Source organism: Tiliqua scincoides, chromosome 5 (assembly GCF_035046505.1).
Source record: "Tiliqua scincoides isolate rTilSci1 chromosome 5, rTilSci1.hap2, whole genome shotgun sequence".
In the NCBI taxonomy this organism is placed as follows: domain Eukaryota; kingdom Metazoa; phylum Chordata; class Lepidosauria; order Squamata; family Scincidae; genus Tiliqua; species Tiliqua scincoides.
In genome coordinates this window covers 107,973,601-108,117,779 of record NC_089825.1, presented here as the reverse complement: position 1 = coordinate 108,117,779, position 144,179 = coordinate 107,973,601, and the positions used below count along the sequence as shown (strand labels likewise).

At 45.2% G+C, this 144,179-nt stretch overlaps 5 protein-coding genes across 5 annotated transcripts; 3 read left to right on the top strand and 2 right to left on the bottom strand.

Annotated features, from left to right (window-relative positions):
- Positions 1 to 37,113: 37,113 nt before the first annotated feature.
- Positions 37,114 to 40,443, bottom strand: LOC136653057 (uncharacterized protein F54H12.2-like). The gene is made up of 2 exons (XM_066629981.1): positions 40,389 to 40,443; positions 37,114 to 38,195 (listed from the first exon to the last, which is right to left on the bottom strand). Exons 1-2 carry the CDS (start codon positions 40,441 to 40,443, stop codon positions 37,114 to 37,116), a joined length of 1,137 nt encoding a protein of 378 aa, XP_066486078.1.
- Positions 40,444 to 40,753: 310 nt separating this feature from the next.
- Positions 40,754 to 57,001, top strand: LOC136653055 (vomeronasal type-2 receptor 26-like). Its single transcript, XM_066629980.1, has 5 exons — positions 40,754 to 40,990; positions 43,944 to 44,107; positions 44,564 to 44,855; positions 54,899 to 55,025; positions 56,097 to 57,001. Exons 1-5 carry the CDS (start codon positions 40,754 to 40,756, stop codon positions 56,999 to 57,001), a joined length of 1,725 nt encoding a protein of 574 aa, XP_066486077.1.
- A 7,449-nt stretch (positions 57,002 to 64,450) lies between these two features.
- Positions 64,451 to 75,339, top strand: LOC136653054 (vomeronasal type-2 receptor 26-like). Its single transcript, XM_066629979.1, has 4 exons — positions 64,451 to 64,488; positions 64,868 to 65,159; positions 72,279 to 72,405; positions 74,435 to 75,339. Exons 1-4 carry the CDS (start codon positions 64,451 to 64,453, stop codon positions 75,337 to 75,339), a joined length of 1,362 nt encoding a protein of 453 aa, XP_066486076.1.
- Positions 75,340 to 89,323: 13,984 nt separating this feature from the next.
- Positions 89,324 to 90,253, top strand: LOC136653053 (vomeronasal type-2 receptor 26-like). Its single transcript, XM_066629978.1, has one exon. It carries the CDS (start codon positions 89,324 to 89,326, stop codon positions 90,251 to 90,253), a length of 930 nt encoding a protein of 309 aa, XP_066486075.1.
- Positions 90,254 to 136,369: 46,116 nt separating this feature from the next.
- Positions 136,370 to 137,299, bottom strand: LOC136653052 (olfactory receptor 14A16-like). The gene has a single exon (XM_066629977.1). It carries the CDS (start codon positions 137,297 to 137,299, stop codon positions 136,370 to 136,372), a length of 930 nt encoding a protein of 309 aa, XP_066486074.1.
- Positions 137,300 to 144,179: the final 6,880 nt, after the last annotated feature.

Sequence of the window (144,179 nt, the reverse complement as noted above, 5' to 3'; positions counted from 1 at the left end):
ACGCCCCTGCCTGTCCCTCCTGTAGAGTTTATAGCCCGGGATTGCGGTATCCCACTGATTCTCCGCATTCCACCAGGTTTCCGTTATGCCCACTATGTCAATATTTTCCCTTGTCACCAGACATTCCAGTTCTCCCACCTTTGCTCGTAGACTTCGGGCATTCGCATAAAAGCATTTATACACGGAATGCCCCAGGATGGGCTGCTTATTTGCTCCTTTGTCCCCGCATCCTCTCATTGTGCCAAACCGTCTATCACATCCCATCACCCTACCTTTCCCAATTTCTTCTCCTACCCTGCCTTTGTCTTGTTGTTCTCTAACCTCCCCATTCTTATCCCATAGGGATGAGGAGTCCCAAACCGGATGCCCCTCGGCTCCTGTCCGCCTTCCCCCAGGGATCAGTTTAAAAGCTGCTCTGCCACCTTTTTAATGTTATGCGCCAGCAGTCTGGTTCCATTCTGGTTCAAGTGGAGCCTGTCCCTCTTGTACAGGCCCCGCTTGTCCCAAAATGTTCCCCAGTGCCTAACGAATCTAAACCCCTCCTCCCTACGCCACCGTCTCATCCACGCATTGAGACCCCTGATCTCCGCCTGCCTAGCTGGCCCTGCGCGTGGAACAGATAGCACTTCAGAGAACGCTACCTTTGAGGTCCTGGCTTTCAGCTTCCTGCCTAAAAGCCTAAATTTGGCCTCCAGGACCTCCCAGCTACACTTGCCCACGTCGTTGGTGCCGACATGCACCACAGCCGCTACCTCTTCCCCAGCACTGTCTACTAGCCTGTCTAGACGAGAAGTGATGTCCGCAACCTTCGCAACAGGCAGGCAAGTCACCATGCGGTCCTCACATCCGTCACAAACCCCCCTCTCTATGTTTCTAATAATCGAATCCCCCACTACAAGAAGCCCCCGATCCCCCTCCAGCCGAGGAGTATCCTGAGTGTGCTCAGATATGGGCCCATCCCCTGGAGAAGGGGTCCCCCCTAGGGGATTGTTTCCCTCCTCTCCAGGATGATGTCCTCCAGTCCCGAGACTTCCCACCCGGGCAGCCGAGGTCAGATGAGGATCACAGGATGACAAGTGGACTGGTCTCTAATCAAGTACAGATGCCTTCTCTTCATTACAACTATATGCTACATCTGCCGGGGCTGAACTGTGCCATTCAATACAGTGTTGACAGTTTAAACCCTAGGTCAAACAAACAACACCCACTCACCCCCAGGCTGCAAATCTATATAAGTGTGCACTTTCCTAGGAGTCAACCTCATTGAACACAGTGGGATTGACTTCTAACTAGACACGTGTAGGATTGTGCTGTTAACAATTGTTTTGCCTTTGTTCTAGAGTAGGCAGTGGTGTACCTAGGGAAAATGGCACCCATGGCAAGTATTGAAATTGCGCTCCTAACCAAATGGAGAAGGGGAGATCATGGGTTGGAAGCCAACCCTGTTCATCCCACCACATTAATTTATTCAGCAGACTACACAGATGACCCCACTTGCCACATTCTAGATACGCCCTCTGTTTCGGGTATATGGAAACACCTTGAATTTTTTTTTTCTGCAGGCATTTACCTCTTTTTGGTGGTCTCCTGATATGGGTGCAAAAATGCACCATTGGCAGTGGTGTGGAAATGCACCATTTGAAGGATATGGGTAAGTCCGTGCCTAGCTCTCCCCTTCAAGTGGTGCCCAAGGCAGATGTCCTTACTTGCCACACCCTAGATATGCCATTGGCTCTAGAGACTGGCTGCTTCAACTTACAGTTTAAGCAAAAACTGCATTCCATGCCAAGCCTCGAATGCCCCGATCGTGAGGTGATCAATGACATTGCCACTGAGGTTTCTGAGAGGGGAAGCAGAAACCAATATTATGTACCAGGTTTTGCAAAATGCAAAATAAAGCTGTACAGTAAAGGAAAGAGGATTTCTCATTTCCCAACTGCTATTCCATTCATTCTCTCATTTTATTCAAACCCCTGTCTGATTGGAGAAATGGAATTGGCACACAGAGCCACTATAGCAAAATGTGATTATAGTGGGGCATTCATTGGGGCAACTGGCTCTCTGATTCTCATCCCCCAATATCCACTTTTGAATGCCCCCAAATTATTCCTCTCCTGAATGAAGTTCCAGTGCATATGTCTGAAGTTTCCTTTGTGTAAACCTGTATGGTAGCCACACTCTGATTCTGGTGAGCTAGGTCACACTGGATGGTAAATCCTCACTCTGCATATGCTCAGAGGCACTATGATATCATTTCCCGTTTCATAGGGTGAGATCTGACACTAAAAATATTAAATTTATATACTGCCCTTCCTCTTAAACACACACACACACACAGAGCAGCAGCAGCAAAAGCTGCAATCAATAAAGCAATGTACATAAAAAATTATAATACAGAAAACATCACATGATCAAAATAGCAGAGTTGGAAATAAAAACTTAAAACAAGGCAAATAGAAAATAATTCAGCTGCAAGTTCTAAAAGGAAAATAAACAGGTCTTTGCCTGGTGCCAAAAGGACATGAGAGTGAATACTGGGCAAGCCTCTATAAAAAGGGTACTTCCAGGGCTGGAATTCAGCTGTTCTAGTATAAGTATTCAGCTGTATCTTTGTACCTCCATGTTCAACCCAGAGATGTTTAAAACAGTTTTAACTTGAAGCTTCTGAGCACATGCAGAGTGCATTTCACTCAGCAATGAATCACCCCCCCACACACACACAAAGTAGCCAGAGATCTGGGCTCATAAGGCTTCTACAGCAAGCTTTGATCCTCAATACCCCTTTGTTTTTAGACATTGTTGTGGGAGGGAAACTGCTTCTAGAACAGAGCTAATCAGATGCCAGACCATCGGGTAGAAACGTACTAGGCCCCCAGCTGGCCACCCCCTCTCCCATGTATACTATTTTTATGCTTAATGACTTACATAAACTGCAGGAATGGAGCCGATTCAAATGCAAATCTCTCAATGGTCTGGATTTTATTACAAGAAAAATCCCTATTGCAAACAGCACATAGAGTTGATTAAAAACAAAAAGAATGGCAAGGGGCGTCCAATCTGCTCCCCCCAACACACTTGCCAACTGCCTGCTTTGTCTGTTCTTAGTCTTATCTGACATCAGCTGGATCGTCCAGCTCTAAAAAAGAACAACAATCCACACAACCCCAGCTTGTGCATCAAACAAATGTCTGCAGTCTTGTACGTATGGGTGGGTAGTTTAGGCCTGAGATTCAGCAAATAGGCCCTTTCCAGCAACTGTGGAGCTAGAAAAATTTGCTCCAGAATAGAACAGAATACCAGACTCAAACTGAGTCATTGCATTTCTGACTTTTTGAAATTTTCTTTAAAAATAGCATGATAGAGTGACAGGAGTCAGCAATTCTCCTTGTTCTGTTTTCCTATCCTTGTTCTGTTTTCCTAACAGATATTCTCCCCCTACCACCTTCAGCTGTTATTTGCCCTGGGTGGAGGGAAAACATATGGATGCCCATCCCCCCCCCAGGGGCTCAGCAACTAGAAGGGTATTGCTGGGAACAGAAACTTACAGATGTGTAAGTGAGAGCAAGCCCTCCAGGGAGGTCTTTCGAACTTTGGTTAAGCTGTTGCCTTTGGGAAGCCTGGAGAGATGGAGGAACATTTCAGCATCAAATAGGCAAGATCACAACCTTGTGTTCTGCCTTAACAGATTAGTTTAATGGGACTTCATTCTGTACTCATGAATTCCAAGCCAACTGCATTTGGAGTAATGAACTGTGCATAACAGCCAGTGACCCTGGATGGAAATACTCATTCTCTTCCACTGACATGTCCATGATATGACATGACATGTCCAACCAGTTCAATAAGGGCCCAAGTGAGAGCTGTGTTATGTACATTTGCTTCCATAACAATTACACAGGAAGAAGGCTGCTTACAGGAGGGGAACTCCATTGCTGGAGTGAGGTGGCCATACTTACAGACTGCCCATAGTTGTGAGTCTGGGAATGACTTGGGCACCATCATACTTGGTAAACAGGCATACAAAAATTGAGATAAGGTTCCTCTATCCCATCTTAAAGATGTCACCTTTATGACCTGTTTCAAAGGGCTTCCTGAGGTTTGAACTTCCACACTTTGGACTATTTGCACTTGTGAACAAATGTTGAAGGAAGAGGATGAGGAGATGTGAACAAGGATGAAGTGCTCAATGGAGATCTGTGGTGACTTGTGATTATGTCACAAGCTGCTATCAGCCCTGAGAATGGAGTGCAAGGATGTAGTAAAGAAAGCATGCAGGAGGTAGAAGAAAGGAAAGCAAGAGGACGAGAAGAAAAAAAAGACAGGAGAGAGAAGAAAGGATAGGGACAGAAAGCAAAAGGCACCAAAAGAGAAGGAGAAAGTGGAAGAAAGAAGAGAAAGAGAAAAAGGAAGTGGCATGATGGATAAGGGAAAGAATGAAAAGAAATGAGGTTTTGTGACTAGCTTGGGACCCTGATGACATTTGCAGCATAGAAAACATATTCCAAGTTCCAAACAACCACCTTACTAATGAACTTCTGGAATGTAATCCATGTGCAAGTTGAAGACTTCCTGTATATCCAATAAAAGGAACAGAAATTTAAATTAAGTCTGATAATGCACCAAAATGTATCCCCCCCCCCCCATGCAAAGTTAAGGCTGTATTGCCAACATTTTGAAAAAAAGCTTATCAATCTTATTGGCAATTTTGGATCTAGTATCTCCTTCTTCTGAGTATTATGAGTCCTCGGGCTTTACCACTTCAGGGTTAGTGAAATTTCTCTTTATTATAGAGTTGCTGAGGGTGTACAAGAAAGCTCTTTCAGTAGCCCAATAGCTTCAGTATCTTTTCAACTACACATGTGAGCTTGCCTTGGTTCATTCAGCTAAGTTCTTGCACAACTTACTTCAACTGCAGTTTTCCTGGCATGGAGCCACAATTACTGTAAAACTGGCCCAAACCAACACAAAAAATGAATACTTTCAGACAGTTCTGAAGGTGAGAGAATACTCACAAGTACTCAGCCCAAGGATAGGCTTTCCACACTTGTTTCCCAATGGAGGAAATTGCGTTCCCAGTGAAGTCCCTTGGGGAAAATAAACATGTAGTAATGAAGTTTGAATTGCTACTCCTAAACAGGGATCTCTTCAAGTAAACAACTTGGACCCTGGGCCTTATGCCAATTGGGCCCTAACTGACCATGAATCACTGTGAGAGCCCACCTCTCTGGAAGAAGGCTATCTATGCTGACCTGGTTTGCTTTATGTTTTGCAAATACTTCTGGACAGGAAGTACTTATCTGGCAAGGACACCATAAGGGAAAGCCTCCTGGAGCCACCAGCAGGTGAAAGGTATAGACTAATATTTAAAAAGCCTGCCTCCCCAGGCAGATGTCAGTGTCAGCTTCTCAGTGTTCTACCAGAGTGTAAAAGGGACTGAAGTGTTGGACATTAAGGTAATGAATTAAGCCATAAGGGTCAAACTAGACAAGATCTGAAATGCACATTTGTGTGTAGTTTGGAGCTTACATTTGTGTAGTTATGTGTTAAATTTACTCCCAAGAGCAGCCAATCAGTGGCCACAATTTGCATCATGGTAGATGGTGTTTAGTTCTTTTGTCACCAAAAGATCACACCCCTCCACATGTATATAGCCTCAAAAATAGCATGGCACTTTAAAAGGGTGAGTGGTTTTCAATGGGAAAATAACACAGCTGAAACATCATGCTATGTCCATGCTGTGGAGTACCTTTTAGCTCCTTGCAAGAACATTTTAGTAGCTGAGCAGACAACAATATGTTCAATGCCTAGCACCCCATTTGGCACTATGATGTTCCCTACCAAAACCCACATCATCTCCAGCACCAGAAACTCAAAATGCAAGACAGAAGAACATGAAGGTGAAATAGTGAGGTTCAAATCACCTTCCCCCCCCCCAGTAGAAATGACATATTATACCCATTTTATGCTGCTGTTTCTGTTTTATCTTTTTATATTGGGATTTTGTTACTGTGATGATTTGATCATCACATGCTCTGGTTTCTTTAGAAGGAAAGGGTTTTATTTTTTGTTTAAATGGTCCCTTGAATTATGTCTTTGTTCTTGAGTGCCTGAAATGGGGTGATTGCCCCTGGGGCGCAGATACTCACAAGAGGAAGAACGCATGGGGGCGAGCAGCTGTCTTGGGAAGGGGCACACGGTGGAGTCCAGGTGGCCTGCTGACTCTGCTGCAGTTGAGCATTTCCATGGTACAGTGGCATGGGGTTGGGCAAGCCTCTGTGGTTGCACCCAGCCTGGTAAGGATCACAAGCAGGATCACGACAAAGGGGAGGGTGTTCACAGTGGCAATGGGGCCTATACTGCACGCCCGTCTTCTTTGGACGTGGCGCGGGTGGCAATCTTGGGAGGAGACCATTGTGTCACCATGCCACTTCCGTGTTGCCCTGCCCTTTGCTCAGTAAGCCTCTGTATGTGTGAACATTCAGCTTCCTTGTGACATCATTCTAGCAAGGCTCCCAGCATCACAGTGTTGTCAGAATCAACAATATAGGCCTAAAATTCCTAGACAATCCATAAAGGAGGCTAAGTCTATAGGAGTTTTTGCTCTGTGGGCTACTTAAAGTAATACTCTCACTTGATGAAAGTGACATCCTGATCATGGAATGGTAAACAGATCGTGGAATGGTAATGGGTGGTCTTGACTTAAAATTGGGGGGATTAGGTTGGGTGATCTGGATGCTTGACCTCATCCAGCTCTATCAGATTTATTCAGTGGTTCCCAAACTTTTTAGAGCCCCTAGAGCAGTGACGGTGAAACTTTTAGAGACCGAGTGCCCAAACTGCAACCCAAAACCCACTTATTTATCGCAAAGTGCCAACATGGCAATTTAACCTGAATACTGAGGTTTTAGTTTAGAAAAAACAACTCATACATTAACATCTTTTACCTACTATTACTTGTAACAGTAGGTAAAAGATGTTAATGTATGAGTTGTTTTACTCATTACTTGTAACAGGTAATGAACTTTTCCTCTAGAAATTTGTCCAATCCCTTCTTAAAGGCATCTAGGCAAGTTGTCATCACTGCTTCCTGTGGCAAGGAGTTCCACAGACTCATTACATGCTGGGTAAAGAAATATTGCCACTGCTCATTTTCTCAAACAAGAAATTTTTTTTAAAAGCCCCACCCACAGAAGTGGACTCCAAGGCTGCAATCCCAGCCACTCTTTCCTGGGAGTAAGCCTCATCTACTCTAATGGGGCTTACTTCTGAGTAGACACGTACAGGAGCAGGCTCCAAGGCTGCAATGCCAGCCACCCTTTCTTGGGAGTAAGCCTCATCCACTGTAATGGGGCTTACTTCTGGGTAGACAAGCACACTGTAATGGGGCTTACTTCTGAGTAGACATGCACAGGAGCAGGTTCCAATGCTGCAATGACAGCCACCCTTTCCTGGGAGTAAGCCTCATCCACTGTAATGGGGCTTACTTCTGAGTAGACAAGCACACTGTAATGGGGCTTACTTCTGAGTAGACATGCACAGGAGCGGGCTCCAAAGCTGCAATCCTAGCCACACTTTCCTGGGAGAAAGCCCCATTGACTATAATGAGACTGACTCCTGAGTAGACATGCATAGGATTGGGCTCTTAAACTAGGAGCAACCCCCCCTTTTGACTAGGGCTGCAATCCTACCCTCACTTTCCTGGGAGTAAGCCCCACTGACTACAGTGGACTTACTTCTGAGTAGACATGCAATCCTACTGAGTAGACAGTAGGATTGGGCCCTCAGGCTGCAATCCTAGCCACGCTTTCCTGGGAGCAAGCCCCATTGACTCTATTGGGACTTCCTTCTGAGTAGACATGCATAGGCTTGGGCTCTGAGGCTGCAATCTCAACCATGCTTTCCTGGGAGCAAGCCCCAATGACTTTAATGACACTTACTTCAGGACCAGCACCACATGCAGGGCTGGCGCCCCAAAGCCCACAGCAGCAGCTTTGCTGTGCCTGCCTGATGTGTCGCACCTTCATGCTGCGTTCGAGCCGCCCACCTTACCCCGGACAGGGGAGGGAGGAAGCGCTCCCATTGGGCTGCTGGGGGTGATGTGAGAAATGTCCCCTCACAGAGCCTCTCAGCCTTGCTCCTTCCTTGGGAGCACGCCTGGGTCTTTGGCGTCAGCCCCCACTCTTCCCCCTGCTGTCCGTCCCTTCCCCCCTTGGCTTCGCCCCTCCCTCCTTTGCCCCAGCTGCTGCTGAGCAGGAGGAGGCTGGCTTTGTGGCTGTGCGGGCTCCTCGGCCTTCCACAGCAGATGCCCATAGCTGCTGGCGCCTCCCAGGGGCAGCGAACAGAGGCTCGCGCCTGGCAGCTGGGGCAACTGCGCGAGTGCCCACAGAGAAGGTTCTGCATGCCCTCTGTGGCACGTGTGCCATAGGTTAGCCACCACTGCCCTAGAGGCTGCTGCCTGATTTGTAAATGCCAAGGGGTGTGATTGGGCAGCAGTTCCCTCCCCCAAGTAACAGCTTGTTTAACCCTGACGCACATAGCCTCATCTGCCTTGTCTGTTTCACAATCTGCAAAAAAATTGGGTCCCAACCCACTGGTGGGTCCCAGACCCACAGTTTGGGAACCACTAGATTAACTCAATCTGTCTAGCCCCATCTACCACTGAGAAACATTGCTAGAAGATGGTTAAGGTTACAAAAATCTTCTTTTTTACACAGTGCTATTTGTTGCGGCTTCTATCTTGGCTAATATGGGGGGAAGCTCATATTTGATTTTCTGAGAACAAATAGCTACTTTTGGATCAAAGAAACACACCAACTTCTTTTTAATGATAAATTTCTTAGGAAAAAAATGGAATTTAAAATAACGCCACACACCCTTACATGTACCAAAATAGGTCATTATGATGTGTTCTGAGGACAGCTAGAAGGAAAGTGCCATTCATAGCATTTTCACCCACATCCACTGAAAACAGTGCAACCAATTTCCATGGAGTACAAAGCAGTTAGGATGGGAGGCACTTTTTTCAGAGCACAGAGAAGAAAAATGGGCACACATTTACCCTGTTCCTTTGATATCACTCCTTTGTTCTTCTGTACTGTTCTCATTATGTTCACAAAACTGGGGTCCAAAAAGAAAATTCCCACCCAAAAATTGGACTCAAACAACTGTGATTGTGCCAGAGGAGATGTAGAGCAGATGACACAGGGCACCATCAACAAATCAAACTCCTCTTCAAGAGTGAAATTTCTTCACGAGTCTGTCCCCATTCTGTAACTAAAACTCCATTCATAAGATCAGACAGGCAGCTAGCTTGATAAAGAGAGATCCTGCCTGCAGAGGAATATAATACAGTTAGACCTGAATACACAGGCTGAGTTAACACAGCAGTCTGCACTTGGAAACTAAATTACTTTCTTTAGGCAGACACACAAACACAGAAAGATGTAGTGGAGAGATCCAGGTCATGGGGCATGGATGGCCTTTGGGTAGTGATAGAAGCTGAATTATGCCCCCCCCCGCCCTCTATAATTTAAGCACTAACATCTCTAGATATTTTCTTATTGGATAGTCTTCTATGCCAGTGGTTCTCAAACGGTGAGTCGTGACCTGATTATTGGTGGATCACAAAACAGACAAGATGATAGCTGACAAGTAAAATGTACTGAGCCCTACAGGAAATGAAATGAAGCAGCAGGTGTATGTTTCCTCAGAAGTAGTTGAATGTCCCTCAGTCCACATCAAAGGGCAGGCCAAGGTGAATGCAACACCATCAGAACGGTCCCAATTTGATGAACGAAGGCCCCAACAAATTCTTGAGGTTTCCTGGTGACAAGGAAAATGTTTTCCTATGGAATGTGAAACCAAGCCAAATGTGTGTATTTACTCATGAGTAGGCAAACCTATCTTGGCTCTGATCAAAGGCCAGGTGAGGGGGAATGCAAGATAACCAGAGCTCAACAAATGCTCCAGAAAGTGATCCCCCCAATACCATTGTACAAGGGATAAAAACAGAGGCTTGAGCATCTAGTAAGGTGAAACTTTTGTTTTAGTCTCATCAAGCTGGGTGGGTCCCAGAGTGTCATTTTAAGAAGTAGATCACAGAGCTAAAAAGTTTGGGAATCACTTCTCTATACAGTTTCATCCACTAGAATTCATTTTTCCCACCCCAAGACCTTCATGACTAAAATCACTTTACCTGCCAGTGTCGAACGTAATTAAATTAAAAGTACTTTTGTTCAGCATTGTTCTTTGTCTGGCATGAGCAAAAGCACTTTAGATTTGTTGACTCTTGATGATTGATATCCATCTCAAACCAAGACCCAGGCAGGCTATTCTGTTTCTTCTCTTTTGGGTAGATTCTTATACAGGTTCAAAAGAATTCACCGAGAAGATGATACTTCAGGTCAGAGTTCCAGAACAATCTGAGGAAGGGCAACAGTGCTTCACTAAGCTTCCAGGCCAGAAGAAAGTCTTTGAATCCTTAGAGGTGTTTGAAAATGGTGTTATTTATTTTACTCAGAAGTAAGCTTATTGTGTTCAGTAAGACTTAGGCCCAAAACCTAACCAAATTTCCAGACTGACATAGCTGTGCCTATAGGGCACGTGCTGCATCCTGCAGTTGGATGGCAGTCCCGGAGGCCTCCTTAAGGTTAAGGAAAAATGGTTGGCAACCTTCAGTCTCGAAAGACTATGGTATTAGCTTACAGCACCCAGTATTCCCAGGCGGTCTCCCATTCAAGTACTATGTTTGTCCCATTACCTCAGAGCTGCATTGCCCTTACCCTGGTCCTGGAAAGTTGGTTGGGATTGTACCCTTAGGCTGTAATCCTGTCTTACTCACTGGAAACAAACTCCTCTACTTATATAATGTTCCGGCTCTTTACAGGTACTAAATACAAAGGCCATTTTGGGACACTGCAGACTTTTATCCATCTCTTGCTTGTTTTAAAGCCTGACCCTCTCAGATAACCTCTGGAATCCCAGGAAAATCAGCACTCTGTGCATGCTATGTCACTGAAGCACTTACTGAAGCACTGAAGCACTTATGTCACTTACTACGTAATTCTCTTGCTGCTATTGCAACTCTTACTCTATCTCCCCAGTGACACCAGCTCTTTGGTCTATTTCAGTTACTGTGCTATTCTACAAGTTTTTCTTCCCTGACACGTGCTTTGTAATTGTTATTGGCATCCTTCAGTCTCGGAAGACCATGGTATCGTGCTCCGAATAGTGTTCTGGAACAGAGTGTCCTCTCCAGTGCGCGAAGCCTGGGTAAAGTAGGTATGGAGGATAGGCTGTTACCCATGCAGCAAATCCCCCCTCTCCACGTCGCTGAAATGGTCCAATGGAACGGCAGAGGCAAATACGGTTGGTTCCAGCGGCATCGCAGGAGTTGCCAGAACATGACTGTGTTCAGCCATGAACTGCCTCAGGGACTCCGGCTCTGGATTTTGCCTCGAGGTTGACTCCTGAAGCCTTTTCCATAACTGGATGTAGCCACAAGGCAGTGGAGATTTGGGATCAGAGTTTTCCTTCTCTCAGATGAGCTGCCTTCCCAGGCTGACGAGTCCCATCTACCCGTTGGTAATCAATCCCCCAAATAAATTGTGCATTGAGTTAACAGCTTCAGGTTCTGACTCCCTTCTGGGAGGTGTGTACACCATCGTTAAAGGTTCATTAACATGCTCATTTTAGAGTTTCCATGGATGATTGCACAGAACGATCTTTGTCACACAGTTGACTCCATAAATTGAGTCTATTGATCAATGCCGCATTTGATTTGTTATTGATAGACAATGAAATTTGATTTGTAGTGAGTAAACTGTGATAGCTCATTTCTACATTATTTTTATTTATTTTCACATTTCTACACTGCTCTTCCTTCAAGGAGCTCAGGGTGGTTTACATGGTTCCTTCCCTACTTTGTTCCTCACAACAACCCTGTGAGGTAGGTGATCCAAAATCTCCCAGGAAGCTTAATGACCGAAGGCCAAATCCTATCCAACTTTTAGCATTTATGAATCTGTGCCAATGGGGTGTATGCTGCATGCTGTGGTGAGGGGGAAGTCACTGAGGCTTCCTCGAGATAAAGGATAATGATAAAGGAATGTTTGTTCAATTACCTTGGGGCTGCATCATGGCTGCATAGGCACTGGAAAGTTGGATAGGATTGGGCCCTGAGGGGAGATTCGGTCCTTGATCTTCCACTGTTGTGCTGCACATGGTCACCAATTGCAGAAGTAAGGGGTAAGGGGGTTCACATGATAGTCAATAATATCAAGGATGAATCTGCAAGATTAAAAAACAAAATAGACATTTGAGTACTTTCCTCACCCTGGTAAATAGCACCAGTCATGACATGTCGTGTATGTGTATGACAAAACCCTTTTGGCTTTGGTCAAAATTCCTCGGAGATTTTATCTATGGAATATCTTGCAAACTTGCTTTGAATTTGAGATTGAGTGCATGGAATAGCTTCATTTATCTGAAATCTCAGAAGCAAATTACTTACACTTTCCACCTGTACCCATCAATTTCTTCAGGGCCTGCAGCACCTCCTTATTTCGCAGGCTGTATATGATGGGGTTGAGGGCAGGGGTGACAATTATAAAAAATACAGAGGCCATGTTGGTGTGCACCATTGAAGACCTGGACTTTGGTCTCAGGTGCATTGAAAGGACTGAACCAAAAAAAAGCATAACTACTGCCAAGTGTGAAGAGCAGGTGGAGATGGACTTACGCCTCACCCTGTTAGAGTGGCTACCAAGAATCCTGATGAGAATGCGAGTATATGACAGAAGTATTAACAAATGAGGTAAAATCAGGGTGAACACATAGGAGTAGTAAATATATATCATTTCAAACTATCTTTCATAGCGGAAGTCCCGCACCTCTTTACCAGAAATCCCACCCCCAGAGGGAGTTCAAGTGACCCCTCAAACAATTTCTCCATGACCGTCGACCACTAGGGAGGGGTTTTGTAGCACCCCGACATTTGGTTTGGCGGGAAAAAGAGCCTGCCAATGAAGTGTAGGAAAGGGGGTCAAGTGACCCGTCAAACAACTCCCCACATCCCCGCCGACCAGTAGGAAGGGGTTTTGTGGTGCCCTGACATTTGGTTTGCCGGGAAAAGGAGCCTGCCAATGAAGTGTAGGAAAGGGGATCAAGTGACCCCTTAAACAACTGCCCCCATCCCCGCTGACAAGTAGGAAGGGGAATTGTGGTGCCCCAACATTTGGTTTGGCAGGAAAAGGAGCCTGCCAATGAAGTGTAGGAAAGGTGGTCAAGTAACCCTTCCAATAACTCTCCCCATCCACACTGACCAGTAGGAAGGGGTTTTGTGGCACCCCAACATTTGGTTTGACGGGAAAAGGAGCCCACCAATAAAATGTTGGAAAGGGGTTCATGTGAACCCTCAAACAACTGCCCCACGTCCCATCCCATCCCATCCCGTCCCATCCCCCAACCAGAAGGAAGGGTTTTTGTGGCACCAGGATATTTGGTTTGGCAGGAAAAGAAGTCTGCCAATGAAGTGTAGGAAAGGGGGTCAAGTGAACCCTCAAACAACTTCTCCTATCCCCGCCGACCAGTAGGAAAGGGTTTTGTGGCGCCCCGACATTTGGTTTGGTGGGAAAAGGAACTTGCCAATGAAGTGTAGGAAAGGGGGTCAAGTGACCCCTCAAACAACTGCTCCCATCCCCACCGACCAGTAGGAAGGGGTTTTGTGGTGCCCCAACATTTGGTTTGGCGGGAAAAGGAGCCTGCCAATGAATTGTAGGAAAAGGTGTCATGTGACCCCTCAAACAACTGCCCCTGTCCCCCCAACCAGAAGGAAGGGTTTTTGTGATGCCCTAACATTTGGTTTGGCGGGAAAAGGAGCCTGTCAATGAAGTGCAGGAAAGGGGTTCATGTGACCCTTCAAACAACTTGCCCCATCACCGCTGACCAATAGGCGAAGGTTTCGTAGCTGTCAGACTACCGAAGGGACCCAATGGGGAAAAGGGAATGGGAACAGGCCCGGGCATGCCCCTTGTATTTAAGACCCTGGCCTTCTGGGGAGGGAGATAGCCATTCAGCCTGCTGCAGCCATGGCATCCTGCCTGAAAAGCACACCCGCTTCGCCTTCTGGGGTGGAGACTCCCCAGAAGCCCCCCCCCCGAGTGTGAAACCCCACTCGGCAAATGATCAAGATGGAGAGCCCCAAAGAAGAGCTGGAGACCGTGCAGCAGCCTTCTGAGCTGGAGACCCCACCCGCTTCACCTGCCAGGATGGAGACTCCCCAGAAGCCCCCCGCTTGTGAAAGCCATGCTCAGCAGCTGTTCAAGATGGAGAGCCCCGAAGACCCAGAGACCCTGGTCAGACCAATTAATTCTCAAACCCTACCGCGAGCACATATGAAGAAGCAGAAATGCAAACATGATGATGATGAAACCTCAGACATGTTACCATTTCCATCTCTGAACCTGGTTTACCAGTTTGCAATGGAAGATGCGCCCATACCTTGTTAAACTGAAGCAGAGAATGAGCCAGCGCCAAAGGTAAATTTGTGTGTCTGAGTGCAAATGTGTACACGTGTGTGTGTGTGTGTGTGTGTGTTGACTGACATAAAAAACAAAAATGGTAAAAAAAATACTTATTTGTGTTTTTTCTGTAGGCTACCCCACCAGATGAAAAGCAAGACGCTTACAAAACTTTACGTAACATCCTGGGGGGTTCTCTCTCTGGACAGACATAACAATCTGACATCACAAACAAGGCAAAGAATCACAAAAAGTGTGCTGAGAGCAAGCCTGTACGCCATTGTGAAGTTTTGTGTGACCAAGTATCTAGAAGTCTCATGCGAAGGTTGCAGAATCCGGGCCCCTAGTCAAGAAGTTCATGAATGTTTTGATTGGACTCATGAATTTATTAGAGAGAAACTGTGTAGGCTTAAGAAAAAATTAAATATTGCTTGCATTGTCCGTACCAGCGTGTGTATAGCGTTTTCACTGGGGTGTCTGGAAATTAAGCAAGATTTCCCAGAATATCTGATGGGCAAGCTGGAGCAATTACAAAATGATTTTGAACCCCACAAAGCAGTTTAAAAGCTGATCAGATTTGAAGATCGTGTTTTTTTGTTTTCTGTTGAAAGAGTAGTCAGGGCAAAATCATTTTGGTTCTATCTGAGCTGAGGGTGATTGCTTATTAATGTGTCTGTATGGAAATAAAATAAAATACAGGTCTTGCAAGTTAGGGAAAATGAAGATAATGGATGATGCTTACATTGAATGTAGAAGTATTTTAATACAAGTACAGAGTAGACAAGGGTGTGGGGGTGTGAGGGGTTGCTTATTAATGTGATATATGGAAATAAAATAAAATCTTTACAGGACTTGCATGTGTGTTGCTTACAATGAATTTAAAAGTATAGAGAGAAGACATGGTGATGTGAAATAAAAGCATCCATATGAGATTCATGTGATGTATGGAAATAAAATCAAAATCTTCACAGGACTTGTGTGTGTTTGTTGCTTATAGAGGATTTTATTAAGGATTATTTCAACTGAATTTAGAAGTACAGAGAAGACATGAGTTTGGGCAATGGGAGAATAAACAAAGGGCCATGGGAACAGAGCTGACCTGTTTTAGGATATCTTTACACATTTGTGTAAACAAAACACTGAATCTGATTAACAACTTTGAGTAAATGACCAGGCTGGTATGGGAAAATGTTTTTGATGGAATATAAGGTATTTTCCCATTTGTGTAAACAAAACACAGAAACTGATCACACACAAAATTTTCCAGATGGGGAAAAACTACATTTTGTATTTGATCAATCCGTGACCTATTTCAGGATAACTTTACCCACATGTGTAAATAACAGCAGCTTTGGTAATTTATCAGGGTGACATGGGATGAGAATCTGGTCTGTTACAATCTAAGAACATAAGAACAGCCCCACTGGATCAGGCCATAGGCCCATCTAGTCCAGCTTGCTGTATCTCACAGCGGCCCACCAAATGCCCCAGGGAGCACACCAGATAACAAGAGACCTCATCTTGGTGCCCTCCCTGGCATTCTGGCATAACCCATTTCTAAAATCAGGAGGTTGCACATACAAATCATGGCTTGTACCACATAATGGATTTTTCCTCCAGAAACTTGTCCAATCCCCTTTTAAAGGCATCTAGGCTAGACGCCATCACCACATCCTGTGGCAAGCAGTTCCACAGAATGACCACACGCTGAGTAAAGAAATATTTTCTTTTGTCTGTCTTAACCTGCCCAACACTCAATTTTAGTGGATGTCCCCTGGTTCTGGTATTATGTGAGAGTGTAAAGAACATCTCCCTATCCATTCTGTCCATTCCCTGCATAATTTTGTATGTCTCAATCATGTCCCCCCTCAAGCGTCTCTTTTCTAGGCTGAAGAGGCCCAAACGCCGTAGCCTTTCCTCATAAGGAAGGTGCCCCAGCCTCGTAATCATCTTAGTCGCTCTCTTTTGCACCTTTTCCATTTCCACTATGTCATTTTTGAGATGCGGCGACCAGAACTGGACACAATACTCCAGGTGAGGCCTTACCATTAATTTGTACAATGGCATTATAATACTAGCCGTTTTGTTCTCAATACCCTTCCTAATGATCCCAAGCATAGAATTGGCCTTCTTCACTGCTGCCGCACATTGGGTCGATACTTTCATCGACCTGTACACCACCACCCCAAAGATCTCTCTCCTGATCTGTCACAGACAGCTCAGAACCCATCAGCCTATAACTAAAGTTTTGATTTTTTGCCCCAATGTGCATGACTTTACACTTACTGACATTGAAGCGCATCTGCCATTTTGCTGCCCATTCTGCCAGTCTGGAGAGATCCTTCTGGAGCTCCTCACAATCACTTCTGGTCTTCACCACTCAGAAAAGTTTGGTGTCGTCTGCAAACTTAGCCACTTCACTGCTCAACCCTGTCTCCAGGACATTTATGAAGAGGTTGAAAAGCACCGGTCCCAGGACAGATCCTTGGGGCACACCGCTTTTCACCTCTCTCCATTGTGAAAATTGCCCATTGACACCCACTCTCTGCTTCCTGGCCTCCAAACAGTTCTCAATCCATGAGAGGACCTGTCCTCTAAATCCCTGATTGTGTAGTTTTTTCAGTAGGCTTTGGTGAGGGACCATGTCAAACACCTTCTGAAAGTCCAGATATATAATGTCCATGGGTTCTCCCACATCCACATGCCTGTTGACCTTTTCAAAGAATTCTATAAGGTTTGTGAGGCAAGACTTACCCTTACAGAAGCCATGCTGACTCTCCCTCAGCAAGGCCTGTTCGTCTATGTGTTTTGAGATCCTATCTTTGATGAGGCATTCCACCATCTTACCCGGTATGGATGTAAGGCTGACCGGCCTATAGTTTCCCGGGTCCCCCCCTCTTTCCCTTTTTAAAAATAGGCGTGACACTTGCTATCCTCCAATCTTCTGGCACCATGGCCGTTTTGAGGGACAAGTTGCATACCTTAGTGAAGAGATCTGCAACTTCATTCTTCAATTCCTTAATAACCCTTGGGTGGATGCCATCAGGGCCTGGTGACTTATTGATCTTTAATTTATCAATGAGGTCTGAAACATCTTCTCTTTTAACCTCTATCTGACTTAACTCCTCGGTCAGGAGGGGGCGTTCGGGCAGCGGTATCTGCCCGAGGTCTTCTGCCGTGAAGACAGATGCAAAGAACTCATTTAATTTCTCTGCCATCTCTAAGTCTCCCTTTATCTCCCCTTTCCCTCCCTCACCATCCAGAGGGCCAACCGCTTCTCTGGTGGGTTTCCTGCTTCTAACATATTTGAAGAAGCTTTTATTATTTCCCTTAATGTTGCTGGCCATGCATTCCTCATAGTTTCGCTTGGCCTCCCATATCACCTTCTTACATTTCTTTTGCCACAGTTTATGTTCCTTTTTACTCTCCTCATTAGGGCAAGACTTCCATTTACGGAAGGAAGCTTCCTTGCCCTTCACAGCCTCTCTAACTTGGCTGGTTAGCCATGCGGGCACCCTCCTGGATTTAGTGGAACCCTTCTTTCTTTGCGGTATACACCTCTGCTGGGCCTCTATTACTGTTGTTTTAAGCAGCCTCCATGCACTCTGGAGAGATTGGACTCTTTTTACCCTCCCTTTCAACTTCCTTCTAACCAGCCTCCTCATTTGAGGGAAGTCCGCCCGTCGGAAGTCAAGGGTTTTTGTTAGAGATTTGCCTGGTATTCTTCCCCCAACGTGCATGTCAAAACAGATTGCAGCATGATCACTATTCCCCAATGGCTCAGTAACGTTTACATCTCTAACCAGGTTCTGCATACCGCACAATATTAAATCCAGAGTCACCTGCCCTCTGGTGGGCTCCATGACTAGCTGCTCTAAGCCACAGTCATTTAGCAAGTCCAGAAATCCGGTTTCCTTATCATGACCAGAACACAAATTGACCCAGTCTATATGAGGATAATTGAAGACCCCCATGATTACAACCCTTTCCCTCCTTGTCACCTCCCTGATCTGTTTCCTCATTTCAAGGTCCCCATCAGATTTCTGGTCTTGAGGACGATAGCACGCCCCCAGTATTACATCACTGCACAAGCCTGGTAATTTAACCCACAGAGATTCTACGGTGGAGTCGGACCCACCTTCAATCTCTACTTTGCTGGATTCTATCCCTTCCTTAACATAAAGGGCCACCCCACCTCCAACACGCCCCTGCCTGTCCCTCCTGTAGAGTTTATAGCCCGGGATTGCGGTATCCCACTGATTCTCCGCATTCCACCAGGTTTCCGTTATGCCCACTATGTCAATGTTTTCCCTTGTCACCAGATATTCCAGTTCTCCCACCTTTGCTCGTAGACTTCGGGCATTCGCATAAAAGCATTTGTACACGGAATGCCCTAGGATGGGCTTCTTATTCGCTCCTTTGTCCCCGCATCCTCTCATTGTGCCAAACCGTCTATCACATCCCATCACCCTACCTTTCCCAATTTCTTCTCCTACTCTGCCTTTGTCTTGTTGTTCTCTAACCTCCCCATCCTCATCCCATAGGGATGAGGAGTCCTGAACCAGATGCCCCTCGGCTCCTGTCGGCCTTCCCCCAGGGATCTGTTTAAAAGCTGCTCTGCCACCTTTTTAATGTTATGCGCCAGCAGTCTGGTTCCATTCTGGTTCAAGTGGAGCCCATCCCTCTTGTACAGGCCCCGCTTGTCCCAAAGCGTTCCCCAGTGCCTAACAAATCTAAACCCCTCCTCCCTACACCACCATCTCATCCACGCATTGAGACCCCTGATCTCCGCCTGCCTAGCTGGCCCTGCGCGTGGAACAGGTAGCACTTCAGAGAACGCTACCTTTGAGGTCCTGGCTTTCAGCTTCCTGCCTAAAAGTCTAAATTTGGCCTCCAGGACCTCCCAGCTACACTTGCCCACGTCGTTGGTGCCGACATGCACCACAGCCGCTACCTCTCCCCCAGCACTGTCTACTAGCCTGTCTAGATGAGAAGTGATGTCCGCAACCTTCGCACCAGGCAGGCAAGTCACCATGCGGTCCTCACATCCATCGCAAACCCCCCTCTCTTTGTTTCTAATAATCGAATCTCCCACTACAAGAAGCCCCCGACCCCCCTCCCGCTGAGGAGTATCCTGAGTGCGTTTGGATACGGGCCCAACCCCTGGAGAAGGGGTCCCCCCTAGGGGATTGTTTCCCTCCTCTCCAGGATGACGTCCTCCAGTCCTGAGACTTCCCACCAGGGCAGCTGAGAAGCTGCACGCCTGAGGTTGGGATGAAGCCTGATCGTCCCCGGAAGTCTCCCCAAGGTCCTCCTCTGCCTGCCTGCACTTCTCCAGGTCGGCCACCAAGGCTTCAAGGGAGCGGACGCATTCCCTGACCCTGGAGCTCCTTGCACCGAGGACACACCCATGACTTATGCCCCAGAAGCATATAATCATACGTGTGGCACTCAATGCAGAACACTGGATAGCCCCCACCCTGCTGCTGGCTATCTGACTGCATAGTTTTTTTTTGTTGTTGTTGTTGTTTTATTTAGGGGTCCTTTTAAAAACCCTACACTGGATAGCAGCCCTCTTCTCAAGGGAAGAGGAACGGCAGTGTATGGGGCCCTGGCCTCCTCGCCCTGCTGCTGAACTCGCCCAGATGCTAAACTCTCAGTTTACCTGACACTTGGGGTCCCAGAGGCACTGGGTTTCCCAGAGGCCACACGCGTCTGGAGAGAGCCTCACGCGATGGCAGGCCTAGCTTTATACTCCTGGCTGGCTCCTCCTCCCTCCTTCCTTCCTGATTGAAAGGGGGGCTGGTCTTCCCAGGTGAGTTTACAAAAGCTCAGGAAGACAAAAGGCTGCTGATGGGCATAACCTACTCTGCAGGCTCCTGAATGGAGTGCTTGGATTAGCCTAATGGGGCTCTTATCACCTCCTAAGGTGGTGATGCTGAAATTCTTAAAATGGACTATGCCTGGGTGGTTGGGAATTGCCCCTTACTAGGTTCTTTCCCTCCTAGTTCTGTTCTCTTAGGCTGGACTGTTTTGTAACCTCAAGCTAGTTTTTTTTTTTTATTTGAGTTTGTTTAATTATTTATTGCTTTCTAGATCTTGTGTCCCAATTTACTAAACTATTTAGGCTATGTTCTAACTTAGACTGGGAATCAGATTTTAGGACTGTGTTCTGCCAAATTCTCGACTCCTGCCGACCACGGCAATTTGTCCTGTCCAAATATCCCAACTCCCTTTTAATGCCCGCTTTTTGGCTAATTAACACCCTCCTTTTCCAGGAACAACAGCTGCAGTGTGCAATGGAATGAACACAGAACTCCTTATCTATAGCAAATAACAAGAATTTATTGCTACAAACACAGCCACTCCCTGCAAGTCCCCTTGTCCAGAGGCTTTCCCTCCCCAAAACTCCACTTAACTCCGGGGGTAACGTCTGAAGCCTCCAAGTCCAATCCGTCTCCAAAACACAGTCCAGTCTTCTGCAGTAGAGTTCCTCCTCTCCAGCAGTGTGTCTCCTCCAGCAGGGTCCTGGCAGTCCTCTCTTCCTGTAGGTCTGGGTCAGGTAGCCCTCTTGGTCAGCATCCGGCTTCCGGCTGGGTCAGCGTCCTGCTTGACCAGCCCTTTGCTCCTTCTGAAGCTGCCTTTTATCCTGCAGCCCCTTGTTAAATCCAAATCCAGCTCAGCTGTGAGAAGTCCAAGTTAGGCTCAGCTGAGCCATCTCTTCAGTCCATTCAAAGTCTCATCAAGGTCAAATGAAGCTCAGGTGTCCATCAGAGTCTCCATTGGCCTTGATTGATTACAGCTGTGGAGCCAGCCCTGCCCTTCCCAGAGCTGTCAAACAGCTGTCAAAACATGGGATCACTGTCAACACCACATCATCCACCTGATGATCTTCTGATCTTCCATTACAGACTGTTACATTCTATTTTCCATATGTGGGAAACATCCCAACATCAGAGACTTTTTTAAGTTTTATGGTGTGAAAAACACTGTATCTTACCATTATTTGTTTATGCATGGCCTGGGAACAGCCACTAAATGATATGCCCAGGTGTGGGGTACAGAGATTTTTCCTATAAAACTGGGTCACATGTTTGTACCAGAACATTCAGGATCAACCAAAGAAGCCATCAGACTGGTGAGTAAAACTTCCATCTATCTCTCTGCTTAGGATTCTGTGTCTCTGTGTGTCAGACTCCAAAAAAATAAAAAATAAAAAAATGCTGGCTTATTCAGGGAATGTGTTTTTTCATATACTCTGTGTGTCAGACTCTGTAGCATTTTGGTGCTACTTGAGGAGCGGCTGAGATGCTGCGTTGGTGTGGCAGAAAAGCTATGGCAAGAATTAGACAACAGACACAGGTTTCAGGGAGGTTGAAAGTGCTGGAAGCAGGAGCAAGAATGAAATCAAGGGAGAAGTGAAGTGCCTCTCCCAGCTCCTGACCCAGCTTTTTATTAAGTCTCAAAACACATGATATAAGGTTATGTAGTTGGGAAATTTCCACAAGGATGCTACCTTTCATACTGGCTGCCTACTAACTAGTTCTAGCTTAACCGCAAACACATCCCTAGATAAGATTCTCCTTCCTAGCCTTCTGCTGCTCACAGGCACAGAGTTCAATGACCCAACATATTTTCAAGGGCAGTTGAGTGTGCCCAAACTGCGCAGGTGTGCCTGACTTGTCCTTGATGCCAAATATGCTAAGACATATTAAACTTTAGTGCCTGTGCATGTATATTTACTACATCTCACCCTTTTTTTCTTTCTAAATTGCGCTATGGGATTACAAATTGCATGACTTGACACAACAAAGGAAAACATTAGAACTCAATCAGTTGATTAAAAAGGGAACATCATTACACGTTAACTAACACAACATTTTGCTTCATTGCTTAAATTCGCTGAAATCCAATTGGAGGTTTCACTTTTACATATCAAAACTTTTCAGAAAATAATAACACATCATTAAACTGGTTTTCATGGGTATACAGCGTTGTTATGGCTTTTGCTGCTGGAAAATGTGATCGTTTCAAGGTGTTTTTGTCCATTTGGTTATGCAGGAAAAATGTTTTTGCAAAACACACGGGTTGTACGTCTGGAAAAGTTTTTTGGTTCTTTTTGCCATCAAAACAAGCAATGGCTTTTGAACTTTTAAATGTCAATGTTTTTTAAATCTTTCCATGATGCTAAAAGTGGGACGGGTCTTTGGTTAGGCCTTTCGCCGGGATTGTTTGCTGGTTATCTGGTCTGGGTTGGCTTTGCAATTTGAAATTGGATTCTTTTCTTTTCAGGCCTTGGTTCTCCTGGCTGATGGAACACACGTGTTGGTTCTAAAACGTTTCTATAAAATTAAACACAATAACAACACAGCCTGCCCTAAATTCTTAATGGGGTTTGGGCCTAACAATCATTTATAATATTAAACAAACAAACAAACAATTACATTATCATATCCCTCATTTTAATTCTTTTTAAAAAATTGGAAGATACACTTTGTATGTATTAGTGGGGAAAAAACATAAAACTAATTTTTCTTATAATGTGGGGTGCTATCTTTGAAATACATATATTTCTCACTGGAAACAATTCTGTTTAATTTTATACATACATTATCCCTCTTATTTACATACTTTCAACAGTGGTATTGTACTTTACTTCTGGCTTTCAACAGGCAACATAACTGTTGCTAAAACTGACATGCTTTTGCCTTCTTTGTGAAATCTTACTCTGAACTTGGGTAGTGACAGCTGCATCATCCAGCTGAAATGTCTGCGTGACTTCCTCTTTGCGAACGATGCAGCTGTCACTACCCACTCTGCCAAAGATCTCCAGCAGCTCATGGACCGTTTTAGCAAGGCCTGCCAAGATTTTGGACTGACAATCAGCCTGAAGAAAACACAGGTCATGGTTCAGGATGTGGACTCACCTCCCTGCATTACAATCTCTGAGCATGAACTGGAGGTTGACCATGACTTTGTGTAGCTTGGCTCAACGATCTCCAACACTCTTTCTCTCGATACCGAGCTAAACAAGCGCATCGGTAAAGCAGCTACCATGTTTTCCAGACTCACAAAGAGAGTCTGGTCCAACAAGAAGCTGACGGAACATACCAAGATCCAGGTCTACAGAGCTTGCGTCCTGAGTACACTTCTGTACTGCAGCGAGTCATGGACTCTTCGCTCACAACAGGAGAGGAAACTGAGCGCTTTCCACATGCGCTGCCTCCGACGCATCCTCGGCATCACCTGGCAGGACAAAGTTCTAAACAACACAGTCCTGGAACGTGCTGGAATCCCTAGCATGTATTCACTGCTGAAACAGAGACGCCTGCGTTGGCTTGGTCATGTCGTGAGAATGGATGATGGCCGGATCCCAAAGGATCTCCTCTATGGAGAACTCGTGCAAGGAAAGCGCCCTACAGGTAGACCACAGCTGCGATACAAGGACATCTGCAAGAGGGATCTGAAGGCCTTAGGGATGGACCTCAACAAGTGGGAAACCCTGGCCTCTGAGTGGCCCGCTTGGAGGCAGGCTGTGCAGCATGGCCTTTCCCAGTTTGAAGAGACACTTTGCCAACAGTCTGAGGCTAAGAGGCAAAGAAGGAAGGCCCATAGCCAGGGAGACAGACCAGGGACAGACTGCACTTGCTCCCGGTGTGGAAGGGATTGTCACTCCCGGATTGGCCTTTTCAGCCACACTAGACACTGTGCCAGAACCACCTTTCAGAGCGCGATACCATAGTCTTTCGAGACTGAAGGTTGCCAATACAATACTCTGAACTTTTTGATGTAATTAAACCACCACAATTAACTTAAAATATTACTATTTGCTAATCATTTATACATATACATTAAACTATAAAGGAACTAAATTGACTGGTATCTTTCTGTACCAGATCTGGGGGATCTGATATGGTTTTTTTTAGATGGTATTCTGAAGAGGTTTGCAAACCGATGCAAACCGAAAAATTTAAACTGTCAGAGCATTTTTTTTTCTTCTCTTCTGTGATTGTAAACACAGCAAGACTTTCACGGTTGTTTACAATTTCTTATCTATGTTTAGGAACACTGTGGTTTACTACTAAATTAAACAAACTGCTGGTGACTTTCGGTTTGCTTTTAATATTTAAAAACATAACATTTAATAACTTCTGACTTTAAATGCTATAATGACTGCTACTAATGAATAAAATGGTTAATGGCTGCAGTTTTGAAAGATGTGGAATGAAAAAGACTATAAAAGTTTAAAAACTATTATAGTAGCTTCAACTTATGGGGAAAAAAATTTGGGAAATTTTTTATGGAGGCTTCCTTTTTGTCTTCTGCTGTTATGGGAGGTAATCAAGGCTTGAGGCCTTGTTGCTGTGTTGTTCAGTTTTGAGTTTTGTTTTTGTAGCTGAAAGTTTAAAAATTGGAAATTGGATTTTTTCTTTTCAGGCCTTGGTTCTCCTGAAAAATTTAAACTGTCAGAGCATTTTTTTTCCTTCTCTTCTGTGATTGTAAACACAGCAAGATTTTCACGGTTGTTTACAATTTCTTATCTATGTTTAGGAACACTGTGGTTTACTCCTAAATTAAACAAACTGCTGGTGACTTTCGGTTTGCTTTTAATATTTAAAAACATAACACTTAATAACGTATAACTTTAAATGCTATAATGACTGCTACTAATGGGTAAAATGGTTAATAACTACAATTTTAAAAGATGTGGAATGAGAGATAATACAAAATTTGAAATTATTGTAGTAGCTTCAACTTATGGGGAAAAAAGTTTGGGAAATTTTTTATGGAAACTTACTAAACTTAAAATGGCTGGTGGTTGCTGTCTTAAAGGGTGTGGAATAAAAACACTGAAAAAGATGGCTATGGTTTGCTTACACGTTTTATAGCTCATCATTGGTTGTTGGTGCTTTATAAAATCTTTTTACTAATGATCGTGGTTATGATGCTTTTTCATCTTTAATTAAAAAATGGAACATTTTTAAAGGCACTGGACAAAACTAAAAGGCAAGTGCTGTTGCTATGGTTGCAGCTCTTTTGAACTCTTAAAATGACTGGACTCACAGGGCTCTCCTACATTTGGTGCAGGAATTAAAACTTAGGGATTAGCCTTAAGGGCTTCTTACTATAAGATTTTTCTTAAAGTGATAGCTGGTTTACTATGTTTTTCAAGTCTTTGGCATATACTAGTGATGCCAAAAACTTTAAATGCAATCTGTACCTATAAAAGGCACAGAATGAAGGGGAATTGATTGTTTTTTGAGGACTTGCCTGTGGTATTGTACCACAGGGCAAATCATGGTTTTTTGTTCTGTTGAACTAATACACAAAAAAAGAGGAGGCTAACACAAAGTTGGGCTGTTAGACTTACTTTAAAGGAAAACTTGCTAATAATTCTTTTGGTCCTTCCTTTAAGGTGGTTGATGCTTATGGAGCCATACTGCATTTTGTGCAGTAGTTAAAACCATGTGCTTTAGGAGCTTCTGATTGCTAAAAATGTGGCATCACATTTTAAATAAAATGTATGCTTGATGTTTAGGATAAGAAGCTTGTAGTTTTGTTGTGTTAAATGCTTCTTCACCTAACAGCATATAAGAAAGCTGTTTATGGTGGGGGGGTTGGTTTTGCTGTTTGAACTATTGAAGTGATGTCTGTCCTGGCAAAGTTAGGAGCATTGGTATGCTACATTTAACTTTTTTGACAGGGTGGCTGCTTGTTTACTATACTTTGTGAATTTTTGGCATCTGTTAATGATGCCAAAATGTTTAAGTGCAATTCGAACTTTTTGTGGCACAAAATGAGGAGGAGTTTGCTATTTTTTGAAGACTTGCCTATATTATTAGGACAAGCTTATAATTCTTGGGAATATTTGTCTGTGCTATTTGATTTAAAATTGAGGGCTTGCTCCATTATTAAATGGCGGCAAGGCTTGATTTACCTATTATTAACACAAGATAGGGTTATTTTACATCATAAAAATTTAATTTGGATTTGGGAGGCCAAATTAACGTGGTTCCATGGGTTGAATTCATTTGTTTACTTCATGGAGATCATACAAGAGTTTCCATTTTCTAAATGTCTTTTCTTATGATGAATACTGGTATATTCTATGGACTAATGAAAAGAACTATATGTTTGACTTATAATTGTTCTTAAATTAATTGGTGCAATGCCTCCAATTTTTCTTTAGACAGAGGCTATTGCTTCACCTAAACTGGGCTACCTGGTGGCCAAGTAAGTAGCAGGACATTGGCTGTGGAGTTGTGCCACATGGCAAATTATAGTTTTGATTCTGACAGGATGAATACACAAGGAAGATTATGGATAGCTTAAGAGTTTCTTTTGTTCTGTTTGCAAAGCACCACGTTTAAAGGTGCTTCTCTCGGAATACCGAGGGCATTGTTTTTGTTGTTCTTGTGGAAGTTTAGTTTTGGCTTTGCTGTGTGTTACTCTTCAGACTGGCAGGATCTCTCCAGACTGGCAGAATGGGCAGCAAAATGGCAGATGCGCTTCAATGTCAGTAAGTGTAAAGTCATGCACATTGGGGCAAAAAATCAAAACTTTAGATATAGGCTGATGGGTTCTGAGCTGTCTGTGACAGATCAGGAGAGAGATCTTGGGGTGGTGGTGGACAGGTCAATGAAAGTGTCGACCCAATGTGCGGCGGCAGTGAAGAAGGCCAATTCTATGCTTGGGATCATTAGGAAGGGTATTGAGAACAAAACAGCTAGTATTATAATGCCGTTGTACAAATCGATGGTAAGGCCACACCTGGAGTATTGTGTCCAGTTCTGGTCGCCGCATCTCAAAAAAGACATAGTGGAAATGGAAAAGGTGTAAAAGAGAGCGACTAAGATGATTACGGGGCTGGGGCACCTTCCTTATGAGGAAAGGCTACGGCGTTTGTGCCTCTTCAGCCTAGAAAAGAGACGCTTGAGGGGGGACATGGTTGAGACATACAAAATTATGCAGGGAATGGACAGAGTGGATAGGGAGATGCTCTTTACACTCTCACATAATACCAGAACCAGGGGACATCCACTAAAATTGAGTGTTGGGCGGGTTAGGACAGACAAAAGAAAATATTTCTTTACTCAGCGTGTGGTCGGTCTGTGGAACTCCTTGCCACAGGATGTGGTGCTGGCGTCTAGCCTAGACGCCTTTAAAAGGGGATTGGACAAGTTTCTGGAGGAAAACTCCATTATGGGGTACAAGCCACGATGTGTATGCGCAACCTCCTGATTTTAGAAATGGGTTATGTCAGAATGCCAGATGCAGGGGAGGGCACCAGGATGAGGTCTCTTGTTATCTGGTGTGCTCCCTGGGGCATTTGGTGGGCCGCTGTGAGATACAGGAAGCTGGACTAGATGGGCCTATGGCCTGATCCAGTGGGGCTGTTCTTATGTTCTTATGTACTCATGTTTACCTACTGTAGACATGAGTCTTTTCTTACTAAGTTGGTACAGAGGGGGGAAAATACAAGCTAACAAAAAAGGGTTTTTTAAAGAGCACCTGGAGGAACATAGATGAGTGCTTTTAAGAGTTAATCTCTTGCTGTGTTGCTTGGGCTCAGGAGCACAGTTTCAGATAAAGGAGGACAGATGTATTCCTGTTTATTTCCTCTAACTGCTGTAACCACTCTGCCTGCAGAGTGAAAGTTTGCATGGTAAATTAAACCTGTGACCTCTTAAAAGGAAACAAGGTGCTCAGCTTTATAGAAAGTGTGTAGCCGAAGGCTTGTACTATTTTTAATACTTACCTAAGTACTTATGCTTACCATTGGTTGGGGTCCCGAAGGACAATTGAGTTCTTGCCCTCGCCGGGCATAATTTTGGCCCCACATGCTGGGTGCCTGATGTAGCAGCGCAAGATGCTGCTCTGGGGAGCACCCAAGGCTTTTTGGGGCCTTGGTGCTTGATGGGAGACACACAAGACTGTACCTTGTTGCCTGAGGGAGAGTGCTAAGGCAGAAGCACTCTGAGGGTTTGAAAATTAGAACTGGAGCAAGTCAAGGCAATGAATTCGGAGGCAGAGGACAGGCCGTTTGATCAAGACCACCTGGCTCTACTGTACCTGGTCATTCCAGAAAGTCTCTGCCCGCTGCGCTAGATGTAGCAATAATGCTACCTGGGAAGCAGCCTGAGACCCCGGAAGTCAAGGACTGCTTGATGTGGCGCAGAAGCCAGAGCAAGAAAGGGTCCCCATTTGCTGTGCTAGATGTAGCTGCGAATGGGGAACAACAAAGAAATTCAGGCTGCTTAAAATAAGAAAAAGCAAGGGTTCCTATGCCAGGGCACCAGAAGTCCCTGTGCTAGGGCTAGAAGTTGCAGAGGGTCCCTGTTGTTCCCAGGTTCAGATGAAGCAATGAATGGGAGCAGCCTATAACAGGTTGCTGAATATAGCAAAGAGCAAAGCAGTTTGTCTGCTATACTTGGCTGGTCTATGTCTGGGCACCTAGCATAGCCACAAAGTTGCTGAGAAGCAAATAGACTTCAAAGTCAGATGCTTGTAAAAGCAAATGCAGTAAGAAGTCAGAGAGGCAAAAGAAATCCAAAGGTCACAACACAAGGCTGCTTGGAAAACACACAAGGCTGTAAGAGTGAGGCTAGAGCAATAGAAAGTCAAAGCAATAGGTGGGAGGTAGACAGCGGCCAAGCTGTTTGAATATAAAAAAAAACAAGACAGCCTGTCTACTGCACCTGATTGTTGAGGTCCCTGTTCGAGGCGCCAGATGTAGCATTTTGGTGCTACTTGAGGAGCAGCCTGAGATGCTGCATTGGTGTGGCAGGAAAGCCATGGCAAGAATTAGACAACAGACACAGGTTTCAGAGAGGTTGAAAGTGCTGGAAGCAGGAGCAAGAATGAAATCAAGGGAGAAGTGAAGTGCCTCTCCCAGCTCCTGACCCAGCTTTTTATTAAGTCTCAAAACACATGATATAAGGTTACGTAGTTGGGAAAATTCCACAAGGATGCTACCTTTCATACCGGCTGCCTACTAACTAGTTCTAGCTTAACCGCAAACACATTCCTAGATAAGATTCTCCTTCCTAGCCTTCTGCTGCTCACAGGCACAGAGTTCAATGACCCAACATATTTTCAAGGGCAGTTGAGTGTGCCCAAACTGTGCAGGTGTGCCTGAGTTGTCTTTGATGCCAAATATGCTAAGAAATATTAAACTTTAGTGCCTGTGCATGTATATTTACTACAAGACTCCAAAAAAATACTGTCTCTATTCAGGGTGGTGGTGGTCAGGCTTTTCTCTCTGCATGTGCTCTGGGCATTCTTGTTCTGAGTAAAACTTCAATCTCTCTCTCTCTCTCTCTCTCTCTCTCTCTGCTATGGATTCTGTGTGTGGCTCTGTGTGTCAGACTCAAAAAAAAAAAAAAATGCTGGCTTATTCAGAGAATATGCTTTTCATGTACTCTGTCTTGAAATTTGATCATTTTGATTGAATGCAACATTTTTTCATCAGTGCAAGGGGGTATGCGCTGTAAAGGAAAAAAAATCTTAATTGAGTTTTTCTTTGTGTTACAATTTTAGAGTGATTTGTGAATATGTCAGAGGATGGAGATGGTATTTCACAAGAATCTGATGGTAAAAATAATCTTAAAATAATCAGTATCCTATTAATTTTTAAAAGTACAAAATTCAAATCTTTCTCTCCTGTTTAAATTTCTCCAGTTCTTTTTCTGGTTGCCCTTAATGAATCTACTGCTAACCAAGGTAATTTTTAGTGGAATTTTTATTTTCCTTTTCAGATAAATAGTGAGCAAACAAAAAATATGGTTCTTTTATGTTTTTTTTTCAGATCCACCTACTCAAGCAGGTCCTAGTCTGTCAGGGGGGACTCCTGGTAAGAAAAAAAAAGAGGGGTCTAAAACATTTAATTGGCTAATCAAGTCTGTTTTTTAATACTGGTTTTCCACTTTTTTCTGGATGTAAGCAAAAGGCATTTACTTTTCATAAAGGTAAATTGTACCTATGTTTTAAAAAGTTCCCAGAGCTCCTTAAAAAATCAGTAACATGACCCTCCTTTTCTTTTTAAAGTAACTGGTGGAGGACCTTCAAGTATCAGATCCCCCCCAAATTCTGGTGTGTTATACTTTACCTCTTAATTTTTAAAAACCAAAACTGACTCCCCTACAAAAACCATAATTAATTTTTCTGTTTTTATTTCTTTTGAAGGAGATTCACCCAACAGCTTCAAGAGAGGTAATGAATTTGATTTTTGCCCCATCAATTCCACTTTTATGACCATACAGTGTAAAAAATAAAATTGGTTATTTCAGGTGTAGGAAATCCCACTGCTGCAGCCAGAACCAGTCTCAGTCCGAAGCTTGCTCTTACAGTGAGATGTACTGGTGGCACAAACCTCTTTAAGAGAGGTAATGAACCTGATTAATAACAAAAGAAGTTTTGGAATTTCAACAATAAAAAAAATTAAAAAGATTTTCCTTTTTTTTCTTTTAGTAGCTCGAGGGTCAGCAAAATCCAGCATAGGCCCAGGGTGAGGTAATCCCTGGACTCTTTTTTTTCTAGGGCTGTCAGTTTTTTAAAAAAGGAATGATTTTAAAATCTGGTTTTTTCCACATGCAGGAAATCCTGGGGTTTTGCAAAAACAATCAACATCTGCTAATGTGGTTCATAGAAAATCTCCCATGGCACCAAGACCTAACCCCTCTACTGCTGGCATTCAGAAAGTTAACAGCTTTACCATGACCAGCCTGTATAAATTAAATAATAATGATAATAAAAAATGCTTATTTTAGTTTTGCAGCCTCCCCAGTCAGTAAAAGAAAATATGTTTTTTTGTTCTATGAAGCGCTACAGTATAAATTAAATAATAATTATTAATAATGATAATAAATGCTTATTTTAGTTTTGCAGTCTACCCAGTAAGTAAAAGAAAATTATATTTTTTTCCTTCTAGGAAGTGTCACACATACTGGCAGACCACACCCTGACCAAGAGCGTGGTGCCTTGCCTGGCAGTGATACTGAAGATTTTGTTGAGGATGTTCCTAAGAAAAAACAAAGGAAAACCAGAAACATTGATGAGGAAGAATGTTTTGAAATGGGGCGTTTATTGAATCATTGTGTGAATGCTGTTAATGAAAAGGAATGAAAACTGACAGCTCAGATTAACTGTTGGAATTCAGAGTTAAAAAAATACTGGTGTTCATCGTTACAGGGGAGGGGGCTTGATAAAGAGATGCTTGTTTCTTTTCAAGAAAATATTAAAAACTTCCACAACTATCCTGAGAGTCTGCAGGGAGTACTGAGCCAGACAGCACACAACTCTCCACTTGCTATAGGGGCGAACCAAGTTGGGGTGGGCTTCCCACACATCCCACAGGATTCCTCTGATTCAGAGGGTTCTGATGATGACTCTGATGCAGGGCAGAGGGGGCTTTCACACATACCCCAAAGGTCCCCTGTTCCTGCTGTTGCTGCACCTGTGGCAGCTGCTGCTATGGAAGAAGAGCATTCTGCTAGTGGCTATTCCTCCAATGCACACCCAGGGTCCCTGATTTCTGATAGCGGCTATTCCACCATGAGCACTACAGGGGAGAGGGGGAGGAGGAGGAGGAGGTCCAGCTGAGAGTCTACCTGGAAAGGGTGGGGCATAGAGAATGGCATGCTCCAAGACTCCCTGTCTCTAGATACACTTTTTCCTTTGGCTTTGTAAACTTGGAGCACTTAAGTCACCCCTTGTTGGTGGAACAAGCCATTACCAACAGCATTCAGCAACTTCTTGATGATTTACTTGAAAAAATCAAGGTGTCTGATTTAGTTCAATTGCTTTTAGAGGGAGGGGGTTTAAATAATCCTCTCTTCTCCTTGAGGAGACATAGGAGAGCTCTGGATGCTCCCTCATTTTTTGCTAACATCGGGAATCTCATTCAGAGCAACGCAGAAGTTCACCTCAATGGTTTGCTGCATCTCATTGTTTTGGTTATCAGAAACAGAGGTGGGAGAGGGCATAGACTCATAAGCACTATCCTTTATAGCAAGATCTTAGAAAAGAAAAAGCACTGCCTTGTGGACCTGAATAAAGGGGACAGCAACCTGTGTTTTGGGGGGAGTCTCATATCTGGCATAGCTGGCCAGAGGTTTACTGATTATCAATTATTACAGGGTGCAAGACAGATGTATGAGGCAGTAGGGATTGGCCCTGATAAAAAAATACTGCTATCAAACCTGTGGAGATTTGAAAGGTATTTACAAGTGAATATAGGGTTTGTCATACATGGTGATAAAGGCTGGGAAATATTTAGAAAAGGTCCCCCTATACATGACAAGTCCTACTTTCTGCTGTTACACGATGACCATTATTATGGGATTCTAAACATGAAAGGATTCTTTGGATCTAGAAATTACTGTTCCTTCTGCGGGACTCCTTATGCTCACACACACACCTGCAGGTTTTGCTGCCGTTTATGTTTACGGAGACAGTGTACCAGGGAGTAGAAGTCATGTGTAGAAGCTGTAGACTGATATGCCCTTCTCAGAGCTGTTTAAACATCCATAAAAAATTAGCGGCCAAAAAGGAGATTGACTATCTCTCTAAAATACTGTGTGAAGAATGTGGAGGTTATGTTTCTAAGGGACACTTATGTAAGCCGCGAAACTGTTTGGAGTGTCTTAATCAAGCTATAGCTGGCCATCTCTGTTACATTCCCTGTCTTAGGGAACCTGAACTATAGTACAACTATATCTTTTATGACTTTGAATGTACACAGGAGACAAGCATTCACATTCCCAATTATATATATGCAATGGGAGCAGCTGAAGGGGCAACTTGGAAGTTCAAGGGTGAAGGCTGTCTTACAGACTTCATCACAACCTTTATCTCCCCAGATTTCAAAGAATTCACATTTTTGGCACACAATGCGAAGGGCTATGACAGTTACTTTATCTTAAACCAGCTGGTGAAGGAAAAGATGGAGGTGAATCTTATTGTACAGGGAGGTAAGCTTATGTGTGTGACCGTGAACAAAACAAAGGAATATCCTTTGGGGCATCTGGATATTATCACCAAGAACTTTTTGCCCCTCTCTAGCTACTTTGGTGTTGTAAAAACAAAAGTGGTTCCCACAAGAAGTCTCTTTTTTCCTGTATTACCGGTTATGGTGGGCAGGAAGCTCATGATCCCTTTGTGCCAGAAATGCACTGAAACTAGCCTGTAGGAGCCATGCTGTCACTCAGATGAGGAACGAGCCCTTGAAGGCACCTGGTGCTCTGTGAGCTGATGAAAGCTCTGGAAAAGGGGTACATGGTCTTGGCAATTTCAGAAATTTGGCATTTTCCTTGGAGATTTGATGAGTTGTTTTCTGGCTACATTAAAATGCATCTACATCAGAAACAAGAGGCATCAGGCTACCCAGTGTAGTGCATGGATGAGGCGAAGAAGAAAAAATACATCTCTGATTATCGTAAAAAAGAGGGCATCAAATTACGCCCCAAAAAGATTGAGGTGAACCCCACAAAGCGGCAGATAGCAAAGTTGTTTTTAAATTCTTTAAGGGGAAAATTTGCTCAGCGTTCTAACTTGCTGAACAACAGCATTGTAAGGGACCCTACACAGCTTCTGGAGTACGCCTTCTCACCTGCCTATGATATTTCAGGGTTTGAAATTTTTGATGAGGAGGCTGTCACTGTGTCCTGGAGACACTCTAAAGAGCGGTTCAGCCAACCCGGGAGCACAAATATACTAATTGGGGCTTTTACAACTGCATATGCGTGGTTAGAGCTTTACAACTTGCTAGACAAGTTACAGGACAGGTGCTTGTAACACGAAACAGATTCTGTGATCTTTGTACATTGTGAGGGGGACTGGCGTCCCCCTTAGGAGACTACTTAGGGGATCTGACAAATGAGATTCCCCCAAATGAACGCATCACAGAGTTTGTGTCAGCTGGTCCTAACACCTACAGACTGAGACTGTCCTCCGCGAGGTCCTACATGCGGGTGAAGGGCATTACGCTCCACGCACAGAATTCTGAAAGGGTCCATTTCAATAGTCTGAAACAACTGGTTCTGGACTATGGAACGGGGTCTAAAGAAATTGTTCTGCACCAGAGGGGCATTCTGAGAAATAAAAAGCTGTGGAGTATTGAAACAGGCAGCGTGAAGAAGACGCTAAGGGTTGTATATGATAAAAAGGTCCTTCTGAAAGATTTCAGAACTCTACCTTACGGGTATTAAGATGGATGTGCAGTGGAAACACCCCTTTTCAGCCATTTTAGCTGGGCCTAGCAACTGTGGGAAAACGCATTTTATAAAAAACATGTTGGATCATGCGCGGACTGTGCTCTCTGTCGTTCCTGAAAATATTGTATGGTGTTATGCATGCTGGCAGACTTTGTACAAGGAGCTCCTTTGGAAGTACCCCCACATACGTTTTATGGAAGGGCTCCCTGTGACATTTAATGATGATGATTTATTACCCCCTAATAAAGTGAATCTTGTTATCGTGGATGAACTCCTGGCCTCTGCTTCTTCCAGTACTGAGATTGGCTGGGTTTTTACCAAGTATGTGCACCATCGAAATTTAAGTATTTTTTTCATCACACAGAACATTTTCTTCCAGGGAAAATCCAAACACACCATTACCTTAAACACAAAATACATGGTGCTCTTCAAAAACCCTAGCGACAAACTACAGATTGTTACACTGGCATGTCAGATGTACCCTGGAAATGTGCAGTTCTTTCTAGAGAGTTTTCAGGATGCGACTGCAAAACCTTATGGCTATCTGCTTGTAGACTTAAACGCTTCCACACCTGAGTCTTACAGATTGAGGACGGGGCTTTTCCCACCAGACTGGCCAGTTGTCTACACTATGAAAAAAAAGAAACTTGGAGCCCTTTACAAAAGCAAGTGATTTAACCCCAATGCCCTTCAAATGTAAGCACGTCCTCCTCATGGCAACATGTCTAACTGCGTGAGAAGAAATCTACCCCTTTTGCAGATGCTTATCAAGGCCCCGCCGCGACAGAGAAAAGCCATTCTGTGCGCGGCTCCTCACGACCTGGTCTCGGCTATCTCTGAAATTGCACTCAACACTTTAAAAGGTAACATCCCCTTATCTGGCAGGCAGGTTTTTGTGCTGAGAAAAAACAGCTCGCTCATCAAAAAACTGAGTAATAAACAGTTATCAATAAGAAAAAAGAAACAACTGGTAAATCAGTCTGGAGGGTTTCTAGCACCCTTGTTAAGCATTGCTTTTCCTCTAGTCGCAGAGCTTTTACATAACCGCTGATGGAACAGGCGGAAAAAATGTTCCTTGTATCTAGCCACCAGCTAAAGCAACTGAAAAATCCTTCCCCAGGAGAAGAAAACATCAGAACTATAGCCCTGAGTTCCTTAGATGTTGACATGCCAAATGTTTTATAGAGAAGGGACTTAACGGAATATGAAATGGCGAAACAATATTCTGCTCCGCTTCAAAAATACCTAACTTATGTGAAACAGGGGGAAGCTGAAAAAGGACATCTGAACTTGTTGTTACCAACACCACCACCAACAGCACCACCTGAGACAACTACCGAAGCACATGCCTCTCCAGCTCCAGGCAGCATGTATCATGAAGTCTTGGACAGCTTGTCTGTCAGATTTAAGAACCCTGCAAAGATACTGCTAAACAAAATGATGCAAAACAAGGCTATTTCTTTGTGGAATGAAAAGGGGTCTTTTGTTTACAAAGGAGAAACTATCCCAGGCTCCAACATGCTGGACTTGGTGAAAGGAATCACACAAATCCGCCATCCGCGTGCACCCCTAAAAGCTGGGATGTCTGGCTGAACTAAATATCCCTTCCATGGTTGTTGGCAACCCTGGAAACAGGGCCTCTTTGGATCACTTGAAAAACCACAACCCCATGACGGAATTAAAACATACCCCCAAGGCTTCCAGAAGATCTTTTAAAAAGCAGAGACAATCTAGCTCTGTAGCATGGCTCACCTTATAAAAATAAAAGCACTTAAAAAAAAAAAACAAGCTGCTTCAACCTTTTTTCTTTTAAACCCCTCAGCGGGGGTATCTTTTTATTGAAAAACATACCCATGAAAATTAGTACAAGACACACAAATTTGGGGTAGATAAAAAAAGCTGCGGGGCAAGCCGCGGCACGTACTGCTTCTTTTTTTTACAAATAGTAGTACCATGCAATTGTTCCTCAGCAAATCATCAGAATAGAGTTCTTGAATCTGGTTGAAAGTTAGCCCCTTACAGCGCTGGCGCAGAAAAAACACACAATGGTAACCGTAGGTTGAGAGTCTGGGGGCTGTACTTGCATTGCTTGAAATGTTGTTACAGGGCCACATTTTCTTAAAAAAATCCTTGATTGCCTCGGGGAATCGGGGATGGTCTGGCAGATGTCTGTAGGAGTCGAAAAACTCTATGTGGTTTTCTTCTGTCAGGTACAAAGCTAGCCAGTGCTCTCCCGGGTGATCGTGAGGGTCTGTGTTGACCACCAGCCTCATGGGTCTCTGTAGCTGATTCGCTTTAGGAAGTTGGTCACAAGGAAACACTCCCTTGAATACCCTGCAGGTGGTGGGGTCAGCAACCTCATTAACTGCAGAGTGTCCATGTCACATATAATCAAACAGAACATTCCTCTGGTTATTTATTTCGATTATATTGTCAAAAACCCCATAAACGATCATGTTAATGGTCTGCTGGAGGGGTCTGGCAAACCGAACTTCTGCCCTAAGGTTCCCCATATTGATCAAGGAATAGTGGTCACCGCATTTCTGGTCAGGGGACAGGTCAAACGCGCAGAGCATATAACCCCTCACAAAGTCTTCTCTATTGACTAGCAGCCCTTTGTCTTTCATGTGCTTACCAGAGGCATGCACCAGGCTCATGTACTCCCTCACACAGCTTCCTTCTTGAAAGTCTGGCTGAAACGGCTTTGTGGGGATTTGGTATCCCGACAGGTAAATAGAAATAAAACTGATGTCATAATGCTTAAAGTTAAACAGATTTTTGCTGAAGGTCCTGCTGAAAGCATCGTTGTGAACCAGGCCGATTACGACCAACTTCGGCAGTTGCCCCAGAAACAGGTTCTCTTGTTTAATGAAGCGACTCCCCGCAGGGAGACTAAACACTTTCATACTGACACGGTCCGCGGGGTACTTGGCAGTGGCTGTAAGCAAAGCTTCGGCGTGCCCCAGCCGTTCCCCCGGGGCGACTCTCACTTTCTTTACAAACAATGCCGCCGCCAAAATCTTCAACTTGTAGTGTACGCTGGCATCATCAGTCATCAAGCAGAATCTGTCTTTCCTCCGGGGGAGTTTAATTTTCATGTACATGCCGTTTAACAGTAGTTTTTCTTGAAAAAAGAGGTCGACGTGGAGATGACCCAGGAGTTCTATTTTTCTGCCTTCAGCAGTCAGACCTGCTGTTTTAATAAACCCCTGGTTGTGCCCGTCCAGGTCCGCTGAGTCGTGTTCACCAGGCGTGTCTTTGTAAAACAGCCCTGCAGAGAACTGGCTGGATAGCGTGTCTTCGCCATAGTTTAACATAGACTTGATGAAAGCCCTATAGGGGTAGCAGTTGTTACTCTGACTGATGAATCTGTTTCCCAGGGTCACGTCCAGCTGTCTAAAAATGGAAGCGATCAGGTAGTTCACCAACGCCACTTCGGCCTGCCTGTCGATGTTGCTGCCATCTTCTTTTACAATTTTGCACCTCAGTTATAGTAAAGTGTTGTTTAAATCCATATAATCCTCCCCATTTCCAGCGATGAAAAACTCCAATGATGAAGACTCTGTCACCGCTGTCAACGGAGGCATCTCCACATAAATGCTTCCTTCAATGCTGGTCTGCGTAGGGGCTATTTGGAACAGGTCTAGTTCGGATTTTGTACACTCTTCTGAGCACCCGTGAATAAAGGCCATGATCGTTTTAAAATATGTCTCTAGAGAGGGCGCTCTTTCTACACCTCGGTCTCCCAGCTTTTCTCTTTTGCGCTGTCCTGCAACTTTTAGCCCTTCTTTTAAGGGGCCAGGGTGGGCCTGAGAAACGTTCCCAACCATGTCCCGGGTAATATTGTGGGCAGCTAATTTTATGTGCAGCTTAATAATCTCTAATCCCCTCCTCAAAAGGGGAACCGCCTTTTGAAAAAGATTTCGGAATATGCCTCCGAACCCTGCCCCACACATAACAGGCGCTCCATGAAATCCTTGAAGGCCTTGCCCCGCCTGCACCCTATAATAGTTGCTATAAAGGGCGGGATCCCTTTAACATTTTATAAGGACCATGTTTTAAAATAACCTGTTTTTCCTGGGATGGAAGTGCAGCTTCACAACCACTTTTCTGAAACGAAATGATATGTTTTTGTTCTGGTCTGTCTTTATCTCCACTGTGATGGTGTCTATGTGGTCCCTGTTTACGACCACATATTGCGGTCTATCGTAAGTGATTGTGACTCGTTCACCATTCTCCCCGCGAATAGGAACACATCGCAACAGAGGCACATAAAAGTCCCCCACAATCTGGTGGACTATAGTGTCTGTGTAAACCTACAGGGTGCTAAACCCTCCTGTAATATCCGCAGTGAAGGTTGATTTTCTGGTGGCTAAGCTCATGTCCAACCCTAATATATGAGACTGTTCCGCTTCTGCTTCAATTTTGTGAAGCAGGGGGCATTAAGATAGACCTTCCTATCCACAGAATCATGAGATGTATCGGTTGGTGGATTTATATGGCTCGTTATTACCTTGTTCATATTATCCAGTATGTCAGGTACTGATGCGTATTAACCCCTCCGTAGAATGAATAGCCATTCTGTCCTTCCATTGTCAATTTGAAACTTTCTATCGTCTGTGAGTGTGTCCCAGGTGTGAGGGTACTGTATCTCTGCTAATCCCACTTCCCACTCCCCTGGCAGATCCAGGGCGCACGCCAGACAGATCCTGAAGGCACCACTGTTGTTCTGTTGAAATATTTTATTGCAGGCGTTGCTAGGAATGGTGATGTAAAAATCGTTTTATATATTTTTTAATGTGGATATATGAAGTACATTACTAAGTAAAACAATAGCTCAGGGGTGTCAGACATAAGGCCTGTGGCCTGGATGTGGTCTCTGGAAACCATTTATCCACCCCATTATAATTGGGTTCTTCAAGCTTCTTAACTGGGCTCTCTCATATTTTGAGATTATGAACAAGATTTGCACATTTTCTCTTCTGTCCTGCATAGCTAATGAGTTTCTATGTGAAAACGAAGTGCTTTTTTCTGGCTGTCATCTACGTATTATTTTTTCTGTAGCTGTTTCTTGTGTGTTGGCAAAAACCATCACAGTGGTCCAGGCCTTCATGGCCACTCAGGGCACGATCCTAACTGGTACTTATGCCAGTATGGGAGCCCCGGGAGAGTCACAAACATACTGTAAAGCACAATTGCGTCTCCGTGAAAGGAAGCTATGTTGGCGCATCTAGATGCACCAATGCATAGAGGCTGGCAGAAGCATCCTCCCCGCCACTTGTGCCAGCACACCCGCGCCGACACAAGCGGTGAAGGTAGGTGTGGAGGGGCAGGGAGGCAGCGGGAGGGGCATGTTTCTGGGTGCAGGAGGGTGGGCAATGGGCATCCCTGGGGGCGGGCGCATGGGGAGTCGGGGGCGGGACAGGGACCCAGTGGTTTTTCCAGATCCCAACCCCTGTGCCCAGGGAAAGCAGAGCAGCTTCAACTGGCACAGGCATCTAGATGCACCAACGCACAGAGGGTGGCAGAAGCTTCCTCCCCGCCGCTTGTGCCAGCACACCCGCACTGACACAAGCGGTGAAGGTAGGTGTGGAGGGGTGGGGAGGCGGCAGGAGGGGCACATTTCTGGGTGCAGGAGGGCGGGCAATGGGCATACCTGGGGATGGGTGCACGGGGAGCTGGGGGCGGGAATTCCAGATCCCAACCCCCATCCCCAGGGAGAGCAGAGCAGCTTCAAGTGGTGCAGGAGACCCATTGGGGCCAGCAGCCCTTACCCAAGGGTAAGGGGAAGAGTTTCCCCTTGCCTCCGGCTGAGCCACTCCTGGCCAGAAACCTGCTTTGAATGCAGCGCAAGCCTCCTGGCTTGCTTGCTCCAGCACGGGTTTGGATTGCGCCCTCAGACAGATAACAGGATGAGGGAATGGCTGGGGACAAAACTGGCCCATTCCATTGCTCCTTCCTGCTCCCTTATTCAAATGGGTTGCATGGCTGTCAACCTCACCTGCATTTCCAAATGTTGACATGCACTTCCAGATTGGGCAGATCATTGTGGAATGTAATGAAGGCTCTATCACCATGTTCTACTCCGTATTGGGCTACATTGGCAACCTGGCCACTGTCAGCTTTACTGTTGCTTTCTTAGCCAGAAAACGGCCTGACACCTTCAAGGAAGCCCAACTGATCACCTTCAGCATGCTGGTCTTTTGCAGTGTCTGGATCTCCTTTATTCCTGCCTACCTGAGCACAAAAGGGAAATACGTAATGGCCATGGAGGTCTTTGCCATCTTGGCCTCAACACTGCTTTGCCTGCCAGCATTTTTCTCCCCAAATGTTTCATTATTGTTCTGAGAAGAAATTGCAGCTCCAGGAAGGTCTTATCAGAGAGAAGAAATCAGTAAATGCATCTTCAGGCTAGAGAAGATGGGAATTATTGTTCTAAGAACAGATCTCAACACTGAGCAAGTGCTAATGGAGAAAAGGCATTCTTAAATCTAATTGTAAAATTATAGTTTTGCAAGTGTTTTTATAGATAGAGCCATACATTATGTGTAGTGGATCACAGTGCATCACATTGGTAACTCAGTTCTAGATCACTGCTTTGGAACGTGCATGGTGGGAGAGAGGTGATAAGTCATGTCCAAAGCAATAGTTCTGTCTCATGGGCAGCTATCCCATAATGTTGCAAGAAGAACATCAAACAGAACACTGGAACAATGGAATATATATTTCAAAGAGTCACAATGGTTGGGCATCTTCAGCATCACCAAAGGTTCCAAAGATCTGAGTCCAAGCGAAGGATCATCTTCCATGAAGGCCTTCCTTCAAACAAATAACCTTTTTCCAAGAAAAAGCTTCTTCTAGAAGAGGAAGGAAATCTCTGGATGCTGCCTACAGCTCAGTTGTACCCAACTCCCTGCACAGCAATGAAGCCAATGTACATTAACTGTGCATCAATGTGGCATTCGCTGCATCCCATAGGGGCCTCCTCGGGAGAATTTGTTCCCTTTCCCCAGATCAAGCCCATACTGGCCCAGTGGCTCAAGACTTTTCATTTTTCTACTACTTTGTGGACTCGTGCTTTGAGTGCTATTCTTTACATATTAAACAACTTGTATGTTGGTTCAGTAAACAAGGCTTGATAGGAACCTTGCAGGACTTAGGACGCAATCCTAACCCCTTATGTCCGTGCTTTTCAGCACTGGCATAGTAGTGCCAGTGGGTCATGTGCTGCATCCTGCAGTTGGGTGTCACTCACGGAGACCTCCTCAAATTACGGGAAAGTTTGTTCCCTGACCGCAGAGCTGCATTGCCCTTATGTCAGTGCTGGAACATGGTGATAGAGCCTTTGTTACATTCCACAATGATCTGCCCAGTCTGGGAGTGCATGTCAACATTTGGAAATGGAGGCAAGGTTGCCAGCCAGAGCGGGATGCTCCAACAATGCCACTGAGGCTACAACAATGTATTCTTCCAGTCAAGGGAATGCAAGGCCCTTTGCTCTTCCACCACTGTGATCAAGGAACAATGATTCAGCCTACAATCCACATGAGCAAGAGCCATTTTTCAGGAGTATGGTGATCCAGCACCACACACGATAAATGTTCATATCCTCCCAGACATGCAATGTGAGTCAGCTTTTCTTATTCAAGCTTCGTGAATAAGATTTTCACTGAAGAAAAGGATTTGGTTTTTGAGAAATTTAAGAACCAACTCACACATTATGCTCAATGCATAGACCAGTTGAATAGACCAGTTGTGTTTTTTTGTTTTTTTTTTGGTTGGGTTTGTTAAAATGGTGGGGGAAATCTGAAATGGAACAGAACTGTGGAAAATGGGTTAGGAGATTTGGAGAGAATTGTTTCCGCCTTTGTTCTGCTTCCAATCATGCCCTCAGTGCCAATGGAGCCATTTAAAGCTTTGATTATATTTAGAGCAGTAGTTCCCAAAGTGCTCCTTAGTAGGAGGGGATCTTCAAAGTGGGTGGAAGAATTTCAGCAACACAATCGCCAGGATACCACTGCTGCTATGGAAAGGGGGGGGGGTTCATGGTTTACCTGAAGCCAGCAGTATGGTCAGGGTGGTGCAGGGAGCCCCACGGACACCTCCGCATGGCTCCCCAAGACTGGAAAATTTAAAAAAAACATCATGATTGGAAGTCACTTCCAGTTTCACGATCGGAAATTGGAAGTGGCTTCTGATAACGTTTTATAAAAGTTTTCCAGGCTTAGGAAGCCCTGTCGAAGTGTCCCTGCACCTCCCAGACCCCATTGCTGTCTTCAGGTAAGCCAGGAACTCTTTCTGCAGCAACTGTGCTATCTTGGGGATTACATTGCTATAATCCCCCTGCCCCCGTCCCTTAAGGGGCCAGAACTAAGTGCTTCCCTGGCTGGTTTGGGAACCACTGATTTAGAGGGTGAGAACTTAAGCCAAACTATGGTGAAAACAAACTCCTAAGAAATACCCCAACAACTCCCTGCTGCATACCTGCTTTGTTTTATGCCCCTGGTTTTTTTTGTTGTTGTTTGTTTGTTTGTTTGTTTTTTAACCACTGGGTCACATTCTGAATTTAGAGTAATGTGATTTGGCCCTTTGGGTGAAACTAGATGAGATGCCGTAGCACTTCTTTGATAGGTTTGTCTGAGCTATACAAACTGAGTTGGGGGGGGGCAATACGGATTGAGATGATGACAAAGCACTCTGCCACCTGTCATGATCCCAATTCAGATCAACCCCCACTCTTTGTCTCATTCAGTTCTCAAAAACATGTATGTTTTTCATGTGGTATAGAGAATCTTGACCATCAGGGAGCTATTTACATACTCCATAATTATCCAAACCACTGTCATTTTTCTCCTTATACAGACAGCAACAAGTAACTAATCTGTATGAAAAATGTAGGTGGTTTTACTCTGAACTGCCACATAGTGCTGAATTGCTGCTCCATGGAGATGCAAAGATTCATCAGGCATCTCCCCAGTTGTTCATCACATAGACCAGTGTCTTTGAGCTGAATCCCTCCAAACACAGTTCTGTTTCTGTGTGGCTCCTAAGCGACATTCTTGCAACAATCCTACCAGAGGGGTAATTCAAGTACGAAACGGAGTTCAGGATGCAGGTGAGCAGCTGTGACTTGCTCATGAGCAGGGTTAGGCTTGCATTTGCAGCCCAGTGGTTGTTCCTGCTCCTGTTGTTTCTCCTTCTCCCTTCTCAGGCCTGCTGGGAAGTTATTACTGAATGTAATTTTGAAAAACGCCATGAAAAGAATCTGTATAGGCCAGGAGATACTATCATTGCCGGGGTCCTGTCTCTTATACGTCCTCTAAAGAATGCAGTCAACTTTCAGAAACTTCCAAATATGGAGGTACAAAGTTTTCTGTAAGTTGTTTATTGTTTGGTACCCATTAAGCTGGGGGATGAACACCTATGACACATTTGTTGAAGGAATGGTCACTTACAAATCTACCCTGGATCTACTGTTCAGATGGCAAAGGAATGTACCCAATTGCAAGTGCAATAAGGCAAAGTCATGTCTGTTATTGGTGGACTCACTATAGAATATGGCAACCAAATGTCCACCACCTTGACACACCCCAGATTTTCAAGCAAAGGTGTAGTACTTCCAATCTCTCCCTTTTCTTCTTCTCAAATGAACATGTTCACTCAACATGCAGAGTAGAGATTCATTTGCCTCTATCTTGTCACTTTTTTTTTCCTTTGCCTGCTTTTTCATTGTGTTGGGGGAGGTCTTCTGCGCACTAGTACATGTGGTAATAGTGACAACGTACTAGACATTCTCTGGATATCTAAGTCTCAGTTTTGATCTCGTTGCAGGCTGGAGCCTAAGGATTATCAGCATGTCCTGTCCTTCATGTTTGCCATTCAAGAGATCAATGGGAATCCCCATCTCCTGCCCAACATCACCTTGGGGATGAACATCTATGACAACCTTTTTGAAGGAATAGTCACATATGAGTCAATCGTGGATCTACTCTTCAAACTGCAAAGGAATGTACCCAACTACAAGTGTGATAATCAGGAGAATGTTTTGTCTGTCATTGGTGGACTCACTGTAGAATATATCATCCAAATGTACTCCATCTTGAGCCTCTACAAGATCCCCCAGGTATATTAACATGTATTTAGGCAGGGCTGAAGAATTGCTGCTGTTCATTTATCATTTTAGTTCTCCTAATGGCTGGTCAGGGGAGCATGACGGTTTCGCCAGGTTGGGCATTGACCAAGACCTCACAACGATCAGAAGGCCCATTTTGAAGGGCAGTTCCTGAAGCAATGGCAATGGTAATTTTCAAAATGCCAGTAGTGGGTTGGGGGATGCCAGTGTGAGGGTTTTGCTCCACAAGCCCCAGCAACCAGGTACTGATACTGTGTCCCTTAGCTGAACTTGTTATGGTACAGATGTGCCCCGGACCCAGCAGGGGATCTGTTCCGGACCCCCCCCCCGTGGATACCTGGGATTCACAGGTATAGCAGATAGCCCCCACCCCATGGAGGCTCCACTGCATGCCCTTTACACCTTTCAAACACTTACTAGGGAGAAAATCGATTTTCAGCCCAGTAATTTTTTTAAATGATGTAATGGGCACACGGGAAGGCACATGGGGGGTGGGGACCATTAAATGGTCCCCCGTGCACCATTAAACTATTTTAAAAAGTGACTGAATGCATATTCTTGCTTTTTTTAAATATAAATTTTATTGAGATTTTCACAATTCATTATATCTATAGTAGGTCCAAAACATCAAATTTCAATTCACTCATTACATTTCTACATATTTTTCTTTACTTCAATATAAATTCCAATATAAATTTCATTTCCACTCCCCCTTCCCTCCCCCCAGACTTCCCACAGCGTTTTAACCATTTATAATTTTATTCTTTTACCAAGATAAACTTTTGTTCATTATATAATTCTTATTAACATTCTAATAACCATAATGAACCCTTGACCTTCCAATTTTTCTCCAGGTAGGCTTTAAATTTATACCATTCCAAATGAAATTTCTCTAACATTTCTTCATTCAAACTTCTCGTAATTTTATCCATTTCCATCATATAAATCATCTTTTGTAGCCATTCGTCTATATCAGGCACTTTTTCTTGCTTCCAATACTTCCCATATATCATCCTTGCTGCTGTCACCATATACCATAATAAAGTTCTATCATTGACAACTATTTCCTCTAAGTTTAATCCTAGCAAAAACAATTCTGGACTCTTATGAATTGTGTATCTTAATACCTTCGTGACCTTAATACCTTAATACCTTAATACCTTCGTGATAAATATCTCTGACCAGAAATGCTTTGCTTTTTTACAAGTCCACCACATATGGTAGAAAGACCCTTCATGCTCATGACATTTCCAACATTTGTTAGATAACTTATTATTCATATTTGCTAGTTTTTTTGGAGTTAAGTACCACCTGTACATCATCTTATAACAGTTTTCATTTATATTATTGCTTATCAAGATCTTTAATGATTTCTTCCAAAGATGCTCCCAAGATGTCATCATTATTTCTTTATTTACATTCACTGCCCATTTCACCATTTGTACTTTTACAAGTTCATCTGCAGTGTACCATTCATTTATCAGTCTGTAGATCTTTGAAATTTGCTTTTTCTTTTCCCCCAGCAGTATCTCTTCTAGTTCAGAGATTTTTCCCCTAAAACCAACAGTTCTCTTATCTGCATCAAATAGATCTTTGATCTGTGTGTACCCAAACCAGTCGTACCTAAAAGTTAAGTCATCCTTTTTCTTTAACTCCACCTTCCCTCCCTCCATGTCCAAAATATCTTCTCCTTGAGAGGTTGATGTCGGTTTAATAACTTCCACTGGGACAATCCATAGCGGCTTTTTTTCTCCCAGACATTTTTTATATTTCTCCCAGACCATGTAAATACTTCTTCTTATGAAATGATGCATGAAATGTCCATCCATCTGTTTTTTCCCATACATCAAATATGCACGCCAACCAAAAATCTTGTCATGACCTTCTAAAGATAAAAGTTTTCTGTTTTTTAGATTTAACCATTCACTAAGCCATGACAAACAAACTGCGTCATAATATAACCTCAAATTTGGCAAATGAAATCCTCCTCTTTCTTTAGCATCACACAGCACCTTCATCTTAATTCTTGGTTTTTTCCCTGCCAACACAAAATTCAAAAGCTTCCTCTGCCAATGCTCAAACATTTTGAAGTCTCTAGCTATCGGTATTGTTTGTAAAAAGAAGAGGATTCTTGGTAACATGTTCATCTTAATCACAGAGATTCTACCTAGTAATGATAAATTCAACTTATTCCATCTTAACATATCCTTATCCTTATCAATTTGTTTCCACAGTTTTTCATAATTATTTTTATACAAATTTGTGTAAAAATGTCAGTAAGGATAAACAAAAAGATATAGAAAACCTGACTGAATGTGTAGTAGTGCAAAGAATGAAATATCTAGGTGTGGAGTTAACAATGAAGAATATAGATTTGTATGAACGCATGTTCTTGCTTAAATGTCTCTTGTGACTTTTCAGCGAGGCCTGAAGACCCTTCTGTTTAAACAATCCTTCTGAGTTCTCGACCTTTTTAACATCTTTTCAACATCTTTTAATATTTTTTACAGACCTGATTCTTTTGTGATTTGCTGCTCTATGCTCTTTTTGCCTGATTGCTTTTTATCTGACTGCTGTTTTTATGATATGTGTTAATATGCTTTTATCTGTTTTAAATTACGTTTTTAATCTGTTTTAACCTGTTGTAAGCCACCTTGAGTCCCTTCGGGGAGAAAGGTGGGGTAAAAATAAAGTAGTAGTAGTAGTAGTAGTAGTAGTAGTAGTAGTAATTATTATTATTATTATTATTATTATTATTATTATTATTATTATTATTATTATTATTAATGTGCTTGCTTTGCAGCCAGCAGGAAGGAAGGAACTGCAGTGAAGTCTTTCGATTGACCTCACTGGTGTTCTCTTAGCGTATACAAAGCAGTTGAAATGGTTAAAGGGAACACCACTAAAGGTCAGTAGAAAGACCTCACTGCAGTTCCTTCCTTCCTGCTGGCTGCCAATGCAACCTGTTTAAGCAAGAATGTGCACCCGATAAGTTTTTAAAACAGTTTAATTCGTGTGTGGGGGAGGTGAGGAGTGGGAAGGTCCTCCCGCCACATGTCCACTGCATCATTTTAAATAGTAACTGGGGCAAAAATCAGTTGGTTTGAGCAGGCTGATTTTTGCCCAGATAGCTTTTTAAAATGATTTAATGGACACACAGAGGGAGGGGGGTTCCCCCATATTTGCAGATACCTGAAACTGCAGATACAAGATCCACGTATATGGAGACCCCCGTACTTGAAATTTTCTGGTCTCCCACCGCTTGTCCCCCACACCAAAAACAGGCACTGGGGCTTCCACAGAGGGCACTGTTTCCCAGCCACTGCCACTCACTGTTTGCAGTGGTGACTAACCTGTTACACTGCACCCTTACATAGTTACACTGCACTAACCTGCACTGTTACAGCGCCACTGAGAGCTGTCCTTGAGCCTAGAGCAAGTCGCTTGATTGCCCCCTTCCTAAAATTTCCTACAAAGCAGATGTTACTACATTTTTAAAATAAGTTTTAAACTGAGAGTTTTAACTTATCATGAGCAAGATTTAATCTAAATGAAAACTTTTATCAGAATGTGATAATTTTTTTACTTTGAGTAGTGTTACTGCATGTCTTTTCTTCCACCTCAGCAAGGTCCTCATTTGCTTTTTCTTCTCACAATGCAAGGGCATTCAAGGACAGGCTTTCACTCTCTCCCTCAATGCTATGAGGAACTTTTTTGTTTTTGTTTTTTCTTTTTTCCTCTTTGTTCTTTTCTGTGTTCCAGATTTATATTTATACTCCATACCAGGGGTGTCCAAACTTTGGACAGGAGGGCCACATCATCTCTCTGACACTCTGTTGGGGGCCGGGAAAAAATAATTTACATTTAAAATTAGAATAAATTTACATAAATGAATATAGTAGAGATGGAACTTATATGAATAAATGAATGTGATAGGCCTTAATGCAATAAGGCCTATAAAAGACCTTTAGCGGTCTCTCCTTTTCTGCCACTGCTGCTTCTCAGATGTGAAACAGCAAGTAGTGGAGGGAGTAACTCAGCCTGCAGCTCGTGCTAGAGGTCAAACAGTCAGTCTTTGCAGTGAAAACAGTCACGTGTGGCTAGTGAGGTCTCCACAAATCTCTGGAGTACCAGAGGCTCATTTGAGACTAGGGACTCCCCATGGGTCGGATTGAGGATCCTTGAGGGTCACAAATGACCTTCAGGCCAGGGTTTGGGCACCCCTGCTCCATACTGTTAACAATGCCAAAACAGTTGCAAACTTGTTCCAAGGCTATGTGTTCTAGACACACACTAAACTAGAAGATGGGACAGAGCTGACTATTGGGACCAGGGAATTCTGTGAACTGAACTATTGGGGCCTAGATGTTCTGTTTTGCAGGTGTAAGGTTCTCTTTCCCATGGTGAAATTGCACTAATACACATTGATTGGTGCTTATGGAAATGGCCTGGGCTACACTGCGGCTCTAATTCATTTTCAGTGTGCTTCTATTCCCCCAATGCATTCTGGAAGAACTGCAGTTTGCTAAGGTACTGTTACAGCTACCCTTGATGAAGTACACTCTTCAGAACGCATTGGGGAAATAGAAGTGCATTGATAGTGCTTTCAAACTGTGGTGGAAATGCAACCCTGAATAAATGTGTTTTGTACTTTATGTCTAGTTATAGCCTAGTCCCTGGAAGCCCAGGCCTGACACTGGGATCCCCCCCCCCCGGCCTCACACTGCGGTACATCAAATTTTGCGATGGCCATAAGGTCCTGGGCCTTTTGTTTGGCCTGCAATGTGACAGGTCCATAGGATGGGCTATGAGTGGCTTTTCTGCCCAACCCTCCCACTTTCTTCATGCTGCCTTTCTTCACAGTTTGCATCTTTCACAGCCCAATCCTGAGCTGCCTGGGGTGCCCAGGCTCGGCAGCACCGAGAAGGGCTGCCGCCAGATCCTGCGCCTCCCAAGCTACTGCGGGAGGCGCCTCGGGAGAAGGGGACTTTCATCCCCTTCCCCCAAGTAAGGTAAGCAGCCCTGCAATGGGACTACTCACTTTACCACCAACCAAAAGGTCAGCGGTAAGATAAAGGCACTCTTGTAGGGCTCCGCACCCTACACGAGTGCCTTGAATCCTGTGGAGCGGAGCTCAGTGGACCCGCCTTCCTCCCTCCCCTGGCACGACTCCTGTCCGCCCCCCAGCATGCTTCCCCCGCCCTCTCTCAGCCCCCTGACGGCCTCCCCCTCCCCGGAACGCCTCCTCCCCACCCCGTCCCAGACCCCACTTAACGTGCAACGGCTTGGCAGTCCGGAAGACAGCCGAGCCACGGAAGCTGGGCGACTGCCCCGTGCTAGCCCAGCACCGGCCAGCGCCGGTGGCCTTACAATCCGTGCCGCTGAGCACAGGATTGGGCTCTCACTCCCCTATGTATTCTACATACTATGGATAAAAATGAGGAGTGGGAAACCTGAAAGTTTCTATATATTCTTAAAAAAGAAGCTGGAATGTTTTAAAAATTCATGACCTGAGTATTTTCTCAAAGCAAAGCTTTGGTCTGTAGCATCGACAATGAGTCACATGATATGATAACACCACTAACTAGGCATTTAAATCATGCCTATTTCCTTTGCATACAACTCATGGAGGGCAAGTGTTTTGTTTTTTAAAAATGGATATATGAACTACAGCAGTGAATAAAGCAACAGCTGAGTCAAGTACCGTAGTTACTAACATATTTAGGTGAGAATATCTTCAGTTAAACAGAGACAGAGTTCATATTCAAATAAAACCCAGAAACAAAAGTCTGCATCTTAACTTTGGAGGGAATCACATTGGTTTGGAGCAGGGGTGTCCTAAGTTTTTGGTAGGAGAGCCACATCGTCTCTCTGACACTGTGTTGGGGCCGGGGGAAAAAAGAATTAATTTACATTTAAAATTTGAATAAATTTACATCTGTTTACATAAATATATATTAAAGATGACCTTCTATGAATGAATGAAGGTCTTGCAATAGCTCAGGGCCTATAAAAGGCCTTGCACAAAGCAAGGCTGGCCTTTCCTTTGCTGCCGCTACTGCATCACAGATGTGAAACAGCAAGCAGTGGAGGGAGCCCTCATCCCACAGCTCATGCAAGAGGTCAAACAGTCGCCCTCATGCTGAGAGCAGTTGCCTTGGGCCAGTGTGGGCTCCAGCAAATCTCCGGAGGGCCAGAGGCACATTGGATACTGGGGGTTCACTGAGGGCCACATTGGGAGTCCTTGAGGGCTGCAAATGGCCCCAGGGCTGGGGTTTGGGCACCCCTGGTTTGGAGCAATGCAGTTAATTCTCAGAGATCTAATGAGTAGAGGTTTTTATTTTTTTGCAGATTTTTGTGTTTTCCAGAGTTAGAAGTGCAGAAAGCAGTGTTATGTGTTTTTTATTCAAAATTTACATGATGAATTATAATCACGTTAAAAGTGTATTAGGTATGTGATATAGGTGGTATCGTGGCAGCAGATGCAGCCTCAGTCATTACCCATGCACCGTCCATTAAATAATAAATAAAAATCAAATAAGGAGGGTTTTTTTTTGCAGATTTCTCTGTGTGTGTGTGTTGCAAAAATGAGGTGCAGAAAGCAATATTATGTATCTTTATTTTGCTATCCCTCTTTTCACCCACCTATACTAATGAGTCATATTTTCCCTATTAGCTCACCTATGGTGCATATGAAACTCCACCCACTGGACACCATTTCCCCTCTGTGTACTGGAATGCACCAAGGGAAGGGACTCTCCACACAGGGATAGTCCAGCTACTTCTGCATTTCAAATGGACCTGGATTGGCCTCATTGTGTCAGGTGATGAGAGCGGAGAAAGCTTTCTGAAGATCCTGACCCCTTTGTTTGCTCAGAACAGCATTTGTGTTGCCTTCCAGGAAAGGACTGGTGGAGACAGGAATGCTAATATGGATCGATACCTTGACAGTGTACGTAAAGTACACTCAACACTTCTATTGACTGAAGTCAGTGTGGTTATTGTCAGTGGGAATGCTCAGTCTCTGCGCGTTTTGGCAATAGCTTTATATTATGCTGAATTTATACAGAGGAACCACATAGGGATGGTTTGGATCACACCCCCTCAATGGGATTTTATCACCGAATTTGAAGCTAAGGGTTTCTGTTCAAAAACTTTCCATGGCACATTGTCTTTCTCAGATTCCACAGAAGTCGTGCCAGGATTCAAGGACTTCCTCCAGAACTTAAAGCCTGATAAATCCCTGTCACATTTCCTTTGTTTTTTCTTACAAAATGCTTTCAAATGTTGCCTTAATAAAAAAATAAAAGTTTGTGAACGCTGTACAGGAGAGATGAAGCTGGAGAGTTTGCCTGGGTCTCGGTTTGAGATGGAGATGAGTGGTCAGAGCTACCATATTTACAATGCTCTCTATGCTGTAGCACATGCTTTGCATGCCATAGGTGCATCCAGGAAAAGTGCAGTGCCAGACAGAGGCAAATACAAGCATTTGAATATTGAACCCTGGAAGGTACATTTCTAATATTATTGAATGACTTACAGGGCAATCTTGAGCATTTATCTGGGAGAAAGCTGCTACTGGGGTCACTGGGATGCATTTCTGAAGAATGGTGCTTAGAATTTCCTTGTTGTTGCGGATGAAATCATGTCCCCAGTCTCTAAGGCACATGAAACAGCTGCTTTGTGGAAGTTAAGCACATTTGCAGTTGTGACATTACCTCTTAGAAACTCCATCTATGCCACCTTGAGCTCCATAATAGGGAAGAAAAGGTAGGATATAAATGTCTGATGGCTGAAACCACATACAGAAACTTTCCACTGTATGTTGAGAACATGGTACATTGAAGCTATGTGAAACCAGATAGTGAAGCTGTTACCATGAATCTAGTGGAAAACCAGGAAAAGGTCAGGAAACCTAAGAACAGAGAACCAAATAAAAAGAGTTGCACAGTTTTGGAAATATTAGGTGATGATAAAGTGAGAAGGAAGATGAGGAAAAATTGCCAAACTGATTCTCGTAAAACTTCATGTCTAAAGAATATTTTGGAGGAAAGAAGTGCACTCAGTGGCAATGGACACACTGAGAGAAAGGGCTCTATGGTATAAATTGTTATACATCTATTCCCTCCCAACCTAGCTACACTCTCTCCTGAAAGACATCCACTTTAACAATGGTGCTGGGCATGAAGTTTGGTTTGCCAATGAGAAATTATCGTCCGGACTCGATATCAACAACTGGGTGACTTTCCCCAATCAGTCCTTTCTTAAGGTCCGAGTTGGAATGATTTCTCCAAGTCAGGAGTTCAGCATCACTGATGATACCGCTGTATGGAACAGCAAATTCAAGCAGGTAGAAATAAAACTCATTACTTAATGCACAGTGCTATCTGGGAGGTGGGGGGCATATCAGTGAATTCACTTATCTGAGGATTTAGTACCTATCTCCCCCATGCCCACATCCCCCGGGCCTCCCAATTCCTTATAAGGCATTACAAATTATCTCTTCCAGTTTCACACAGAAACCAGAAGCACCATTTTTTTTAACTGTCGGGCTTGGTCGCAGCGTGGCAGAGGCTGTGTATGGACATCTGCTGCCTCTGCTGGGCTCAGAGGACACTCCAGAGGCAAGGGGAGCTCCATGTCCCTCAGCTCCAGAGGGCGGGCGGTATTCCCTGGTATCTGCAGTTTTGGTCAACCATAGGGGGTTCTACCCTTGCAGATACCAGTGCACATCTGTACATGTTTACTTGGGAAAATATTCTCACTATGCTCAGTCGTGCTTAATTTCATGTAAAAGTATAGAATTGCAACCTTAAACTTGCAAGGGCTACTGTCTAGGCATTGTCGTATCACTGATTGAGTGTCTTCTGTTCATTGTCTGACTACCCTTATCCCCTATAGCTGGCAACATATGGGGTAATTTGAGTCCTCTCACAGCACAGGACTAGGTAGTAACCTTGGTCAACAGACAGTTTTTATTGAAAGGGACATAGAATGGAATTGAAGGTAATGAACACCCCAATTCTAACTAAATCCTCCCCCTGCCGATGCAGCCGTGCCAATGGAGCGCATGTGCTGTATCCTGTGGGGGAAGTAATGGAACTTTCTACAGTAATGGGCAAACATCTGCTGTACCATTGGGTATCCTCAGACCTGCACCACCTATTTCGTTGGTGCAAGTCCAAGGAGAGTACAGGAGAGAAGGGGAGACAGATTCGGGTTAGGATCCTGCATGCATCAGTGCTGCTGGGACCCACCCCTGTTCCACCACCTCCCTGCCCAGAAACTTCCCCATTCCTCCCCCTCCTGTTCCATTCTGCCCACTGCCACCCCACTGCCAGCTTCTCTTCACTGCCAGAAGTCGACTGTAATGCCCTCCAAAAGAAGTATAGACCTTTCAATAAATAAATACAAATAAGAGTTCTAAGGTAGCATCCACACAATAAAAGCTTGAAGTTTCACCAGAAAGAATAGATATATCATGAAATGGGAGCAACTGGATAAAGACTTAGATCAAAAGAATTATGAACAGAAGGATAAAATATTTTAACATGAGTATAAAACAAGGATTCTCAATCGGTGGTACGAAGACCACCAGTGGTTCACTGGGCTGTGTTGGGTGCTACGCGCAGCACCGTAATGGTAATTTCAAATGGTGGTAGGAGGCTCAGCCTGCTTCAGCTGGAGGTATTGCTCCAGCACACTGTTTTCACGTGCTTGAAAAAGCCCTCCCATCCATCCTGATCCTCTTACTGCCATTGGAAGCTCTTGTTGCGGTCTCCAAACCCAGATGTAACGGGCGATGTTCTCATCACCCGTTACTTCTGATGGTACTTCTGCTGAGAGCATTGGAGCAAGTGGTACTTCTGGGGAGCAGCACTGAGTAACACTGGTCTAAAGCATGGACAAGCACGGTCAGAAGATTTGTCACAGTGACTGCTCACAGTCAAACCTTTCCCTAATATTAAATAGGATGACTGTAACAATCAGAATCAAAGGTTTGCTTCAACCTGTCTGCTCCTTTTTATTGTTAGATACTGCCCCATTCAACGTGTGTTGAGAGCTGCCATGTTGGACACAGCAGGACAGTTCAAGAGGGGAAACCTGTTTGTTGCTATGACTGTACTCCTTGCCCAGAAGGCACGATTTCTAATCAAATTGGTGAGTAATGCTGCACAGATGTGCCTGCAGATATTTTTTAAATATTTATTTAATCTTCACTTGATATTACTTGTTTCTCTACACAAAACACTTGAATCAATTATGGGAAATAATCTTTAAGAGAGTCAATACTGCAGAAGGATGTTTTTGAAATCAACATGCCATATTTCTATTTAGCTGACATATGGAATTATATATTTCATTGGGCAAATGGCCAAATGTTATCCTTGGCTGGCCTACAGGGTGTGGCCACTGCACCATTGTCCTTAGCAGGTCTAATTTGATCTATGCCAGGCTCTTTGTCTTCAAGTGGGCCCGAGGGAGCATGTCATGGCCAAAAGAGGGCATAAGATATATGTGGCACTGCTGCTGTAGGTATCTGCCCTTAGCCCAGCCTCAGAATGTCCTGGCTCAGCTCTGATCCCCATCAATATCCTCCCCAGCATGCCCCAGAACAAGCCCGAGCAACGTACTGGCTTTGATGTGGGCAATCCATTGGTGCATGCCCAGGGCTGCCAGCCATTCACACTGGTGGACCTGGACCATGTGCTTGTGAAGACTGAGCCATAAACCACATTTTCAAATGTTGGTTTCCTTTCGGGGACACGAACCGCCCAATCCTATTGGTCCATTACACTGCCGGGATTCCTTAATGATGGAATACATCCTTAAATAAATAAGCATGTATAAATCAGCCAATTCAGCGGTGATGAATTCTGTGTAGGTTTGTGACCATTGCTAGTACTATACACATTTGAACTCCTCTTCCCCAGAGTTAGATACTATGCTATTTAATAAATTTTATTATCAGTCAACAAGCACCACATGAATGAATAGAGCTCTAGCGTAGTATAGTGCAGGTATTCATGTCCTGCCCTTCCTCTCCCCATCAGAAGGTAGTCAAGGTGGCTAACGGTGTTTCCTCCCCCCTATATATTGGTAGAATCCAAACATTAAGGTGGCGATTATGCCTCTCTGGCAGCTTTACCTCTTCACAGGAGAGTTGGTGTTTCACTACAAGAGGAAGGGGCACCGCTCCGTTTCAAATGGTGTTCTGCTTGTCCCTTACAGATGCAATTCATTGCATCAGATGCCCGGAAGAGGACTATCCAAACAAGAACCAAGACCAGTGCATTCCCAAAGTCATCACCTTCCTTTCCTACCAAGAGCCATTAGGGATGATTTTGGTTTCCCTGGTTATGTCCTTTGCTGTGGTCACAAGCCTGGTGATACTCACCTTTAGGAAGAACTGGAACACTCCCATTGTCAAAGCCAACAACAGGCAGCTCACCTGTGTTCTTCTTGGCTCCATCCTGTTTTGCTACCTTTCTTCCCTGCTCTTCATTGGCAAGCCTGGGAAGGTTTCCTGCCTTCTCAGGCAATCAGCTTTTGGCATTATTTTCTCTGTGGCTGTTTCTTGTGTGTTGGCAAAAACCATCACGGTGGTCCTGGCCTTCATGGCCACTCAGCCAGATAACAGGATGAGGAAATGGCTGGGGAAAAAAGTGGCTCATTCCATTGTTCTTTCCTGCTGCCTTATTCAAATGGGTATTTGCATTGCATGGCTGTCAACCTCACCTCCATTTCCAGATGTTGACATGCACTCCCAGACTGGGCAGATCATTGTGCAATGTAATGAAGGTTCAATCACCATGTTTTACTCTGTACTGGGCTACATTGGCATCCTGGCTACTGTCAGTTTTATTGTTGCTTTCTTAGCCAGAAAACTGCCTGACACTTTCAATGAAGCCAAACTGATCACCTTCAGCATGTTGGTCTTTTGCAGTGTCTGGATCTCCTTTATTCCTGCCTACCTGAGCACCAAGGGGAAATATGTAGTGGCCGTGGAGGTCTTTGCCATCTTGGCCTCCAACACTGCATTGCTTGCCTGTATCTTTCTCCCCAAATGTTACATTATTGCCCTTGGAACCGAGTACAATTCCAAGAAGCTGTTAACAGAAGGAAGAAAGCATTAAACTGAATTGGGAGTCTGTAGGTGTTGTATGATTTTTCTATATGTCAGTTGTGCACAAAACAGCACACAACTGTTTTAAAAAACTTAACCTTAAAGGTATGCTTTGAAACTTGCATGTTGGAACTATTTCAGAAGCAACAGTTGTATCTCATGTGCTCCTATCCAGAGATAGTTTTGATAATAGATTATAGCAGTGGGTCAGTGGTCCCAAACTGGTGCGTTGCAACCTGATTTTTGGCCTGTGATGATCAGATAACTAATTGCCTTAAACCCTGGGGCTGTTCAAAAATCAGACTCTAACTGTAGCTGCTAATTACCCTGTAAAGCGCTCGGCTCCTGCAGTTTGTAAGCATGTTTAACTATAAGGAGATAAGTGTTTGAAGATCTTTTTTCCTAATTATTATTAATAATTAAAATATTATTTCTTACTAAATCTCCTTTTTCAGAGTCTGTTAAACCTAAGTGGGTCCCGAGAGAGGGTTATATTAAAAAGTGAGTCTCAGTGCTAAAAAATTTGGGAACCACCAGGCTATAGATTGGGAACATAGAAGTCTGAATGTTGTAACAACAGGAATCACATTTGAAATTCTGTCACATAATATGAACCAGCAAAATGTTTCCAGAGCTGCATCAACTAACTTCATGGATGGCCCACTCCAGGTCACGGTACTGAATATCATTGTCTCTTACGTCTCAATTCCCACCATGGGAGTTTGGGTGGCTCCTTTTCTTTGTTTCTGTTTTTCTCTGAACATAAGAACATAAGAACAGCCCCACTGGATCAGGCCATAGGCCCATCTAGTCCAGCTTCCTGTATCTCACAGCGGCCCACCAAATGCCCAGGGAGCACACCAGATAACAAGACACCTCATCCTGGTGCCCTCCCTTGCATCTGGCATTCTGACATAACCCATTTCTAAAATCAGGAGGTTGCGCGTACACATCATGGCTTGTACCCCGTAATGGATTTTTCCTCCAGAAACTTGTCCAATCCCCTTTTAAAGGCGTCTTGGGTAGACGCCAGCACCACATCCTGAGGCAAGGAGTTCCACAGACCGACCATATGCTGAGTAAAGAAATATTTTCTTTTGTCTGTCCTAACCTGCCCAACACTCAATTTTAGTGGATGTCCCCTGGTTCTGGTATTATGTGAGAGTGTAAAGAGCATCTCCCTATCCACTCTGTCCATCCCCTGCATAATTTTGTATGTCTCAATCATGTCCCCCCTCAGGCGTCTCTTTTCTAGGCTGAAGAGGCACAAACGCCATAGCCTTTCCTCATAAGGAAGGTGCCCCAGCCCCGTAATCATCTTAGTCGCTCTCTTTTGCACCTTTTCCATTTCCACTATGTCTTTTTTGAGATGCGGCGACCAGAACTGGACACAATACTCCAGGTGTGGCCTTACCATAGATTTGTACAACGGCATTATAATACTAGCCGTTTTGTTCTCAATACCCTTCCTAATGATCCCAAGCATAGAATTGGCCTTCTTCACTGCCGCCACTCATTGGGTCGACATTTTCATCAACCTGTCCACCACCACCCCAAGATCTCTCTCCTGATCTGTCACAGACAGCTCAGAACCCATCAGCCTATATCTAAAGTTTTGATTTTTTGCCCCAATGTGCATGACTTTACACTTACTGACATTGAAGCGCATCTGCCATTTTGCTGCCCATTCTGCCAGTCTGGAGAGATCCTTCTGGAGCTCCTCACAATCACTTCTGGTCTTCACCACTCTGAGAATGCCCTAACCTTTAAACATTTTGGATCCATGGTGATGAGAAGGGATGGGAAAAGCCAGTGGGACTTGACTCAAGTTGAGTTGCCGAGTGACCCCCCCCCCCCACAACTCGACTCGAAATTGAATCATAATCGGGGCACTGTCCAAGTCCCCCCTTTAAAAAAAAGTCAACCCCCTCCCTTTAAAAAAAAACAAAACCCAAAGCAGAAAAACAGGGCTGCTGCTAGGGAGTGAGAGCGTGTGTGTGTTGGAGCTCTCTTTGTACATTCCCCTGTCGTCCACGCCCATCTGTAAACAGGACAAAAGGGATGGTAGGAAGTGAGTGAGAGCTGGGACAGAAGCAGTGAGAGGGAGGAGGTTCACAAGCAGCAGCTAGGAGGCTTACCAGGATGACCCAATCCTTGGCAGCCCTACTCACAAGTAGTCCCATTTGCGCCAGCCATTCAATGAGGATTGCTCCTCCTCTGCTCCTCCTCCAGCATTTCCTCAGATGATGGAAATATGAGAATGCCTATCCTTTGTCCAATGATCATCCATTCCTTCCTTCCTATCAGAGATGGGAAAAGAGAGTTCCTCCTCCCCCTCCTGCTCGCATTAACCCTTTCCTGGCTCCCAGCTGGAACTCTCTGCTGCTCGCCCATCGGAATGCTTGCCCCACAAGGTTTTCCACACAGCGAAATAGTAGGGAAGCACCTCCAGACACAGGCAGACTCGGGTCAGCAAGTGTGGGGACAAGTGCTGAGTCAGGGGGCCCCAGACTCAAGTTTTTTTTCAGTCTTCCATACACATGACCCACAAGTTGCTGAGTCAGCAAAAATCACGCATTTTTGCGACTCAGGTCAAGTCACTGACTCAAGTTCCCAACACTGGCGATGAGGAAGAGAACTTTCTTCAGTCCTTACATTTTCAAGGCTGATTTCACCTTGATCACAAAGTTAAATTCCAAAGGAAGAAATGCTTGGAAGGCAGTTTTCCATGGTTTGAAGTATATGAAAAGTTTGGAAGAAGTATAAAGGAGAATACCATGAAGTTCAAACCTGAACTGAATTAGGTTGCAGTGTCATGTAGGCCAGGTGTCTCCAAACTATGGTCTTAGGAACACTTCAAGATTTTATCTGACCTGCAGCAACTTAAAACATTTTTCCCGCAACCATGCAATTTGTCAGTTAACACGTGCAGTTCTGTCCACCCCTCTCCATTCCATATAGCCAAAGTGGTGTGACCCTGGCTGAACTCATTTTCAGTCACCTGGGATGTATGCTTGAAGACCCTCAAACCATAATTATTCATTAACTGCACCCCTGCCAAGAAAACAAATCAGCTTTCCAAATACTGACTTTCAACAGTGCAGTAAAGCAACTGAAGGAAGGAAATAGCATCATTTCTGCACATGCCTAAACAAGTCATCACAAAATGGGTTTCTGCAATAGATCAGGCAGAGATGATGTGCTGTGCCCTTTCTGTTTTCCTCAGTAATATTTTGTTTTGAATCCTATCCTGCTGGTTACAAAAAAAGATTCAAATAAAACACATGTATTCATTTAAATTTCATTCATTCATTTATAAAATTGATTTTTTTTGCATCCCGCAAAAATGTGTGAAATACTATATAAAGCGTGGCCTTCCTACAGTTACGTTTGGAGACACCTGACGTAGGGAAATTAGTTTCTGTAAAACTACTTCAGGAGGAAGAGTTGGAGGCTGAGGTTGCCAGCAGGCAGCATCTCCAATTTCCTGGCAACGCCACCTTGAGCAACACCTGCCCCACAAGTGGAAACTATAGCAGAGGTGACAAGAAGAATGAAACCAAAAAAGGAGGGAAAGTAACAAAGGCGGCACAACTTGTCAAAAAGAAAGGGGGAAAAAAATACGGGAGAAGTGTTGGAGGAAATTAAAAATTGTTTCCTCTTTGGGGGGGGGAAGCAGAGTAGCTTAAGCAGCAGGCACCCCCTTTAGGGTATCACCCAAGGGAATCTCCCTCACCCGGCTGACTGCAATAGAAAAGACAAAGAGGCAATGGCTTGTTAAAGTTGCAGAAAGAAGTCATTTTCTTACAGTTCCATTGAGTGTATGTTTACAGCATCTGATTAGGATCAGAGGTTCAGCTAACACTTAGAGATAGCAAGGCCCTAGAGCTGCCTTGCCCTGCATGCCTTGTGCTGAAGATGGCCTGGGCATCAGAGCCCTGGTGTGCGCCATCTTAACAGGTCTGTGGTCAGAGGACAAGAGGAAGTGCTCAGAGGAGAAGGGAAGGATAAAGGGTTAGGGCCACACCCCACATGGATCACAGAGAGAACAGGTAGAAAGGTCGGATTCAGTGGGCCTATAGCTTGACCCCTTCTGGACAGCAGACAAAGTTGCACCAACTCCAACAAGAAGTGCCTTCAAAAATGTGCTTTATTCTGTCCAAGTTCTGAGAACTTCTACAGCCCTCTGCCAACCCATTCTCTGAGGGCTCCTGAGTTCACATCTGAATCTTTGTTAGAATTGTGTGAGGCAATTAGTGACTATTGGACAGAGATTGGGTGAGCCCTGAGCCTGCTACAACCAACGCTGCAGGCCAGGGCCTAGGAGGGGGGGGTAAAGGGGGTAATTTGTACCTGGGCCCAGGTTCAGAAAGGGGGCTCAGGAGCCAAAGGCCCAGAAATTTCCTGGGATCTGACATTTTCCTGTCTCACCTGAACTCACTGCGCATGATGCTTTGGCACAACCATGTGCATGCAAGCCATACACACTGGGCTCTTGAATGCATCCATGACCCTCCAGAACACAATGTCAAATCTGGGTGTCAAAACAGGCTTGCTACAGTAGCTTTTTGGCTTGTGGATCCCATAATCATGAAGGAGTGTATAGAAGCTCAGTGACCCAGGTGTGGGGCTATTGCTGCTGCAGAAGTTCATTTTGGTCCATTCTAGTGTGAACCTAAACACAATGATGCTAATTTTCTGCAATCAATTTCACAGGCCTGTAAAACTGAAGGTCAGAAAAGTTTTTCCCAAACTTTATGGTGGTTTGATATGAATTTGGGGTGCCGATTCAAAATGTGGCATCCGTTTTGCCCTATCACATCTAGTTCTGGAGATATAGTATAGCCTCATTAGTGAATGGTTCAAGCAGCTTCCTCATGAGGAAGCCATGGTGTAGGCCATGAGGAAGCCATGTCGTAGACTTCCTCATGAGGAATCTGCTTGAACCATTCACTAATGAGGCTAAACTATATCTCCAAAACTAGATGCGATAAGGCAAAACGAATGCCATTTTTGGAATCAGCACCACAAATATACCCAGGAGTTGGTGTAATGTTTAAGGAAGCAAAATGTGTGTTGGTCTGTGTTTTCTATATTTCAAAGATTTTAGAGAGACTTGGGAGTGTGTTTGGTTTTCCATATCGCTTTATCTAGCTGCCAGTGCTGCATGATCAGGTAGACCTGGGCTCTGCATCAAGAAGAGTTCAACCTACAATCCACATGAGCAAGAGCCATTTTTCAGGAATATGGTGATCCAGCATCACACATGATAAATGTTCATGTCCTCACAGATATGCAATGTGAATAAGCTTTTCTTATTCAAGCTTCATGAATAAGATTTTCACTGAAGAAAAGGATTCGGATTTTGAGAAATTTAAGAACCAACTCACACATTATGCTCAATGCAAACATAGACCAGTTGTGTTTTGTTTTGTTTTTTTGTTGGGTTTGTTAAAATGGTGGAGGAAATCTGAAATGGAACAGAACTATGGAAAATGGGTTAGGAGATTTGGAGAGAATAGTTCCCACCTTGGTTCTGCTTCCAGTCATGCCCTCAATGCCAATGTAGCCAATTAAAGCTTTGATTATATTTAGAGCAGTGGTTCCCAAAGTCCACCTTAGTAGGAGGGAATCTCGTAAGTGGGTGGAAGAATTTCAGCAACGCAATCCCCAGGATAGCACTACTGCTGGGGAAAGGGGGGGGGGGTTCATGGTTTACCTGAAGCCAGCAGTATGGTCAGGGTGGTGCAGGGTGCCCCACGGACACCTCCACAGGGCTCCCCAAAACTGGAAAATTTAAAAAAACCATGATTGGAAGTCACTTCTAGTTTCACAATCAGAAATTGGAAGTGGCTTCTGATAACGTTTTATGAAAGTTTTCCAGGCTTGGGAAGCCCTGTCGAAGTGTCCCTGCACCTCCCAGACCCCACTGCTGTCTTCAGGTAAGGCAGGAATGCCCCCTCGTTCCCCAGCAGCTGTGCTATCCTGGGGATCACATTGCTATAATCCCCTTGCCCCCGTCCCTTAAGGAGCCAGAACTAAGTGCTTCCCTGGCTGGTTTGGGAACCACTGATTTAGAGGGTGAGAACGTAAGCCAAACTATGGTGGAAACAAACTCCTAAGAAATACCCCTACAACTCCCTGCTGCATACCTGCTTTGTTTTATGCCCCTGTCTGTTTTTCCACTGGGTCACATTCTGAATTTAGAGTAATGTGATTTGGCCCTTTGGGTGAAACTAGATGAGATGCCATAGCACTTCTTTGATAGGTTTGTGTTGCAGTGACCCTTGGGGGAGCAACCAAAGCCCAGGGGTCAGGTTGCTGGATATAGGTGCGAGAGCAGAAGCAATGAATGGTTAGACAGAAAATCAAGAGACAGCAGACATATTGAGGGTTGAGAGTGCAGAGAGAGAGAGAAGCTGATTCTACTAGCCTCCTCCTGCGTTTTTATTGTACTTGCAACATTGCTACATTCAGTTCTCAGATAAAGCCACATTAGAATCTCATACAGGGGTGAGAACAATGGGTGCTTCTTCACAGAGTGCTGTATCAGCTATTGTCACACTTCAGCCTGGGAACTAGCATCCTTGTCGGTTTGCCGTAACAAGGGGGGTTTGCCTGCAATTGCCATCGCACCATGGCTTTCTGTGTGCTTCTGCTTAAGCACTTAAAAATACCACAGTTTGTCTGAGCTATACAAACTGAGTTGGGGGGGGCAATACGGATTGAGATGATGACAAAGCACTCTGCCACCTGTCATTATCCCAATTCAGATCAACCCCCACTCTTTGTCTCATTCAGTCCTCAAAAACATGTATGTTTTTCATGTGGTATAGAGAATCTTGACCATCAGGGAGCTATTTACGTACTCCATAATTATCCAAACCACTGTCATTTTTCTCCTTATACAGTCAGCGACAAGTAACTAATCTGTATGAAAAATGTAGGTGCTTTTACTCTGAACTGCCACATAGTGCTGAATTGCTGCTCCATGGAGATGCATAGATTCATCAGGCATCTCCCCAGTTGTTCATCACATAGAGAAGAGCCTTTGAGCTGAATCTCTCCGACCAGAGCTCTGTTTCTGTGTAGCTCCTGAGTGACATTCTTGCAAGGTTCCTACCAGAGAGGTAATTCAAGTAGGAAGCGGAGTTCAGGATGCAGATGAGCAGCTGTGACTTGCTCATGAGCAGGGTCAGGCTTGCATTTGCAGCCCAGTGGTTGTTCCTGCTCCTGTGGTTTCTCCTTCTCCCTTCTCAGGCCTGCTGGGAAGTTATGACTGAATTGAAATATTGTGATATTGAAAAGAATCTGTATAGGCCAGGAGATACTATCATTGCCGGGGTCCTGTCTCTTATACGTCCTCTAAAGAATGCAGTCAACTTTCAGAAACTCCCAAATATGGAGTTACAAGGTTTTCTGTAAGTTGTTTATTGTTTGGTACCCATTATGCTGGGGGATGAACACCTATGACACCTTTGTTGAAGGAATGGTCACGTACAAATCTACCCTGGATCTACTGTTCAGATGGCAAAGGAATGTACCCAATTGCAAGTGTGATAAGGCAAAGTCATGTCTGTTATTGGTGGACTCACTATAGAATATGGTATCCAAATGTCCTCCATCTTTACATACCCCAGATTTGCAAGCAAAGGTGTAGTACTTCCAATCTCTCCCTTTTCTCCTCCTCAAATGAACATGTTCACTAAACATGCAGAGTAAAGATTCATTTGCCTCTACCTTGTCACTCTTTTTTCCTTTGCCTGCTTTTTCATTGTGTTGGGGGAGGTCTTCTGTGCACTAGTACATGTGGTAATAGTGACAACAAGCTAGACATTCTCTGGATATCTAAGTCTCAGTTTTGATCTCATTGCAGGCTAGAGCCTAAGGATTATCAGCCTCTCCTGTCCTTCATGTTTGCCATTCAAGAGATCAATGGGAATCCCCATCTCCTGCCCAACATCACCTTGGGGATGAACATCTATGACAACCTTTTTGAAGGAATGGTCACATATGAGTCAATCGTGGATCTACTTTTCAAACTGCAAAGGAATGTACCCAACTACAAGTGTGATAATCAAGAGAATGTCTTGTCTGTCATTGGTGGACTCACTGTAGAATATATCATCCAAATGCACTCCATCTTGAGCCTCTACAAGATCCCCCAGGTATATTAACATGTATTTAGGCAGGGCTGAAGAACTGCTGCTGTTCATTTATCATTTTAGTTCTCCTTATGGCTGGTCAGGGGAGCATGAGGGTTTTGCCAGGTTGGGCATTGACCAAGACCTCACAACGATCAGAAGGCCCATTTTGAAGGGCAGTTCCTGAACTCTCAAAAGCAATGGCAATGGTAATTTTCAAAATGCCAGTAGTGGGTTGGGGGATGCCAGTGTGAGGGTTTTGCTCCACAAGCCCCAGCAACCAGGTACTGATACTGTGTCCCTTAGCTGAACTTGTTACGGTACAGATGTGCCCTGGACTCAGCACGGGATCTGTTCCGGACCCCCCCCCCCCCCGTGGATACCTGGGATTCACAGATATAGCAGATAGCCCCCACCCCATGGAAGCTCCACTGCATGCCCTTTACACCTTTCAAATACTTACTGGGGAGAAAATCAAGTCGATTTTCAGCCCAATAATTTTTTTAAATGATGTAATGGGCACACGGGAAGGCACATGGGGGTGGGGACCATTAAATGGTCCTCCCCTGCACCATTAAACTATTTTAAAAACTGACTGAATGCATGTTCTTGCTTAAATCTGCTTGCTTTGCAGCCATCAGGAAGGAAGGAACTGCAGTGAAGTCTTTCGATTGACCTCACTGGTGTTCTCTTAGCATATACAAAGCAGTTGAAATGGTTAAAGGGAACACCACTAAGGTCAGTAGAAAGACCTCACTGCAGTTCCTTCCTTCCTGCTGGCCGCCAATGCAACCTGCTTAAGCAAGAACGTGTACCTGATAAGTTTTTAAAACAGTTTAATGGGTGTGTGGGGAAGGTGAGGAGTGGGAAGGTCCCCCCGCCACATGTCCATTGCATCATTTTAAAGAGTCACTGGGGCAAAAATTGGCTTGTTTCAGCAAGCTGATTTTCGCCCAGATAACTTTTCAAAAGGATTTAATGGACACACAGAGGGAGGGGGGTACCCCCACAGTTGCAGATACCTGAAACCGCAGACACAAGATTCACGGATATGGAGACCCCGTATTTGAAACTTGCAAAAATTTGTTGCAAAAATGAGGTGCAGTTTGCTAAGGCACTGTTAAAGCTACCCTTGGTGAAGTACACTCTTCAGAATGCACTGGGGAAATAGAAGTGCATTGATAGTGTTTCAAAACTGTGGTGGAAATGCAACCCTGAATAAATTTGTTTTGTACTTTATGTCTAGTTATAGTTTAGTCCCCTGGAAGCCCAGGCCTGACACTGTGGTGCATCAAATTTTGCAATGGCACCCCTGCTCCATACTGTTAACAATGCCAAAACACTTGCAAACTTGATCCAAGGCTATGTGTTCTAGACATGCACTAAACTAGAAGAAGGGACAGAGCTGACTATTGGGACCTGGGAATTCTGTGAACTGAACTATTGGGGCCTAGATGTTCTGTTTTGCAGGTGCAAGGTTCACTTTCCCATGGTGGAATTGCACTAATACACATTGATTGGTGCTTATGGAAATGGCCTGGGCTACACTGCGGCTCTAATTCATTTTCAGTGTGCTTCTATTCCCCCAATGCATTCTGGAGGAATTGCAGTTTGCTAAGGTACTGTTACAGCTACCCTTGATGAAGTACATTCTTCAGAACGCATTGGGGAAATAGAAGTGCATTGATAGTGCTTTCAAACTGTGGTGGAAATGCAACCCTGAATAAATGTGTTTTGTACTTTATGTCTAGTTATAGCCTAGTCCCTGGAAGCCCAGGCCTGACACTGGGATCCCCCCCCCCCGGCCTCACACTGCGGTGCATCAAATTTTGCATGGCCATAAGGTCCTGGGCCTTTTGTTTGGCCTGCAATGTGACAGGTCCATAGGATGGGCTATGAGTGGCTTTTCTGCCCAACCCTCCCACTTCCTTCATGCTGCCTTTCTTCACAGTTTGCATCTTTCACAGCCCAATCCTGAGCTGCCCGGGGCGCCCAGGCTCGGCAGCACCGAGAAGGGCTGCCGCCAGATCCTGCGCCTCCCGAGCTACTGCGGGAAGCGCCTCGGGAGAAGGGGATTTTCATCCCCTTCCCCTGAGTAAGGTAAGCAGCCCCGCAATGGGGCTACTCATTTTACCGCCAACCAAAAGGTCAGCGGTAAGATAAAGGCACTCGTGTAGGGCTCTGCACCCTACACGAGTGCCTTGAATCCTGTGGAGCGGAGCTCCGTGGACCTGCCTTCCTCCCTCCCCTGGCACGACTCCTGTCCACCCCCCAGCATGCTTCCCCCACCCTCTCTCTGCCCTCTGACGGCCTCCCCCTCCCCGAAACACCTCCTCCCCGCCCCCGTCCCAGACCCCACTTACCGTGCCATGGCTTGGCGGTCTGGAAGCTGGGCGACTGCCCCGTGCTAGCCCAGCACCGGCCAGCGCTGGTGGCCTTACGATCCATGCCGCCGAGCACAGGATTGGGCTCTCACTCCCCTATGTATTCTAGATACTATGGATAAAAATGAGGAGTGGGGAACCTGAAAGTTTCTTTATATTCTTAAAAAAGAAGCTGGAATGTTTTAAAAATTCATGACCTGAGTATTTTCTCAAAGCAAAGCTTTGGTCTGTAGCATCTACCATGAGTCACATGACATGATAACACCACTAACTTGTCATTGATTTAAATCATGCCTATTTTCTTTGGATACAACTCATGGAGGGCAAGTGTTTTGTTTTTTAAAAATGGATATATGAACTACAGCAGTGACTAAAGCAACAGCTGAGTCAAGTACCATAGTTACTAACATTTTTAGGTGAGAATATCTTCAGTTAAACAGAGACAGAGTTCATATTCAAATATAACCCAGAAACAAAAGTCTGCATCTTAACTTTGGAGGGAATCACATTGGTTTGGAGCAGGGGTGTCCAAAGTTTTTGGTAGGAGAGCCACATCGTCTCTCTGACACTGTGTTGGGGCCGGGGGAAAAAAGAATTAATTTACATTTAAAATGTGAATAAATTTACATCTGTTTACATAAATATATATTAAAGATGAACTTTTATGAATGAATGAAGGTCTTGCAATAGCTCAGGGCCTATAAAAGGCCTTGCACAAAGCAAGGCTGGCCTTTCCTTTGCTGCCGCTACTGCATCACAGATGTGAAACAGCAAGCAGTGGAGGGAGCCCTCATCCCACAGCTCATGCAAGAGGTCAAACAGTCGCCCTCATGCTGAGAGCAGTTGCCTTGGGCCAGTGTGGGCTCTAGCACATCTCCGGAGGGCCAGAGGCTCATTGGATACTGGGGGTTCCCTGAGGGCCACAAATGGCCCCAGGGCCGGGGTTTGGGCACCCCTGGTTTAGAGCAATGCAGTTAATTCTCAAAGCTCTAATGAGTAGAGGTGGGTGAAAACAGTTTTATTTTTTGCAGATTTTGGTGTTTTCCAGAGTTAGAAGTACAGAAAGCGGTGTTATGTGTTTTTTATTCAAAATTTACATGATGAATTGTAATCACGTTAAAAGTGTATTAGGTATGTGATATAGGTGGTATCGTGGCAGCAGATGCAGCCTCAGTCATTACCCATGCACCATCCATTAAATAATAAATACAAACCAAATAAAAAGGTTTTTGTTTTTTTTGCAGATTTCTCTGTGTGTGTGTGTGTGTTGCAAAAATGAGGTGCAGAAAGCAATATTATGTATTTTTGTTTGGCTATCCCTGTTTTCACCCACCTCTAGTAATGAGCCATATTTTCCCTACTAGCTCACCTATGGTGCATATGAAACTCCACCCACTGGACACCATTTGCCCTCTGTGTACTGGAATGCACCAAGGGAAGGGACTCTCCACACAGGGATAGTCCAGCTACTTCTGCATTTCAAATGGACCTGGATCGGCCTCATTGTGTCAGGTGATGAGAGCGGAGAAAGCTTTCTGAAGATCCTGACCCCTTTGTTTGCTCAGAACAGCATTTGTGTTGCCTTCCAGGAAAGGACTGGCGGAGACAGGAATGCTAATACAGATCGATACCTTGACAGTGTACCTAAAGTATACTCAGCACTTCTATTGACTGAAGTCAGTGTGGTTATTGTCAGTGGAAATGCTCAGTCTCTGCGCGTTTTGGCAACGATTTTACATTTTACTGAATTTATACAGAGGCACCACATAGGGAAGGTTTGGATCACACCCCCTCAATGGGATTTTATCACCGAAATTTCAGCTGAGGGTTTCTGTTCAGAAACTTTCCATGGCACATTGTCTTTCTCAGATTCCTCAGAAGTCGTGCCAGGATTCAAGGACTTCCTTCAGAACTTAAAGCCTGATAAATCCCTGTCACATTTCCTTTGTTTTTTCTGGCAAAAGGCTTTCAGATGTTGCCTTAATAAAGAAATAAAAGTTTGTGAACACTGTACAGGAGAGGAGAAGCTGGAGAGTTTGCCTGGGTCTCGGTTTGAGATGGAGATGAGTGGTCAGAGCTACCATATTTACAATGCTCTCTATGCTGTAGCACATGCTTTGCATGCCATAGGTGCATCCAGGAAAAGTGCAGTGCCCGACAGAAGCAAATACAAGCATTTGAATATTGAACCCTGGCAGGTACATTTCTAATATTATTGAATGACTTACAGGGCAATCTTGAGCATTTATCTGGGAGAAGGTTGCTACTGGGGTCAGTGGGATGCATTTCTGAAGAATGGTGCTTAGAATTTCCTTGTTGTTACAGATGAAATCATGTCCCCAGTCACTAAGGCACATGAAACAGCTGCTTTGTGGAAGTTAAGCACATTTGCAGTTGTGACGTTACCTCTTAGAAACTCCATCTATGCCACCTTGAGCTCCATAATAGGGAAGAAAAGGTAGGATATAAATGTCTGATGGCTGAAACCACATACAGAAACTTTCCATTGTACGTTGAAAACACGGTACATTGAAGCTATGTGAAACCACATAGTGAAGCTGTTACCATGAATCTAGTGGAAAACCAGGAAAAGGTCAGGAAACCTAAGAACAGAGAACCAAATAAAAAGAGTTGCACAGTTTTGGAAATATTAGGTGATGATAAAGTGAGAAGGAAGATGAGGAAAAATTGCCAAACTGATTCTCGTAAACTTCATGTCTAAAGAATATTTTGGAGGAAAGAAGTGCACTCAGTGGCAATGGACACACTGAGAGAAAGGGCTCTATGGTATAAATTGTTATACATCTATTCCCTCCCAACCTAGCTACACTCTCTCCTGAAAGACATCCACTTTAACAATGGTGCTGGGCATGAAGTTTGGTTTGCCAATGAGAAATTATCATCTGGACTCAATATCATCAACTGGGTGACTTTCCCCAATCAGTCCTTTCTTAAGGTCCGAGTTGGAATGATTTCTCCAAGTCAGGAGTTCAGCATCACTGATGATACCGCTGTATGGAACAGCAAATTCAAGCAGGTAGAAATAAAACTCATTACTTAATGCACAGTGCTATCTGGGAGGCGGGGGGCATATCAGTGAATTCACTTACCTGAGGATTGAGTACCTATCTCCCCCACGCCCACATCCCTTGGGCCTCCCAATTCCTTATAAGGCATTAAAAATTGTCTCTTCCAGTTTCACACAGAAACCAGAAGCACCATTTTTTTAAACTGTTGGTGTCGGTCTGAGCATGGCAGAGGCTGTGGATGGACGTCTGCGGACTCTGCTGGGCTCAGAGGACACTCTAGTGGCAAGGGGAGCTCCATGTCCCTCGGCTCCAGAGGGCGGGCGGCATTCCCTGGTATCTGCAGTTTTGGTTAACCATAGGGGGTTCTGGAATGGAAACCTTGCAGATACCAGTGCACATCTGTACGTGTTTACTTGGGAATATATTCTCATTATGTTCAGTTGTGCTTAATTTCATGTAAAAGTATAGAATTGCAACCATAAACTTGCAAGGGCTACTGTCTAGGCGTTGTCGTATCACTGATTGAGTGTCTTCTGTTCATTGTCTGACTACCCTTATCCCCTATAGCTGGCATCATATGGGGTAATTTGAGTCCTCTCACAGCACAGGAGTAGGGAGTAACCTTGTTCCACAGACAGTTTTTATTGAAAGGGACATAGAATGGAATTGAAGGTAATGAACAGCCCAATCCTAACTAAATCCTCCCCCTGCTGATGCAGCCATACCAATGGAGTGCACGTGCTGTAACCTGGGGGGGGGGGAGTCTAGAGACCTCCACGAAGTAATGGCACTTTCATTCCTTTACCCCAGGGCAAAGATCTGCTCTACCATTCATTGGGTATCCTCAGACCTGCACCACCTATTTCGTTGGTGCAAGTCCAAGGAGAGCACAGGAGAGAAGGGGAGACAGATTGGGGTTAGGATCCTGCGTGCATCAGTGCTGCTGGGTGGTGCCCTGTTCTACCACCTCCCTGCCCCCTCCCTGCCCAGAATCTTCCCCATTCCTCCCCCTCCTGTTCCATTCTGCCCACTGCCCACCCCACTGCCAGCTTCCCTTCACTGCCAGAAGTTGACAGTAATGCCCCCCAAAAGAAGTATAGATCTTTCAATAAATAAGTACAATTAAGTGTTCTAAGATAGCATCCAGACAATAAAAGCTTGAAGTTTCACCAGAAAGAATAGATATATCATGAAATTGTAGCAACTGGATAAAGACTTAGATCAAAAGAATTATGGACAGAAGGATAAAATATTTTAACATGAGTGTAAAACAAGGATTCTCAATCGGTGGTACGCATCCCACCAGTGGTACACTGGGCTGTGTTGGGTGGTACGTGCAGCACCGTAATGGGAACTTCAAATGGTGGTAGGAGGCTCAGCCTGCTTCAGCTGGAGGTAGAGCTCCAGCACACTGTTTTCACGTGCTTGAAAAAGCCCTCCCATCCATCCTGATCCTCTTACTGCCATTGGAAGCTCTTGTTGCGGTCTCCAAACCTGGAAGTAACGGGCGATGTTGTCATCTGGTGGTACTTCTGTAGAGAGCATTGGAGCAAGTGGTACTTCTGGGGAGCAGCACTGAGTAACACTGGTCTAAAGCATGAACAAGCACGGTCAGAAGATTTGTCATAGTGACTGCTCACAGTCAAACCTTTCCCTAGTATTAAATAGGATGACTGTAACAATCAGAATCAAAGGTTTGCTTCAACTTGTCTGCTGCTTTTTATTGTTAGATGCTGCCCCGTTCAACGTGTGTTGAGAGCTGCCATGTTGGACACAGCAGGACCGTTCAAGAGGGGAAACCTGTTTGTTGCTATGACTGTACTCCTTGCCCAGAAGGCACGATTTCTAATCAAATCGGTGAGTAAGGCTGCACAGATGTGCCTGGAGATATTTTTTAAATATTTCTTTACTCTTCACTTGATATTACTTTTTTCTATACACAGAACACTTGAATCAATTATGGGAAATAATCTTTAAGAGAGTCAATACTTCAGAAGGCTGTTTTTGAAATCAACATGCCATATTTCTATTTAGCTGACATATGGAATTATATATTTCATTGGGCAAATGGCCAAATGTTATCCTTGGCTGGCATACAGGTTGTGTCCACTGCGCCATTGTCCTTAGCAGGCCTACTTTGATCTATGCCAGGCTATTTGGCATCAAGTGGGCCCGAGGGAGCATGTCATGGCCAAAAGAGGGCATAAGATATATGTGGCACTGCTGCTGTAGGTATCCACCCTAAGCCCAGGCTCAGAATGTCCTTGCTCAGCTCTGATCCCCATCAATATCCTCCCCAGCATGCCCCAGAACCAACCCCGAGCAATGTACTGGCTTTGATGTGGGCAACACATTGGTGCATGCCCAGGGCTGCCAACCATTCACACTGGTGGCCCTGGCCCATGTGCTTGTGAAGACTGAGCCATAAATCACATTTTCAAATGTCAGTTTCCTTTCGGGGACACAAACAACCCAGTCCCAGTGGGCCATTACACTGCCGGCATACATGTTACGGTGGAGTGATGTTCTTTCTGGTTATTGCAAACACCACACTGAAGGGCAAGGCCTGGCTAGGTCCATGCAGCAACAGCCTAGGTATGTCTGCTGCCTGAGGTTAGGCTGCACAGGAGGTGAGAGGGAGGCAGGGAGAGGTTGGAATAGGGCAGGGGGAGGGGAGAATGGGAAGGTGACGCGGAGGGGAGGAGGGCGGATTGCACCTGGGAAAGGGGTCGATTCAGTGGCAGTCAAATCCAAAACCTCTTCCCAGGGGCAATCTGCCTGCACTGGTCCATATGGACGTGCACCAGCACTTGGTAGAGCCAAAGTGTCCCCTCCCCACAGGAGGCTGAAACTCCCTCATGGGATGCAGCAGGCACAGCATTGACACTGCTGCTTCGCCATGCAGGGAGTTAAGATAGAATTGGGCTGTAAACTCATACGTGGGGTCCTGGCTTGAAGGGGACCCTCGTATTAGCAAGAGGCAGCAGCAGGGCACTGGAGGTTCTGTCTCCCAGAGCAACAGCACAGCCACCGGGGCCTCAGCAGAGAGTGTGGGGGGAAGGAGGTTGCGTCACCCGGTCCATCTCCCCCAGCTGCTAGGGCTGTTTAGCTCCTAGCCAGTCTTTGGTTCATGGGCAGGCTGGGTTCTGCTCCCTCCAGCTGCCTGCCCCAGAATGACTTAATCCTTGTCCCAGCTGAGCTTTAGGCTCATGACCAGCCCCTCCAGGCCCCGCCCCTTCCTCCATGGGAGGGTTAAAAGACTGACTGGCCTCTCCTAGCCCCTCCCCTCACTGCTTGTGAGAGCCAAAACGCTGGAGCCTGGTGTTTCTCCTCCCTCTCCTGGCTCACCAGACCGGTACTCCACCTGCTGCTGGCTTTGGAGCCTGTCTCCTCCTTCCCTTGCAAGCCTGTTCCCTCCAGGTTTCCTCCAGGTTAGTTAGGGGGACCCTGACATCATATATTCCTTAATGATGGAATACGTCCTTAAATAAATAAGCATGTATAAATCAGCCAATTCAGCAGTGATGAATTCTGTGTAGGTTTGTGACCATTGCCAGTACTATACACATTTGAACTCCTCTTCCCCAGAGTTAGATACTATGCTATTTAATAAATTTTATTATCAGTCAACAAGCACCACATGAATGAATAGAGCTCTAGCGTAGTATATTGCAGGTATTCATGCCCTGCCCTTCCTCTCCCCATCAGAAGGTAGTCAAGGTGGCTAACAGTGTTTCCTCCCCCCTATATAGTGGTAGAATCCAAACATTAAGGTGGCGATTATGCCTCTCTGGCAGCTTCACCTCTTCACAGGAGAGTTGGTGTTTCACTACAAGAGGAAGGGGCACCGCTCCGTTTCAAATGGTGTTCTGCTTGTCCCTTACAGATGCAGTTCATTGCATCAGATGCCCGGAAGAGGACTATCCAAACAAGAACCAAGACCAGTGCATTCCCAAAGTCATCACCTTCCTTTCCTACCAAGAGCCATTAGGGATGATTTTGGTTTCCCTGGTTATGTCCTTTGCTGTGGTCACAAGCCTGGTGATACTCACCTTTAGGAAGAACTGGAACACTCCCATTGTCAAAGCCAACAACAGGCAGCTCACCTGTGTTCTTCTTGGCTCCATCCTGTTTTGCTACCTTTCTTCCCTGCTCTTCATTGGCAAGCCTGGGAAGGTTTCCTGCCTTCTCCGGCAATCAGCTTTTGGCATTATTTTCTCTGTGGCTGTTTCTTGTGTGCTGGCAAAAACCATCATGGTGGTCCTGGCCTTCATGGCCACTCAGCCAGATAACAGGATGAGGAAATGGCTGGGGAAAAAAGTGGCTCACTCCATTGTTCTTTCCTGCTGCCTTATTCAAATGGGTATTTGCATTGCATGGCTGTCAACCTCACCTCCATTTCCAGATGTTGACATGCACTCCCAGACTGGGCAGATCATTGTGGAATGTAATGAAGTTTCGATCACCATGTTTTACTCCGTACTGGGTTACATTGGCATCTTGGCTACTGTCAGTTTTATTGTTGCTTTCTTAGCCAGAAAACTGCCTGACACTTTCAATGAAGCCAAACTGATCACCTTCAGCATGTTGGTCTTTTGCAGTGTCTGGATCTCCTTTATTCCTGCCTACCTGAGCACCAAGGGGAAATATGTAGTGGCCGTGGAGGTCTTTGCCATCTTGGCCTCCAACACTGCATTGCTTGCCTGTATCTTTCTCCCCAAATGTTACATTATTGCCCTTGGAACCGAGTACAATTCCAAGAAGCTGTTAACAGAAGGAAGAAAGCATTAAATTGAATTGGGAGTTTGGAGGTGTTGTATGATTTTTCTATATGTCAGTTGTGCACAAAACAGTGCACAACTGTTTTAAAAAACATAACCTTAAAGGTATGCTTGGCAAGTTGCATGGTGGAACTATTTCAGAAGCAACAGTTGTATCTCATGTGCTCCTATCCAGAGATAGTTTTGATAATAGATTATAGCAGTGGGTCAGTGGTCCCAAACTGGTGCATTGCAACCTGATTTTTGGCCTGTGATGATCAGATAACTAATTGCCTTAAACCCTGGGGCTGTTCAAAAATCAGACTCTAACTGTAGCTGCTAATTACCCTGTAAAGTGCTCAGCTCCTGCAGTTTGTAAGCATGTTTAAATATAAGGAGATAAGCGTTTGAGGATCTTTTTTCCTAATTATTATTAATAATTAAAATATTATTTCTTACTAAATCTCCTTTTTCAAAGTTTGGTAAACCTAAGTGGGTCCCGAGAGAGGGTTATATTAAAAAGTGAGTCCCAGTGCTAAAAGTTTGGGAACCCCCAGACTATAGAATTGGAACATAGAAGTCTGAATGTTGTAACAACAGGAATCACATTTGAAATTCTGTCACATAATACGAACCAGCAAAATGTTTCCAGAGCTGCATCAACTAACTTCATGGATGGCCCACTCTAGGTCATGGTATTGAATATTGTTGTCTCTTACATCTCAATTCCCATCATGGGAGTTTGGGTGACTGTTTCTGTTTTTCTCTGAGAATGCCCTAACCTTGTCTTTAAACATTTGGATCCATGGTGATGAGAAGGGATGGGAAAACCCAGTGGGACTTGACTCAAGTTGAGTTGCTGAGTGACCCCCCCACAACTCGACTCGAAATTGAGTCATAAAGGGGGCACTGTCCAAGTCTCTGAATAACCCTGTAGTGACCCTGAAGGACAAGTCAAGTCACCCCCCCCTTTAAAAAAAAACCCAAAGCAGAAAAACAGGGCTGCTGCTAGTGAGTGACAGCGTGTGTGTGTTGGACCTCTCTTTGAACATTCCCCTGTCATCCACGCCCATCTGTAAACAGGACAAAAGGGATGGTAGGAAGTGAGTGAGAGCTGGGACAGAAGCAGCGAGGGGGAGGAGGTTCACAAGCAGCAGCTGGGAGGCTTACCAGGATGACCCAATCCTTGGCAGCCCTACTCACAAGTAGTCCCATTTGCGCCAGCCATTCAATGAGGATTGCTCCTCCTCCAGCATTCCCTCAGAAGATGGAAATATGAGAATGCCCATCCTTTGTCCAATGATCATCCATTCCTTCCTTCCTATCAGAGATGGGAAAAGAGAGTTCCTCCTCCTGCTCGCATTAACCCTTTCCTGGCTCCCAGCTGGAACTCTCTGCTGCTTGCCCATCGGAATGCTTGCCCCACAAGGTTTTCCACACAGCGAAATAGTAGGGAAGCACCTCCAGACACAGGCAGACTCGAGTCAGCAAGTGCGGGGACAAGTGCCGAGTCAGGGGACCCCAGACTCAAGTTTTTTTCAGAGTCTTCCATACACATGACCCACAAGTTGCTGAGTCAGCAAAAATCACATATTTTTGCGACTCAGGTCAAGTCACTGACTCAAGTTCCCAACACTGGTGATGAGGAAGAGAACTTTCTTCAGTGCTTACATTTTCGAGGCTGATTTCACCTTGATCACAAAGTTAAATTCCAAAGGAAGAAATGCTTGGAAGGCAGTTTTCCATGGTTTGAAGTATATGAAAAGTTTGGAAGAAGTATAAAGGAGAATACCATGAAGTTCAAACCTGAACTGAATTAGGTTGCAGTGTCATGTAGGCCAGGTGTCTCCAAACTATGGTCTTAGGAACACTTCAATATTTTATCTGACCTGCAGCAACTTAAAACATTTTCCTGCAACCATGCAATTGGTCAGTTAACACGTGCAGATCTGTCCACCCCTCTCCATTCCATATAGCCAAAGTGGTGTGACCCTGGCTGACCCTCATTTTCAGCCACCTGGGATGTATGCTTGAAGACCCTCAAACCATAATTATTCATTAACTGCACCCCTGCCAAGAAAACAAATCAGCTTTCCAAATACTGACTTTCAACAGTGCAGTAAAGCAACTGAAGGAAGGAAATAGCATCATTTCTGCACATGCCTAAACAAGTCATCACAAAATGGGTTTCTGCAATAGATCAGGCAGAGATGATGTGCTGTGCCCTTTCTGTTTTCCTCAGTAATATTTTGTTTTGAATCCTATCCTGCTGGTTACAAAAAAAGATTCAAATAAAACACATGTATTCATTTAAATTTCATTCATTCATTTATAAAATTGATTTTTTTTGCATCCCGCAAAATGTGTGAAATACTATATAAAACGTGGCCTTCCTACAGTTACGTTTGGAGACACCTGACGTAGGGAAATTAGTTTCTGTAAAACTACTTCAGGAGGAAGAGTTGGAGGCTGAGGTTGCCAGCAGGCAGCATCTCCAATTTCCTGGCAACGCCACCTTGAGCAACACCTGCCCCACAAGTGGAAACTATAGCAGAGGTGACAAGAAGAATGAAACCAAAAAAGGAGGGAAAGTAACAAAGAAGGCACAATTTGTCAAAAAGAAAGGGGGAAAAAAATACGGGAGAAGTGTTGGAGGAAATTAAAAATTGTTTCCTCTTTGGGGGGGGGAAGCAGAGTAGCTTAAGCAGCAGACACCCCCTTTAGGGTATCACCCAAGGGAATCTCCCTCACCCGGCTGACTGCAATAGAAAAGACAAAGAGGCAATGGCTTGTTAAAGTTGCAGAAAGAAGTCATTTTCTTACAGTTCCATTGAGTGTATGTTTACAGCATGTGATTAGGATCAGAAGTTCAGCTAACACTTAGAGATAGCAAGGCCCTAGAGTTGCCTCGCCCTGCAGGCCTTGTGCTCAAGATGGCCTGGGCATCAGAGCCCTGGTGTGTGCCATCTTAACAGGTCCGTGGTCAGAGGACAAGAGGAAGTGCTCAGAGGAGAAGGGAAGGATAAAGGGTTAGGGCCACACCCCACAAGGATCACAGAGCGAACAGGTAGAAAGGTCGGATTCAGTGGGCCTTAGCTTGACCCCTTCTGGACAGCAGACAAAGTTGCACCAACTCCAACAAGAAGTGCCTTCAAAAATGTGCTTTATTCTGTCCAAGTTCTGAGAACTTCTACAGCCCTCTGCCAACCCATTCTCTGAGGGCTCCTGAGTTCACATCTGAATCTTTGTTAGAATTGTGTGAGGCAATTAGTGACTATTGGACAGAGATTGGGTGAGCCCTGAGCCTGCTACAACCAACGCTGCAGGCCAGGGCCTAGGAGAGGGGGGGTAAAGGGGGTAATTTGTACCTGGGCCCAGGTTCAGAAAGGGGGCCCAGGAGCCAAAGGCCCAGAAATTTCCTGGGATCTGACATTTTCCTGTCTCACCTGAACTCACTGTGCATGATGCTTTGGCACAACCATGTGCATGCAAGCCATACACACTGGGCTCTTGAATGCATCCATGACCCTCCAGAACACAGTGTCAAATCTGGGTGTCAAAACAGGCTTGCTACAGTAGCTTTTTGGCTTGTGGATCCCATAATCATGAAGGAGTGTATAGAAGCTCAGTGACCCAGGTGTGGGGCTATTGCTGCTGCAGAAGTTCATTTTGGTCCATTCTAGTGTGAACCTAAACACAATGATGCTAATTTTCTGCAATCAATTTCACAGGCCTGTAAAACTGAAGGTCAGAAAAGTTTTTCCCAAACTTTATGGTGGTTTGATATGAATTTGGGGTGCCGATTCAAAATGTGGCATCCGTTTTGCCCTATCACATCTAGTTCTGGAGATATAGTATAGCCTCATTAGTGAATGGTTCAAGCAGCTTCCTCATGAGGAAGCCATGGTGTAGGCCATGAGGAAGCCATGTTGTAGGCTTCCTCATGAGGAATCTACTTGAACCATTCAAGTAGATTCATATACTTGAATATACATTGCTATAATCCTCCTGCCCCCGTCCCTTAAGGGGCCAGAACTAAGTGCTTCCCTGGCTGATTTGGGAACCACTGATTTAGAGGGTGAGAATGTAAGCCAAACTATGGTGGAAACAAACTCCTAAGAAATACCCCTACAACTCCCTGCTGCATACCTGCTTTGTTTTATGCCCCTGTCTGTTTTTCCACTGGGTCACATTCTGAATTTAGAGTAATGTGATTTGGCCTTTTGGGTGAAACTAGATGAGATGCCGTAGCACTTCTTTGATAGGTTTGTCTGAGCTATACAAACTGAGTTGGGGGGGGGGGCAATACGGATTGAGATGATGACAAAGCACCCTGCCACCTGTCATGATCCCAAATCAGATCAACCCCCACTCTTTGTCTCATTCAGTCCTCAAAAACATGTATGTTTTTCATGTGGTATAGAGAATCTTGGCCATTAGGGAGCTATTTACGTACTCCATAATTATCCAAACCACTGTTATTTTTCTCCTTATACAGTCATCGACATGTAACTAATCTGTATGAAAAATGAAGGTGGTTTTACTCTGAACTGACACATAGTTCTGAATTGCTGCTCCATGGAGATGCACAGATTCATCAGGCATCTCCCCAGTTGTTCATCACATAGAGAAGAGCCTTTGAGCTGAATCTCTCCGACCAGAGCTCTGTTTCTGTGTAGCTCCTGAGTGACATTCTTGCAAGGATCTACCAGAGAGGTAATTCAAGTAGAAAGCGGAGTTCAGGATGCAGGTGAGCAGCTGTGACTTGCTCATGAGCAGGGTCAGGCTTGCATTTGCAGCCCAGTGGTTGTTCCTGCTCCTGTGGTTTCTCCTTCTCCCTTCTCAGGCCTGCTGGGAAGTTATTACTGAATGTAGTTTTGAAAGACATCATGAAAAGAATCTGTATAGGCCAGGAGATACTATCATTGCCGGGGTCCTGTCTCTTATACGTCCTCTAAAGAATGCAGTCAACTTTCAGAAACTTCCAAATATGGAGGTACAAAGTTTAATGTAAGTTGTTTATTGTTTGGTACCCATTATGCAGAGGGATGAACACCTATGACACCTTTGTTGAAGGAATGGTCACGTACAAATCTACCCTGGATCTACTGTTCAGATGGCAAAGGAATGTACCCAATTGCATGTGCGATAAGGCTATGTCATGTCTGTTATTGGTGGACTCACTATAGAATATGGTATCCAAATATCCTCCATCTTGACATACCCCAGATTTGCAAGCAAAGGTGTAGTACTTCCAATCTCTCCCTTTTCTCCTCCTCAAATGAACATGTTCACTAAACATGCAGAGTAAAGATTCATTTGCCTCTACCTTGTCACTCTTTTTTTTCCTTTGCCTGCTTTTTCATTTTGTTGGGGGAGGTCTTCTGCGCACTACTACATGTGGTAATAGTGACAACTTACTAGACATTCTCTGAATATCTAAGTCTCAGTTTTGATCTCATTGCAGGCTAGAGCCTAAAGATTATCAGCATGTCCTGACCTTCATGTTTGCCATTCAAGAGATCAATGGGAATCCCCATCTCCTGCCCAACATCACCTTGGGGATGAACATCTATGACAACCTTTTTGATGGAATGATCACATACGAGTCAATCGTGGATCTACTTTTCAAACTGCAAAGGAATGTACCCAACTACAAGTGTGATAATCAAGAGAATGTCTTGTCTGTCATTGGTGGACTCACTGTAGAATATATCATCCAAATGTACTCCATCTTGAGCCTCTACAAGATCCCCCAGGTATATTAACATGTATTTAGGCAGGGCTGAAGAACTGCTGCTGTTCCTTTATCATTTTCATTCTCCTTATGTCTGGTCAGGGGAGCATGAGGGTTTTGCCAGGTTGGGCATTGACCAAGACCTCATGACGATCAGAAGGCCCATTTTGAAGGACAGTCCCTGAACTCTCAAAAGCAATGTCAATGGTAATTTTCAAAATGCCACTAGTGGGTTGGGGGATGCCAGTGTGAGGGTTTTGCTCCACAAGCCCCAGCAACCAGGTACTGATACTGTGTCCCTTAGCTGAACTTGTTACGGTATAGATGTGCCCCGGACTCAGCAGGGGATCTGTTCCGGACCCCCCCCTGTGGATACCTGGGATTCACAGATATAGCAGATAGCCCCCACCCCATGGAAGCTCCACTGCATGCCCTTTACACCTTTCAAACACTTACTAGGGAGAAAATCAAGTCGATTTTCAGCCCAGTAATTTTTTTAAATGATGTAATGGGCACACTGGAAGGCACATGGGGGTTGGGGACCATTAAGTGGTCACCCTGTGCACCATTAAACTATTTTAAAAACTGACTATTAAACTATTTTAAAAACTGACTGAACGCATGTTCTTGCTTAAATGTCTTTTGAGACTTTTCCGCGAGGCCTGAAGACCCTTCTGTTTAAACAAGCCTCCTGAGTTCTTAGCCTTTTTAACATCTTTTAATATTTTTTACAGGCCTGATTGATTTGTGATTTGTTGCTCTATGCTCTTTTTGACTCACTGCCTTATGATATGTGTTAATATGCTTTGCCTTGTGTCCCTTCGGGGAGAAAGGTTGGATACTACTACTACTACTACTACTACTACTACTACTACTACTACTAATAATAATAATAATAATAATAATAATAATAATAACTGTGCTTGCTTTGCAGCCAGCAAGAAGGAAGGCACTGCAGTTAAGTCTTTCGATTGACCTCACTGGTGTTCTCTTAGCATATACAAAGCAGTTGAAATGGTTAAAGGGAACACCACTAAGGTCAGTAGAAAGACCTCACTGCAGTTCCTTCCTTCCTGCTGGCTGCCAATGCAACCTGTTTAAGCAAGAATGTGCACCCAATAAGTTTTTGAAACTTTCTGCCCTCCCACCGCTTGTCCCCCACACCACAAGCAGGCACTGGGCCTTACACAGAGGGCACTGTTTCCCAGCCACTGCCCCTCACTGTTTGCAGTGGTGACTAACCTGTTACACTGCACTCTTACACAGTTACACTGCACTAACCTGCACTGTTACAGCGCCACTGAGAGCTGTCCTTGAGCCTAGAGCAAGTCGCTTGATTGCCCCCTTCCTAAAATTTCCCACAAAGCAGATGTTACTACATTTTTTAAATAAGTTTTAAACTGAGAATTTTAACTTATCATGAGCTAGATTTAATCTAAATGAAAACTTTTATCAGAATGTGATAATTTTTTTGCTTTGAGTAGTGTTACTGCATGTCTTTTCTTCCACCTCAGCAAGGTCCTCATTTGCTTTTTCTTCTCACAATGCAAGGGCATTCAAGGACAGGCTTTCACTCTCTCCCTCAATGCTGTGAGGAACTTCTTTGGTTTCAGAACGCATTGGGGAAATAGAAGTGCATTGATAGTGCTTTAAAACTGTGATGGAAATGCAACCCTGAATAAATGTGTTTTGTACTTTATGTCTAGTTATAGCCTAGTCCCTGGAAGCCCAGGCCTGACACTGGGATCCCCCCCCAGCCTCACACTGTGGTGCATCAAATTTTGCGATGGCCATAAGGTCCTGGGCCTTTTGTTTGGCCTGCAATGTGACAGGTCCATAGGATGGGCTATGAGTGGCTTTTCTGCCCAACCCTCCCACTTTCTTCATGCTGCCTTTCTTCACAGTTTACATCTTTCACAGCCCAATCCTGAGCTGCCCGGGGTGTCCAGGCTCGGCAGCACCGAGAAGGGCTGCCGCCAGATCTGCGCCTCCTGAACTACTGCGGGAGGCGCCTCGGGAGAAGGGGACTTTCATCCCCTTCCCCCAAGTAAGGTAAGCAGCCCCGCAATGGGGCTACTCACTTTACTGCCAACCAGAAGGTCGGTGGTAAGATAAAGGCACTCGTGTAGGGCTCCGCACCCTTGAATCCTGTGGAGCGGAGCTCCGTGGACCCGCCTTCCTCCCTCCCCTGGCATGACTCCTGTCCGCCCCCAGCATGCTTCCCCTGCCCTCTCTCAGCCCCCTGACGGCCTCCCCCTCCCCGGAACGCCTCCTCCCCACTCCCGTCCCAGCCCCCACTTACCGTGCCACGACTTGGCAGTCCGGAAGACAGCCGAGCCACGGAAGCTGGGCGACTGCCCCGTGCTAGCCCAGCACCGGCCAGCGCTAGTGGCCTTACGATCTGTGCCGCCCAGCACAGGATTGGGCTCTCACTCCCCTATGTATTCTAGATACTATGGATAAAAATGAGGAGTGGGAAACCTGAAAGTTTCTATATATTCTTAAAAAAGAAGCTGGAATGTTTTAAAAATTCATGACCTGAGATTAGCTTTGGTCTGTAGCATCTACAATGAGTCACATGACATGATAACACCACTAACTAGTCATTGATTTAAATCATGCCTATTTTCTTTGGATACAACTCATGGAGGGCAAGTGTTTTGTTTTTTAAAAATGGATATATGAACTACAGCAGTGAATAAAGCAACAGCTGAGTCAAGTACCGTAGTTACTAACATATTTAGGTGAGAATATCTTCAGTTAAACAGAGACAGAGTTCATATTCAAATAAAACCCAGAAACAAAAGTCTGCATCTTAACTTTGGAGGGAATCACATTGGTTTGGAGCAGGGGTGTCCTAAGTTTTTGGTAGGAGAGCCACATCGTCTCTCTGACACTGTGTTGGGGCCGGGGGAAAAAAAGAATTAATTTACATTTAAAATGTGAATAAATTTACATCTGTTTACATAAATATATATTAAAGATGACCTTCTATGAATGAATGAAGGTCTTGCAATAGCTCAGGGCCTATAAAAGGCCTTGCACAAAGCAAGGCTGGCCTTTCCTTTGCTGCCGCTACTGCATCACAGATGTGAAACAGCAAGCAGTGGAGGGAGCCCTCATCCCACAGCTCATGCAAGAGGTCAAAGAGTCACCTTCATGCTGAGAGCAGTTGCCTCGGGCCAGTGTGGGCCCGAATGTGATATAGGTGGTATGTGGTATGTGGTATAGGTGCTATAGGTGGTATGTGGTATAGGTGATATACCACATATCTATTGTGATATAGGTGGTATGTGGTATAGGTGGTATCGTGGCAGCAGATGCATTACCCATGCACCCCCATTAAATAATAAATAAAAACCAAATAAGGAGGGTTTTTTTTTTGCAGATTTCTGTGTCTGTGTGTGTTGCAAAAATGAGGTGCAGAAAGCAATATTATGTATTTTTATTTTGCTCTCCCTGTTTTCACCCACCTCTAGTAATGAGTCATATTTTCCCTATTAGCTCACCTATGGCGCATATGAAACTCCACCCACTGGACACCATTTGCCCTCTGTGTACTGGAATGCACCAAGGGAAGGGACTCTCCACACAGGGATAGTCCAGCTACTTCTGCATTTCAAATGGACCTGGATCGGCCTCATTGTGTCAGGTGATGAGAGCGGAGAAAGCTTTCTGAAGATCCTGACCCCTTTGTTTGCTCAGAATAGCATTTGTGTTGCCTTCCAGGAAAGGACTGGTGGACACAGGAATGCTAATATGGATCGTTACTTTGACAGTATCCGTAAAGTACACTCAACACTTCTATCGACTGAAGTCAGTGTGGTTATTGTCAGTGGGAATGCTCAGTCTCTGCATGTTTTGGCAATGGCTTTACATTATGCTGAATTTATACAGAGGCACCACATAGGGAAGGTTTGGATCACACCCCCTCAATGGGATTTTATCACCGAAATTGCAGCTATGGGTTTCTGTTCAGAAACGTTCCATGGCACATTGTCCTTCTCAGATTCCACAGAAGTCGTGCCAGGATTCAAGGACTTCCTCCAGAACTTAAAGCCTGATAAATCCCTGTCACATTTCCTTTGTTTTTTCTTGCAATACGCTTTCAAATGTCGCCTTAATAAAGAAATAAAAGATTTTGAACGCTGTACAGGAGAGGAGAAGCTGGAGAGTTTGCCTGGGTCTCGGTTTGAGATGGAGATGAGTGGTCAGAGCTACCATATTTACAATGCTCTCTATGCTGTAGCACATGCTTTGCATGCCATAGGTGCATCCAGGAAAAGTGCAGTGCCAGACAGAAGCAAATACAAGCATTTGAATATTGAACCCTGGAAGGTACATTTTTAATATTATTGAATGACTTACAGGGCAATCTTGAGCGTTTATCTGGGAGAAAGCTGCTACTGGGGTCAGTGGGATGCATTTCTGAAGAATAGTACTTAGAATTTCCTTGTTGTTGTGGATGAAATCATGTCCCCAGTCTCTAAGGCACATGAAACAGCTGCTTTGTGGAAGTTAAGCACATTTGCAGTTGTGACATTACCTCTTAGAAACTCCATCTATGCCACCTTCAGCTCCATAATAGGGAAGAAAAGGTAGGATATAAATGTCTGATGGCTGAAACCACATACAGAAACTTTCCACTGTACGTTGAGAACATGGTACATTGAAGCTATGTGAAACCACATAGTGAAGCTGTTGCCATGAATCTAGTGGAAAACCAGGAAAAGGTCAGGAAACCTAAGAACAGAGAACCAAATAAAAAGAGTTGCACAGTTTTGGAAATATTAGGTGATGATAAAGTGAGAAGGAAGATGAGGAAAAATTGCCAAACTGATTCTCGTAAACTTCATGTCTAAAGAATATTTTGGAGGAAAGAAGTGCATTCAGTGGCAATGGACACACTGAGAGAAAGGGCTCTATGTTATAAATTGTTATACATCTATTCCCTCCCAACCTAGCTACACTCTCTCCTGAAAGACATCCACTTTAACAATGGTGCTGGGCATGAAGTTTGGTTTGCCAATGAGAAATTATCGTCTGGACTCGATATCAACAACTGGGTGACTTTCCCCAATCAGTCCTTTCTTAAGGTCCGAGTTGGAATGATTTCTCCAAGTCAGGAGTTCAGCATCACTGATGATACTGCTGTATGGAATAGCAAATTCAAGCAGGTAGAAATAAAACTCATTACTTAATGCACAGTGCTATCTGGGAGGCGGGGGGCATATCAGTGAATTCAGTTATCTGAGGATTGAGTACCTATCTCCCCCACGCCCACATCCCCCCAGGCCTCCCAATTCCTTATAAGGCATTACAAATTGTCTCTTCCAGTTTCCCACAGAAACCAGAAGCCGCATTTTTTTTAACTGTCGGTCTGAGCATGGCAGAAGCTGTGTATGGACGTCTGCAGACTCTGCTGGGCTCAGAGGACACTCCAGAGGCAAGGGGAGCTCCATGTCCCTCGGCTCCAGACGGCGGGGGGCATTCCCTGGTATCTGCAGTTTCGGTTATCCATAGGGGGTTCTGGAACGGAACCCTTGCAGATACCAGTGCACATCTGTACATGTTTACTTGGGAATATATTTTCACTATGTTCAGTTGTGCTTAATTTCATGTAAAAGTATAGAATTGCAACCTTAAACTTGCAAGGGCTACTGTGTAGGTGTTGTCGTATCAGTGATTGAGTGTCTTCTGTTCATTGTCTGACTACCCTTATCCCCTATAGCTGGCAACATATGGGGTAATTTGAGTCCTCTCACAGCACAGGACTAGGGAGTAACCTTGGTCAACAGACAGTTTTTATTGAAAGGGACATAGAATGGAATTGAAGGTAATGAACAGCCCAATCCTAACTAAATCCTCTCCCTGCTGATGCAGCTGTGCCAATGGAGTGCATGTGCTCTATCCTGTGGGGGAGGGGGGAGTCCAGAGACCTCCACGAAGTAATGGCACTTTCGTTCTTTTACCCCAGGGCAAACATCTGCTGTACCATTGGGTATCCTCAGACCTGCACCACCTATTTCATTGGTGCAAGTCCAAGGATAGTACAGGAGAGAAGGGGAGACAGATTGGGGTTAGGATCCTGCGTGCATCAGTGCTGCTGGGTGGTGCCCTGTTCTACCACCTACCTGCCCCCTCCCTGCCCAGAATCTTCCCCATTCCTCCCCCTCCTGTTCCATTCTGCCCACTGCCCACCCCACTGCCAGCTTCCCTTCACTGCCAGAGGTCAACAGTAATGCCCCCCAAAAGAAGTATAGACCTTTCAATAAATAAATGCAAATAAGAGTTCTAAGATAGTATCCAGACAATAAAAGCTTGAAGTTTCACCAGAAAGAATAGATATATCATGAAATGGTAGCAACCTGATAAAGGCTTAGATCACAAGAATTAAGGACAGAAGGATAAAATATTTTAACTTGAGTGTAAAACACGGATTCTCAATTTTTTTAAATATTTATTTAATCTTCACTTGACATTTCTTCTATACACAGAACACTTGAATCAATTATGGGAAATAATTTTTAAGAGAGTCAATAGTTCAGAAGGCAGTTTTTGAAATCAACATGCATATTTCTATTTAGCTGACAGCCTCAGAATGTCCTGGGTCAGCTCTGATCCCTATCAATATCCTCCCCAGCATGCCCCAGAACCAACCCCGAGCAATGTACTGGCTTTGATGTGGGCAATCCATTGGTGCATGCCCAGGGCTGCCAGCCATTCACACTGGTGGCCCTGGCCCATGTGCTTGTGAAGGCTGAGCCATAAACCACATTTTCAAATGTCAGTTTCCTTTCGGGGATGCTAACAACCCAGTCCCATTGGGTCATTACACTGCCGCGATACGTGTGATGGTGGAGTGATGTACTTTCTGGTTATTGCAAACACCACACTGGAGGGCAAGGCCTGGCTAGGTCCATGCAGCAACAGCCTAGGTATGCCTGCTGCCTGAGGTTAGGCTGCACAGGAGGTGAGAGGGAGGCAGGGAGGGGTTGGAATAGGGCAGGGGGAGGGAAGAATGGGAAGGTGACACAGAGGGGAGGAGGGCGGATTGCACCTGGGAAAGGGGTCGATTCAGTGGCAGTCAAATCCAAAACCTCTTCCCAGGGGCAATTTGCCTGCACTGGTCCATGTAGATGTGCACCAGCACTTGGTAGAGCCAAATAGACCAGGCAACTAGGCACAGGCATACCCCAGGGCAAGGAAACAAATGTCCCCTTATCCCACCTCAAGTGTTCCCTCCCCACAGGAAGCTGAAACTCCCTCATGGGATGCAGCGGGCACAGCATTGACACTGCTGCTTCACCACGCAGGGACATAAGATAGAATTGGGCTGCAAACTCATACATGGGGTCCTGGCTTGAGGGGGACCTTCATATTAGCAAGAGGCAGCGGCAGGGCACTGGAGGTTCTGTCTCCCAGAGCAATGGCTTAGCCATCGGGGCCTCAGCAGAGAGTGTGGGGGGAAGGAGGTTGCGTCACCCGGTCCATCTCCCCCAGCTGCTAGGGCTTTTTAGCTCCTAGCCAGCCTTTGGTTCATGGGCAGGCTGGGTTCTGCTCCCTCCAGCTGCCTGCCCCAGAATGACTTAATCCTTGTCCCAGCTGAGCTTTAGGCTCATGACCAGGCCCCGCACCTCTAGGCCCCGCCCCTTCCTCCATGGGAGGGTTAAAAGACTGACTGGCCTCTCCTAGCCCCTCCCCTCACTGCTTCTTTGAGCCAAAACACTGGAGCCTGGTGTTTCTCCTCCCTCTCCTGGCTCTCCAGACCGGTACTCCACCTGCTGCTGGCTTTGGAGCCTGTCTCCTCCTTGCCTTGCAAGCCTGTTCCCTCCAGGTTTCCTCCAGGTAAGTTAGGGGGACACTGACATCATATAATCCTTAATGATGGAATACGTCCTTAAATAAATAAGCATGTATAAAGCAGTCAATTCAGCAGTGATGAATTCTGTGTAGGTTTGTGACCATTGCCAGTACTATACACATTTGAACGCCTCTTCCCCAGAGTTAGATACTATGCTATTTAATAAATTTTATTATCAGTCACCAAGCACCACATGAATGAATAGAGCTCTAGCGTAGTATATTGCAGGTATTCATGTCCTGCCCTTCCTCTCCCCATCAGAAGGTAGTCAAGGTGGCTAACAGTGTTTCCTCCCCCCTATATAGTGGTAGAATCTAAACATTAAGGTGAGGATTATGCCTCTCTGGCAGCTTTACCTCTTCACAGGAGAGTTGGTGTTTCACTACAAGAGGAAGGGGCACCGCTCCGTTTCAAATGATATTCTGCTTGTCCCTTACAGATGCAATTCATTGCATCAGATGCCCAGAAGAGGACTATCCAAACAAGAACCAAGACCAGTGCATTCCCAAAGTCACCACCTTCCTTTCCTACCAAGAGCCATTAGGGATGATTTTGGTTTCCCTGGTTATTTTCTTTGCTGTGGTCACAAGCCTGGTGATACTCACCTTTAGGAAGAACTGGAACACTCCCATTGTCAAAGCCAACAACAGGCAGCTCACCTGTGTTCTTCTTGGCTCCATCCTGTTTTGCTACCTTTCTTCCCTGCTCTTCATTGGCAAGCCTGGGAAGGTTTCCTGCCTTCTCCGGCAATCAGCTTTTGGCATTATTTTCTCTGTGGCTGTTTCTTGTGTGCTGGCAAAAACCATCATGGTGGTCCTGGCCTTCATGGCCACTCAGCCAGATAACAGGATGAGGAAATGGCTGGGGAAAAAAGTGGCTTACTCCATTGTTCTTTCCTGCTGCCTTATTCAAATGGGTATTTGCATTGCATGGCTGTCAACCTCACCTCCATTTCCAGATGTTGACATGCACTCCCAGACTGGGCAGATCATTGTGGAATGTAATGAAGCTTCGATCACCATGTTTTACTCCGTACTGGGCTACATTGGCATCCTGGCTACTGTCAGTTTTATTGTTGCTTTCTTAGCCAGAAAACTGCCTGACACTTTCAATGAAGCCAAACTGATCACCTTCAGCATGTTGATCTTTTGCAGTGTCTGGATCTCCTTTATTCCTGCCTACCTGAGCACCAAGGGGAAATATGTAGTGGCCGTGGAGGTCTTTGCCTTCTTGGCCTCCAACACTGCATTGCTTGCCTGTATCTTTCTCCCCAAATGTTACATTATTGCCCTTGGAACCGAGTACAATTCCAAGAAGCTGTTAACAGAAGGAAGAAAGCATTAAATTGAATTGGGAGTTTGTAGATGTAGTATGATTTTTCTATATGTCAGTTGTGCACAAAACAGTGCACAACTGTTTTAAAAAACATAACCTTAAAGGTATGCTTGGCAAGTTGCATGGTGGAACTATTTCAGAAGCAACAGTTGTATCTCATGTGCTCCTATCCAGAGATAGTTTTGATAATAGATTATAGCAGTGGGTCAGTGGTCCCAAACTGGTGCGTTGCAACCTGATTTTTGGCCTGTGGTGATCAGATAACTAATTGCCATAAACCCTGGGGCTGTTCAAAAATCAGACTCTAACTGTAGCTGCTAATTACCCTGTAAAGCGCTCAGCTCCTGCAGTTTGTAAGCATGTTTAAATATAAGGAGATAAGCGTTTGAGGATCTTTTTTCCTAATTATTATTAATAAATAAAATATTATTTCTTACTAAATCTCCTTTTTCAAAGTCTGGTAAACCTAAGTGGGTCCCGAGAGAGGGTTATATTAAAAAGTGAGTCCCAGTGCTAAAAGTTTGGGAACCCCCAGACTATAGAATTGGAACATAGAAGTCTGAATGTAACAACAGGAATCTCATTTGAAATTCTGTCACATAATATGAACCAGCAAAATGTTTCCAGAGCTGCATCAACTAACTTCATGGATGGCCCACTCCAGGTCACGGTACTGAATATCATTGTCTCTTACGTCTCAATTCCCATCATGGGAGTTTGGGTGGCTCCTTTTCTTTGTTTCTGTTTTTCTCTGAGAATGCCCTAACCTTGTCTTTAAACATTTGGATCCATGGTGATGAGAATGGATGGGAAAACCCAGTGGGACTTGACTCAAGTTGAGTTGCTGAGTGACCCCCCCACAACTCAACTCGAAATTGAGTCATAATGGGGGCACTGTCCGAGTCTCTGAATAACCCTGTAGTGACCCTGAAGGGCAAGAGTCAAGTCACCCCCCTTTAAAAAAACACCAGAGCAGAAAAACAGGGCTGCTGCAAGGGAGTGAGAGCATGTGTGTGTTGGAGCTCTCTTTGAACATTCCCCTGTCATCCACGCCCATCTGCAAACAGGACAAAAGGGATGGTAGGAAGTGAGTGAGAGCTGGGACAGAAGCAGCAAGAGGGAGGAGGTTCACAAGCAGCAGCTGGGAGGCTTACCAGGATGACCCAATCCTTGGCAGCCCTACTCATAAGTAGTCCCATTTGCGCCAGCCATTCAATGAGGATTGCTCCTCCTCCAGCATTCCCTCAGAAGATGGAAATATGAGAATGCCCATCCTTTGTCCAATGATCATCCATTCCTTCCTTCCTATCAGAGATGGGAAAAGAGAGGTCCTCCTCCTGCTCGCATTAACCCTTTCCTGGCTCCCAGCTGGAACTCTCTGCTGCTCGCCCATCGGAATGCTTGCCCCACAAGGTTTTCCACACAGCGAAATAGTAGGGAAGCACCCCCAGACACAGGCAGACTCGAGTCAGCAAGTGCGGGGACAAGTGCCGAGTCACGGGCCCCAGACTCAAGTTTTTTTCAGAGTCTTCCATACACATGACCCACAAGTTTCTGAGTCAGCAAAAATCACGCATTTTTGCGACTCAGGTCGAGTCACTGACTCAAGTTCCCAACACTGGTGATGAGGAAGAGAACTTTCTTCAGTGCTTACATTTTCGAGGCTGATTTCACCTTGATCACAAAGTTAAATTCCAAAGGAAGAAATGCTTGGAAGGCAGTTTTCCAGGGTTTGAAGTATATGAAAAGTTTGGAAGAAGTATGAAGGAGAATACCATGAAGTTCAAACCTGAACTGAATTAGGTTGCAGTGTCATGTAGGCCAGGTGTCTCCAAACTATGGTCTTAGGAACACTTCAAGATTTTACCTGACCTGCAGCAACTTAAAACATTTTCCCCCAACCATGCAATTGGTCAGTTAACACGTGCAGTTCTGTCCACCCCTCTCCATTCCATATAGCCAAAGTGGTGTGACCCTGGCTGACCCTCATTTTCAGTCACCTGGGATGTATGCTTGAAGACCCTCAAACCATAATTATTCATTAACTGCACCCCTGCCAAGAAAACAAATCAGATTTCCAAATACTGACTTTCAACAGTGCAGTAAAGCAACTGAAGGAAGGAAATAGCATCATTTCTGCACATGCCTAAACAAGTCATCACAAAATGGGTTTCTGCAATAGATCAGGCAGAGATGATGTGCTGTGCCCTTTCTGTTTTCCTCAGTAATATTTATTTTGTTTTGAATCATATCCTGCTGGTTACAGAACAGATTCAAATAAAACATATTCATTCATTTAAATTTCATTCATTCATTTATGAAATTGATTTTTTTTGCAGCTGGCAAAAATTTGTGAAATAATATATAAAATGTGGCCTTCCTACAGATAAGTTTGGAGACTGAGGTTGGCAGCAGGCAGCATCTCCACCTTCCTGGCAACGCCACCTTGAGCAACACCTGCCCCACAAGTGACTCCAACAAGCCCAAAATCTTTGTTTTCTGGCTGAGAAGAAAACTTCCATCTTGCTCTCTGTCCACTTGCATACCCAAATAATAAGTGACATCTCCTAGCTCCTTAATTTCCACCTCTTTTAAGATGTGATTTACTACTTCTCTGCATTCTTGTTCCCTCTCCTAAAAACATAGCAAGTCATCTACATAAAACAAGAGATATGTCCATTTTCCATTCTTTTGTTTTGTGTACAGACACTGGTCTGCTGCACCTTGTGTGAAGTGTTGTGTTAACATTTGGTCCAGTTTTTCATTCCAGGCTTTGGCTGATTGCCTTAAACCATACAACCCCTTCTGAAGCTTGCATACAGGGTGAGCTTCCTTGCTGTCTGTAAAACCTAGTGGTTGTTTCATATAAAGCTCCTCTTTAATTTCTCCGTGGAGAAGCAGTTTTAACATCCAAATGGCATACATGCATTTTCTTCTTTACACAGTGGTGATGAGCCCTCCAATGATGGCCATGAGGTTCTTCTTCTGGCCACACTGATAATTAAGGGGACACCTTCTGAAAAGGAGATACATAGTGCCATGTGATACTCCTGCTGTATTGAATCTGTCTCCTTGGATCTTGAATTCTAGTGTCTTGTTGGGTAAAAGGTTTACTTTCTTGTTGATCTCATTCATGGCAAACTCACAAGCAAGGACCTGGTGATAGTTTCTAGTCAAAAAGCTGCAATGACAGTGTCACTTGATTATGATTTAAGTTTTGCTTCTTTTGCCATTACAAGTTGAGACATTCATGTGTAAAAGCAAAGCTTTCATTATACAATTTTGTTCTCTAAAATATGATGACAGCTAGCATTATTCTGTTTTGCAAATGTATTAAGATGTTTAATGGCATCCTGATTTCTTTGCAAGCTGGGATTAACTTGACCAAAGTGTCTGAAATTTTTAAAAACCTTTTTTGTGTGAATAGAAAATTGAACACTTTAAAAACCATTGTCTGTCACTTGGTTAAATAGGTAGTGTTGTTGAATGCGAATTCTGCAGGAACCTTCCCTGAAGTTATGACTTCAGAACCTGCAGTATGATGTGGTACAACCCAAATACACATGGAATGGCAGCCCAATCCTAAACAAAAAAACATCCATTCTGCTGTATCTTGCAGGAGATTTTTGGCCACTGGATGCCACCTCAGGATAAGGGTTCCCTTGCCCCAGGGCAACCCCTAGCAGCCACTATGGGCCAATCATGTGCACATCATTGCCACAGTGCTGAGAATCCGTTCTGCGAAAGGGAGGCAAAAGGCCTTCACGACATGCCTTCCCCACCTCATTGTCTTCTCCACATTCTTATTGACCATCTGCTTTGCATATCTCAGGCCCTCCTCCAGCACCCCATCACACCTGGATTTGACATTTACTATTGTATATTCCCTTACCATGCATTCCCCAATAAATACAGCCGACAACAGGTATGGGATTAAATGGGCCACTTTATTAACTTACAACAAGCGCAACAAGGCAAAATAGGAAACAATACCCAAACTAAGTGCGGGGTTCTAAATGGGGGAAACGGCCTAGCCGTCTACGTCCCCCAGTCTCATAGGGCGTCCACCCAACTCCAGGTGTAGCTCAATTGTTATTAAGCCCGCCTTTCACTGTCGCCCAAAGAGGGTAAGCCAGCCAAACTACTCTGCCTTCAGGTCACCCCTGCAAGGCCCCAAAGTTCAGACCAGGGGCTAGCCAGCCTGCCTCCCCGAGCCGGTCAAGCATCCAAAGAGCGGTTCTGGTTCACCCCTGCCCTTGCTGGCTTAGATTGGACGCAAGAGAAGGTCTTCTGTCTACCCACCCCGCACTTCTACCACCACAAGGGGAGGTCAGCCTAGCGCTTGGCCTTCCCTGCACCCAAAAAGAGTTTCAAGCCTTGTTGCAACTCTGAAAGAAAGCGCCCATAACCCATAGGAGAAAGGTAAACTCCATCGCCACGGTAAAGAGCAGGCTCCTCAAAACCAATACTGGGATGCTGGATAGCCGCTCCACCAAGCTCCGTGATGACCCTGCCCAGGTAAGCGTTGACCCTTTTGCGTGCTACCTCTATTCTTTTAACACAACTCGCCCACCGCCAAACTCGCCTAGGCAGCATGTCAGACCACAGGATAGTGATCCCGGGAAACCGACGGACTAACGAGTTAAAATCCTTGCGGGCCTGGAGCCTCAAGGACATGGATGTCCTCTGACCCAGGTCATTTTCGCCCAAGTGTACCACGATTACCTGCGGCAGGGGGTTGACAGCAATGTACTCCAAAACGGCCAGGAAAAATTGGCCCCCAGCACATACCCCTCTTGGCCAACCAGTCAATGTGCGCAACATCACCCAGTGCCAGCTGAGAGCTGAAACTGGATGACATGGCATGCTTCCAAGCCCAAAAACTATGGAGTGTCCGCAGATCAAGACCCTGGCTGGGCAGCTCCTTCACGGACCTGTGGGAAAAAGAAGCACATTGTGAGATAAGCTCACTGGACAGGCCAAGAGAAAGGAGGAATCCTTCCTCCGCTCTAATACTCACTCCCATGGCCAGTCACGGTCAGTGACCTGGTCTGCCTTACTAGGACACCCCACCTACCCATCACGCCGACACTGGCAAACGCCCTCCAAGCGCTGCCAACAGAGCCTACGCGGCTCTGACACATCTCGCCAACACTGGCGCGGCACACGCCCTCTGAGCGCTGCCAACAGAGCCTACTCGGCTCTGACACATCTCGCCAACACTGGCGCTGCCAACAGAGCCTACTCGGCTCTGACACATCTCGCCAACACTGGCGTGGCACACGCTCACTGAGCGCTGCCCACAGGGCGTACATGGCTCTGACACATCGTGCCAACCTGGCAGTGCACGCATTGCGACCACTGGCGTTGCACACAGAGCCCTGGCGGCACCTATACGCACTTAGGATTTAAAGGCACCAGAGCATCATCTACCGATGCACCTGATGCCCTGGGGGGAGAAACCAATGCTGGCCGCAATGGATGCTGCCCCAATCCTAAATGAATGCAGCCCAAACAATTCAGGCCTCAGGCCTAATTGAGACTGCGCTCTTTTAAAAAATGGCCCGAAACTGGTAAAGGGGAAGGGGTGGGGCGATCCTCGTGGCGGAATAGCGGGCCCACTCCTGCAGGAGCCATTAAGCAGCACTGTTCCCTGACAGATACTGGACAAGGACACCGGCTCGGAGCCTGTTACAACTGAATCCACTGCCCACGCCCTAACGGGTATGTTATGGAGGGATAAACTCCCAGACCGTGACACACAGCGCCCCCACTGAAGGACTCTGTCAGGGGGGGGGGCAAACAGTGACCTAACCAAAGCAGCCGTGTGGGCCTGGGATCTGGATACAGCCTGGCCGCAGGGCCAGCAGCCGAAATCATTCCCCCTGAACTCGAGAGAGAGCATCAGCTATGCTATCTTCAAGCCCGGGCTCATGTCTGGCTGATAAAACAGTGGTGATAGCAAGACACTGTTTGACAAAGACTCTAACCAGATTCATAACCCGGGACCCTAGGGCGCTAGTCAACATCCCTATCAGATTATCTAATTTGTCCCTTGGCAGGCGGTTGGTCTGTGTAACCGAGTCCAAATCGATACCTAAAAGGTGAGCCTGCCAAGGGGGGGGGGGCCCTCTGTCTTCTCGTGTGCCAGGGGGACCTCCAGCTGCTCACACAGTGCTGTAAGGTCACCCAGGAGCCGAGCACAGGTGCCAGACCCAGCTGGTCCCATAAAAAGTAGTGGGCAGTGGATCGTAACACAGTTCTGAAACGCACAGTCATTCCAAAATGTACTGGACACCTCAAAATCCGAACAGGAAATTGAACACCCCATTGGCAACGCCCTATTGTCTGGCAGAAATCCTGGGGGTGCACTAGAAGCAATCAAAAGGCAGACTGAATATCTGCCTTGGCCATCAAGGCCCCAGGGCCACACTTCTTGAGGCAGGCAACCACCTCGTCTAAAGAAGTGTATCTGACTGAACACCGGTGGGTCGGTATCCCGTCATTTATGGAGGAACCCTCCGGAAAGGACAGGTGGTGAATCAGTCTAAATTGGCCCTGGGCTTTTTTAGGCACCACACCCAGGGGGGATACCTGCAATTCCTCCACGGAGGAACCGCAAACGGTCCAGCTACTCTACCCGCTTCTAACTCCTTGGCTATTTTTACCTCGCACCACCTCCTCCATGTCAGTCACTGACCGGAGGTTGCGAGCGAACGTGGGGCTAACTGGAGGCGGGGCTAGGATCTTGAAACCAAGCTGAAAACCCTCAAATACTCTGGCTGCAGAACGATCTGTATAAAATTGCAGCCAGTAAACCAAGGAGGGAATCTCAATTGGCGTCGGGCCCTTTGCCAACACCAGTTGAGGGTCCACCACCCGGCTTTTTACCACGGAAGGGGCGGAAACCTTGCCGTGGTCCACTGATCCATGGACATTTTGCCACGGGATGCCCAGCCCCACACATGGGGCAGCCATGGGAAAACGAACATCCCGGCCTGTTGCATTTGCCAGTGGCATTAAATTGGAAGCAAGCGCGAGGGGTTTGACACCCCTGCACACCCTCAGGTGCCGCAGGCTGCTCGGGTCTGGAACGAGCAATCAAATGCCTGCTATCCGCCCTATCCCCCAACGTTGCCCTGGCCGGCAGGACTAACTGCACCCAGAGTTCCCACTGGGGTATAGTCCAGTCCAAAGATGGGTCCTGTGCGGCTCTGATGCGAAATTGACGGTCATAAGCCATCCAAGCCGCACCAGCATGATCACGCAAAGCGCAATGAATAATGTCCAGGTATTTGAATAGTTTCCCCGCCTTTTTGGGGTGCAACTGGACAGTGACCCCAGCATAGACAATGAACCCATTCAGCCAATTGGTCCAATTCTTGTCTATCTTCCTCTGCCTGACGGTTTCCTTGTCATGCACAGGGTCTCCCACTTTGGGGGTAGGCTCACGCTCAATGTGAAGGAAACTGAACATGTCCACAAAGTCACCCCGCCATATCTTCTCCTTGACCGACATGGCGAGGTGAGAGCCCAGAGGGATGGCGATGATGCCATATGAAACCGTAGGCTTCTCCCTCTCCACCACCAATCCCAATGACTCTTCCCCCCAGTCCACATCCTGCTGGTCCAACTCTGTGTCGGCTGTGGCAGGATAATGACCACACTGGGGGGGGGGTGTCCTGCTGGCCCTGGGACCAGATTTGGGACAGGGATATGTCCAACCCAGGGCCCAGGGGTACTGGGGGTAATTGGGCCCCTGCCAGAAGGAAGGAGGGCCCCAAGGAGACCAGGGCTGATCTGGTGCAGCCCGGCTAGGTACCCAAGGAATGCCCTCCTTGTCTTCCCACGCAGACTCTGCATTGTGAGCAAAGCCCGCCCACGGCTCACCTTGCCCATCGCAGCCATTATTAGCCTGTGGCCGAGGCCTTTTAACAGGATGGACCACCTCCTCCTCCGCCTCTAGGGTGTTGCCGTCCTGCGCCTCGCCCTCCTCGAAAGTAACGTGCTTGTCCTACAAAACATGAACCTGCCGGGGAGGGAGAGAGGCCCCTTTACTCATCCTACCTGATCTGCAAGGTACGGGGACTGCCCTGGAGCTGGAGCCCCCATCACCCTGCCCTGCCTTGCATAGGGCCCTCTCTTGTTTTCGCGCATCATAGCGAGCCATTACAGCCCGCAACTCTGCCATTTGATCCTCCTCATCCGACGATGAGGGAGGGGAGGGGAGAGGCCAAGCTGGAACTGCCTTTTTGGCCGCCTTGCCACCCAATTTCTGGGCTTTCTTCCCCATGTCCACCCCCCTGTGAAGAAATATCCCAAGTGGGGCCCACCGCCCCCTGTGTTCTAATCTTTAACTGAATACGATACGAGAAATGGGGAGGACTATGATCCCAGCAGTGCCACCGCAGCAGCACGGTTTCTTGTCCCTCGAATTCCCCAACTCTGAAAATGAGAGACCCTTTGGCAGTTGAAGCCCTCAAAACGGTCGCCAGGCTATATTTAAAATTTTTTAAAATGGCGGAGCGCCACGAGGCAGGGCCCAAAATGGCGCCCAGCCATGAGGCACCCCTCCAATGGCCGCCAAAATGTGCCCCAACGGACAGGCCCGCCAAGGAGAAACGCGGGGCGGCCACCCACCACGGGTGCCTGCCGCCCCCACGGACCCCCCAAAATGCACCCGCCGCCGCAGGGCGCGCAGAGCCACGCGGCTGGGAGAGCGCGCAGCGGGCCGCCCCCCACCGCTGCTGCTCGGGCAGAGCGCGCAGCGGGCCGCCCCCCTCGCTGGCACCCTGCAGAGCGCGCAGCGGGTCACCCCCCCTGACGCCGTCTGCAGAGCGCGCAGCGGGATGCCCGCCTCGATATCGCTCACGGGGCCACTCAGTCGCTGCGCCCCGGAGCGAAACTGCAGAGCGCACAGCTCGCTAAAGAGAGGCTACCCACTGCTGAGGTGACGGGAGCCTGAAAGCGTGGATCCCCGCGCCTCAAGCCCTGTCGTGGGGCAGCCTCTCTCCGCTCTTGGAAAAGCGACCTGCCCGGTCGCTTCCAGGAACGGAACTGAGCCGGGTCTAGCGCCTGCGCGCCAGATCAGGCTCAGTTGTCCCGCCCCCCAAGGCCAGCCAGCCAATCAGCTGGCAGCAAAGCCCTTCTGCCGGCTGATAGGGGGGGCAGCCTGGCAATCATTGCTAGCGTGCCCATACAGGCACGCTAGCTGCCTTTCTTCCATCCATGCTGAATCCAGTGATGTATAGCATGAGAAACAAGGAACTCGAAACTGCCCTGTCAAAATGGTTCTTTTTGAGGTTGCTTTGTAAGAATGCATTCTCTGCTTTTCTTCACTAATTGCGGTATCAGTGTAAACTTACTTGCCTACCGTTTCATGGAGAAAGACAGGGAGCTGCAGTCTTCACAATCATGTCTGCATTTCTGCAGTCTGGGCCTTGCTGGTTGCCGTTCTGATGCCAGGTAGGAAATTTCCCATCCACATGATTGGCTCTTGGCAGGCAGTTTTTTCGCCCACCCCAGACTGCAGTTGGGTTTTGTCATTTTCTACTAACTTGGTCACTTTGTATTGCATCCTGGTGTGGGCACAAAGGCTTGAAGCTGGGCTTTCAATATGCATCCAGAGGTCATCTACGGAGGGCATTACTCATTGAGTGCTCCTCAGTTGCCCCTCCAGCACATGGGATTGGTGGGGAGTCCCCTGACCTCAGTCCTTAGCCAGACTCAGATGCTAAACCAGTGGTGGCGAACCTATGTCACACATGCCAGAAGGGGCACTCAGAGCCCTCTCTGTGGCACACACAACCACTGGCAGATGGGGCAAAAGCCCCAGGCGCTGAGCCAGGCAGCATGGAGAGGGGCGCTGAAGCTGCGGTTCTCCCCCCCACATGTGTCACTTTAAATAAAACAGATGCTTTTTCCAAGCCTCTGTGTGTTCAGGAGGGCAGGCTGCTTCCCTCCAACCCCTGAGCTCACTGCCCTCCTCTCCCGTTGCTCCGTTGCCACCCCACTGACTCCACATTTTCTTTTTCTTTTGAATTTTGCCCGCTCTGCTCGGCTAAGGTCAGTGTTTTTCTCCCGCATGGCTCAGGGCAGTTCACGATTGGCTCACCACCAGCCAATCGTAAGTTCTCTCCTGCAGCCACGCCTCCTGAACCATTTTGAGAAAAAACCTCAGAGCCTTTGCAGCCAGCCTTCCTCGGAACAGCTCCCCATTGAGTGCCGGGAGAGGCTTTCCTCCACAGCAGAGGCTGAGACAAACCCTGCATGTCTACTCAGAAGTAAGCCCCATTAGAGTCAATGAGGCTTACTCCCAGGAAAGAGTGACTGGGATTGCAGCCTTAGAGCCCACTCCTGTGCATGTCTACTCAGAAATAAGCCCCATTAGAGTCAATGAGGCTTATTCCTAGGAAAATGTGGCTGGGATTGCAGCCTTAGAACCCACTTCTGTGGGTGGGGCTTTTAAAAAAAATATATTTTCTTGTTTGAGGAAATGAGCAGTGGCAAGGTCTTGCAGCCACCCCCTCCCTGCCAATATTTCTTTATGCAGCATGTAATTAGTCTTTGGAACTCTTTGCCACAGGAAGAAGTGATGACAACTTGCCTAGATAGCATTAAGAGGGGATTGGACAAATTTGTAGGAAAAGTTCATTATGGATTACAAGTAGTAGCAGGTAAAAAAAAAAAAAAATTGTATGAGTTGTTTTTTCTAAACTAAAACCTTAGTATTCTGGATAAATTGCTGTGTTGGCACTTTATGATAAATAAGTGAGTTTTGGGTTGCGGTTTGGGCACTCGGTCTCTAAAGGTTTCGCCATCACTGTGCTGAACCAATTGGGGAAGGCCTGCAGTGTTTGCTGCCTCCACCCCTGCAGGGGTTGACCATGAGAGATTGCTCTCCAGAGCAAGGGGAGTGCGCTTGCGTCAGAGTGTTTTACCAACCTGGGTTGCTCTGTTGTCTAATGCCCCTTCAGTTAGTGCTCTGCACCCTTGCCTGCCTTAGCTTAACTGCTGCTGGTCTCCGGCTTTCCCTCCTCTGTGTCTTGCTGTAATGAAGTGGCCCTTTCATCCATATGCAACTGACTTATGTGGTTGTTGGTGGGTTCACAGGTAAATGCTCTGGTTAAGAAAATCTGGCAGGAGACTCGAGAGAATATTAAGCTCAGCAGAATAACTCAACACAAACTAGACCTTTCCAGATTTTTCTATAGCCCTATTCTGAAATCATTATTGTGATTGGTGAACAAGGTGGGGGAGGAGCTAGGCCCGTTCCACTGACTGTCTTACAAATGCAGTGGTGTGTACATTGGTTTTCCCTTTGTGGTCTTTGATAAAGGAAGGGCAGTGTGATGTAATGGTCACGGTGGCGCACTGAAGAGAACCGGGCTCACAATCATAAGAACATAAGAACAGCCCCACTGGATCAGGCCATAGGCCCATCTAGTCCAGCTTCCTGTATCTCACAGCGGCCCCACCAAATGCCCCAGGGAGCACACCTGATAACAAGAGACCTGCATCCTGGTGCCCTCCCTAGCATCTGACATAGCCCATTTCTAAAATCAGGAGGTTGCACGTACGCATCATGGTTTGTAACCCGTGATGGATTTTTCCTCCAGAAACTTGTCCAATCCCCTTTTAAAAGCGTCCAGGCCAGAGGCCATCACCACGTCCTGTGGCAAGGAGTTCCATGGACCAACCACACGCTGAGTAAAGAAATATTTTCTTTTGTCTGTTCTAACTCTTCCAACACTCAATTTTAGGGGATGTCTTCTGGTTCTGGTGTTATGTGAGAGTGTAAAGAGCATCTCTCTATCCACTTTATCCTTCCCATGCATAATTTTGTATGTCTCAATCATGTCCCCCCTCAGGCGTCTCTTTTCTAGGCTGAAGAAGCCCAAACGCCGTAGCCTTTCCTCATAAGGAAGGTGCCCCAGCCCAGCAATCATCTTAGTTGCCCTCTTTTGCACATTTTCCACTTCCACTATATCCTTTTTGAGAAGCGGTGACCAGAACTGGACACAATACTCCAGGTGTGACCTTACCATAGATTTGTACAACAACATTATAATATTAGCTGGTTTGTTCACAATACCTTTTCTAATGATCCGAAGTAAAGAATTGGCCTTCTTCACTGCCGATGCACATTGGGTTGACACTTTCATCGACCTGTCCACCACCACCCCAAGATCTCTCTCCTGATCTGTCACAGACAGATCAGAACCCATTAGCCTATAAGTGAAGTTTTGATTTTTTTCCCCCCAATGTGCATGACTTTACACTTACGTACTTTGAAACGCATCTGCCATTTTGCTGCCCATTCTGCCAGTTTGGAGAGATCCTTCTAGATCCTCACAATCACGTCTGGTCACCACTTGGAAAAGTTTGGTGTTGTCTGCAAACATAGCCACCTCACTGCTCACCCCTGCCTCCAGGTCATTTATGAAGAGGTTGAAGAGCACCGGCTCTTCAGCTTGCTCCAGCTCCATCCAGCTCCATCAGGTTGGTTTTCTTGGGCCAGTCATCATATTTTAGGGTAAACTACCTCACGGGGTTGTTGTGAGGGAATTTGTTTACTGGAGGGGGAAAGGCATGCTATTTTGGGCACTTTGTACAAAGAAAGTGAAAAAATGTAACCAGTAATATAATGAATGGAATTTCATTTTCTATGTGGAAGCCATATATCTTCTGTTCCCCTAGCACAGGGGTGCCCAAACCCCGGCCCTGGGGCCACTTGCGGCCCTCGAGGCCTCTCAATGCGGCCCTCAGGGAGCCCCCAGTCTCCAATGAGCCTCTGGCCCTCCGGAGATTTGTTGAAGCCCACACTGGCCAACGCAACTGCTGTCAGCATGAGGGCAACTGTTTGACCTCTCATGTGAGCTGTGGGATGAGGGCTCCATCAACTGCCCTCATCCCACAGTTGTTTCATGTCTGTGGTGCAGTAGCGGCAGCAAAGAAAAGGCCAGTCTTGCTTTGTGCAAGGCCTTTTATAGGCCTTGAGCTATTGCAAGACCTTCATTCATTCATATAAGTTCATCTTTAATATATTCATTTATGTAAACTTATGTAAATTTATTCAAATTTTAAATGTAAATTAATTCTTTTTTCCCCCAGCCCCCAATACAGTGTCAGAGAGGTGATGTGGCCCTCCTGCCAAAAACTTTGGACACCCCTGCCCTAGCATGTCAGGCGAGAGATCTGCTTCATGAGTGAAAAATCTGGGCCTTTTAGAAATAGACTGCAAATAGTTGATCGATATTACTCACGTGTTCCAGAAAGAGGAGGAGTTTGGTTGCAACCCTATAAATAGAGCTCTTTGTCCTATGTGAGCAGCCCAAAAGCGCTCTGGTGTTGTTGCATCTCCCACCAAGGTGTGACATTTTGAGGTGATCGGCTATGTTAAGAGTTATAGAAGGAAGCAGAGGAAGTTGCAGCCAGGTGCTGCTGCTGTGTTATGTATCCATTTCAAAGAAGCATCTGTGTCTACTGTTTTCCTATGTGGGATAATTTCCTCTGCGTTCACATTTTCATGTTCCAGTTGATTCCCCAGTGCACATGAACAATACCTGACTATCATGCTGATTCAAAGTTGCAGGTATTTGTTTCTGTTTAAAACAACAACATTACAATGAAGGGTCCTCTAAGGGAGCAAAGTTAAGTGAAGCCTAGAACTATACAGACATTGAACAACTGAAGATTCACAGACGCGACTTCATCTGTATTAAAATACAGTTCAAAACTAGTTTCATGAAGAGTGGCAGAAGTGGACATCCTGATCACACTTGACCTCAGAGTATAATTTATTGTTTACAAGTCTTTTAATTGTTTTATTTTAATGTGTGCAGGCAGACACGTATCTATATACATGTTCACGACGCGGAGTATCTGCCGAGCGAACATAAGCCCAGGCCAGCAACGTATCTTCAGAAGCAGGACTGAGCCAAGGATCCTCATATCCACAGACCAAGTGGGAGATCACACTATTGATTGCCAGCGCTGTCACACATTTTTCCCCACCCCAATTAATGTGGCTGGTGTGGAAAAAGCCTTGCCTGCTTCCTGGAAAAATCCATGGGGAAGCACACACTGCTTGCACTGCACATTTGAGTCTGGGAATAAAAGCCACCTCCCAAGAGCTTCCTGATTTTAAAAAAATATATCCCAGGAGAAAAAAATAAGTTGTAACAAAACGAAGGAAGGACCCTCAGCTCTAGCTGCCCTCAACAACTCCATGACTAAAATATCAAGGAGCCACTGCTAATGAAGTCACTGGTATGCTTAGCTACTGTACCTCAGCATGGTGGGGGCGGGGGGAAAACACCCTTGGAAGGACCCATTTGGGAGTGGGGATAAGTTATCAAGGATCATGAAGTCAGAAAAGATGGTTCCTTGAGTTCACCCCATAAAAATCCCCCCTGAGCCCTCTAGGAGAAAAAGACAGAAAATATCTGTGTCAGTAGATATTCACATCTTTCACCCCTCACTAGTCTACCTGCCTTGCAGCTTCATTTGTGCATTTGAACCATACCGATACAAGTTTAAACCAACACCATTCAAGTCAAGAGTCAAAGGACTCCTCTGTCAAGCCAGCACTCCGGTTCAGTAACTCCCACTCTCTTTTCCATTAAAATGGTTTTCCCCACTACCCTCCCAAAGCAAAACTGGAGCCCCTGTGCCAGTGTGGGCTGGACAGTCATTCTTTCTATCAAACAGAAGTGATATGGACCAGCTAGGGAGCTGGATTGCTCTACATCCCTAAGCCAGAAAGCCTCTGTTCCAGCATAATAGTATAAGAGGGGAAGTGTGAGAAGACCAATTCCAAAAGTCAAGGACAACTAGCCTTTTTCCGTATGAGCTGGGCTCTAGTGTTCAACTCAGGCCTCAGAATAATAATGTAGAATTTGGGAAGAAAGATGCAACTCAACAATCCACCACTGGAGGTCAAGATACAGAAGATCTCCAAGGCCACCATGTATTTCCCTTTGGTGCTCAGGTAGCTTGGGATAAAGGACACCCAAACACTGCAGAACACCAACAAGCTGAAAGTGATCAGTTTGGCTTCATTAAAAGAATCTGGTAGCTTCCTGGCTAAGAAAGCCACAGTGAAGCTGATAATGGCCTGAAATCCCATGTAACCCAGAACAATATAGAACATGAGGATTGAACCTTCATTGCACTGCACAATGATTTGGTCAATCTGGGAGTGCATGTCAAAATCTGGGAAGGGGGGAGAGGTTGCCAGCCACACTGCACAGATGGTAGCTTGAATGAGAGAACACAGAACAATGACTGAGACTGCCAGCCGCTTTCCCACCCATTTCCTCATTCTGTTTCCTGGCTTGGTGGCCATGAAGGCCAAAACAACGGTGATGGTTTTGGCCAACACACAGGACACAGCAAGAGAGAAGACGATGCCAAATGTTGCTTGACGGAGAAGGCAGGTTACCTTCCCAGGCCGACCAAGGAATAGGAAGGAACACAGAAAGCAGAGCAGAAGAGAAGAGAGAAGAGTACAGGTGATGACCCAGTTGTTGGCCTTGACAATTGGAGTATTCCGGTGTTTTATGAAGCTCCACATCACCAGAACTGTCAGCAGGGCAAGGAGAAAAGCAAAGGAAGATAAAATGATTCCCAGGTTCTCTTCGTAGGATAGAAAGATTAAAACTTTGGGAATGCACTGATCCTTGTTACTGTTTGGATACTGATGATCTGGGCACTGGTCACAGTGTTCAGCGTCTGGAAGAAATAAGCAAACTCTCAATAGTTCTCAAGTGTATTAGACCTTTTAACCTGATGTGACAACATCTCATAATTCTGCATACTGAAGACAATTCCAGGAAGATCTCTCAAAGGACAGTGCTACGTTTTCATTTGAAGTACAAAGTCATTGAACTGAATTCATGAAGTTTCCATTTCAATTATTTGCAAAGATCAGTAACTTTCACTGAAGTATCATCAAAATATATCATATGGAAATATCTCCATGTTTTCTAGAGCAGTACACCTCACTCTGATTTGCTGTTGTTTTTAAATATGGTCAGCAATATCAGCTCATGAGATGTGTCTGACCCACTAAGGTTTTCTCCAGAGTGGGGTTCCACCTTGTGTTGGTGTGTAGGAACACACACATATTCCTCCTATTTGCCTGAAAAATTATTGACTGCCTGAGTCTCAGTGGCAGACCTCCCCAACCCTGCGCCCTGGGAAAGGTTCATGATGGGGCCCCCGTGGGATGTCACCACCCCCTGCAGGAAAATCTGCCACCCCGCCCCCACTTACCTGAAGCTTATGGAGCCTCACGTGACCCCAGGCTGCATCAGGGAAGCTTCTTGAGGCTTCCTCGATGCTTTCAACAGTGCTTCTGGAAAACCGGAAGCACAGTTTCCAACCCCGTCGGGAGCCTCAGAGAGGCTTCCACAGGGTCCTCAAAGTGTGCAAGGCTCCGCGCCCAGGGCATTTGTCACACAGAATGAGTGGGAGGTCTGCCACTGCTGAGTCTGGCCTCTTGCCTGAGTCTGGCCCCTTGCCCAAGCCTATGGGGACCTTGCACTGCCAGAACTAGCATCCAGCAGCACAAGTTCCTTTATGGACCTGCTGACTTGCCGTTTTTTGCTGCCAGGCTACCACCACATGCAGTTGAGTGCCTGTGGCAGTACTCCAGTGGTTTGTCAATGACCCCTAGCACTGGTAAATCAGTGCCTGGGGCAGGAGGTAGGAGGAGGTTGTTAAGAATAGAGCAAGAAGGGGGAGGAATGGGGCAGGGATCAGTGCTGGGTGGAAGATCAATTGAGGCCAGGAAGGGGGCAGAATTGGCAGCAGCAGTGCCACTGATATCCTATCCCCAACCTCAATCAGCCGTCCTAAAAAATGGGTGCTGCAAGTAGATACAGTGGGGCTGTAAGGGTTCACCCCCAGGCAAGGGAACAGAAACCTCTGCCCCCCTCCTCACAGGAATCAGTGCACAGTGGTGTGGTTGCATTGGAGTAGGGGGGGATTTTGGTAGGATTAGGATGCCCACAATTGGAATTAATTAACAATATTGGAAAGACAGACTGAGCAAGAATGCTGTAAGGTCAAAAAACATGACAGTATGTTTACTTTCTTAATTACAGTGCTTAAAATATTTTAATTGAATCTTCACTGATGGCAACAATATTGTTATTAAAGGTGATCCTATTAGCATGTATTGTATTGGCAACTTTCAGTCTCGAAAGACTATGGTATCGCTCTCTGAATGGTGGTTCTGGCACAGCGTCTAGTGTGGCTGTAAAGGCCAATTCGGGAGTGACAATCCCTTCCACATTGGGAGCAAGTGCAGTCTGTCCCTGGCCTGTCTCCCTGGCTATGGGCCTTTCTCCTTTGCCTCTTAGCCTCAGACTGTTGGCCAAGTGTCTCTTCAAACTGGGAAAGGCCATGCTGCACAGCCTGCGTCCAAGCGGGCTGCTCAGAGGCCAGGGTTTCCCACTTGTTGAGGTCCACTCCTAAGGCCTTCAGATCCCTCTTGCAGATGTCCTTGTATCGCAGCTGTGGTCTACCTGTAGGGTGCTTTCCCTGCATGAGTTCTCCATAGAGGAGATCCTTTGGGATCCAGCCATCATCCATTCTCACGACATGACCGGGCCAACACAGGCGTCTCTGTTTCAGCAGTGCATACATGCTAGGGATTCCAGCACGTTCCAGGACTGTGTTGTTTGGAACTTTGTCCTGCCAGGTGATGCCAAGAATGCGTTGGAGGCAGCACATGTGGAAAGCGTTCAGTTTCCTCTACTGTAGTGAGCGGAGAGTCCATGACTCGCTGCAGTACAGAAGTGTACTCAGGACGCAAGCTCTGTAGACCTGGATCTTGGTATGTTCCGTCAGCTTCTTGTTGGACCAGACTCTCTTTGTGAGACTGGAAAACGTGGTAGCTGTTTTACCAATGCGTTTGTTTAGCTCAGTATCGAGAGAAAGAGTGTAGGAGATTGTTGAGCCAAAGTACACAAAGTCATGGACAATCTCCATGAAAACAAGGGTGTACATAAGAAGATAAGAACATAAGACTTTTTAGTCTTTTTAGACTGTCTTTTATGAATGTCATAAGACTGTCTTTTTGTGTATTTTAGAATGAATGAATGCATCAATAAATTAATGGATCAAGGTCCCATTCCTATATATTTCCCACGCCAAAATGGGCTGCACTGCACACTATCATGGCAGGTCCAAATGGGAACAGGAGCAGCACCAGGCGGTGTAGGTAGACTTGTGCCGGGTGGCCCAAGGATGTGGGGAGGGTGGTGAGGAGACAGGGAGGGGATGATTCTGGGCAGGAGGAAAGGGGTGGAAAGGGAGGAAAGGGGTTGGATCAGGTCTGGGAGGGGGGTGGGTTTGGCAGAAGCCTCCTCTGTCATATCCTAACTCTGTCCCTCCCAGTGTCACACCAGGCTTCTTGGATTTGTGCCAGCTATATCACTGGTGCAGATACAAGAAGCCCCAAAGAGCAGGCTTGGGCTTTACTCAGGGTAAGGGGAAATATATCCCCATACCCCAAGGAGACCTCCAGCTGCCTCCTAACCTGCATTGGAAACAGTGCAGGCCACACAGGCTGTGCTGTGCTGGTGCAGGTTAGGATTGGGCTGTGAATGCCTTCGGCTGGCAGGAACCGACTGCCATGAATGGTGGCAATGTTTGCAACTGTGCTTCTTTTGCCAGTTGACAAGGCAAAATACTGTAGAAGCACTCCAAGAAAACCCCTGCACCCACATGGTTCCCCAAACCCACATGGTTCCCCAAAACCACTGAAAGTTCTTGCTCTGCATTTTTGTTTTCCATGAAAATATTGACCAATTTATGCGTGGGAGAATTTTGGGTCATCACTGGCTGATTCACAGATGAGAGTCAACATTTTATATTGCAGCCACCAAGGGAAGAACAACACTTGCCTCTCCAAATCTGATCATTTGTGCAAACATCTTGAATACTTTCCCCTGTGATCATAAACACATTGATGATGATGATGATGATGATGATGATGATGATGATGATGGTGATGGTGGTGATGGTGATGGTGATGGTGATGATGATGGTGATGCATCAATCACACAATATTTGACAAAATAGTTCTGAACTCCGGCTAAAATTCAATCTAAAAACAATGTAGCTTTGCACACTTTCACTTACCCATCTGGAGTGAAATCAGGTCTTCAGAGCATGGAGCACAATCATAGCAACAAATCTGCTCCCCCTGACAAACTAGCCTGCTCTGTCCAGGGTGGCAATGCTCAACACATCTGGACTGGGGCACCATCTAGGAATAATCACAGGGAATGGGCATGAGGACAGGGATCAACTGCTTTCTATTCATTCAATTTGTTCATTCTATTCACTCTAATGATTGCATGTGTCCATTTACTTGTAAAATTTCTCCTCTGTGTCCACGTTCCCTCAAAGTAACCAGCTTTTTCAGAACTTTTCCTTGTTGTATTCCCATCGCCCTCATTAAAAGTGATAAGACCAGGAAGAGTTATTCTCAGGACACTTGCTAGAATTTATACAATTGGAGCCTTTCCTCATTCTCAATTGATTTTGGGAGCCAGCACAATGACTGAAAGATGTCTTTATGTGCTTCACTCCAGTCTTTGATCTCTGACTATATCAGTCTTTGATCTATTGACTATATCATTCCGGTGGCACATGAATTAATGCACCACTGGTGTTTGCCCTACCCCTGCACGGGGCACAGAATGGGCCAGCCCCGCAGCCTATTGGCTGAGGGCCACGTTCAGGCTGCATGGGGGAGCCCGCTGAGTCGGGACCAGGCAACGATCCCCCAAACCCCCACCCTTTGGCAGTCTGAGACTAGCTGGTCGCCATGTGGGGATGAGTAGGAATTTGTTGTCGTCGGCCTAATTGGCACGTTGGTTGGTGATTTTTTCACCTACCCCGGACTGTGGCATTAGGGGCGGAGTTGGGGTTTCCATAGGTCTTGTTGGTCACTTTAGGCAGTTATCATGCCAGTTTTGGGTAGTTAACGTCATCTCGGTGTACACCGCATGGTGGCAAGGGCCAGGTGAACTCCAGGTTTGGTCATGCTGGCATTCCCGGCTGGGTGACACAGGCTGGATGAACTTCGGCCTGGTGGCAAAGGCGCATCGTGGATTCACTTGGGTGGCCTGAGCTAGCCTGCCACCCTGGCTTTTCAGGGTGACAATGAAGGGGGCGGCAGGCTTGTACTGAAGCTGCCTAGAGTTGGGTGTGGTCATCCAAATTGTTATAGGGGGAAGTAGACGGGCAGAACCGTTTATCCCATGTAGAACCCGTATGGCTTATTTGTTAGGCCCTGTTGCAATCTTAAGTGTATTTAAATAGTTAATAAAGTGGCCCTTTGTACCATATGCCCTTGCCTGTGTCTTTATTGGGAGTGCTGGGTAAATTGTCTGGTCTTTACTGATATTTTTCTTCTTCATCATCCTTCTCTGGCTGTGCATGAATGTCAGCTTTTTCCATTTGGTCTCTCTCTCTCTCTCACACACACACACACACACACACCACCCTTTCCACTCTCTACTTCTTATTCCTTCTGTCAAGTTCTCATCAGTTTACTCCTTCATTCCTTTTACCTTTATTAAGACCACTGTGGTGGTGATGGAAGGATTTCCATATTTGCACTTGTTCTGTGCCTGGATATCCACACAATAAACTTCTTCCCAAAATTGTATGTCAGCAATTGAAGAGAGAGCTGAAGTGAGAGCGGGGGTCCTGCAAGCATTCCATCCCTTCCAGTATTCCCACAGAATAAAGGAGTTAGCTATAAGGGACCATTAGACATGGAGTTTCTCCAGTTGCCAGAGTACCTAGCATGGACATCACGTGCCATAGAAATTGTAAATCCCAAAACTCCTTCTGCCTGGAACTGTGGGACATGCAGTGAATGGCCCAGTGAAGTCAAAGAGCCAGTGTGAAATAAAACAAAACAAAAATAGATTGGAAACACTTTCTATATGCACCCTGTAAAATATTCAAAGCATTACAAATTATGAACATCAGCAAATCTTAAGAGAATCTCATAAGGCACGCTGATATTATCAGAGGCAGTAGTCATGTTAAGGTCAACTATGAAACTTTTAGATGAAGTGATATCAGGGTGACCAGATACAATGGAGGACAGAGTGTCTGTACCTTTAACCAATGTGTAGAAGAGGGAATTTGGGCAGGTGCAGCTCAACAAAAGCTGCATCTGCCCAAATTCTCTCTTCTACACAATGGTTAAAGATATAGGTGCTGTGTCCTCCATTGTATCCAGGGTAACCAAAGTCCTCTGTTTCCAGGACATGCCCTCTTTTTTAGCCTCATGTAGTGGAAAATAACTTCAGTGTCCTCCTTTTCCCTGTGAGCAGGCAGTGCAGAGCCTGCGTGTAAATTACATTTAATTAATTATATGCAATATAGTTTTAAATTTAATAATAAATAATACAGTGTTTAAATTAATCACATGAAATCAATTCACAAGTTTTTTAAACTTTTATTTTGTCATATTCTACATTTTTCTGGAGTGTCCTAAATTTTGGGGTGCCTTGTCCTCTTTTCTGGTTATGACATCTGGTCACCCTGATTGTATCTGGTCACCCTGAGTGATCCTTTAAATGCAGTATGTCTGGTAACTCTACTTATCAAGATCACTGCTCCACCTGGAATGGACTTGATGAAGTGGTGCAAGATCTAACCTCCCCTGGAGAGTCTCAGTGATTGATTTTCGAGTACCAAGACAACAGCACTTCCCTGATCTTTTGCAACTGTGGAACTGATCATTCAGAAAACATTGTCACCATCCCTACCTGACTGAACCTGTGATTCCACACAATGGCACTTCCATTCAAGGTGAATTCTTGGCCAGCAGGAGCCTGGGGGTCCATCCTTCCAACACGGATCCTCCTGAAGGACAAATTGGGGAATGTGACTGTGTTGATGAGATCATATCCACCTGCCAGTTTCCCATTGCTGCTCCAAAAAACTTCTTCCCCAGCACTATTGTTGAAATAGACACTTCTCAGGAAAGAGTGAATCTAGGTTGAAAACAAACCCAAACAGACGGACAGACATTTCACGAATGGGTACAACTGGAGGAAAGAGGTGAATTCCACACACACCTCCTTTCTAAATGGTTCAGGCCGTTTGTTCAACTTTGCCATTATAAGCTCTGTGACCTGCACATACCAGGGAAAGCCTTAACCAAAAATACAAATTGTGCAGTTTTGGTTTGAGTGATAACTGCCTGTGGTGAAACCATAGGCCAGATACATGCCATTGTCACTCACCTGGTTTTCCTAATGCTTAACCATTAGGAAAGTCTTTCCACTTGATCCTAAAATAGTGGAGGTGCATTTGGTTGGAGTCAGTCCATCTTTTGTTCCATCATTTCCTCTTTGTCAAGATCCTCTGTAAATGTTTCCTAATCCAGAAGTCCCATTCTCAAATGTTGAATCCCAGGGAAGCTGCACAAAGTTCCTCTCTTATGACCACATTGTCATAGACAACACAGTAGGGCTAGCCAGACATTGTATTGCATGCATGTACCTCTCAAAGATATGCAGATTGCATCTACTGCTGTATATGAGTTGAATGGAACATGAACAATCATATATTCATTGTGTGCTGTGGATTGTCCACAGATGTGCTGTGGGTGTTTGGGGGGATCAAATATTAGTAGGGCCATTAGGAGATGTGAGCTCCCTGCCAGCAGTACAGTGTGCCTTGTAAAAAAAAACTATAAAAAAAACAACTGATGGTGTGTCTTAACAATTTTAGCACCTTTTCAGTGTGGTGTGAAATGAAAAAGGTTGAAAATCACTGGCTTAGAGGCTGAAGGGTTCTGGACAGCATGTAGATTACCAGGAAAACAAAATCCATAAACCACTCAGGGTGTCCAATCATGTGCTTGATATAACATCTAATTTCATTGGAAGTGGATGTGAGGAAATCTCAGAAACAACCAGGAAGCCAAGAGATTTGGACTGCACAGTTACACACCCTTACCTGGGAGTAAGCCTCACTGAATTCTGTGGAACTTACTTCTGAGTAAATTTGCTTAGGATTGCACTGGTTGGTTATGTCCAGTGAAAGCAAAAATTCATTTATGACTCCAAATATGTCCAAATTCCTGCTGCGCTGGAACAATGAGACCACAGCAATCCAAGGGAATGTGTTTATGTTAATATTGTACTAGAGACTGAAAGAGATGGAGAAATCCATTTTACCTGCCAAGGCTGAATATTCAAAATGCTAAATGAGGATCCTTCTCTCAGGGCTTTTCGCCTGAATATGGAAGAAAACATGGCATGGAGAGCATGTGCAACAGAATACACAGCATTGTAGATACTGTAGCTCTGACCAGACATTTTCATTTCAAACATAGATCCAGGAAGGCTCCCCAGTTTCTCCTTCCCACTGCAGTATGCTAAAGTGTTCGTATTAACTTCATCATGTGGAAACAGACATTGAAATGCATGTGACCAAAACCACTGCACTTCAAAAAGCAGTGATTGGTAAGGATTGATAGTCTCCAGGAAATCTTCATATCCAGGCAAATTTTTTGTGTGGAGTGCGAAGGATAAGGTGCCATTGAAGGATTTGGGTGTGAAGTCATCCAGTTCTAAAACAGCTGCAAAATCCCACCGAGCTGTTATAATCCAAACCTTTTCTGTTGGTTTCTTTAGGTAATATTCATTGTACATTAGAACTCTTCGTAAAGCCTCCATCGCTCGTTGATCCCCATTAACAAGAATCACATTGCTTTGGGTCAATGACAGAGCAGAATATATTCTTTCCATTGTATGAAATAGGAGCTCTGTTGGTCTCCAGCTTGTCTTTAGAGTTGGAATAATTTCTGTAAACTCAACACAGATATTGTTCCCCAGAAGCTTAGATGTAAAAATCCGCAGAAATGTTTCTCCATTGTCATCATCTGAAACAATGACACCAACCCATGTCCATCCAAAGTGCTTAAGAAGATGCACAATCCCATCATGCTGAGTGCTTTCAGGTGGCACCATCTGGTAGACCAAAGGGAACTGTTTTTTGTCATTCAAGACAGGATCAAAAGAGTTGTAATTGAGCTAAGGACAAAGAACAGATATGCTTTTAGATCTGACCAAAAAATCTCCCTCTTTTCCTCAATCTCAGTCACTTCCTCCCAATGTTTAGCAAGAGATAAAGTGCGTCTCAAGAGTTAACTAGACAGACATCCACAGAGAGACTCTCATATGTGCACACAAACATGCACACACACATCATTTCTCCATTCATAGCAGACTCTCTAACAAAAAATATGTGTCTCTTCTCTAACACATGCAGGTTTAAGTATCAGGTAATACCTCAAAAGGACCTGGCTGAGCCAGGTGGGAAGCGCTGAGTCATTTAACTCAATTGATTTTGGGAGAAAACACACAGGTGCATACACCACTTGGACTACTCCCTTAGCTTTTGTTAGTGGATGTACATTGTGCATTTGCTTTTGAATGAAGAAACATACCTGTGGGATCTTGTAGGCGTATAGAATGTTGGGCATATGGATTGTGTTTTGGGGGATGAGCCCTCCAATGACGGCCATGAGCTTCTTCTTCTGGCCACAGTGATAATTAAGGGGACAGCTTCTGAAAAGGAGATTCATTGTGCCATATGATATTCCTGCTGTATTGAATCTGTCTCCTTGGATCTTGAATTCTAGTGTCTTATTGGATAAAAGGTGTACTTTCTTGTTGATCTCATCCATGGCAAACTCACAAGCAAGGACCTGGTGATAGTTTCTAGTCAAAAAGCTGCAATGATAGTGTCACTTGATTATGACATAAGTGTTGCTTCTTTTGCCATCACAAGTTGAGACATTCATATGTAAAAGCAAAGCTCTAATCTTCATTACAAAATTTTGTTCTCTAAAAGATGATGACAGCTAGCATTATTCTGTTTTACAAAAGTATTAAGATGTTTAATGGCATCCTGATTTCTTTGCAAGCTGGGATTAACTTGTCCAAAGTGTCTGAAATTTTTGAAAACCTTTTTTGTGTGAATAGAAAATTGAACACTTTAAAAACCATTGTCTGTCACTTGGTAAACAGGTAGTGTGTCTGAATGTGAGTTCTGCAGGAACCTTCCCTGAAGTTATGACTTTAGATCCTGCAGTATGATGTGGTACAACCCAAATGCACATGAAATAGCAGCCCAATGCTAAAAACAAAAACAAAAAAACATCCCTTCTGCTGTATCCTGCAGGAGATTTTTGGCCACTGGATGCCCAACCCCCAGCAACCCCCAGCAGCCACTATGGGCCAATATGGACAAGCACAAGCTCAATTTTTTGTGCAAGTCCACATTGACTTAGTAAGGTGGATCAGGCCTGCAAAGAGTTCAGAAATTGGAATGTGCCACCACTTCTGAACCTGACCCCTCCCAGGTCTGATCATTCCACCCTCCTGATTTCACTCACCAACTCCTCATTTCACACCCCCCCCCCGTCCTTGCCCACTCCATTCCTCTCACGCTCGGGCATGTCTACAGTCATCCACCAACACACAGGAGGTCTCTTCAGCCTCCCTGCCAGTGGCCCAGCAGTGTCCTTTGGCAGAGACTTCTTTACCATAAAGCAGCCCCTGCTGCCACAACACTGGATAGCATAGGATGGGGCCATAAGACAGTAGATACTGCAGCCACTGAGGTAACTTGGGAAGATGCTGAGTTTGTTCAGGAGCTGAATTCCTTTGGGCCATCTAGCCTCTCACTCCCACCAATGTGAGAAATGTGACAAAGGTAGAGATTGTAGCTAAAGTGCAAATATGTGCACACACAGACACACACCTTCAAACACGTAGAAGTCACAAATACAACACTCGTAAGTATAATGAGAAAGAACTATGTTTACATTAAGATATTATCAGGGAAATGGTGGCTGAAAGAACTACTTACAGATAATTGAATGACCAATTTGGTATTTCATTAAAGGGAAAGTCGTTCAGCTCTAAGTAGTGGAGAGAGACAAATTCGCCCAGGAGAAGCCCATCTGCAGAGCTCATTTCAGGATGTGCAGCACATGACTGCAAACCCCACTTGGGGGTGCAGCTCTTGCCGACCCCAAGAGGCAGCTGCAGCAGCAAAGTGAGCAGCAGCGATGGAATCATTCTGAGGATGAGAAAGCCTTGGCTCCAGGCACACTGGGGCACTTTCACTGTGAGGCACACACTCGCCAGTGCCATGACCACAACCAACGTTTTTGAAAGGAGCTAAAAAATTAAACTCAAATCTTGCAAGTGTTAAAAGTCTAACAAATACGTGGAAGCCATTCTAGAATTCCTGCGAGGCAGAGCTCTTCCTGTCTTCAGCAAAACGGCCCATATTGATCTGAATGGAGTATTTGTAGATGTGCTGTGGTGAGCCTAGCCCTGTTTTCTCCTTATCTAGGGTGCAGTCTTTACTCAATGACAGTAATTATGGCAATTGCAGGGTAGGGGATTGTTCTTCCCAGAGCCCTTCAATACTTATTAGGCTAAAGCAGTGGTTCCCATATTTTTTGTACCCCTTCGCAGTCCATTTCCATAAATCATACACCTCGCATTAGCACGGTTTCCATCATTATGCCCAAATCCATGGCTAATTCCCTCTTCAATACCAGGCACATCTCGTAGTCCAGATGCATTGCTCAAATTTTCTTCTTTCTTTTCTTCGTAGGCTCTGACTTCTCCCTCTTCACAGTCTCTCTCAGTCTCTCAGTAAGACCTTTATTGGCATAAAATACAGAGAAAGAACAAAACAAACAAAAATATACAAGACAACACAACATAAACATCAGTCTTCTCCTCACACACTGCCCAGCATCCCAGGGCTCTGCCTGGCTACTACCCCAGATAAAAAGGAAGCGACATTATCCAGGGTCTCAGAATCAGGTGTGGAAAGGAGAGACTGAAGCATGACTGAATCCTCCCAGCCCTGCATCCTAGCTAACAATGGGCCTAGATATTTCTTGCGTGATGCATCATGTAGCGGGCAGTGGAAAAAGGTATGCATTAGAGTCTCAATGCAATCCCTACCACACTTGCATTTCCTCTCTGAGTAGGGAATACCACTGAACCTGCCCATTAGCAAGGCTGATGGAAGAGTGTTACATCTTGCAAGTGTGAAAGCTCTCTGAGCCTGCAGGCACACCAGGTGGTAAAAGAAGGAGGCCGGTTTCCCAAAACTGACTGGAATATGAAGATGGAGTGGAGAGCATGTGGTTCTGGCATCACTAAACAGCTCTTGTTTTTCAATATCAAGAATTCTTTCTTTGACGATTCTGTAAGCTGCATCACAGCCAATCATACCTAACTCTACAGTGTCCAGCCTTATTGACTTAATTTTAGTTAGAAGTTCAGTGATCTCTAAAGGCAGGACTGGATCCGATAATAATTGGTGCATTAGACCAGAGGAGGTACGGTTAAATAAAATCCTAAACCAAAATTTAAGTAGTCTTAACCATGCAGTAGTCCTTAATTGAATTAACCCCACCTTGAGACACAGGACTGAGTAGGGAACGCACCTGGGTAAGCCCAAAATCTTCCGTAAAAAGGAGGCTTGGATGCGTTCTAGAGGTTGGTTAATAACCTTATACCAGACAGGAGAGCCATAAACAACCTGGGAAAGAACCTTTCCCTTAAACACCTCCAGAGTGGCCAGAACATAACCATTGCCACAGGTGAAAAAGAAACGGGAAATAGCTGAGGATGCTAGTTTGGATGTGTTCTGCACTGCCTTACGATGAAAAGCCCAAGTGAGCCTGTAATGGAAGTTGATACCCAGGTACTTGAAATGCTTAACCTACTCCATTTTGTTGCCATTACAAGACCACTTAAAAGCTGTCTATCTGTTAGCAAATATCATTAGCTTAGATTTAGCATAATTGATCTGCAATTTGTTGGACAAAAAGTACTCTGCGGCGCGACTGAGCAGACGTTTCAGGCCAATCCTAGTATGAGATATCAGTACTGCATCATCCGCATACAGAAGTAGTGGCACTTGGTTTGCGCCAAGCTTTGGACAATGGCCATCTACTTCCTTCAGGGAAGGGACAAGATCATTTAGAAATAGATTGAAAAGCATGGGGGCCAAGACACAGCCCTGTTTGACCCCTTTGTTAGTGATGATGGAGTGAGTTAGATTCCCCCTCCAGGAGCATCTAACCCTGCATGAGGTATTTAAATGGAGGGACCTAATCAACAGCAGTAATCTTTTATCAATTCCCATGTCTTCCAACTTGGCCCAGAGAAGCTCCCTATCCACAGAATCAAAGGCACCTTTCAAATCAAGGAAGGCTACATAAAGACGAGCCTTACATATCCTAACCTGCTTATAGGCCAAATGAGACAGAATCAGGCAATTATCCCAAGTTGATTTGCCCCAACAGAAGCCAGATTGCTTGGGGCCTAAGATGCCTTGTGAAGTAATCCAGAGAGTAAGTTTATTGCATAGATATTTAGCATAGATCTTACCTATTTCAGAAAGCAAACTAACAGGCTGAAAGTTTCCTGGTATGGTAACTTCATGCCTTTTTATGAATAGGCATGACTGTTGCTGTAAGCCAGGCATTGGGCAATAGACCAGAGCTGTCAATCATTGTAAAGATGTGGGCAAGTAACTGGGCCCACCATTCTGGGTCACCTTTTAAAAGCTCAGGTAGTATTTCATCTGGACCTGCGGCCTTCCCTGGCTTCAATTGCATAATTAGCTCTTTAATTTCATCAGGGGTCACAGGAGGCCAGATAGGCAGATCCACAGAGGTGAAGTCAGGATAGGTGTTCGGGGATTTGCTCTTATCATAAAAAAGGTCTGTGAAGTGTTGAACCCATGTGTACGAAGGAATAATAGCAGGGTTGTATGTTTCTGATCTACATGAACCCGCTACAACTGCCCAAAATTGTTTATTCTTTTTTAGTTGAATCGCTTGATGTAACTTGTTCCATTGAGTTAAAACAAACTTTTTCTTTTTCTCTGTCAATAAAACTCTTAGTTGTTTTTTGAGAATGGAGTATTTAACTAAACAACTGGGGTCATTGTACTTTCTAAAATCTAAATAAGAAGCCCTGATACACACCTTAAGATTCCTACATTCACTGTCAAACCAATCCTTTTTGTCAAATGTACTGCATGTTTTAACCTACGTGGGCCTGGTACTCAGGACCTTAAAAATGTATCCAATAAAACCTTCAAAGGATTTGATTTGAACAAAGGGGTCAGAATCCTGTAGAATGGCCGATAAAAAATCTCTGCTTGCTGGTTCCGTACTTAAACGATGAAAGTTTGAGGAAAGGGCACTGTTAGCCACAATTTTATACCTACACTCTAGATTTGGATCTACCTCAGCTTGTGACGGAACACTCCCAGAATGGAGGTCAAGGACCAAGAGTAAAGTTTAATGGTCAATATAGGTCTGCTGGTCTTTTCTATGCATACCAGTGGCACCTTTGCAACCCATTTCTGCTCTAACGTTGTCAATCAGTTCTTCTATGAAATCCCAAAATTACCTCAGCTTGCCTGCTTTGATCTCTACCTAATTGAATTGGGAGCTATTGTGTTGAGTGTGATCATTGCTTCAGGCTGCTTTATCTGCATCATTACCTCTTACGTGCACATCATTGCCACAGTGCTGAGAATTCGTTCTGTGAAAGGGAGGCAAAAGGCCTTCTCAAAATGCCTTCCCCACCTCATTGTCTTCTCCACATTCTTACTGACCATCTGCTTTGCATATCTCAGGCCCTCCTCCAGCACCCCATCACACCTGGATTTGACATTTACTATTTTATATTCCCTTCTTCCATCCCTGCTGAATCCAGTGATGTATAGCATGAGACACAAGGAATGCAAAACTGCCCTGTCTAAATGGTTCTTTTTGAGGTTGCCTTGTAAGAAAGCATTCTGTGCTTTTCTTCACTAATTGTGGTGTCACTGTAGACTTCGGGTCCAATCCTATCCAATTTTCCAGTGCCGGTGCAGCTGTGCCAATGGGGTGTGCACTGCATCCTGTGTTGGGGATGCAGTCACAGAGGCCTCCTCTAGGTATGGGAACATTTGTTTCCTTACCACAGGGCTGCCTTACGGTTGCACCGGTGCTGGAAAGTTGCATAGTGTTGGGCCCTTACTTGCCTACCGATTCGTGGAGAAAGACAGGGGGCTGCAGTCTTCACTATCATGTCTCCATGAGCAGGAATCAGTATGAGTGTGAGCACAATTTTAAACCCATTGACATCTGGAAATGGAACTGTTTCTTGCCTCAGAAGCTAAACTGCTTAGGGCAAGCCTGCAGGGTTTGCTGCCTCCACCCCTGCGGGAGTTGACATGAGAGGTTGCACTCCTGATCAAGGGGTGTGGCCATGAGTCAGGGTGTTCCACCCACCTGGAGTTGGTTTGTTCTCTGGTGCCCCTTCAGACAGTGCCTCTGCACCTTTGCCTGCCTTAGCTTAACTGCTGCTGGTCTCCGGTTTTCCCTCTTCAGAGTCTTGCTGTAATAAAGTGGCCCTTTCGTCCATATGCAACTGTCTCGTGTTGGGATGGAGTTGGAGGAGTTGGGTTACAAAGAGGAGGAGTTGGGTTGCAACCCTAGAGCTAGAGCTCCTTGTCCCATTAGACCTGCCCATTAGCACACTGGTGTTGTTGCATTTCCCACCAAGGCCTGTGACATTATGACGTGATCGGCTATGTTTAGAGTTATAGAAGGAAGCAGAGGAAGTTGCAGCCAGGCGCTGCTGCTATATTATGTACCCATTTCAAAGAAGCATCTGTGTCTACTGTTTTCCTATGTGGGATAATTTCCTCTGTGTTCACATTTTCATGTTCCTGTTGATTTCCCAATGTACATGAACAATACCTGACTATCAAGCTGTTTCAAAGTTGCAGGTATTTGTTTCTGTTTAAAACAACACATTACAATGAAGGGTTCTCTAAGGGAGCAAAGTTAAGTGAAGACTACAACTGTATAGACATTTAACAACTGAAGATCACAGAGAAGACTTCATCTGTATTTAAATACAGTTCAAATTTAGTTTCTTGAAGAACATGGAGTGGCAGAAGTGGACATCCTAATCACATTTGACCTCCGAGTAAAATATATTGTTTACAAGTCTTTTATTTCTTTTATTTTAGTTTGTGCAGGCAGACATGGGTATATATACATGTTCATGACAAATGTTCAAGCCTAGAACTATACAGACATTGAACAACTGAAGATTCACAGACGTGACTTCATCGGTATTAAAGTACAGTTCAAAACTAGTTTCATGAAGAGTGGCAGAAGTGGACATCCGGATCACACTTGACCTCAGAGTAAAATTTATTGTTTAAAAGTCTTTTATTTGTTATATTTTAGTGTGTGCAGGCAGACATGGCTCTATATACATGTTCATAACGCGGAGTATCTGCCAAGCGAACATAACCCAGGCCAGCAACGTATCTTCAGAAGCAGGACTGAGCCAAGGATCCTCATATCCACAGACCAAGTGGGAGATCACACTATTGATTGCCAGTGCTGTCACACATTTTTCCCCACCCCAATTAATGTGGCTGGTGTGGAAAAAGCCTTGTCTGCTTCCTGGAAAATTCCATGGGGATGCACACATTGCTTGCACAGCACATTTGAGTCTGGGAACAAAAGCCACCTCCCAGAAGCTTCTGATATGGGAAAAAATAAGTTGTAACAAGACAAAGGAAGGGCCCTTAGCTCTGGCTGTCCTCATCTACTCCATAGCCAAATTACCAAGGAGCCATGCTAATGAAGCCAGTAGTATCCTGAGCTACTGCACCTCAGCAAAGTAGTGAAAAAAAACAACCTTTGGAAGGACCCATTTAGGATTAGGGATAAGTTATCAAGGATCATGAAGTCATAAAAAGATGTTTCCTTGATGAGTTCACCCCATAAAAATCCCCCCTGAGACTTCTGGAAGAAAAAGATAGAAAAAAAACTATGTCAGTAGATATTCATGTCTTCACCCCTCATTGGTCTACCTACCTTGCAGCTTCATTTGTGCATTTGAATCATACTGTTGCGAGTTTAAACCAACACCATTCAAGTCAAGAGTCAAAGGACCCCTTTGTCAAGCCCACCCTCAGGTTCAGTAACTCTGACTATCTTTTCCATTAAAATGATTTTCCCCACCACCCTCCCCAAGCAAAACCAGAGCCCCTGTGCCAGTGTCGGCTAGACAGCCATTCTTTCTATCAAACAGAAGTGATATGGACCAGCTAGGGAGCTGAATTGCTCTACATCCGTAAGCTAGAAAGCCTCTGTTCCAGCATGATAGGAAGTATGAGAAGATCAATTCCAACAGTCATGGACTAATAGCCTTTTTCCGTACGAGTTGGGCTCTAGTGTTCAACTTAGGCCTCAGAATAATAATGTAGAATTTGGGAAGAAAGATGCAACTCAACAATCCACCACTGGAGGTCAAGATGCAGAAGATCTCCACTGCCACCACGTATTTCCCTTTGGTACTCAGGTAGGTTGGGATGAAGGATACCCAAACACTGCAGAACACCAACATGCTGAAGGTGATCAGTTTGGCTTCATTAAAAGTATCTGGTAGCTTCCTGGCGAAGAAAGCCACAGTGAAGCTGACAATGGCCAGAAATCCCATGTAGCCCAGGACAATGTAGAACATGAGAACTGAGCCTTCATTGCATTGCACAATGATTTGGTAAATCTGAGAGTGCATGTCAAAATCTGGGAAGGGGGGAGAGGTTGCCAGCCACACCACACAGATGCCAGTTTGAATGAGAGAACACAGAATGATGACAGAGACTGCCAGCCTCTTCCCCACCCACTTCCTCATCCTGTTTCCTGGCTTGGTGACCACAAAGGCCAAAACAACAATGATGGTTTTGGCCAACACACAAGACACAGCAACAGAGAAGACGATGGCAAATACTGTCTGGCGGAGAAGGCAGGTCACCTTCCCGGGCCGACCAAGGAATAGGAAGGAACACAGACAGCAGAGCAGCAGAGAATTGATGAGAGTGCAGGTGATGCCCCAGTTGTTGGCCTTGACAATGGGAGTATTCCGGTGTTGAATGAAGCTCCACATCACCACAACAGTCATCAGAGCAAAGAAAAGAACAGCAGAAGACAACATTATTCCCATGGGCTCTTCATACGCTAGAAAGATGAAATCTTTGGGGATGCACCCGTCCTTCTTATTGTTCGGGTACTGATGTTCTGGGCACTCGTCACAGTGTTCAGCATCTGGAAGAAATAAGCAAATTCTTCATAGTTCTAGAATGTATATTAGACCATTGAACCTGATGTGTCAGCATCTCATAATTAGCATATTGAAGACAATTCCAGGAAGATCATTAAAATGAAAGAATTATGTTTTTATTTGAAGTACAGAGTCATGAACTTAATTCATGAAGTTTCACATTTTCAGTAATTTGCAGAGATCAGTAGCTTTCATTGAAGTATCATCAAAATATATCATGGGAATATCTCCATTTTTTCTAGAGCAGTACATTTCACTTTGATTTGTTGTTGTTAAATAAGTGTTAAAAATGGTCAGCAATATAAAATCATGAGATGTGTCTGACCCACTCAGTTTTCCTTCAGAGTATGGTTGCACCTTGTTTTGTTGTGCAGGAACTCAAACTCATTCTTCTTATTGGACAGAAAAAATTGGGTGGAATTGAGCAGAGATCAGGGCTGGGAGGAAGGTAGATTGAGGTCAGGAAGGGGGCAGAACTGGCAGCAACAAAACTGCCTTCCCAACAAAATGGCTAGTGCATGTCTAAGTAGATCCCGTGGGGCAGCAAGGGCTCATCCCCAGGCAAGGGAACAGAAACCTCTGGTACTTTCCCACCACAAGATGCAGTGCACACTTCAGTGGTGTGACGGCATTGGCCAGAGGGGGGGATTCAGGTAGGATTAGGATGCCCAGAATGGAAATTGGTCAACAATATAGGAAAGAGAGCCTGAGTATGAGTGCTGTCATGTCAGAAAACATGACATCATAAGTTTTTCCCTTAATTTTGGTGCTTAAAATATTTTAGTTGAACCTTCACCAATAATAATAATATTGTTATTATAGGTGATCCTATTAACATGAAAACCACCTTAATTGAGTGGGGTGTACCTTAGAATGAATGAATCTATAAATTAATGAATTCCCATATTTATATATTTCTCGTTATAGCATGCAGTCAAGCCAAAACGGGCTGCACTGCATGCTCTGGTGGGAACAGGAGCAGCACCAGGCAGGCTTGTGCCAGATGCCGGATGGCATGTTGGGAGGGTGGTGGGGAGATGGGGAGGGGGTGCTTCTGGGCAGGAGAAGGGCAGAAAGGAGTTGGATCAGGTCTAGGAGGGGGATGGGTTTGGCAGAAGCCTCCTCCACTATATCCTAACCCTTCCCCTCCGGTGTTACACCAGCCTTCTTGGATTTCCACCAGTTGTATAGCTGGTGCAGATACAAGAAGCCCCAAAGAGCAGGCTGGGGCTTTACTGGAGGTAAGGGGATATACATCCCCTTACCCAAGGAGACCTCCAGCCTCCTCCTAACCTGCACTGGAAACAGTGCAGGCCACACTGGTCGGGCTGTGCTGGCACAGGTCAGGATTGAGCTGTGAATCAGCAGCGGACCTCCCCAGCCTGGGGCAAAGGTCTGTGATGGTGCCCCTCGCAGGCTATCACTGCAACCCCAGAGCAGAGATTCACCCCCCCTTACTCACCAGAGACTCACAGAGACTCGCCCGATCTCCACCCACATTGGGGAAACCATTGTGAGGCACAGTTTCCGCCTCTGCCGGGAGCCTCAGAGAGGCTTCCGTGGGCCCTAACGCCTCGTGCCTGGGGCATTTGTCCCATCGGACCTTATGGGAGGTCTGCAACTGCTGTGAATACCTTAGGCTGGCAGGAACCAACTGCCATGAATGTTGGCAATGTTTGCTACTTGCTAACTTGACAAGGCATGGCTTTGCAAAGTCAAATGTTAAAACGGAAGCACTCCAGGAAAACCCCTGCATGCACATGGTTCCCCAAAACCATTTTGAAAGTTCCTGCTCCACATATTTGTTTTCTATTAAAATATTAACCAATTTATGTGTGGGAGAATTTTGGGTCATCACTGGCCCATTCACAGGTGAGGCTCATTACTTGATGTTGTAGCCACCAAGGGAAGAACAACACTTGCCTCTCCAAATCTGATCATTTGTGCAAACATCTTGAATACTTTCCCCAAGTGATCATAAACACACTGATGATGATGATGATGATGATGATGATGATGATGATGATGATGATGCACCAATCACACAATACTTGACAAAATAATTCTGAATTCTGGCCAGATTTTGGTCTAAAAAGAATGCAGCTTTGCACTTTTTCACTTACCCATCTGGACTGAAATCAGGTCTTCAGAGCATGGAGCACAATCATAGCAACAAATCTGCTTCCCCTGACGAACTAGCCTTCTCTGTCCAGGATGGCAACGCTCAACACATCTGGACTGGGGCACCATCTAGGAATAATCACAGGGAATGGGCATGAGGTCAGGGATCAACTGGTTTCTGTTCATTGCTCTAATGTTCAAGTGTGTCCATTTACTTGTAGAACTTGTCCTCTATGTCCATGTTCCCTCCAGGTAACAAGCTCATTCAGACCATTCCCTTGTCGTGTTCACATCGCCCTCATTTGAAGTGAAAAGATCAGGCAGACTTATTCTCAGAACTATTGCTAGAATTTATATAATTGGAACCTTTCCTCATTCTCAATTGATGTTGGGAGCCAGCGCAATGGCTGAATGACTGAAGGTGTCTTTATGTGCTTCACTCCAATCTTCGATCTCATAGTCTGGTCTTTACTGATATTTTTCTTCTCCATTATCCTTCTCTGGCTATGCATGGATGTGAACCTCTCCCATAAAGTCTTCTGCAAGCATTCCATCCTTCCAGTATTCTCACAGAATAAATGAGTTAGGTATGAGGGACCATTGGACATGGAGTTTCTCCAGTTGCCAAAGTACCCAGCATGGATGCCACATGCCCTAGAAATTGTTCATCTCAAAAGTTCCTTTTGCCTGGAACTGTGGGGCATGGACAGGGCCTAGGAGAGGGGGGGGTAAAGGGGATAATTTGTACCTGGGCCCAGGGTCAAAAAGTGGGTCCAGAAGGCAAAGGAGAGAGTCCAGAAGTTTCCTGGGATCATACATTTTCCTATCTCACCTAGGCTCGCTGCCCACATGGGATGCTGTGTGCGTGGTTTCCACATGTGTGAAAACACCATATGTACTGAAAACCATATGTGCTGGGCAAGGGAATGCATACATGACACTCCTTAACACAGTGTCAGATCTGGGAGGAAACTGGCCTGCTATAGGAGCTTTTTGGCTTGTGGATCCACTGACCATGAAGGAGTGTATAGGAGCTCAGGGACACAGCTGCAGAACTACTGCTCCTGCAGAAGGAAGTTTTGGTGCACTTTCCATTCTAGTGTGAGCCTAAATACAATGATACTACCTTTCCTCAGAGATTTTCTATATTTAAAAGATTTTAGAGAGACTTAGGGGTGGGTTTGAGTTTCCATATTACTGTTTCTAGCTGTCAACACTACACAGGAAGGTAGACCTGGGCTCTGCATTGGGAAGCCCAGTAGACCCAGTGACCCAGTAGAAAAGTCCAAAGACTTTTCCAGTTATCACCACCCCCTGCCTGTTTTACCCTCTCCCCACCCCTGTTCTGCCCATCCTTGTAACCACCCCCCGCACTCTGTTTCATCCCCTCCCCTTTAGGAAGGGGCCCAAACAAAGCTCTGTACCCCCTGATAAAATTCCTCAGAGGTCCTGGGCATGGAGTCAATGGACTAGTGAAGTCAAAGAGACATTGTGAAATAAAACAAAACAGAAAGAGGTTGGAAACATGTTCTCCTATATGCACTGTGTAAAATATTCAAAGCATTACACATTATTAACATCTATAAATCTTAAAAGAATATCATAAGGCATGCTGATACTAGCAGAGACAGTAGTCATGTTAAGGTCAGCCATGAAGCTTTCAAATGAAGTGATATCAGGGTGACCAGATACAATGGAGGACAGAGTGTCTGTACCTTTAACCATTGTGTAGAAGAGGGAATTTGGGCAGGTACAGCTCAACATGGAAAAAGTTTTAAAAAGCTGCACCTGCTCAAATGCCCTCTTCTATGCAATGGTTGAACATATAGCTGCTGTGACTTCCATTGTATCTGGTCACCCTGAGTGATACTTGAAACGCAGTACATCCGGAAACTCTACTCATCCAGTTCTCTGTTCCACTTGGCATGGACTTGACCCAGTGGTGCAAGATCTAACCTGGAGTATCTCAGTGATTGATTTGCAAGTATGAGACAACAGCACTTCCCTGTTCTTTTGCAATTAAGAACATAAGAACAGCCCCACTGGATCAGGCCATAGGCCCATCTAGTCCAGCTTCCTGTATCTCACAGCGGCCCACCAAATGCCCCAGGGAGCACACCAGATAACAAGAGACCTCATCCTGGTGCCCTCCCCTACATCTGGCATTCTGACTTAACCCATTTCTAAAATCAGGAGGTTGCGCATACACATCATGGCTTGTACCCCATAATGGATTTTTCCTCCAGAAACTCGTCCAATCCCCTTTTAAAGGCGTTTAGGCTAGACGCCAGCACCACATCCTGTGGCAAGGAGTTCCACAGACCGACCACACGCTGAGTAAAGAAATATTTTCTTTTGTCTGTCCTAACCCGCCCAACACTCAATTTTAGTGGATGTCCCCTGGTTCTGGTATTATGTGAGAGTGTAAAGAGCATCTCCCTATCCACTCTGTCCATCCCCTGCATAATTTTGTATGTCTCAATCATGTCCCCCCTCAAGCGTCTCTTTTCTAGGCTGAAGAGGCCCAAACGCCGTAGCCTTTCCTCATAAGGAAGGTGCCCCAGCCCCGTAATCATCTTAGTCGCTCTCTTTTGCACCTTTTCCATTTCCACTATGTCTTTTTTGAGATGCGGCGACCAGAACTGGACACAATACTCCAGGTGTGGCCTTACCATCGATTTGTACAACGGCATTATAATACTAACCGTTTTGTTCTCAATACCCTTCCTAATGATCCCAAGCATAGAATTGGCCTTCTTCACTGCCGCCACACATTGGGTCGACACTTTCATCGACCTGTCCACCACCACCCCAAGATCTCTCTCCTGATCTGTCACAGACAGCTCAGAACCCATCAGCCTATATCTAAAGTTTTGATTTTTTGCCCCAATGTGCATGACTTTACACTTACTGACATTGAAGCGCATCTGCCATTTTGCTGCCCATTCTGCCAGTCTGGAGAGATCCTTCTGGAGCTCCTCACAATCACTTCTGGTCTTTACCACTCGGAAAAGTTTGGTGTCGTCTGCAAACTTTGCCACTTCACTGCTCAACCCTGTCTCCAGGTCATTTATGAAGAGGTTGAAAAGCACCGGTCCCAGGACAGATCCTTGGGGCACACCGCTTTTCACCTCTCTCCATTGTGAAAATTGCCCATTGACACCCACTCTCTGCTTCCTGGCCTCCAACCAGTTCTCAATCCACGAGAGGACCTGTCCTCTAATTCCCTGACTGTGGAGTTTTTTCAGTAGCCTTTGGTGAGGGACCGTGTCAAATGCCTTCTGAAAGTCCAGATATATAATGTCCACGGGTTCTCTCGCATCCACATGCCTGTTGACCTTTTCAAAGAATTCTATAAGGTTCGTGAGGCAAGACTTACCCTTACAGAAGCCATGCTGACTCTCCCTCAGCAAGGCCTGTTCGTCTATGTGTTTTGAGATCCTATCTTTGATGAGGCATTCCACCATCTTACCCGGTATGGATGTTAGGCTGACCGGCCTATAGTTTCCCGGGTCCCCCCTCTTTCCCTTTTTAAAAATAGGCGTGACATTTGCTATCCTCCAATCTTCTGGCACTGTGGCCGTTTTGAGGGACAAGTTGCATACCTTAGTCAAGAGATCTGCAACTTCATTCTTCAATTCCTTAATAACCCTTGGGTGTATGCCATCAGGGCCCGGTGACTTATTGATCTTTAATTTATCAATGAGGTCTGAAACATCTTCTCTTTTAACCTCTATCTGACTTAACTCCTCGGTCAGGAGGGGCCGTTCGGGCAGCGGTATCTGCCCGAGGTCTTCTGCCGTGAAGACAGATGCAAAGAACTCATTTAATTTCTCTGCCATCTCTAAGTCTCCTTTAATTTCTCTGCCATCTCTAAGTCTCTAAGTCTCAATTGTGGAACTGATAGTTCAGACAACGTTGTCACCATCCCTACCTGCTTGAAACTGGGATTCCACATGATGGCACTTCCATTCAAGGTGAATTCTTTGCCTGCAGGAGCCTGGGGGTCCATCCTGCCAACACAGATCCTCTTGAAGGAGGAATTGGGGAATGTGACTGTGTTGATGAGATCGTATCCACCTGCCAGTTTCCCGTTGCTGTCAAGCAGTATTTCTTCCCCAGCACTATTGTTGAAATAGACATTTCTCAGGAAAGAGTGAATCTAGGTTGAAAACAAACCAAACACACACACACACACACACACACACACACACACACACACACACACACACACACACACGTTTTCCAAATGGGTACAAGTGGAGGAAACAGGCGAATTCAATTCACATCGCCCTTCTAAATCAGTGGTGCTCCAAGTGCTGACCGCTGCACACTGGGAATGCGTTCCCCAGTGTGACCAGCACTTTGATTTCCAGAGAGCCATGTCTCCCTGTCCCCCAACCAAGACGATGCAATGTTCTAGCCAATAGTCTGTGTGTGTGGTGTAATGCCCTAGTGGGCATTGTATCTGGATTTCCGGGAAGATACAGGCTGGAGTGTCACATAATTCTAGTTGGGAGACAGGGAGAGACGTGGCACTCCAGAACAAGAAGTGCTGGTCACAGGAGGGAAGGATTTGGCCAAACACCAGCTCTTAAGTTTGGGTAGTCACTGTACAAGTGTGCACCACTTAATGTTGGGGATATGTTCTCCGATGGCTGTTGTGATATGATTAGGTCATTGAGCGAACTTTCGGCCTCATCTAGTGCCTTTGTTGTGTAAACAGACACTCCCTGCCAGACACTAACTGACTGCACAGGCTGCTGGAGTTAGAAGGCCTCTTCTTTGCATTAAGAGTCTCTTTGTTGAGTAAACAGACAGTCTGCAGCAGGCTATGGGAGACCTGATTGTTTCATTTAGAGCCTCTTTGTTGTGCTTTGACCACCATCGTATATGCGATCTGTCATTAAGTGAATGGTTGTTCAGCTGCACATGGCTGTATATGACACCAGAAGTTCTGCATTTCCATGTTTGAAGAAACACCTCCTGGACTAAGGTACGGAAGCAGGTTATCCAGATCCTGATCATATGAAGAATGTGGAAAGTGGATTGCAATGGCAGCAACCTGGAGGGACGTGGCAACAGTGGCAGGTTAATGGTGAAGGGCACCTGGAATCTATCAAGCTCTCCTTGCCCACAACCTGTCACAAACACAACCTGCATCATCTCACCTAAAGGAATGGAAGTTCTGGTTTCAATACTAGATCTCAGAAAGGTTAAACGTATTAATTCTTCCTTTTCAATGTTATAGGCTAAGTAGCATTGGGAGGTATGGTGAATGAGGATACTTCATCCTTCTGACAAAGCATATGTGTTGATAAGGAAGTGCCTGGTTCAGGCCATGTGTTCAACTTTGCCATTATGAGCTCTGTGACCTGCACATACCAGGGAAAGCCTTAACCTAAAATACAAATTGCAGTTTTGGTGCAACTGATAACTGTCTGTGGTGAAACCATAGGCTGGATACATGCCATTGCCACTCACCTGGTTTTCCTAATGCTTAACCATTAGGAAAGTCTTTCCACTTGATCCTAAAATAGTGGAGGTGCATTTGGTTGGAGTCAGTCCTTCTTTTGATCCATCATTTCCTCTTTGTCAAGATCCTCTGTAAATGTTTACTAATCTAGAAGTCCCATTCTCAAATGTAGAATCCCAGGGAAGCAGCACAAAGTTCCTCTCTTATGACCACAATGTCATAGACAACACAGTAGGGCTAGCCAGAAATTGTATTGCATGCATGTACCCCTCAAAGATATGCAGATTGCATCTACTGCTATAGTTGAATGGAACATGAACAATCATATATTCATTGTGTGCTGCGGATTGTCCACAGATGTGCTGTGGGTGTTTGGGGGGATCAAATATTAGTAGGGCCATTGGGAGATGTGAGCCCCCTGCCAGCAGTACACTGTGCCTTGTAAAAAAAAAAAACTATAAAAAAAAAAACTGATGGTGTGTCTTAACAATTTTAGCAGTGTGGTGTGAAATGAAAAATGTTGAAAATCACTGGCTTAGAGGCTGAAGGGTTCTGGACAGCATGTAGATTACCAGGAAAACAAAATCCATAAACCACTCAGGGTGTCCAATCATGTGCTTGATATAACATCTAATTTCATTGGAAGTGGATGTGAGGAAATCTCAGAAACAACCAGGAAGCCAAGAGATTTGGACTGCACAGTTACACACCCTTACCTGGGAGTAAGCCTCACTGAATTCTGTGGAACTTACTTCTGAGTAAATTTGCTTAGGATTGCACTGGTTGGTTATGTCCAGTGAAAGCACAAATTCATTTATGACTCCAAATATGTCCAAATTCCTGCTGCGCTGGAACAATGAGACCACAGCAATCCAAGGGAATGTGTTTATGCTAATATTGTGCTAGAGATTGAAAGAGATGGAGAAATCCGTTTTACCTGCCAAGGCTGAATATTCAGAATGCTAGATGTGGATCCTTCTCTCAGGGCTTTTCGCCTGAATTTGGAAGAAAACATGGCATGGAGAGCATGTGTGAGAGAATACACAGCATTGTAGATACTGTAGCTCTGGCCAGACATTTGCATTTCAAAGATATATCCAGGGAGACTCCCCAACTGCTCCTTCCCAGTGCAGCTTTGTCTACTTTGCTTGGAAATCAAGTATGGTGGGAATGAACATTCAAATGCATTAGACCAAAATGACTGAATTTCGTAAATCAATGATTGGTGAGGATTGATTGTCTCCAGGAAATCTTCATATCCAGGCAAATTGCTTGCGTGGAGTGTGAAGGATAAGGTGCCATTGAAGGATTTGGGTGTGAAGTCATCCAGATCTAAAACAGCTGCAAAATCCCACAGAGCTGTTATAACCCAAACCTTTTCTGTCGGTTTCTTTAGGGAATATTCATTGTACATTAGAACGCTTCGTAAAGCCTCCATCGCTCGTTGATCCCCATTAACAAGAATCACATTGCTTTGGGTCAATGACAGAGTAGATTGTATTCTTTTCATTGTATGAAATAAGAGCTCTGTTGGTCTCCAGTATGTCTTTAGAGTTGGAATAGTTTCTGTAAACTCAACACAGATATTGTTCTCCAGGAGCTTAGATGTAAAAATCCGCAGAAATGTTTCTCCACTGTCATCATCTGAAACAATGACACCAACCCATGTCCATCCAAAGTGCTTAAGAAGATGCACAATCCCATCATGCTGAGTGTTTTCAGGTGGCACCATCTGGTAGAGCAAAGGGAACTGTGTTTTGTCATTCAAGGCAGGATCAAAAGAGTTGTAATTGAGCTAAGGAGAAAGGACAGATATGTTTCTAGATCTGACCAGAAAAATCCCCCTCTCTTCCCCAATCTCAGCTACTTCCTCCCAACATTTGGCAGGAGATAGTGCACCTCAGGGGTTAACCACACAGACATATGGAGAGACTCTCATGTGTGCACACAAACATGCACACACGCATCATTTCTCCATTCATAGCCTATTCTCTAAACAAAAAATATGTGTCTCTTCTCTAACGCATGCAGTTTAAGTACCAGGTAATACCTCAAAAGGACCTGGCTGAACCAGCTGGGAAGTGTCGAGTCATTTAACTCAATTGATTTTGGGAGAAAACACACAAGTTCATACAGCACTTGGACTACTCCCTTTGCTTTTGTTAGTGGATGTACATTGTGCATTTGCTTTTGAATGAATAAACATACCTGAGGGATCTTGTAGGTGTATAGAATGTTGGGCATATGGATTGTGTTTTGGGGGATGAGCCCTCCGATGATGGCCATGGGCTTCTTCTTCTGGCCACAGTGATAATTAAGGGGACACCCTCTGAAAAGGAGATTCATAGTGCCATATGATATTCCTGCTGTATTGAATCTGTCTCCACGGATTTTGAATTCTAGTGTCTTGTTGGGTAAAAGGTTTACTTTCTTGTTGATCTCATTCATGGCAAACTCACAAGCAAGGACCTGGTGATAGTTTCTAGTCAAAAAGCTGCAATGATAGTGTCACTTGATTATGACATAAGTGTTGCTTCTTTTGCCATTACAAGTTGAGACATTCATGTGTAAAAGCAAAGCTCTAATCTTCATTATACAATTTGTTCTCTAAAAAATGATGACAGCTAGCATTATTCTGTTTTGCAAATGTATTAATATTTTTAATGGCATCCTGATTTCTTTGCAAGCTGGGATTAACTTGTCCAATGTGTCTGAAATTTTTGAAAAACTTTTTTGTGTGAATAGTAAACTGAACAATTTAAAAACCATTATCTACCACCTGGTTAAACTGGTAGTGTGGCTGAATGTGAGTTCTGCAGGAACCTTCCCTGAAGTTATGACTTTAGATCCTGCAGTATGATGTGGTACAACCCAAATACACATGGAATAGCAGCCCAATCCTAAACAAACAAAAATCCCTTTCACTGTATCCTGCAGGAGATTTTTGGCCACTGGAGGCCACCTCAGGATAAGGGTTCCCTTGCCCCAGGGCAACACCCAGCAGCCACTATGGGCCAACAAGGACATGCGCAGGCTCAATTTTTTGTGCAAGTCCACATTGACTTAGTAAGGTGGATCAGGCCTGCAATAAGTTCAGAATTTGGAATGTGTCACCACTTCTGAACCTGCCCCCTCCCAGGCCTGATCATTCCACCCTCCTCATTTCACCCTCCCCTTGCCCTCTCCCACTCGTTTCCCCTCACCCTCAGGCATTTCTACAGTCATCCACCAACACACAGGAGGTCTCTCCAGCCTCCCCGCCAGTGGCCCAGCAGTGTCCTTTGGCAGAGATTTCTTTACCATAAAGCAGCCTCTGCTGCCACAACACATGGCATGCCAGCACCTGGATAGCATAGGATGGGGCCATAATACAGTAGATACTACAGCCACTGAGGTAACTTGGGAAGATGCTGAGTTTGTTCAGGAGCTGAATTCCTTTGGGCCATCTAGCCTCTCACTCCCACCAATGTGAGAAATGTGACAAAGGCAAGGTAAGAGATTGTAGCTAAAGTGCAAACATATGCACACACAGACACACACCTTCAAACACATAGAAGTCACAAATACCACACTCGTAACTATAACGAGAAAGAACTATGTTTACATTAAGATATTATCAGGGAAATGGTGGCTGAAAGAACTACTTACTAATAATTGAATGACCAATTTGGTCTGTCATTAAAGGGAAAGTCGTTCAGCTCTAAGTAGTGGAGAGAGACAAATTCGCCCAGGAGAAGCCCATCTGCAGAGCTCATTTCAGGATGCGCAGCACATGACCGCAAACCCCACTGGGGGGTGCAGCTCTTGCTGACTCCAAGAGGCAGCTGCAGCAGCAAAGTGAGCAGCAGTGATGGAATCAGTCTGAGGATGAGAAAGCCTTGGCTCCAGGCACACTGAGACACCTTCACTGTGAGGCTCACACTCACCAGTGCCATGACCACAACCAACATTTTTGAAAGGAGCTAAGAAATTAACCTCAAATCTTGCAAGTGTTAAAAGCCTAACAAATTTGTGGAAGCTGTTCTAGAATTCCTTTGAGGCAGAGCTCTGCCTGTCTTCAGGAAAACTCTCCAGCCTAAATGGCCCATATTGATCTGAATGGAGTATTTGTAGATGTGCTGTTGTGAGCCTAGCCATTCTCTCTCCTTATCTAGGGAGCATTCTCTACTCAATGACAGTAATTATGGCAATTGCAGGGTAGGGGATTGTTCTTCCCAGAGCCCTTCAATACTTATTAGGCTAAAGCAGTGGTTCCAAATGTTTTTTCCCCCCCACTTGTGTACCCCTTACCAGCCCATTTCCATAAATTGTACCCCTCATATTACCAAAATTTTTGTAAATAATATAGTTGCTGTTATTTCAAATTTATGTTTTCGACTACTGATCCATTGCTGATAATACACAAATTGATGACCAAAAACTAGCAGTTGGTGGGGCTTTTGCAGCCATCTAGCTGGCGGGGCTTCCTTGCCAGCCCCACAAGGCATTCAAATACAAACCTGCCTTTTCCTACCATTATTCAATCCTTTTTTGAGTACCCCTCAAAGTCCTGGCAAGTACCCCGAGTTGGGAACCACTGGGCTAAAGTAGACATGTTTGAGTGATCCACCGCTAACTACTTTTTTGTACTAGGGAAATAAATGTCTTCCATACATGCTGGGTATGGAGCAGAACTTTCTGAAAGGAGGTCAACTACTGGCATGAGTGCTGAAGAGAAAGGCAATTCTCAGTGACCACTGACTGCCTGATAACTGGACTCTCCCAGCGCTGCCCTTTCCACAGGACTGCTTCTGCCAAGGTGTCATTTCACACACCCATTTTACAGCTCAGCTGCTGGGAGCAGTTAATGGCAGTGCTAGGAAAGCCCAATTTTCATACAGACTGAATAAGGGGCTTCTGTGGGCCTTATCCAGTCCACAGGCCTTATGTCTGACAACCATGGATCAGCACAAAATGTAGACAAAAGTCAAGGTGCAACCAGACATGGCTTTATTGTGGGGGTAAATATACATTTTAGAGGCAAGGCATTTTGGTTCTCAGTAGGACTGATTTTTTCCATGGTGAGGAATTCAGTCACAAACCTTTGTTTTATATGAGTACCTGAAACATCCATCCAAACTGCTTTTGCACTACACTCACGTATGGTGAAACCAAACACATCTAGGCAACAACCAGTCAAATTCACACCATTAAGTGATGCCAGATTGGGAAAAGAAAAATAGGAGGCTTTACTTTCATATCAACCTCAAACATACAGAGTATAGTCCACAGCAATGACTAAAAATGAGCTCAAGTACTGTTTGATGTGTGCCTCAAACTTAGTAGCTTTGCTAAGGCACTTTTGATCTCCTTGTTTCTCATGCTGTAGATCAATGGATTCAGCAAGGGAGGAAACATGGAATAGATCACCGTCAATATTAAATCCAGATTTGATGGAGTGTTAGAAGTTGGTCTTAGATAGGCAAAACTTCCTGTGAGCACTAACGTGGAGAAGACAGTGAGGTGGGGCAGGCAAGTTGAGAAGGCTTTTTGCCTTCCTTCTGCAGAAGGAATTCTCATCACCACAATGAATATCTTCACATATGTTACAATGATGAAGGCAAAACAGCCAAACACAATGGCAACACTTAAAGCAACTGCCCCGATTTCAATGAGGTACAAGTCAGAACAGGCAAGCTTAAGTAACTGGGGGATTTCGCAGAAAAACTGATTGACAATGTTAGAGCAGAAAGGGATTGCAAAGGTGCCACTGGCATGCAAAGCTCCATCAAAAAGACCAGTAATCCACACACTAGCAACCATTTGGACGCAGGCTTGCTTGTTCATTTCATATTGCAGTGGATTACAAATGGCAACATACCGATCATAGGCCATAACTGTGAGAAGGGAAATATCGGATGCTAGAAAAGAGAGAAAAAAGAGGACTTGAGCCACACATCCAGAGTAAGAGATGTGCCTGGTATTCATGAGGGAATTGATCATGGATTTTGGGACAATGACGGACGCTTGACCAAGATCCTGCATGGCCAAGTTCATCAGAAAGAAGTGCATGGGGGTGTGAAGGTGATGATCCAGAACTACTGCACAGATGATGAGAAGATTCCCTGTGACAGTCACCAAGTACAATGCCAAAAATAGGAGGAAGTGTAGAAGCTGCAGTTCTTGGATCGCTGAAAACTCTAGGAGCAGAAACTCCACTGCTGAGGAGTTGTGGTGCATTGTGCACTCAATCCAGATAGTATGGTGCCTGTGGGAGGGAACAAAAGGAAAACTGTAAAAAATTACACACATTTGTTTGGTAACAAATAAGTATTTATTTGCCCAATTCTATCCATGTCTACTCAGAAGTAAGTCCTATTATAGTCAATGGAGCCTACTGTCATTTAATAGTGGATAGAAATGTAGCCTATTTCCAGTCTGCTCAGTTTTGTATTTAGAGCAAGCAAACAAACAAAAAAAAAACACTGAGGTTAAAATTGCTACTTGTATTCAACTGTAGCTCTTCCAATATTTCCCCTTTCAATTCTCGAGTCTCCCAATAACGTGGAATCCATGAGTTGTATTCAGAGAAGTGGTTCCTGACTAAGCACCATTGAAGTCAGTGAAACGAATTAGTTGTTGGTAATTGAAGTTCCATTAGTTTCAATACAATCCATTAAAACGGGTTTGGTCCCCTGATCTATTGTTCTGTCGCAAAGATGTTCCAGGTGCTCAGCATGCATAGAAACTGCAGGCAAATACTGCTCAACCATTGGATCAGGGAACATGTGCCTATAATTACATAGGGCAGGTTCTAATAATAACTGAAGTACATTTTCAAGTACGGGGGCATGTAGTTGTGGTACGGATGTGAAATGGATGAACTGACCCCACCCCCCAAAAAAGTGATTAAGGGCGCAATCCTAACCCCTTATGTCAGTGCTTTCCAGAACTGGCATAGTGGTGCAAATGGGACGTGTGCTGCATCCTGCAGTTGGGTTTCACTCACAGAGGCCTCCTCAAAGTAAGGGAATGTTCATTCCCTTACCTCAGAGTTGCCTTGCCCTTATGTCAGTGCTGGAAAGCACTGACATAACGGGTTAGGATTGCGCCCTAAGGGCACAGTCCTAACCAACTTTCCAGCACCGAAGTTACAAGTCACCAAACTACAGAAAATGTAACAGCTTTGCACAGTGGTTTATCTTTAATCCTCCCTTTTTCTCTTTCTGGCGGTGACTGCAAACCCAGGGCAGAGACATAGCCCCAGGAATGCCACCTATGATTGGTGAACAACAATTTACTTCTTTGAATTGAGATTTTGCAGGAGCACTGTAAATAATGTGTTGTCCAGTACAGTTCACATATTAACTGGCAATTTTACATATTAAAGGGTTAAAGTCAGCTTCAACATTCAGATGAAGTGGTCAGCAAAAGCTTCCAACTCTCAGAAGAAATGAGATGAAAAATGCTTACATGTTCATAGGGTTGCATAGGTATGCAACCCATCTCAAAAAAAAAAGTTTTCAAAAACATGAGGCAGCCCTCATAAAAATATCAGTGATCCCTCAACTTGCTCGAATAAAAATGACTTACTTTTTTTCTTGATAGAGTCTTGACTCTCCAGATGCACTTTTTTCTCCAGCCACTATCAAACATTTCAGCCATCCATGAAATTTTTACAGTTCTTCCATTCTTTTGCTTTGAGATAGTCAAATGGTCTCTCCATACTATGACTATGGGGTGGGGGTAGAGATTTATTAATCCATACTGTAATTATCAGGAGAAGCTGTATTAATATACCTTTTTTGTTCCTGGGGATTTGCTCTCATGTGTTCAAAACAAACCTGTAATAGAGGCATAAAGAAAACAAAGTTAGCGTTCTGGTCTTAATTAGAGACTGATTCTGTGTAGGTATGTGAAAATGACAGCTCGGTTTTCAACCACTAATTCAAATCTATCTACTCCTCCGAGTGGTCACTATCAGGGCAAGCAGCCAAAGAGCTAAAATGCCAAGGGGAGTAGTGCCTAGAAGTTAGTGCAAACACTCCTCTTCCTGCTCTTGAGTTTCTCTTTTTACCAGTTCTGGAACTGAAGATAGAACTGGTTGTTCTATACACTGGTCCTTCTATGTACTGCCATCATCTTCTAAGGCAGGGGTGTCCAGAGTTTATGGCAGGAGGGCCACATCATCTCTCTGACACTGTGTCAGGGGCTGGGGAAAAAAATTAATTTACATTTCAAATTTGAATAAATTTACGTAAGTTTACATAAATGAATACATTAAAGATGAACTTATATGAATGAACTGCAATAGCTCAAGGCCTATAAAAGGCCTTGCACAAAGCAAGGCTGGCTTTTCCTTTGCTGCCCCTACTCCATCACAGTTATGAAACAGCAAGCAGTGGAGGAAGCCCTCATCGTACAGCTCACGCAAGAGGTCAAGCAGTTGCCTCAGAGCTGAGAGCAGTTCATCAGGCCAATGCGAGCTCCAGCAAGTGTCTGGAGGGCCAGAGGCTCATTGGGGACTGGGAGCTCCTCACAGGCCAGATTGGGAGTCACTGAGGGCCGCAAATGGCCCCCAGGCCGGGGTTTGGGCACCCCTGATCTAAGGCAAAAGAGATCAGTTGGGGGTATGGGAGGGATGAACCCACTCCCAAGAGAAATCCTAAACCCAGGGTTCTTATTAAAAATCAAATTGTAGTAGCACCTTTAAGCAATCAGACAAGACAACCCCCTGTGCCACCTGTAAACATGGATTAGGCTGTACATGGATTTGGCTGTGAACAGCCAAAATTACTTTCAGATTTTTAATATAAAAACAAAAACTGAGAAAAGGAGTAGATAAAAGGCACAATAAGAAGGCTGATAAAGAATATCTGAATTCAAAGCAATGGACACAAAGCTTGATCATATAGGAGAATACAATAACTAGCAATGCCCTGCAGCAGGAGCCATGAAGATACTCAGCAGCACAGCACACAAAATCCACTAGCAGCCCAATTTGAACTAAATTCTCATGCGGTAATGCAATGATGCTGTTATGAGCTATGCTGCATCTCGCAGTGGAATTTTGGCTGCTGGAGGTCTCCCTGGGTTGAGACATTTGTCCCCTTGCCCCAGGGTAAGCCCCAGCAGCCTCAATGGCTCAACTTAGACCTGCTCCAGTGATATCACTGGTGAAAGTCCAAGTTAATTCATGTTGGCAAATCAGATTAAGGAACAGGCATCAGATACTGTACATGCCAGCACTACCAATTTGTCCCCTCTCCCAGACAAAAACAGGCTAACCCAAACCCCCTTACCACCCTCCTCTGCCCTCCTACCCCATGCTGAACTTACCTGCTCTGGTGGGCGCCCATGCAGCCACTAGCACCAGCAGGAAGACTATGACCTTCCAGCCAGGATGCTTGGCCTGAGCTTCATTGCAAGGCACTTTTGTAATAGCACAAAGTCCTGGTACCCTGGTGGAACAGGAGTTCCACCAGCCTGCCACTTGGTTAGGATTGGGGCCTATTTGTGCCAGGATCAAGTGCGGTACTTTGAAGCACAACTTAATGGATCAACATAAAATGAAAGCAAAATCAAGGTGCAACATGGCTTTATTGTGGGGGTAAATATTCAATAACAGGGCAGAGGAATCAAAGAAATAATGCAATACACACATATTCACACACACATATGCATGCACGCCAGTGATGTGCAGTTAGGAGTGGCAGGAGAGGCAGAGCCAGCAAAGAAAAAAAAAGGAAAGGACCCAACAAGTTTAAAAAAAAATACCCTTTATCTTTACAAATCTGCTTGATTTTGCTCTATCGGCTGCTCAGTCTGTTTAAAGGAACAGACATGCACAAAATACAGAAGAAACAAAGAGAGCTGCCAACCAAGCAGATCAGTCCCCATGGTGCTTGCAATGGTCAAAACAAGAAAGGATGCCTATGCAAGAAAAGCCAGCAGGGAGAGCTATTTGTGTCATCATCAGAGGCAGCAGGCAGAGCTGCTGCTCAGCTCACTGTTGAAGGAAATGAAGAAACACAGCATGCCTGTGCGAAAGCACCCAGCTCCCTGTAAAGCCAGTACAGGTTGAGCCTCATTATTCAGGAGAGTTCCCTTCCCAGAACTCATGTGGATGGCAAAAATCACACTAAAGCAAATCAATTGGAAAAAAACAAAGTCCCTTTGCTCAGATGATTTAAAACAGCCTTGCTGACCTTTGTGATGTTAAAGACAGACAGCCCAATCCTATGCATGTCTACTCAGAAGTAAGTCCCATTACAGTCAATGAGGCTTACTCCCAGGTAAGTGTGCATAGGATTGCAGCCAGAGTCATTAAGCAGACAATCCATCGATCAGTCTCTCTCCAGACGAGCCAGCCAGCGACCCTGCCCTTCACCCTGAGCAAAGTGATCTTTCTTTCACCTGCTCAGGGGAAGAGAGGGGTCTCTGCCTTGGAGAGAGAATGCATGATGGTCAGCTGGCTGCCCTCTCTTGCATTAACAAGGCTATTGTTAAACAACTGTCTTCCTTTAATTTAAAGGGCCTTTCTCATCAAGTTGAGATACAAAAATCTGTGGAATCTGTGAATAATTTGGTAAATTATGCTTTGATTTTGTTTCCTGACCCCTTCCCTCTGAGACAGAGAGGTGCCTTTTGATCTCTAGTTGGCAACACTGAGATAGAGAGGGTGAGCTGGTGCTGGCTTGTTCTTTGGTGGACAACACTGAAATTGAGAAAGAGAGAGAGAGAATTTGAAATGGAAGGTAAGATCTGTAGAAAGGAGTAACATAGAGCATGTGCAGACCAAGGGCGGGAAGGGGGGGAGAGAGAATATTTAAAGGTGCTTTGTTCTACTGAGCATTGACAGCTGGCAGAGAGACTCTGTGCACCTTGTGGGCATTGCCTGCTAGCACAGAGAGCCTGAGATATGGGGGAAGAGAGTGAGAGCTATAAATTACCAAAGGTTCCAGTACAGTGTATGACAGTTGCCTTGATATGTGCTCTCTGTAACCAGGATCCATTGTGGCAGGCAAGGAGTCAGCCTCTTGGCAGGCCATAAACCACTTTACTCTAATGAGATTGGGGAAAGTTTGTCTCTCCCAGGGCTTGATGACTCTTAACCTATGTCCCAAGCTTCTGAGAAAGAATGAACTGAAAATAGTGATCTTCATTGTTGTCACAATTCTTGATAGATTAGTTCAGGAGAACTTTACACTAAAGCAGGCTCTTCTAAACTCCAGCCAGGGGGTTGGATCTGGAATTTGGGGAAAGCCCTTGGCTCTGTGAGCAGAGCTTACCCTTCCACATCTGTGCTGCTTGTATGCTGAGTAGATCTGGACACCACATCCTATTGTACAGCCTTCTGGGACACTGGGCAACAGACGTGACTGAGCATGCTGGTGCCCAGGTCTGCTCAGTGTAGAAGCAGCATGGAGGCAGAGAGGTAAGCTGTGGTCCAAACAGGGAATACCTTTCCCCACCTTCCCTAGACCTCTGCAGCAGCCAAGGCAAGCCAGCATGAACTTACCCTGCCCAGATTCAGCCTACCCCAATTCAACCCCTGGTGGCTGGAACACCTCCATGCACCAGTCTCCCAACTCTCTCAATGGCACAAAAGTGCCTTGCTAGTCTCTGACTGGGTTTGTCTAATTCTAGAATAGGTAGGCTGTAAAGTTCTAGGATGCAGTGGCATACTTAATGGTATGCCACTGCATACCATTGCAGTGGTACCCAAGGTGGACTGCTCCCACCACCACTTCGAGATTCCCCCATAGAGGCCAGGTCTACTTAGTATTTGAAGCGATGGGTAGGCCTGGCCTCTGCTATGAGATTCCCTGGTGGAGGCCAAGACCTCCCAGCATTTGAATACCCATACCCAGCTCGAATGCCTCTGCTCCTGAGCGTGTTTGGACTGGAAGAGATGTGGGGCCAGATGGGGCAGCAGTATTGTGCTGCTAGGAGGATCGATTGTCAGGCAAGTGACATGGGCACCCCCCTTATTGCTGACACTTCAAAGCATCAATGAGATGCTATGATATTTGTGCCACCCAGCAGAGGTGTCACTAGGGTTGCATCACCTAGTGCTAGAGCTCATTGCATCACCCCCATGATTTACCTCCTCCCGTACAACCATACAGAATAAATTATGTGCAATGTCATAAACACAACCTAAATGCAGTGGCATCAGTTGGTGTAACCCACATTAACTTTGTTTGTTTTTGTTTGAATATATAACAGTACAGGTCACCCAATAAATCACTAACCACCCCCAACCCCATTCCCCCCCCCAAAAAAAAACAGTGACCAACTTGATGGCATTCAAACAAGCTCTGATACATGGAAATGAGAGGGCACTCATACAAACACCTTATTGGTTCCCTGCTGTGTCATAATAACACCTCATTGGCTCATCAGTCCCCTTGGTCAGTTTTGAGTTAAGAAAATCCACTTTTCGTTATGTAAGGCAGTTGTGTCTTCCTTTTACCCAGCACCCCCCAATAAAGACACAGGCAAGGGTATATGGTACAAAGGGCCACTTTATTAACTATTTAAATATACTTCAGATTGCAACAGGGCCTAACAAATAAGTCATGCGGGTTCTACATGAGGGAAACGGAGCTGCCCGTCTACTTCCCCCTATAGTGATTTGGGCGACCACACCAGACTCAGGGCAGCGTCAGTACAAGCCTGCCGCCCCCTTCATTGTCACCCCGAAGGGGCAGGGTGGCAGGCTAGCTCAGGCCACCCGAGCGAACCCGCGGTGTGCCTTTACCACCAGGCCGAGGTTCATCCAGCCTGCGCCACCCAGCCGGGAATGCCAGCATGACCAAGCGTGGAGTCCACCCGGCCCTTGCCACCCTGCGGTGTACACCGATATGACCTTACCTACCCAAAACCCGCACGACACCTGCCACCCGGGGGGTCAGCCTAGCGCTTGGCCCCACCGCCCCACACGGAAACAAATTTCCGCAGGCCCAGTTGCAATTCAAGAGGAAAAGTATAATTGCCCAACACCGAAAGGTGTACTCCATCGCTTCTGAACAACTGGGGCGCATCATAGCTGATGCCTGGGTGATAAATGACACCGACTCCATAAAGGGGTACCGCCCGCCTCACATACAAATTT

Excerpts from the sequence above, each read along its gene's own strand:
- LOC136653053 (XM_066629978.1), top strand. The coding sequence starts at position 89,324 with ATGATATTCTGCTTGTCCCTTACAGATGCAATTCATTGCATCAGATGC.
- LOC136653052 (XM_066629977.1), bottom strand. The coding sequence starts at position 137,299 with ATGCACCACAACTCCTCAGCAGTGGAGTTTCTGCTCCTAGAGTTTTCA.
- LOC136653054 (XM_066629979.1), top strand. The coding sequence starts at position 64,451 with ATGAACACCTATGACACCTTTGTTGAAGGAATGGTCAC. Across the intron at positions 64,489-64,867 it reads TTTGTTGAAGGAATGGTCAC|GCTAGAGCCTAAGGATTATC; the intron begins GTACAAATCTAC and ends ATCTCATTGCAG. Across the intron at positions 72,406-74,434 it reads CACGATTTCTAATCAAATCG|ATGCAGTTCATTGCATCAGA; the intron begins GTGAGTAAGGCT and ends TGTCCCTTACAG.
- LOC136653055 (XM_066629980.1), top strand. The coding sequence starts at position 40,754 with ATGCACTTCCAGATTGGGCAGATCATTGTGGAATGTAATGAAGGCTCT. Across the intron at positions 44,108-44,563 it reads ATGGAGGTACAAAGTTTTCT|GCTGGAGCCTAAGGATTATC; the intron begins GTAAGTTGTTTA and ends ATCTCGTTGCAG. Across the intron at positions 44,856-54,898 it reads GCCTCTACAAGATCCCCCAG|ATACTGCCCCATTCAACGTG; the intron begins GTATATTAACAT and ends TTTTATTGTTAG.
- LOC136653057 (XM_066629981.1), bottom strand. The coding sequence starts at position 40,443 with ATGGGGGTTGGGATCTGGAATTCCCGCCCCCAGCTCCCCGTGCACCCA. Across the intron at positions 38,196-40,388 it reads CCCCGTGCACCCATCCCCAG|ATGGCAGCAACATCGACAGG; the intron begins GTATGCCCATTG and ends TTGTAAAAGAAG.